The sequence below is a fragment of the Xenopus laevis genome, chromosome 5S (genome assembly GCF_017654675.1).
Source record: "Xenopus laevis strain J_2021 chromosome 5S, Xenopus_laevis_v10.1, whole genome shotgun sequence".
NCBI lineage: Eukaryota > Metazoa > Chordata > Amphibia > Anura > Pipidae > Xenopus > Xenopus laevis.
Window position 1 is genome coordinate 108,685,113 of NC_054380.1, and position 144,179 is coordinate 108,829,291.

Here is a 144,179-nt window from a genome sequence, read left to right on the forward strand (position 1 = left end):
GCCTTCTTTGTATGACTACTATATATATATATCAATCATCATGTATACATGTATTATAATCAGAGATTAGACCACATCATTCTGGAAACTATAAGATTGTAAAGGTAAGGTGCCCTACCCTAAGACAATGTGCAAATATACTGTATTATGTGATGTAGGGAGTGAGTAGCATCCATAGCAAACGACTGCCCCCCTACCCCACATGTTCATGTTGATTTATTCACACTGTTAACGTGAGCTGTAATGTAAGATTTGGGTTGAGCTTATTCCTTACATATTTGCTAGTCCTTAAAGGAGAAGGAAAGGTTAAAACTAAGTAAGCCTTATCAGAAAGGTCCATCTAAATATACCAGTAAACCCCCAAAGTAATGCTGCTCTGAGTCCCCTGTCAAAAGAAACACTGCATTTCTTTCCTTCTATTGTGTACTCATGGGCTTCTGTATCAGACTTCCTGCCTACAGCTTAAACCTCATTGCCCTGGGCAAGAGCATGCTCAGTTTGTTCCTCTTCCCCCGCCCCCTCCCTTCTCTGCTGTAATCTGAGCCCAGAGCAGGGAGAGACTCAGGCAGGAAGTGATGTCACACCACGTTAATACTGCAGCTCCTATCCTAAACAAACTGAGAGTTTCTAGAGCTTTTTACTCAGGTATGGTAAAACATTCTACAGAATAAATATTGCATTCTAGCTTGCACTATTGCAGCTAATCTATTGGCAATAAAATGCCTCCGTAGCTTTCCTTCTCCTTTAAAGCTTAACCTTTCTGAGGTTTAAGGTAAATCAACACAACATTCTTAGTGTTTAGCACCAGCTTAAAGCATTCTCACAGAAATAACAGATTTAGCATTACACAAAGAAGAGTTATTACCCAAGTAATGCTTTTGTAGTGAGTCTTTCCAGTGTCGGATTGGCCCACGGGATACCAGGAAAACTCCCAGTGGGCCCAGGTGTCAGTGGGCTTTCTTGCTTCTAACCATTTGGCCTATTTCATGGTCATTACCTTTTTCTTTATCGGAAAAAATGCTTAATAATGGAAGAATAGAGTAAGTAAATATAAAAGACTAGGAGAATAAAGAGGTTGAGTGAGGAGAGGAGAGGAAGAATAATAGTTTGGAAAGTGGGCCCACGGTCTAAGGTTTTCTGGTGGGCCCCTGGCATCTCAGTCCGACACTGAGTCTTTCGGTGACTTTCTAAAGGCAGCCATACACGGGCAGATTAAAGCTGCCGATAACAGTCCTTTAGACCGATTTGGCAGCTTATCTGCCCATGTGTGGAGGCTCCCGACGGGTCCTCCCGATCGATATCAGGCCAAAAATTGGCCAGATGTCGATCGGTCAAGTTAGATTTTTCGTACGATCCAGGACCGCATCGGCTATTTGATGCGGTCCTGCGACTTGTCGGAGCCCATTCGTAGTATTGTAGTCTGATCAGATTCATACGTTAGTGGGCATATCGGGTTAAGATCCGCTCGTTTGGTGACCTTGCCAAGCGGCTGCGCGGCTGCTTCTCCTATAAAAAAAACACATCTTTTGACATGCAAGAAATGTGTACTCATACTTGAAGTTTTCCTCTTCCCCTGAGATACTTTTTATGAGTGAACATACAGCATTTATAGTCAAACTACAGTGACATAGAATCAGGTGTAAGTATTACCTACTTCAAGTGTGCATGAAGCTTTTCTGCTTCATTTTAAAGGAAAGTTTGCCACCTGCTGTATTAAAATGGAAAGTGCAACTGAAAAAAATGAATATGTGCATTCCATTCCTTCTATTTCTTTCCTTTTCACCATATAATCAACCTACTATGATATCGATTTCTACCAAAAATTGCAAAATATTCTGCCAGAATCTCAGCATAATTGCAAGTGCCACACTCTACTAAAAATGTGATTAATACTAATGTTATTAATAGAGAGGAAAGATAACAGAGATACTGTAGACACACTTTCCATGTTTGTGTGTCTATGCAAAAATGATATCTGGTACTTGTGTGCACTGTGCACAATACAATTTTGTGAAAATGTATTAATAAATGGCGGGGGGAGTCTGTGCGGATTTGATCGGAGTAGTTTTCGGAAAATAATGAGAATTTTTTGGATTTTGATTAATAACCCCCTAAACTCAAAGATTATTTATCCAAATTAGGGTTAAGCACAGATGCAGAAATTGACAGTGGGTAAAGGAGACTTTAAAGGAGAACTAAACCCTCCATGAGAAAAGTCCCATCCACTACCCCATTATAGTCCCCCTCACTGTTTCCTGCTCATATAGCGCATTAGTGTAAAAAGTGTGCGCAAATGTCAATCTTACTTCTTCATGCAGCGTAGCTCAGTGGAGCTCCAGGGTGCCATCTTCCGCATCTTCGGTTTTCTTCGGAAAGTAGCCTGTGTCTTTTTTCCTTTTTTCAGCTTTGAATGGCTGTCCCCATGGCAACACAACAGCTCGTTTATGTAAACAATAGTAGAATTTCTGAAGCAAACACACAAGTTTTACCAGTGCAGAGCAGCAGCATTTTATATTTTCACATCACTGTGGCTGCAACAGAGTTATATAGCTGAAACCAGCTGTTGAGCAGGTGTTATTGTAATGGGTTGCCTCTGAGTGCTGCACTAAGTCACTGGAAAAAGGGTCTGCACTTGAGTTCCTATATAGCATCTAAAGCAAAATAATGCTACGAAAATGGGAAAAACAAGTTGCAATATTTATTTGCACTTTGCTAGCTCTTTATAAATGAGGCCTAGAGAATTGCTTTTATTTTGTAGGCTGATCAAAACTAACAGAGGATGGTTGTTATAAGCATGCTCATGAAATTTAGTCCTTACATTAGCCAATAAAGCAGGGCAAGATTTGGTGAGGGTATTTAGTATCTGGCAGAAAGTCATGCTGGAGGCTGAAGGTGGTTCAGAGCTGAAGAGGGTAGAAAATAAAGAGGTTAATGTTCCCTTATGTTTAGTGAATTTATTCGCCAGGTGCGAATTCGCAACTAATTCACACGATTCACCACCGGCGAATAAATTCATAAAATGGCTGCGAAAAATGTCGCCGCTGTCAAAAAATCGGACACTGCCATCAAAAACGAGAGGCTGGCGCCATTTCACAAATTTTTTTGCCGTTTTGCAGATTTCGCGGTAAATTCGCAAATTTTTCAATGAAACAGAGCAAATTCAGCCATCACTACTTATGTTGAAACAGACACCTGCAACTCACATTGCTATATGGCCTGCAATCCTGCCAGAGGTGCAACCCAAACAGTTTCTATTTACCCTTTAAAATCACTTACTTTTCCAGGTTACGCCACCTGTGATGCAAATTGGGGCGGGCATGGGTGGAGTTGGGGTGGGGCATGGGCCGGATTGGGCAGGAGAATGTGGATAGGAGTGCACAAGGCCCCTCTGAAGTTTTTTTTTGCAGGGGGGCCCGGTGCACTCTAGTTACGCCACTAATAGGCTGTGTCCTTGTGTTCCCTACAAACACAACTGCTTCTCACTTCCATCTCTGCCAAGTGTTAAAGTATTTCCATCTATGAACTGCCAGTGTCTTCAGGGTCCTCACTGGCCCACTCTGTGTGTCTTCTCTTCATCACCCTCCCCCAGGTAAGGTGACATGGCCTTGGCATATGGCCTTTTCTTGTACAATTAAAATATTTTATGTACATATTTGTTTTTGCATTTCATTCCTTGCATTGCATTTTGGTTATTAGTCATTATGAATCTGATAAAAGAGAAAGTGACACAATCGGTAAGGTACGGTCCTGTAACTCTTTATTAAGTCTCTTTTATGAGACAGTCTCTATAAACTCCCAACAGTATTTGCAACTGTCCCCATGGTATTTTCTAAAGTGCAAGCCGGTTTGGCCTGTAGTCATTGCTAATCACTTTCTCTTACTCTTCATTTCTTCTTCTCTTACTTCACTTCTGGCAATTTTCCGGTCATTAGTGACTCTGGAGAAAAAAACCTTGCAGGAAAAAAATCTGTAAATCTCTGTAGTGGTTGAATATGAAAGGCAATGAGGGAAGGATATATAAATATGAAAAAGTTGTGATAAATATCAGAAAGGCCACTAATATGCTTAGGTGTAATGTGTGTGTGTATTTGTAGGGGATATAGGCAATAAGCAATCAATCTGCAATTTTTTTTCATTCCCAAATGCAGACTGGTTTTAATGTGGTATTTTAAGTAAAGGAGACTACAGGGTCGGACTGGGTACATGACCATATAATTATAAGAAAAAAAAACAAAGAAACACAGTTGTACAACATCTTGAACAAACATTTTCTCAAAGGCACCTCAATGAGTAGGTAGGAAGACTACTCAGTGTGTAAATGAGCTGGTTGGGCATGTTGGCATGAAACAGAAATTAATGACACTTTAATGAGGTATGGAAGTTTAGTTTAAACAATTAGAGTTTTAGTAGAAGTGGAAATCCTTTTTATGGCCTGGTCAAACACAGAGATCTCAGGTAGCATACATTATAGTAGCAGCAAATGTAAATTATGATTTTGGGTATAAAAGCAAATTAGAGTATACAGCTGTTGCATTTAATTTTTTTTTTAAATCTTTTTTTTTTTTTAACAAGTATATTATTTGCACTGATTTCTGTGGTTTATTGAAATAAATTCTGCTCTGAGCAAAGGACAACGCTATATTTCTGTATGCACTATTCAAAATCTCATGAGCTACCTAGGGATACCCATGTACCATTTATTAAAGAAGAACTAAAACATAACTAAAGAAGTAGCTAGAAATGTTGTACATTATGTTTTGGGTTTCTGTACCAGCCCAAGGCAACCACAACCCTTTAGCAGACAAGATATGTGTCTCCAAAGATGCCCCAGTAGCTCCCCATCTTCTTTTCTGCTGATTCACTGCACAGGTTCTTTGCTGCTGTCACTTACTGAGCTTAGGGACCCACTCACAATATACAGTACACATAGAATAGAAATGTCACAATATAAGGCTGATAAGTAATTATTACAGATAATTACTACATGGCAGCACAGAAACCAGTGCAGCTAGCATCAGAATTTAATATTCAGCCCTGTAGCATCAGCTTATATTACAGACCAACCTCATTTGTTGTTTGATAATTTGCAAAGACCCCTAAGCTTAGCTTCTCAACAGCTGTTTAGAGCCCACTGAGCATGTGAGTGTCACAGACACTTTCCAAGATGGTGACCCCCTGCGACAAGTTTGAAGTCCCGGATCATTGCTGCTATTGACAAGCTAAAACTTTAGGCTGGTGCAATAAGTTCAGTTTATATTATATGGCATTTTCAGCCATATTTATTTTTAGGCTTTAGTTGTCCTTTAGGGATGGCCCAAGGGCCAAGCAATGAAACCATGGTTAATCTAGTCACAAGTATGGACGGCCATAGTACATTGATCTGATCAGTCAACAAATGGCTTGAAAGACCCAACTGATTGGCACTAAAATAATAAGAAATGGTAAACATCTTCACTGCCAACCCCCATCATCCCAACAGGTCAAATTCCACTAGATCAGTCTTACTCCAATAACAATATATTTAGAAGTACTTAGCAGGGTAGAACTTTAGGATTGTTACTTCACATCCACATGTAGGATGAATTATGTGACAGTGCCTGGGACTATGTTTCAGTGGTTAGCATTTCTCTCTCTCCAGCACTGGAGTCCTACGATTGGTTCTGACCTGGGAACTGTACATTCTCCCTACATCTGTGGGTCCATGGGTTTCTCCCAGAACTTCCAGTTCCACACACACCAAAAAAGAGGCAGTTTAATTTGTTCCTGATCAAATGTACTCCACTATATATTTATCTACAGTATAGGACAATAATACATGAAAGTCAAGTTATGCAATGGAGAGGGTGTTAATATACTGCTTGTATTCTCTTACACTCCAACACATCAATATCATAGATTAAAAGAGATCTCAAAATATGTTACAACAAACATCACAAGTTCCTTTAATACTTAAACATTTATTTAATGATCTAATGTTTAGGTAAGTCTTTAAGTTTTTCAGGTGAATATTAGCACAGAAATAATGCAAAATACATGACAAAAAATTATTATATTGCTCTAGAAGTCTCTACCAAGGCCACAAAGTGTCTGAAAATTCCTGTCTAGCCACACCCATTGGAATCACTGCATTTTAATCACTTTGCATGTGACAACCTCGGAAGAAGGCTTTTTCATGCGATTACCTGGGATCACTGCATATACAGCGTTTTACATTCCGACGGGTGCAGTCGGCAAGTATTTCTGGGCCCTTTTTGCAGGAGGGCAGAGATAAAGTGCCCTGTCAGGGCCCTAAGAAAACAATGGGGTATATTTATCAAAGAGAGAAGTTAATAGTGAAGTTCCGCCACTAGAGTGAAATTCCGCCACTCCTCATTCATTTCTATGGGATTTTTAAGGGCGTATTCATCAAAGGGTGAAATTCCACTTTCACCCATTGATAAATACGCCTTTCAAAATCCCATAGAAATGAATTGAGAGCTGCAGAACTTCACTCTTTGATAAATTTACCCCACTGGCTCTTTACAAAATCAGTTATAAGGTGCTTTACTAGCAAGAAACTTTTTAAATGAAAAGGAAAAGGCAATTTAATCTAAAAAGTTGAAATTGAAAAAGAAAATTCTATTTACAACTTAATTTATGTACAGAATCACAGTATAGAACAAAGTACAGAGTACATTGTACACAGTACAGAATAAAGCTCTTCAATATATCTATTAGAGGTAGATCGTTATTTCAAGTAAATTACTTCCAGGAAACATTTCCTTATTATAATAAATAGACAAAGAGGAAAACTAAGATAATCATCATGACTTCTCCAAAACTGTAAATGGCTGGCCTTGGCCTCATGCCGCTCAGAGATATACAGTACAACTGGTCATAAACAGTGAAGCTAATGTTCACATGTGCTAGGAAGTTTATATGGCAAGTAGAATTATTGGAGAGAGTCGCACAGACATCATGTTTGTTGCAGGTGGGGTGCTTACCCCTTTTATTGTAACCACCTGTGCATCAACATTTTTTGGGGGGGTACACCTTTCCTTCATCAGGAAGAAAGGACAAAGGGAGGTTCGCCCATGACTCTCTCCAAAAATTCTATTTGAAATTGATTGAAGTATGCCATCTAGGGGGATTTTCACCACCAGGCAGGAGAGTCATTGGAAAGGTGAAGAGGTGCAGTATATATGGGCCATGGCTCCTTTCTCTTCCTCATTGTCTGGTGTCCCATTCAACATCATAAGCATATTTGGTTTTCAGCTAAAGGTGGCCATACACAGAGAGATCCACTCATTTGGCGATGTCACCAAACGAGCGGATCTCTCCGATAAATACAAATTGAGGTGGGCGATATCGGGCTGATCTGATCATGGGCCCTAGGGCCCACTGGTAGGATGGCAATGCAGGCAATACAGGCGGTCAGATTGCGGGACTGCATCAAGAAACAGAGTCGCCGCGATCCCGCAGGATTTTTTACCCTGCCCGATCAACATCTGGTGACTTTCGGGCAGATATTGATCGGGGAAGCATGTCGGAGAGCCCCAAACAGGCCAATAAACTGCCGACTCTGTCTGTCGGCAGCTTTTATCGGCACGTGTATGGCCTTTAGACAGATCAACTGCAATGTGACATCATTACAGGAAGATCTGAGCCATGAAATGACAAATATGCCAAGACAGTTGGGCAGAATGGTAGAAATGGGCTACACCACTTGAGCATGTATGGCCAGCTTTAGCATTTTCCTTGGCACAATCAACTGTAGAAGGGGAGGAGTAACCAAATACATTAAATTAAAATGCATGGCTACCGTATATTATGTGTACTTAATAGCACTATTAAGTACACATATTATTGCTGCATTCTTAGTAGCTATATATAAAATCACCTTTTCCTCTATGAGAATAATCTGAAAAATCTACACTAAATTACTTTTAATACTACTCTCAGATGAAAATGTCAATGGTTTTTAATCAGCTGGTATAATGTCCAAATTCCCCACTGTGCCATTACCCTAAAAATCATTGCAAATTACAAGATCAAACTTGGGTCACTGCCATTTAAAGTAAGCCACAAGCATCACATGTTTATGTACGAATCTGAATCGTACAATAAATTGTTAATGGACCGCAGTGAAACATTTGCAGTCACTATTATAATAGGTTGTATACACGTTGTTGTTTAAACTCAGTCTTCCATTTCAATTATCCTTCGTTTCAAAAAACATGAAATCCTAGGAGGAAAAGAAGGAAGGTTATAAGCTTGATGTAGACATACTGCAGGACCAAGTTATTCTCTACTTGTTATAGCCTCTATAGATGGGTTTCACATATGTTTTAATTCTGTGCACAGTAAAATATATTGCCACAATTCATTCCAGGCAGCATCTCAACGGCAGCAGAACCAAAATTATTCAAGTTTCTTATATATGAGTGACAGTAGCTACAATTGTATAAACAGGGTAGCATTCATCTAAAACCAAGCTTGTTGGCCAATTTTTCATGAATATTGGCTTAATGGCTGTGCTGTACCAATGAGGGTACTGGTATTTGGGAAGGTTAATTCAGCTTCTGAAGATATTAGTGTTCTAGAACACAACACATTCTACATTATGGAAGTTGCAATATGTTATTTATTGTTGCTCACCAACCCCTTGGATATTGCTCCCAGTGGCCTCAAAGCAGGTGCTTATTTTTGAATTTCAGGCAAGTTTTGGTTGCATAAAAACCAGGTGCACTGCCAAACAGAGCCTCAATGTAGGTTGACAATCCACATAGGGGCTACCAAATGACCAATCACAGCACTTATTTGGAACCCCAAGAACAATTTTCATGCTAGTGTTACTTCTGAATGTTGCTCATGGGTTCAAAAGTTTGGGGATCCCTGCTCTACTGGGATCAATGTGCCTGTAAATTCTGTGACTATTTTGTTTATCAGTCATATAAATGTGTGCTGCACACAACAATGATATTGACATGTCTGAAACTTGTTAGTATGCCTTTAAGCAAAACATGGGCATCGAGCATAGATCTATAAGAAAAGAAATTAAAATTAACTTACGATGAGGAAACAGGCACCAAGCATGGTAGCTTTGGTTTTTATATCAAGGTCCATTGGAAACTGGATTCCAAAGTTATCAGAATCTGTGAATATTTCGTTTACACTACCAGTCCACTGTTTGGAGATCCTTCCAACCACTGAGCTCTCATCCATTGACTTTACCTAGGAGGAAAACAAAATACACGAATTAACAGTAATTCTTGCCATTAGAAACTGTAGTGTGCAAAACATGAAATATGTTGCAAATAATGGTATATGAATGTATATCAGTTTTTGTAACTGAAGTCAGGCCAGGATTTATGGCAAGGCTACAAAGGTCTGGAACTAGGGCATCAGAGGGGAGGCATGCCGCATACAAATTAGATATGTGCACTGAAGACTGGCATGCAAAGGATTTGAAAATCTCCTGCATGTCTCCAGTGCCGGGCACATGCATATGGGCACACAAAGGAAGGGGGTAGGGGAGGGAACAGGGGTAGGGTAGGGGAAGGGGAGGAGAGAGGGAAGAGGGCGGCCATGAGCTGAGCCATCCTAGGGGTTCCCAGTTAGTAAATCCAGGCATTACTGAAGTTCAGTAAGCTTGGATTAAAAGGAAATATACTTGCTTTCTTATTCAATTCTAAATGAGGTTTTGGTTTAGGCCAAAACTAACCATGTGGCATTAGGCCACATGATTTATGACTAAGCTGCTCCCCTAGCTCATTTGTAATACAATAGCTTGTTATTTATGCATTGATTGTATTTTCTATATTATACCATGCACTTCTATGGTATCCAACTTCAGGTCTCAGCATTTATATCACCCTACCTGCGCACAGGGCAGATGAAGTTGTTTTAAGTCAGGCCCACGTACCTTCAACTTGGTGCCTGGAATTTCACAAAACTGATATACATACTGTATTTTTATCATAAATATTTGAATGGTTGGTAAAATACAATGCTCATCTGTATTCTGAAATACTAGTTTCTCGTCCTGTGCTATATTGTGTGGTAATTTTATGTTCCCATTCCCTACTTCAAAAGATGCAAATGAATTTTTGTTACCTCAAAGTTAATATCAGTGCAACAACTACAAGGAATGCAAGGGCCTCTGATTTTCAGAACGCCTTGTTCTCTCTCATTCTGAATAGTAAATTTAGGCAGATAAGGATGCCAGTTCTGGACAACATAACCAACAACTGTCCCAGGAGGAGCTTGCACTTCAAGCTGTAGAGAAAAATGAAAGTTTAGAGGTTATTTAGCTCCTGATGAACCTAGTCCCAGTGTGTGCTTGTGTTAATGCAACAGGGAATTAAGACTGTCAGCTACAGAGGATCAAGGATAGATGCACATATGTACAGTATCTGTAAAGATCTGCATAAATTGGAGAAATTATATCTAGAAAAATAAAAATTATCTGTTTATTATAGCATGTCAGGGAAGATCATATTAGAATGGCAAAAAAAATAATAAGCAAAATTAGCAAAACAAAGAAGAAGTTGATTAGGAATCATTAGGGATGTAGCGAACGTCGGAAAAAAAGTTCGCGAACATATTCGCGAACTTGCGCAAAAACGCGAGCGGTTCGCGAACGGTTCGCGAACCCCATAGACTTCAATGGGAAGGCGAACTTTAACATCTAAAAAAAAAATTTCTGGCCAGAAAAATGATTTTAAAGTTGTTTAAAGGGTGCAACGACCTGGACAGTGGCATGCCAGAGGGGGATCAAGGGCAAAAATGTATCTGAAAAATCTGCCTGTGTGTGCTTGGAAGAGATAGTGTAGGGGGAGAGCTGTTAGTGATTTCAGGGACAGATGATAGTAAGTTTGCTGGCTAGTAATCTGCTTGATACTGCTCTGTATTGGAGGGACAGAAGTCTGCAGGGATTTGAGGGACATTTTAGCTTAGGTAGCTTTGCTGGCTAGTAATCTACTGTTCTCTTTAAACAACTGCCATACGTTGACCTTGTAGGCATTGTTTGCCCAGTTTTTTTGGACGCAGCCACTGAAGCACAGTTGCCAGAAAAAATATGCCATATAAATGCTGAAAATAGTCATTTTTCGCCATACGTTGACCTTGTAGACATTGTTTGCCCAGTTTTTTTGGTTGCAGCCACTGAAGCACAGTTGCCAGAAAAAATATGCCATATAAATGCTGAAAATAGTCATTTTTCGCCATACGTTGACCTTGTAGACATTGTTTGCCCAGTTTTTTTGGTTGCAGCCACTGAAGCACAGTTGCCAGAAAAAATATGCCATATAAATGCTGAAAATAGTCATTTTTTGCCATATACGTTGAGTCAACGTATGGCAAAAAATGACTATTTTCAGCATTTATATGGCATATTTTTTCTGGCCTCTGTGCTTCAGTGGCTGCGGCCAAAAAAACTGGGCAAACAATGCCTACAAGGTCAACGTCGTTGACCTTGTAGGCATTGTTTGCCCAGTTTTTTTGGCCGCAGCCACTGAAGCACAGAGGCCAGAAAAAATATGCCATATAAATGCTGAAAATAGTCATTTTTTTGGTCGCAGCCACTGAAGCACAGTTGCCAGAAAAATTATGCCATATAAATGCTGAAAATATGCATTTTTTTGGTTGCAGCCACTGAAGCACAGAGGCCAGAAAAATTATGCCATATAAATGCTGAAAATATGCATTTTTTTGGTTGCAGCCACTGAAGCACAGAGGCCAGAAAAATTATGCCATATAAATGCTGAAAATATAAATTTTTTTGGTTGCAGCCACTGAAGCACAGAGGCCAGAAAAATTATGCCATATAAATGCTGAAAATATGCATTTTTTTGGTTGCAGCCACTGAAGCACAGAGGCCAGAAAAATTATGCCATATAAATGCAGAAAATATGCATTTTTTTGGACGCAGCCACTGAAGCACAGTTGCCAGAAAAAATATGCCATATAAATGCTGAAAATAGTCATTTTTTGCCATACGTTGACCTTGTAGACATTGTTTGCCCAGTTTTTTTGGTTGCAGCCACTGAAGCACAGAGGCCAGAAAAAATTAAACCAGTAGGGTTTGCACCCTAGTTTGTAACGGTGGCGGAGGGAGGAGGAGGACGCTAAAGGACAGCTGTGTGTGGAGTCATGAGGCTTGAAGAGAAGGACAGCTGCATAGAAGTCAGAACAAGTCTTCCGGCGTGCAGTAACCCTCCGAGATCCACCCCTCATTCATTTTAATAAAGGTCAGGTAATCGACACTTTTGTGACCTAGGCGAGTTCTCTTCTCAGTTACAATCCCTCCTGCTGCACTGAAGGTCCTTTCTGAGAGCACACTTGAGGCTGGGCAAGACAAGAGGTTCATGGCAAATTGTGACAGCTCTGGCCACAGATCAAGCCTGCGCACCCAGTAGTCCAGGGGTTCATCGCTCCTCAGAGTGTCGATATCTGCAGTTAATGCCAGGTAGTCCGCTACCTGCCGGTCGAGGCGTTCTTTGAGGGTGGATCCAGAAGGGTTGTGGCGCTGCCTTGGACAGAAAAACATTTGCATGTCTGACGTTACAGACTGGCCAAAGGGCTTTGTCCTTGCAGGTGTGCTCGTGGCAGGATTACTGGCACCTCTGCCCCTGGAATGTTGATGAGTTCCTGAAGTGACATCACCCTTAAAAGCATTGTACAACATGTTTTGCAGGCTGGTTTGTAAATGCCGCATCTTTTCGGACTTGTGGTATGTTGGTAACATTTCTGACACTTTATGCTTGTACCGAGGGTCTAGTAGCGTTGCGACCCAGTACAGGTCCTTCTCCTTAAGCCTCTTGATACGGGGGTCCTTCAACAGGCATGACAGCATGAAAGACCCCATTCTCACAAGGTTGGATGCAGAGCTATCCATCTCCTCTTCCTCATTATCAAGGACTGCATCATCCACGGTCTCCTCCCCCCAGCCACGTACAAGACCAGGGGTCCCCAAAAGGTCACCACTAGCCCCCTGGGAAGCCTGCTCCTGTTGGTCCTCCTCCTCCTCCTCCACAAAGCCACCTTCCTCCTCTGACTCCACTTCTGGCACCTCTCCCTGCGTTGCAGCAGGTGCCTGGGTTCGTTCTGGTGATTCCGACCAGAAATCGTGCGCTTCCAGCTCCTCGTCACGCTGGTCTACAGCCTCATCTGTCACTCGTCGCACGGCACGCTCCAGGAATAAAGCGAAGGGTATTAGGTCGCTGATGGTGCCTTCGGTGCGACTGACCATATTTGTCACCTCTTCAAAAGGTCGCATGAGCCTGCAGGCATCGCGCATAAGCACCCAGTAACGGGGGAAAAAAATCCCCAGCTGTGCAGATCCAGTCCTACCACCCAGTTCAAAAAGGTACTCATTGACGGCCCTTTGTTGTTGCAGCAGACGTTCCAACATAAGGAGCGTTGAATTCCAGCGAGTCTGGCTGTCAGAAATCAAACGCCTGACTGGCATGTTGTAGCGCTGCTGAATGTCAGCAAGGCGTGCCATGGCTGTGTAGGAACGTCTGAAATGGGCCGACACCTTTCTGGACTGGGTGAGAACGTCCTGGAATCCTGGGTACTTGGAGACAAAACGTTGGACTATTAAATTTAACACATGTGCCATGCAGGGCACATGTGTTAAATTGCCTAGTCTCAATGCTGCCAACAGATTGCTTCCATTGTCACACACCACTTTTCCGATCTGCAGTTGGTGTGGGGTCAGCCACCGATCGGCCTGTGACTGCAGAGATGACAGGAGTACAGATCCGGTATGGTTTTTGCTTTCCAGGCACGTCATCCCCAAGACAGCGTGACAACGGCGTACCTGGCACGTCGAATAGCCTAGGGGGAGCTGGGGGTGCACAGGTGTGGAGGAGGAGAAGGAGGACCCAGCAGCAGAGTAAGAAGAAGAAGAAGACAAGGTAGAGAGCGATGGAGGAGTAGAGGTGGTGGCAGAACCGCGTGCAATCCGTGGCGGTGACACCAACTCCACTGTTGTTGTTGAGCTACCCATTCCCTGCTTCCCAGCCATTACCAAGTTCACCCAGTGGGCAGTGTAGGTGACATACCTGCCCTGACCATGCTTGGAGGACCATGCGTCAGTAGTCATATGGACCTTTGGCCCAACACTAAGTGACAGAGATGCGGTAACTTGGCTCTGCACATGTTGGTACAGGTGTGGTATTCCCTTTTTAGAAAAAAAATTGCGGCTGGGTACCTTCCACTGCGGTGTCCCAATTGCTACAAATTTGCGGAAGGCCTCAGAGTCCACCAGCTGGTATGGTAAAAGCTGGCGGGCTAAGAGTGCAGACAAGCCAGCTGTCAGACGCCGGGCAAGGGGGTGACAGTCAGACATTGGCTTCTTACGCTCAAACATGGCCTTCACAGAAACTTGGCTGGTGGCAGATGACTGGGAATGGGAACAGGTGGTCAAGGTGGAAGGCGGAGTGGAGGGTGGTTCAGACGGGTCAAGGAGAGCAGAGGTAGAGCAGTAAGATGCTGGACCAGAAGGAGTGTGGCTTTTAGTTTGCCTGTTGCCTTTGAGGTGTTGCTCCCAAAGTGCTTTGTGCTTGCCGCTCATGTGCCTTCGCATAGAAGTTGTACCTATGTGGCTGTTGGGCTTACCAAGGCTCAGTTTCTGACTGCACTCATTGCAAATTACAATGCTTTTGTCAGAGGCACACACATTAAAAAAATCCCACACTGCTGACTTTTTGGAAGTGTGCGATCTGGCGGTAACAGTAGAAGTTGGCGGCATTGGCGGCAATGGCGGGTGCGTTGGCCGGCTGAACACAGGTGCCGATACATGTTGTTGCCCTACTGATCCCTGCGGGCTGTCCTCCCTGCTTCTTCTAAGTCTTATTCTCCTACTGCCTCTCTGACTCTCCGTCTCTCCATCTGAACTACCCTCCTCTTGCTCTCTTCTACTAGGCACCCACAAAACATCAATCTCCTCATCATCATTCTCCTCAGATGCATCAATTTCTTCTGACACATCACAGAAGGAAGCAGCAGCGGGGACCTCCTCCTCATCACTCATTATGTCCATCTCTGTCGTGTTCTCTGCCAGAATTAAATCTGGTGTAAGGTCCTCATCTCCTTCATCTTCTTCTGGCAATAATGGTTGCGCATTACTCAGTTCAAGAAACTCATGGGAAAATAACTCCTCTGACCCCAGTGAAGAAGGGGCACCGGTGGTGGAGGAAGTGTTACGTGGGGTGGCCATAGCAGTGGAGGATGAGGAGGATGTTGTGGTAAAGTTAGAAACGGTAGAGGATGGGGTGTGCTGTGTAAGCCAGTCAACTACCTCTTCAGCATTTTGGGAGTTCAGGGTCATTGGCTTTTTAAAACTGGGCAATTTGCTAGGGCCACAGGATTGCATAGCAGCACAGCCCCTAGCACGGCCTCTGCGTGGCGGCCTGCCTTTGCCTGGCATTATTTTTTAAAAAACAACAACAACAACAAAAACTCAGTTGGTTTTTCTGGAAACGATAATACACACAGCTAGATGGCGGGTTGAAGAAAACAGTGTGCAAATAATGCCTACAAGGTCAACGTATACACTACTACAGCGGTGGATACGGATTACGTAAAATATATTATGGCTGCTTGAAAAAAGTCACTCCGGTGTTTTTTCTGGAGACGGTAATATTATGGATATTTAGACAGAATGTGAACAAGGTCACACAGCTAGATGGCAGGTTGAAGAAAACAGTGTGCAAATAATGCCTACAAGGTCAACGTATACACTACTACAGCGGTGGATACGGATTACGTAAAATATATTATGGCTGCTTGAAAAAAGTCACTCCGGTGTTTTTTCTGGAGACGGTAATATTATGGATATTTAGACAGAATGTGAACAAGGTCACACAGCTAGATGGCGGGTTGAAGAAAACACTGTGCAAATAATGCCTACAAGGTCAACGTATACACTACTACAGCGGTGGATACGGATTACGTAAAATATATTATGGCTGCTTGAAAAAAGTCACTCCGGTGTTTTTTCTGGAGACGGTAATATTATGGATATTTAGACAGAATGTGAACAAGGTCACACAGCTAGATGGCGGGTTGAAGACACACTGTGCAAATAATGCCTACAAGGTCAACGTATACACTACTACAGCGGTGGATACGGATTACGTAAAATATATTATGGCTGCTTGAAAAAAGTCACTCCGGTGTTTTTTCTGGAGACGGTAATATTATGGATATTTAGACAGAATGTGAACAAGGTCACACAGCTAGATGGCGGGTTGAAGAAAACAGTGTGCAAATAATGCCTACAAGGTCAACGTATACACTACTACAGCGGTGGATACGGATTACGTAAAATATATTATGGCTGCTTGAAAAAAGTCACTCCGGTGTTTTTTCTGGAGACGGTAATATTATGGATATTTAGACAGAATGTGAACAAGGTCACACAGCTAGATGGCGGGTTGAAGAAAACACTGTGCAAATAATGCCTACAAGGTCAACGTATACACTACTACAGCGGTGGATACGGATTACGTAAAATATATTATGGCTGCTTGAAAAAAGTCACTCCGGTGTTTTTTCTGGAGACGGTAATATTATGGATATTTAGACAGAATGTGAACAAGGTCACACAGCTAGATGGCGGGTTGAAGAAAACAGTGTGCAAATAATGCCTACAGGGCAAATAATGCCTAAAAGGTCAACTTATACACTACTACAGCGGTAGTAAAATAAAAAAAAGTAAAATAAAAAAAAAATGAATATTAAACTAGGAGCAGCAGATTAGCACACCAGTCCCACTCCCCAACACTGCTAGACTAATAGCACTGGGCTCTTATAGTAGTAGTAGTAGTAGTAGTAAAACAACAAAAAAATAAATAAAAGCAGTCCTTACAAGGACTACTGTTATTGCAGCAGTCAGCAGATGAGATCAGAAGCAGGACAGCTGCCCACTGCAGCTACATACAGAGCACTGCAGTAGAAGGTAGATTACTAGCCAGCAAAGCTACCTAAGCTAAAATGTCCCTCAAACCCCTGCAGACTTCTGTCCCTCCAATAACAGAGCAGTATCAAAACGATTACTAGCCAGCAAACTTTCAACTGTCCCTGAAATCACTAACAGGCAGCAGCTCTCTCCCTACACTATCTCTTCAGCACACACAGGCAGAGTGAAAAAACGCTGCAGGGCTTCGGTTTTTATAGGGAAGGGGAGTGGTCCAGGGGAGAGCTTCCTGATTGGCTGCCATGTACCTGCTGGTCTGGGGTGAGAGGGCAAAAAAAAGCGCCAACAATGGCGAACCCAAAATGGCGAACGTCGCGCGACGTTCGCGAACTTCCGGCGAGCGCGAACACCCGATGTTCGCGCGAACAAGTTCGCCGGCGAACAGTTCGCGACATCTCTAGGAATCATCCCTCTACCAGATACTGGCAGCAAAGCAGTAGCCCATTAATACCTTGCTCTAGCTATAGTCTGATTTTATAGTGGGAAAAATGAGTCTATATTATTTTAAAGACATTTTAGAAGACAATGATGTACAGGTATGAGACCTCTTATGCAGAATGCTCAGGACCTGGGGTTTTCCAGATAAGCGATTACCTGAGATCACTGCATGTAAAGTGTTTTACATTCCGATGATGCAGTTGGCAAGTATTTTTGGGCTCATTTTGCAGGATTTTCTGCAGAGATAAAGCGCCCTGTCAGGGCCCTAAGGAGACACTGGCTCTTTACAAAAATAATTAAAAGGTGCTTTACTAGCAAGAAACGTTTTAAATAAAAAGGAAAATTTGAAGATAAATTATATTTACAACTTAGTACTTTGTACACAGTACAGAATAAAGTTCTTCAATATAACTATTGGGGTGGTGGCACACAGGGAGATTAGCCACCATTTTAAAAAATATTAATTTTTGTTAATGAAAATATATCGTAAATATTATTTTCAATTCTGTTCTGTTTGGCTTAATGAAGTCGTTTGCACATGGATAGGGAACTGTCTACAGGATTGGATACAGAGGGTGGTTGTTAATGGGACATTCTATACTTGGAATAAGGTTCTTAGTGGGGTCCCTCAGGGCTCGGTATTGGGTCCACTTTTATTGAACTTGTTTATTAATGACTTAGAGGAGGATATTTTAAATAATGTATCAGTGTTTGCAGATGGGATGTAAAAATATCCAAGCTACTTATACCCTTAATGGGACTCCACTAGGCAAATCCATTATGGAAAAGGACCTTGGAGTCCTTGTAGATAATAAACTTGGCTGTAGCAAGCAATGCCAGTCAGCAGCTGCAAGGACATATAAGGACTTGAGCTGTATTAAAAGGGGCATAGAGTCACGGCAGGAGGGAGTTATTCTTCCACTGTATAGAGCACTGGTAAGGCCCCATCTAGATTATATACACCATACAGTTTTGGTCTCCAGTGCTCAAACAGGACATTATTGAATTAGAGAGGGTACAGAGAAGGGCAACTAAGCTGGTAAAAGGTATGGAAAATCATAGCTATGAGAAAAGACTGGCCAAATTGGGTTGTTCATGCTGGAGAAGAGGCGCTTAAGGGGTGATATGATAACTATGTATAAATATATAAGGGGATCATATAATAATCTCTCTAATGCTTTATTTACCAGTAGGTCTTTCCAGCTGACACAAGGTCAACCAGTTTGATTAGAAGAGAGGAGGTTCTGGCTAAATATTCGGAAAGGGGTTTTTTACAGTGAGAGATGTGAAGATGTGGAATTCTCTCCCTGAATCAGTTGTACAGGCTGATACATTAGATAGCTTTAAGAAGGCGTTGGATGGCTTTTTAGCTAGTAAGGGAATACAGGGTTATGGAAGATAGCTCATAGTACAAGTTGATCCAGGGACTAGTCTGATTGCCATCTTGGAGTCAGGAAGGAATTTTCCCCACTCTGAGGCAAATTGGAGAGGTTTCAAATTGAGTTTTTTTGCCTTCCTCTGGATCCGCTAGCAGTAGGCAGGTTATTTATAGGTTTTAAACTTGAACTTGATGGAACATGTGTCTTTTTTCAACCTAACTTATTCTGTTACTGTTTATTTAAATGGGAAAATTATTTATGGGAATTTTTCTTTAGTGTTTCCAAGGTGAACATCCCCTTTAAATAAAGCCAATAAACTGTTTTGTCTCCAATAAGAATTCATTATATCTTCAATAAGATCAAGTCGAAGGTACTTTTTTATTATTACAGAGAAAAAGGAAATCATTGATGATCTCATTAAAATGGAGTCTATGGGAGACGGCCTTTCTGTAATTCAGAGCTTTCTGGAAAACAGGTTTCCGGATAATATATGCTATTGTGAAAAATCCTAAAAGTTTGTACTGCAGGGAGGGACTAAGCACAGAAATATGAATGCCCTAGATATACAAATTCGTGAAACTATAAAGACACAAATGTTACATAAGTTGCTTTACGTACTTTTTGTAGGCAACAGGGGAAACAACAGGCTGAACATCTGCACGGCCTGTCTATTTTCATAATCTCCCGACCCGTGTTATCGACAATTGTCATGGTAAAGGGTCGACTTGGGCCACAGTAATTCCGCGTGCAGCAATCATTTTCTTCTGCAGCAAAGTAGACTCTTTGGCCCATGTTGTTTTTTATCTCATATTTGTTGTTTGTTTCAAATCCAGTCAGTGCTAGAAAGCAAATAAAAAGAGAAGAGTGAGTGATTTACATTCAACAGCACAGTCTACACTACAAGGCAAGATCCTTAGCTTAGGTAGGGGATTCATAGGCAATTAAAATGCAACAAATCAGCCTCCTCTAGTGATCAACTCTATGCAATTTTGGTATTAGACTTCTGGCTTCCACACAACTGTTCCTGATGTTGCCAACACTCCTTTCTGCCACCACTTCCCATGGAATGCCTGAAGCACACATCAGATGGGACTCTTCTTAAAAATGCCTGCTAGAGTCAACCTCTTTCACTTGCTAAACTAAACTTTTTGCCTCTCCAGCCTCTCTTCAATTACCACTGCTAGTCAGAGTTGCAGCTTCTCCCAGTGCGAAACCCTAAAAATGAATATGGGTAAAAATACCATATTTTATATACTGGATTTATTGCACCAGCCTAAAGTTTCAGCTTCTCAATAGCAGCAATGATCCAGGACTTCAAACTTGTCATGGGTGGCGCCATCTTGGAAAGTGTCTGTGACACTCACATGCTCAGTGGGCTTTGAGCAACTTAGGGGTCGTCACAAATTATCAATCAGAAAATGATGTTTGTCTGTAATATAAGCTGATGCTAAAGGGCTGATTATTAAATTCTGATGCTAATTGCGCTGGTTTCTGTGCTGCCATGTACTAATTATCTGTATTAATTACTAATCAGCCTTATATTGTGACATTTATATTCTATGTGTACTGTATATTGTGAGTTGGTCACAGCACAAAGCATGTGAATCAGTAGAAAAGAAGATGGGGAGCTATTGGGGCATCTTTGGAGACACAGATCTTTACTGCTAAAGGGTTGTGGTGGCCTTGGGCTGGTACAGAAGCCCAAAACATTATGTACAACATTTCTAGCTACTTCTTTAGTTAGGCTTTAGTTCTCTTTGAAGGAGTGACATTGGTCATGGGGCAAAGACTAAACAGCATGGAAGACATATAAACAGTGCCCCCAGCCTACTGGGTGTGTGCCCTAAACCTCAAGCCTAAAGACAGTGCTGAAAAAGAAGCTATATGACAGATTGATACTAGGGGTGATTCGGGCCCCAAAACTGCACTAAGGTTGGCCCTGTGATGCCCCCCCATCTTCCGTTGATGCGGTCAGGAGGAGGGGGGGTGCATCATTAGTGCAGGGCAGCTTTTTGCTACTCCTGGTAACTAGTGGAAAACTGATGCCTGAGGCATGGTTTTCACCTTGCCTCATGGCCGATGCACCCCTGATTGATGCAGGAGTGTAATGTGGGTTTGGGTGTTAATTTTAGAATGTGCAAATAGCACTAGGTAAGTTTAAAACGATACCAGGTCTGGATTAGGATTCAAAATAGGCCCTGGCATTTCAGAGGCCCAAACAGCCCAACACAGGCCCAATAAATAGTGAGTGTCTATGGCATTTTACAGCAGCCCCTCTGGCTTTGCCAGGATTCACAGATTGCCAGTCCAGGCCTGAGCTATACTGACACTTGTTAAAACATGCAACTTTAAATATCCCTTGTGCCTTAATAATCAGTTACAGGATGCAAAGCTCTCTTGTACAAAATAGGATAGATGCAGCAAAGACAGTAATAATGGTCTTTTTAGTTTTTTTCAGTTCAGTAAAGGAATTGTTCAGTATAAAAATAAAAACTGTGCAAAATAAAAAATGTTTTCAATAAAGTTAGTTAGCCAAAAATGTAACGTATAAAGTGACTGTGTGTCTAACAGAACAAGACAGAACACTACTTGGTTTCCACTTGGTACCAAGCAGTAACCAATCAGAGACTTGGGGGGGGGGGCACATGGGTCATAACTGTTGCTTTTGAATCTAAGCTGCATGCTGAGGATCAATTACAAATTTACTGAACAGTTATGTCCCATGTGGCCCCCCTTAAAGTCGCTGACTAACTCAGAGTTATAGAGCTGAAAAGCAGGAAGTTGTGTTCTCTTCTGTTAGGTCAGACATCCAGTCAATCCAGCCTTTCTATATTAAATTTTTGGCTAACTAACTATATTAGAAACATTTTTTATTTTGTACAGTCTAACTATTTATCCAGATTTAATATTTACACTGAACTGTTCCTTCAAGCTAAACCACGGATATCAGCTTGGTTCACCCTCTATTTAGATTTTTTTTCTATGGCAGCTTTTGATACAATCTTGGTGGCAAGGGTTTGAAACACCAGGCCAACATGGGCTTTAGGGAACTTCAGATACTGAAATGAATGACTGATTTTACAAGATCTCTGCTTTTATTAATAGACTGTTTCTGTCCATTAGCTATATTTCTCACTGTACTTTATCCATTGCTATCACATTTTTTGCCTCTTACATCCTTTCTATACCCAGTAATGAAAAACGTGGCAGTAGAATAAGAAGAACTCTGCTCACTAGTCTTGTATTTGTTCCATATAAAACTATGTTCCTCCAGTTGTGTGTGTATGAACATGCAAACAGTGGCTTGTAGAGTTGCTCATGCTTTGGCCTTGCATTGCTGTGTTTCTGAGTTTGAATCCAACCTGGGGACTATCTGCAAGAATGTGGTATATTATTCTCTTGGCTGTGTCAGTTTACTCTGGTTTCACCCCACATGCAAAAAAACATACAGTCAAGTTAAGTGGCTGATGATTAAATTGAACCTAGTGTGGTATGTGAATGTGTACAATCACTGTAAAGCACTGCAAACATGTGTCAGCACTATATAATTAAAGTTTAATAATATCTCTATTATGTATCAAGTTATTTAATGTTTTAACTATTGGAAGCCATGGTATTCACAATGCTTTGATCATTGTGTGTTTTGCAAGTGGGAACGAGGTTCAAAAGAATTAATATGTCAGTATATCCTTTATACTGTCCAACCAAGTCATAAGTACAAAATATTTTGGCACACAACGTAGTACAAAATACACTGTGTAAAGAGAACTGACAAACCTTCTAGCAGCTCAACTTGTTGGTGAACCAGTATCTGGTCAATCTGTCAAGTTAAAAGATAAGATTAAGCATTAGGTTTAATAAAAGTACACAATAATGTTCAGCCATAACCCAGTTGAACACGAGAAACACATTTCTATATACTATTATTTACTTATTCATTTACAGTATTTATTTAAACCAGTGAAGTAACTAGTAGTGACCGATAAGCAATTAGTTTTGATGGGGCTTTAAAGGAACAGTAACACACAAAATATGAAAGTTTTTGTTTAAGTAATAAAAATATAATGTACTGTTGTCCTGCACTGGTACAACTGGTGTGTTTGCTGCAGAAAATCCACTATAGTTTATATAAAAATACATCAGTCCATTATATTGTCATTCCTTTAAAACACTTTAATTTTTTGGTGTTCTGCTCCCTTGAGCTAGATAAACAAGGGACAAAAATATCAGACTTTTAATCTTGTGTATGATACCAAGTATAATTAAAGATAACTAAAGCTATAACACACATTGTTTCACATAAAAATATTTTTTATATAAATGTTTCAAATATAAAGCTATCTTGCTATATACTGTAGAGACCTTCAAATGGATTCTCCATTGGAGTGAAGGGGTAATCCTCTTCATCAGCATTTCTATGTGTCAAAATCTGTGGTAGATGCCGGTCACTTTATATTTATATCTATCTATTATCTATCATCTATTTATCTATCATCTATCTATCTATCTATCTATCTATCTATCTATCTATCTATCTATCTATCTATCTATCTATCTATCTAGTATACATGATCTTCTGTTGTTACCTGACTCAGATATTCCAGCCCTGGCGGGCAGTTAGGGATGGCAGGGGGAACCGGCATCCAGGCAGTTACAGGAACACCAGGCTGATTTGGCATCGCTTGGCCAGGCTGAACTTTAGAATGTAAAGCACAATGGCAAGAAGAATAGCCAGTTAGTAGCTGCTGGTATACACTACTGTAACAAGTAATTTTATTTTGCACCATTGGGTTTTCTCGTTTCTTGATAATTTGTATATACTGTATTGTACAGAAAAGGGTTTTTGGACTTTTTGTTTCAACCCCTCCCCCCTTCAAGTAGGGCTTCAAAGAAAATATAGTACAGGTATGGGATCTGTTACATATAAACTCTTTAGCCAGAATGATTCAAATTACAGGAAGGCCATCACCCTCAGACTCCATTTTAATCAAATAATTGCATTTTTTATAATTATTTCCTTTTTCTCTGTAATAATAAAACAGTACCTTGTACTTGATCCCAACTAAGATATAATACATCTATAAAGGAGGCGAAACAATCCTATTGAGTTTAATTAATGTTTAAACAATTTTTTTAGTAGACTTAAAATACGGAGATCCAAATTACAGAAGGATCCCTTATCCGGAAAACCCGCGTCCCAATCATTCTGGATGAAATACCCCATACCTGTAGAGAAAATACTGCCTTTCAGACTGGGTCACTCTACTACTGCTCCCCGTCCCCAACTGTGGCCAGCCTCACAGTTTGGCAATTATTTCTAAAGGGGAAGTACATTTACAATATTTTGTAGTGGGTGATTAATTCACTTATCATTAGTATCTGATAATTTTTCATATACATAGTTTATTATTCTGCTTCCTTAATCACAGTTATTTTTCCTGCTGTAGATACCTTGAGTATACTGTTTGGACTTCTGTACCCATATTTTTTTTTTGTAAATTCTTTATTTAAGATTTATATGGGGATGGGGATACAGAAAGCAAGAAGGAGTGGGAGGGATTATCTGCCTTTATATTACTATCCGTCACCTTGTTAATTACTGCTAGAATTTTACTCCAATAGTCGTGCATTACTGGGAAAGTCAACCATATGTGTGTATGAGTTCCATCTGAGATGTTACATCTCCAACACAATCCTGAATTAGCAGGGTACATGTTTTTCAGTTTTAGAGGTGTGTAGTGCCACCTCATACTTAATTTGTATATTGCCTCTCTAGTTCTAACTGCCCTGGATGACTTATGTACCGATTTAAGAATTCTAAGCCAAATGTTGTCAGACAATTCCATTTTTAATTCCTTTTCCCATTCCGAGCATGTAGGACTGGGGCTTTGAGATTAATTCTCAATGAACAATTTGTAGGTTTTTGAGAGGGGTTTGTTTATGTCCCATGTTCTGAACAGGAGTGTTTCCCAACTCGTGTCAGGCCTGTTCCATTCTTTATTTACACGTGATTGAATAAAACACTGTAATTGGTTATACTCCCAAGTGTCTCTTGGGTGAATACCCCACATCTTTTGGATGTCTGCTAAGGGAATCATTTTGTTATTTCTAATAAAGTCTTTTCATTTTGTTGTTATTCCACTTTCCCCATCTCTTAAAAGCTCCTTTTTCCATACTTGGTTGGAAATCAGGCTTTGTACCCATATTTTTTATGGTAGAAAAAACTAATGGAACTAATGGAATATTGTGTCAGCATCAGTATTCAATTTCACAATGTTCAGGTCAACAACCAGAACAACTGGGACTGCAGGAAGCAGATCCTCTTCAATTCATCATGTCGATGCTCCACACACCCACCAACACAATGAATCTGCAGATTGTATTTTAAGCTTGACAGGCGGCTTGAAGGAAGTTCATGTAGTATAGTCTATCTATCTGGACAGTTTTTAGAGTTTTAGTGAATTTAGTGAAGAATTTGACTCTGTTTGCAGAATAGTGAAGAAATTTCCCCCCAATCCTATACAACGACAGCAGGCTTAAGGAGGCATTATCCCGCAATGCCATAAAGTATGTGTCAATGAAAGCCCCCACTTTAGGAAGTATCTTGGCCCCTAGGGCCAGTTGGCTCTTGCTAAAGGGAACTTTAAATGTGGAGCAACTATGTGCAAAACCTGCAAAGTAATTGACGTTAGTCATGATTTTAAATCTAAAGTTACAGGTCGTGTAAATCAGAACAAAGGTTTCTATAACTGTAATTCAAAACGTATAGTTAATCTCTTAGAGTGCAGATTATGAATTATTGGTTGATCTATTCGTTGCTTAAGAGAGAGAGAGTACATAAAGGCCATTGAAAAGAAGGATGAAAAATCCCCTGTAGGAAAACATTTTTGCATCTTGTTCTCCCAAAGGTATCCAATAGAACTTTTTTTTTTTTTTTTGAAGTAATTAAAAAAATGTAATATTAGATATACCATGACCTGGATGAATGAAAATCTTCATAGTCATGTTATAGAACAAGTTAGAACATTTTGCACCCCTTAAATCTAAGAGAGGCTATCTGGATCCTTAAAAGGCACCAATCATAACTAAAATCATTTACTAAGTAAAGACACTATGTGAAAGTTCATGGAATGCTATTTTAGAATTTTAGAATTGTTTGTATATTGTAAATTATCAGCTCACTGTACCTTCTGCAAGATCTCCCATATCTCCTCTGCAGTTCTAGCTAAGGCAGGCATCTTGGATTTCACTGGCTCCTCCGACCTATACCTTCACAGCCAGCTGCAGCTCTGAAATCTCGCACATGCTCAGTTGAAATTCCTTGGTTGTTTAGTAACCCTTCTAAGCTATTTTCAAATCAGCCAAACCTCTGTGTTAGCTGCTGTTCAGTAGTGCTGCCACCTGCTGGAAGTTAGTGTTTGCCCTTCATTTGCATAATAACATCACCAGCAGGGGACAAGATAGGGAAACCTCCTGATACTTTACTAAAACAAGGCATTCTGGGTAGAATACTCAAGGCAATACTACAATCTGAGCATGCTCCTGAAATTTGCATGTTATGGCCACTGTTATAGTCACTGTATGGACTCCCTCCCATTTGACAAAGTAAGGGATTTTTTAAAACCTTAAGTTTTTTTTAAAAAAAATACAATTGTAGTTTGATTGAATGTGTTTAGGTTGTACTGGTCAGATTGTTAATATGTGTTTGATTTTGGCTGCGATAGGTGCCCTTTAAGTTGGATACCAGAGTTCCTAGGGGTTTAAACACAAGGCACGATCTTGCATATTTATATTAATAGGAATTTTAATGTTATACTACATTTAAAGTGATTTTATGACCCGTTGCGATGCTTTATAAATTGACTATTGGTATTACGCTTTGCTCACAGTATGCTCAGTTGAATTCTAGTATTGGCACGTTTTAAAAAAGGAGGGCCCTTTTTAAAGATAAGTTCCTTCCTTTTTATTGTTTTGTTTGCTTCATTGCTTTTTAATGCTGTATAATAAAGGGTGATTTTAACTTTGGGTGGCATAACTTAAATGTGATATGCAATTGTTATACTAAGGGCTGATAATTAATGTGGAGCCCGGCAGAGGTCCCTGTTATGCTACCTATTTAAGGAAACAATGACCACTAATTTGTGAGCCTATGGTTAAGGGTGTTTCTCCTGAAACCTGTTAGTTATGCAGATTCTCCACCTGTTTCAATAAACAGCCTCTTATCTTATTCAGAGTGCCGCCTGATCTATGTGCCGAGTGGATACATATAAAGCTGGGACGCTGGTGGCAGAGCACACGGAGAAGTAAGGTATATATATATATATATATATATATATATATATATATATATATATATATATATATATATATATATATATTATATATATATATATATATATATATATATATATATATAGGAATGGAGCGGTACACAAGCTTTGCAAAAAGTGTATAAGTGTATATTCAAATTCAATACATCAGTACAGAAACGTTTCAGGCAGGCTATATGGCCTTTATCAAGCCATATATAAAGGGCATATAGCCTGCCTGAAACGTTGCTGTACTGATGTGTTGAATTTAAATATACACTTTTAGCAAAGTGGGGACGAGACGAAGAAGTGTGCAACGAGATCCTCGCTTAGTGCACTGGTAAGAGTGCTGGGGCATTTTCAACTTTGGCAACTTTGTATATATATATATATATATATATATATATATATATATATATATATATATATATATATATATATATATATATATATATATATATATATATATATATATATATATATATATATATATATATATATATACAGGGCCGCCATCAGGGGGGGACAGGGGGGACAAGCGTACCGGGCCCGGGCATGAAGGGGGGCCCGGCAGCGCTGCATTTTTTTGAAGATCCGGGCCCCCCTTACGAGCGCCCGAGCCGTACGTCTTGCCTCTTCAGTGCCGAATGCGGAAGTGCCGAAAAGCCGAAGCCGATGCGACGAAAAGACCCGAAGTCACGGAAAAAGCCGAAGTCCCGAAGTCACGAAGCGCCGAAAAGACCCGAAGTCACGAAAACAGCCGAAGCCGAAGTCCTGAAGCAGCGCAAAGACCCGAAGTCACGAAAACAGCCGAAGCCGAAGTCCTGAAGCGGTGAAAAGACCCGAAGTCACGAAAGGAGGCGAAGTTGAAGTACTGAAGCCATGAGTTCAATTCTACTGAACACCAGTTTGTGTTTTTTTTTTTTTAATCCCCTGGCCACCAATGTATTATTTTAATATTCTATAGGCCCCTGCCACCAATCTTTTTTTTAAAACTTTTGTTTTTGGGGCCCCAATTTTTTTTTAACTCGTAAGGGGCCCCTTGCCACCATTGTTTTTTTTTGGGTTTTTTTTTTTTTAAAAAAATTAATTTTCTTTTTGGTGGCCCCAAATTTTTTTAACTTGTAAGGGGGCCCCTGCCACCAGTTTTTTTTTTTTTTTCAAAAAAAAATTATTTTTTTTTTAAATTTTTTTTGGGGCCCCAATTTGTTTTTAACTTATAAGGGGGCCCCTGCCGCCAATGTTTTGTTTTTTTTTCAAAAAAAAATTAATTTTTTTTCAAATTTTTTTTTGGGCCCCAATTTGTTTTTAACTTAGAAGGGGGCCCCTGCCACCAATGTTTGTTTATTTTTTAGTTTTTTTTACATTTTTTTTTGTTGGGGCCCCAAGTTTTTTTTAACAGGGGGCCCCTGCCACCAATGTTTTTAAAAAAAAAAAAATTTTAATTTTTTTTTTTTTGGGGCCCCAATTTTTTTTATAAGGGGGCCCTGACCATCAATAGCTTTTTACAACTTGTGTGGGGGGGGTTACTTTTTTAGCGCTGATGTCTGTGTGGTCTTTTAACTGCGATGTGGGCGGGATATGGGGTGGAGCTTGGTAGTCAGTGTGGGCGGGGCCCAGGGGGCCCCAAAAATTTTGTTGTACGGGGCCCCGTGATTTCTAATGGCGGCCCTGTATATATATATATATATATATATATATATATATATATATATATATATATATATATATATATATATATATATATATATATATATATATACAGAAACACAAATCTAAAGCCAGCCTGTGCAGTTCTCAATGGTTACTTACAAAGGTTATTTTAGCATTGGTAAAAAATCTCTTACCTTGGTATGGTCCAGGAGGATATCCAGCAGGTTGGTACTCAGCCGGTGAAAATCCATAAGGATTTTGTTGTGGGGCATATCCTGAATAATCTGCATTTGGAAATCCTGGGTTCCCATAACCAAGATTTGGATTAGGTTCATTACCACCTGATAAAAGATATAAATGACTGTAATGACACAATTCATCACGGGGAAAGAGAAATTTCTCATAATTGCAATTGAGTAAAGGAAAAATAAAGAAAAAGGCTGCCCGGAATCAGCTTGAATCTGCTTGCGTTTATGCACTAGCTCAAGCATAATCACACTGTCTTTAAAAAAAACACAGTGTGAACATGACATGTGTAGCATTTGTCTGAAGGTATGAAAATCACGTGTATTGTAAGCATATTAAACAGCATTTAAAGTGATTACTATGTATAAATCATCTGTACTTCTATTTTAACTAAAACACCATTGATTTTATTAGCGATGTACATTGTTTAATGCATTACCTTTCATCTCCATGTCGCCCCACAGACTCTAAAATAGGAAGGGAAAAAAACAGTGTTTAAATGACACACCTAACAATTAGTCTTCTAGTATCAGTTACTGATTCAAACTACGCATGGACCTCTCAGATACTGTTACTGTATGCATCCTGGAGTCTCCAAAGCAAACCCATCAACCCTAACACCGAATAGTATCCGACAACAAATTAATTATGGTCTGTTGAAAGAATACTAAAGTATAGCTTGATTTAATGAATAGGTGTATAGAAACATTGAAAACCATTTAAATCTTATTATATTTAAAAGGAAAAAATATAGGCTATTTATTAGTGGTGTTAACTCTTAAATTGCATTTCACTTGAGCCTACTTAAAGCTAGCTACATATGTATAACCTATACGCCATAATATGGCTATACTTCTAAAGCCAAATACACAAAATGTAACTTTTTTAAATTTTTAGGAAGACGCAAAGGATATAATTTGCACTGTTTAACAACTGAGGTTTAACAAATTTATAATTTACAGAGTAACACATTTCACATGTTCACAAACCCAGCTCTCCCTAACTGTCAGTTTACTCTGTTTCCACTTGGGAACTGAGTGCATGCCCTAAGGCAGCCATCTAATGTTTCTTGGAATGTTGCATACAATTACCCCTGGGAAGGAGTAAGAGCAGCTTTCGTTTGTGGACTTATTTAGGGACCTGCATCTATACATGGATCACTGAAGGATGCGATGGAATGTAATATGGTTGCAGCCTGGATTCTGGAAACAAACAAGGGTGTGGCTATTATGGGAATTGCCTCTGTATGGATTATTGATTATTCAGAGCATTAGGATACTGACAAATTATAGCCACAAATTAGAGCTTTTTCTGTTTGTGCAGACTACACTGGGTTTTCAAAGGACTTTTTTTAAAGCACATTTTTAATGAATGATATTGCATTTTTGAGGAACACTCAACATCACAGTATAAAGACAAGTCTAAAGATTGTTTCACTTTTATTTGACTTTAAAGGGGAACTCCGGCTTCCAAACTAAAATTTGATAAAGAGGCCCACATAACACAGAAACCCCTAATATACCTACCACCATTATCGGTTGCTTTAAAAAGTATGAATAAATGAAAAATTTCTATGCTGAAATCCAGCTAACAGTTCTTTTCTTTCGACATCATTTGAAATCCTGGCAGGGAAGGAGGGACTAAAACACTGATGTTACAAATTGTTACAACTTCCACAGCTTACAGACAGCATGCAGGAACTACATAACCCACAATGCATTGTACTGTGATGTTCTGTTCCTTACTGAAATCACGTGTGCAGGGAATTGTGGCGTTTGGAAGATGCAGGTTCAGGACAGCTGGCTGTTGATTCAATGTAACGGTAGTCAGCCAGCTCAGCAAAGTAGTCAGAGAGATCAGCAGGAGAGCAGGGGGCTAGGCTTAGGGAACTGATTCAAACCATTACAAGTCATGAAAAGTCTGCATATTTTTTTACTTATGTTGTGGAGTTCCCCCTTTAAATGCAGAAAAGACATTGGCATCCACAGGATCACTTTATTGGTGAGTTTACTTGGATAATTTGGCAAGCTTCCAGGACTCAGGGGCGCTTCGCCAATGAGACGCGTTGAGGCTGTAGCCTCAGGCAACAGCGCCCCACTAGGCACCAGGGGCGCAAAAATGCCGTTCCTGGTACTTTAAGAGCCGAATTTCCGGTTTTCAAACTGGCTCTGCGCTAGCATACTGGCCCTCTCTGCTGCCCTCGTGGACCCCCTCAGGTGCAGAAAAGAAAGTGCACGGGGGAGAGGGGGCATGAGCAACTGCTGCTGCCTCAGGCGGCAGAGGGACCAGGATCGCCCCTGCCAGGACTGTAGCCCTCTTCATCAAGCACATTATAAACATCATCATTCTGCTACATACCTGATAAAGTTTATGTACTTTTTAGGTTATTTTTTGAGGGTGCCAAGAGAAGAGACCACTTTATGGCATAAGCACATTGGCAATAGACTTACTGACTAAACTCTCATCCGTTTCAGCTAGTGCAGTCTTTAATATATCATTACATAAAGGAATGGTGTTTCAATAAACCAACAACACCGCACATATGACATCAGCTAAAGTTGGATTGGGTTTCCTCTACCATTATTGTACTGTAAAGCTGCACCCACAACCCACAGTGCAGTGCAAGAAAGGTGATATAGTGACAGAGAAAAGGAAGTCGGTGTTAATAACAGTGCAGGTTCTGTTTATATGTCATTGTACAGCAGCTATGTTCAACCTGCACTCACCAAACTACAACTTCATCATATATATATCAACTAACCTCATTCAGTGATTCATTCCGGGAGTTGTACTGCAGCAAAGGATAGCTACAGAATGAATATATCACAGTTCTCTTTAAAGGAGAAGGAAAGTCGTTTACTGCTTGTGACTTGTGATTGTATTTACTTACCTGAAACCCTGGGACGGTGCTGCTATCAGCAGAAAACTGCACCGGTCTGGGGGTTATTCAAACTGCTGGGGTTATTCCAGCGAGCACCAAGGAACCATTCTCTTCCGGCTTCTTCTTTCTTGAAATTTCCCGGGGCAGATGCATCCTCAGTAGAATGAAAACAACAACTTTTTAGATAAAGTACGGCTTTTCACTCTAATGCACAACCACAATAAGAAAGAAAAAGCCGGAAGAGGATCGCTCTGTGGTGCACGTTGGAATAACCCCGGCAGTTTTCTGCTGTTAGGAGCACCAGCCCAGGGTTTTAGGTAAGTAAATACATTCACTTAACATTTGGCACCCCCAAGTTGTAAACGACTTTCCTTCTCCTTTAAAGGGGTTATTCACCCTTGATTAAACTTTTAATATATATTGGTAATTGATATTCTGAGACAATTTGCAATTGGTTTTCATTTTTTATTATTTCAGTTTTTTAGGTATTTAGCAGCTCCCCAGTTTGCAAGTTCAGCAATCTGGTTGCTAGGGTCCAAATTACCCTCGCAACCATGCATGGACTATGACTAGGAGAGGGCCCGAATAGAAAGATGATTACCAAAAAAGTAGTAGTAGCAATAAATGTGCGTAGCCTTACAGAGCATTTGATTTTTAGATGGGCTCACTGACCCCCATTCTGAAAGCTGGAAAAAGTCAGTAGAAGAATTCAGAAACTATAGAAAATAAAATAACGAACGACCAAAAAGTTGTATTGGTCTTTGTACAACATATTAAAAGTTAACTTAAAAGTGAACCTCGACTTTAAGTGCTAAGCCTCAAAGATGCAGATCAAGCAAATCCTTCAACTAATCATGAAACTTATGTTTGTCACCTAATTAGCAAAATATGGCCGGGCCAGTAAAAATAGTTCTGGATGCCAATCATTATTATCAATAAAGATAAGTAGCAAAAATTGGACGGCTGCTACTGTTTACCATAAAAGTCAGCAACCCTACTATTGTATTTCGCAGTGCAAATTAAGAGCTCCACACAGTCAATGAGATGCAGCAGTTGAGACACTGGGATAGAAAATATACATTTATTCTATATAGTGTATTTCACATGTTTCATTTCAGTGAAATTGCATTCACATATGTGAGAATGTGATCTGTGAAATATTTACTAATGATTATCTGGGAACAGAAGATTTCAGCACATAAGGGGAGAGAGGGTGTCACTTTAGGGTCACTTGCTGACACACAGCAATAGGAGACAATTGTTGATCCGATTTTCCTTCGTGCACAACTGGCATCCGATAGGAAACAGCAGCGGACAAAACAGCCCTCTCTTCGTATCATTGCTCGTACACTAGTGAGCATTCTCTTGAGGCATATTGGTGCTGAGGTCTGGGGAGGTTTGTCCCTTGTTTAAATCTGCACTACTGCTTTCCTACGGCAATAAAATCAATCTATATGTTTTCCAAAGTCGCCCAATGTTTCCTTGTGAGGCAATTGACTTTATTGCAGGTGGGAAAGCACTTCGGCGAAATTTGTCTCCTGTGGCAGAGCATATTCAAATGTGGACATATAGTGACAAATGTCTCTGTGTGCCAGTACCTTACAAGCAGTGTCAGGAGGAGAGGGGTGTTGCTGCTGTTTCTGTTGGATTGCAGAGGAGGACATAGCCCACAGGCCTCTCTTTGAGGGACACACAATTTAAGAAGTGGAATGAGCTTTGTGAACCCATGATGTGCCTCAATCTAGTTACTACTTTTTTTTTTGCAGCAAGTCGGTGTATTAAAAGAAGGTTGTCTAAACCAGTAGCCCCAAGTTTTTTTGCACCATGGACCAGTGTTAAGTAAGATAATTTTTGGTGGGGAGATGCGTGGGCGCATTTCAGGCTTACCAAAAAAATCATCCAAAGAGCATTTTGGTCCTTGTCACGATCAATAAAAAGCTTCCTGGGCTTCATCATTACTGTTGTCATAGCAATGGAGCATCAGGGATCTGGTATTGCAGGTAATTGGAGACCTTTTAATTGTTTTTCAGCTATATAGATTGCAGCCAACCAGGACCAGAGTTGACCTGGTTCTACACAACCCACCGCCCGCTACCGGTCACGGTGGTTGGGAACTCCTGGTCTACACAGAACAGAGTTCCTGGGAGTTTGCCACAAAGTGCACGTTTGTTGTCAGTGCCCTGGACTTGAGGTAAAGTCACCACATGCTGCAGAAGAAATTTCTACAGGCAAGAGGCATCAAAGAGAAGGTGCTGAGTTGCATATGCAGCTGTGAGGGGATACTGGAAGGACAGGGCACTAGTATCAAGCACACTTCCCTCCACACACTCATATACACTGACTTTTCCCAGGAACATGTACTCACCTCCTGTGGAGAGATTAGACTCAATATCGCTTCTCCTTAGTGTAATGAGCTTACTGTGTGTTTCTGCAATGGCTTAAGGAGTAAAGGGAGGGGTCAATCTCCACTATGTCAGCACTGTAGGGATCCAATAATAGGGGAGGGGGGGTTTAAGGTGTCATCCAGTTATCAGACAAAAGGATGCAGAGGGATGAATGTTGCTCAAGGCTAAATGGAAATAGTTTGCAGGCTCTAGTTCCACGTGGGAAAATTGCTGTTCAGTGCTCTGTCACCCCTGGAAGTGCTGTAGCCATATGTTGGCACAATATATAAATACAGACGCTCCAACAGTGAGACGGTCACCTGACTGGGGACAGAGGCTATTGGATTTCATAAGCAAGCAGATATATGCGGAAAGGTTATACTCGTATGCCGTCTGGATTATAAAGCCCCACGCATGTCTGTACTGTTATGTATTCAGAGGCAATAGAAATTCAAAGGGAATATCAAAAAATAATTATTTGCCCAATAAAAGACTCTATGACCAGCTTAAATTCTTCACTTTTCAACACTTTTCCAGTTCAGTTGGTTTCAGATAGTTCATCAGAAATAAAGACTTTTTCCAACGTATTTTCTATTTGTGACAGTTTTTCTAATATTAAAGTGTAAAGTTTAATTTTTCATCTTCTAAAACAGCTCTGAGGGGGGGGGGGTCACCGACTCTTCAACTGTTCTAAATTGATACATTTCCCTGCTGAGCAGAATCCCTGAGTTTCATTAAAGGCAACTGTTAGAATTGATACAATAGTCCCTAATATTCCACAGATACTGCTGAGAAATGTATCAACTAAATGTAGCAAATTGTCACAGTTCAGAATCTGCTCCTGGATCACTGAGTGCCTGACTGAGACACTAGAGACACAAACATTAAACTTTAAACTTAAAGGGAATGTACTGTCAAAAATTAAAACCCCCCTTTGCCCTTGGGGAACCGATATAAGCCTTTTTCTAATAGCAATTGCGCTTCATTTTACAGTTGAGCGCAATCCGTTCCCCCACATACCCACTCTTTTCAACTGCAAGTAAAACTTTCACAGCCGTGGCCATCTCTGCTGTTTTTTGACAATACATCTCCTTTAAATTTTGTGAAAATGGTAAAAAATAAAAGATATAATCAAATATATATATATATATATATATATATATATATATATATATATATATATATATATATATATATATATATATATATATATATATATACCAGCAACCACAGGATATTATCTCAAGGCAACCACACCCTCCCCATAGAATGCTATATATAGCCAATCAATTAATTACATACAAGTATCAACACATTTAGAGTAAAACATCAGAGTGATTAGTGCACCATATATGTCAACAGATAACCAAAGGTTAAAAGATTAAAATGTAATGCCAAAAGACACATTTAAAGTGACGTGTGCATGGGTTATCTCTGCTGTCGAAGGGGACTGCCCCTTACAAATATATCTACACTGTTATCCAAAAGATACGTTTTTTTTACTCGATCCCAATGGATATACGGGATGGATCATACGGAATGGATCGGATATTTAACATAATAGGATTATTGAGGAGAGGATATATATATATATATATATATATATATATATATATCTATATATATATATATATATATATATAGATATATAGATATACATATATATATACACATATATATACATATATATACACATATATACATATATATATATATACACATATATACATATATACATATATATATATACACATATATACACCAATAGTTTCCAGACCAGCACTCCCTTTTATGTAAAACAAATAATCTTTTATTGTTGCATCATTATCCAATGTTTCGGTCCCTGTTGGGACCTTTTTCAAGGATGATATATATATATATAGATATAGATATATATCTTCCAAATGAGTATCCGCACTCCAAAATCAATCTTGATAAGGGCAGGGGTGCACAGTAAATTTTGTATACACCAATGCTTCACAGACCAGCACTCCCTTTGATATGATATATAAACAATCTTTTTATTGCATCTTTATCCAACGTTTCGGTCCTTTTTGGGACCTTTTTCAAGGATGATACAAAATGTGATAAAACCAAACATTAAATAACCATGTGTTTCATACCCAACCAATCCGTGTCTTTGTGCTCGCTCTACCCTTAATTGGTTAATTGATCCCATACCAAATCCACAGACAATTCAAGTGTAAAACATTTTTCTAAAACATTTCTAAAAAAAACATTTTTTCAATTGCATCATTGCACATGAAAAAATGTTTTTTTAGAAATGTTTTAGAAAAATGTTTTACACTTGAATGGTCTGTGGATTTGGTGGATCAATTAACCAATTAAGGGTGGAGCGAGCACGAAGACACGGATTGGTTGGGTATGAAACACATGGTTATTTAATGTTTCATATCAAAGGGAGTGCTGGTCTGTGAAGCATTGGTATATATATATATATATATATATATATATATATATATATATATATATAGTCCATCCCAAAGCCGGCACTCTCGACAGCAGGTTATAGTTGCCTGGGTGCAGTATCAAAAAACGTAGCAGGCGGGTAACTACTGTAAGATTTTTAACTATAAAAATGTTTAGAAAAATTTTCTAATTTTAGTTTATTGGGATGTTATACTAGGTAACGATACGCGTATGTTTAAGACTGAGTGAGCCCCAGCGCAGACCTTCCACCTCTTTTCAATAGGACGATACATTGTGTAACTTAGATAGCAACATGAATGTCATAGTAATTGAAAAAGGAAGTTAAGAACTTTGTTGCACAGTATCTTGTTTTTAACAAGTATCTATTAGTTTGTGTTTTTTATGTTATTTGTTGCATGTGGCAGATTAGTATGTTAAAATTGTATAACATTTGACAACTTAGTAGTAGTCGATTTCTGATGATGAGGTGTATACGTCATTTTCAAGTTGGTTTGTTTTCCCGCCAACCTGGGTATTTAATGCGTGTGTAATATGTATTATGTACTTTGAAAAAGGCCTCGGAGGAGGCCGAAACGTTAGCCCTTTACAATAAAAACTTTTATTCATTTTTAAGACCTGTGAGTGCGGATCTTGCTTGTATGTTGGAAATTACGTTTTTTTGATACTGCACCCAGGCAACTATAACCTGCTGTCGAGAGTGCCAGCTTTGGGATGGACTGGATTGAACAATTTAGCCTGGCACCCGTGAGTTTCTTGATACTAAAAATAGTGAATTGAACATAATGCTTTTACTTGGATTGGCCTGATAACTACCACTTGGACCGATGTTCCGACATACCTCCTTGAGGTCTCAATGGTCTGGAGTGAGGGCAACATACTCGAAAGATTGAATTGTGTCCCGTGAATATACTGCCTGCTGGATACAGATGATCCGCATCAGTGATGGTGAACCGGTAGCACCGACGGGGGATTGTGTCCGTGCAGTTGGTTGGTGCAGCGCTAATGAGGGGAGATGTGTAGCGCTTTGAAGTCGATGCCGGCACCTATTAAAGCCCAGAGCTTTTCAACCTTTCATCCGCTTGAGCTCTACATTCTGCCGGGACCCGCACTTGAGGGTGAGCGGCGCTTTGTACTTTCGAGCCGCGGAAGCGCGTGATACTGAGAGATCGGGTCCATATGCATACGGTGAGGTGAGCTTTATGTGAAGTGGAGTCTGTTAACGCCTATGATAATGGCACCTGAGAGCGATACTCCCCAGTTTCGCTATGAGCCGTATGTGGACTAATATCCAACCTCACCTCTCTGGTGATTGATTGATATGATCTTTAACACTACACTGAAGTGACTTTCAACCAGATACCCCCAGGATTCTCACAGTTGTCATTCTATGGACGATTCTATATTGACTTTTGTTGGGCTTTTATTGGGATTTATACATATTTTGTTTAGTGACACGGTGATTTAAAATATAATATTTGCTCTTTGATTTTTTATTTTTATTTTTTATGCACATGTTCTTCACAGCCTTATAGTAATTTATTGTATTTTTTCTATAGCATTTTTCTATAGCACTTTTTATTTGGATGTTAATTTTTGAAGATTTTTTAAGGGTTGGGGTGTGGGCTGTTAGCTAGTGGCACTGAAAGGGTTATTTTATTGATCGGGTTAATATTTAACATAGCCACTATAATGTGCTTAGGGGATGGTTAGTATAATTTTTCCTTCATCAATGGCCGGGGGATGTCACGTAATATATGAAGGGTTTGACAATATTCAAAGGTTGATAGTTTCATTCGGTGGGTTAAATACATATCCGTAGCAGGCGGGTAACTACTGTAAGATTTTTAACTAAAAAAATGTTTAGAAAAATTTTCTAATTTTAGTTTATTGGGATGTTATACTAGGTAACGATACGCGTATGTTTAAGACTGAGTGAGCCCCAGCGCAGACCTTCCACCTCTTTTCAATAGGACGATACATTGTGTAACTTAGATAGCAACATGAATGTCATAGTAATTGAAAAAGGAAGTTAAGAACTTTGTTGCACAGTATCTTGTTTTTAACAAGTATCAGTTTGTGTTTTTTATGTTATTTGTTGCATGTGGCAGATTAGTATGTTAAAATTGTATAACATTTGACAACTTAGTATTAGTCGATTTCTGATGATGAGGTGTATACGTCATTTTCAAGTTGGTTTGTTTTCCCGCCAACCTGGGTATTTAATGCGTGTGTATTATGTACTTTGAAAAAGGCCTCGGAGGAGGCCGAAACGTTAGCCCTTTACAATAAAAACTTTTATTCATTTTTAAGACCTGTGAGTGCGGATCTTGCTTGTATGTTTTATATATATATATATATATATATATATATATATATATATATATATATATATATATATATATATATATTTTGATGTATGTCATGAATTATAATCTGTAGGGAGGTAGATGTATCTAAAATGAGGGCCCCCTAAATCATAACTAACATTAGAGAATATTGACGTAGCTAAATTGGATATTTAGTAACTATTTTTTAGTGAATTTTAAGGGTAATCTCTGTTTTTATATGCTCACATGCACTTTTACAATTTTTTGGATTAATTATGGAAATGTAATCTATAACTGTAAAAACATGCACACGTCACTTTAAATTTATTTTTTTTAGCACCATTACATTTTAATTAATGTTATATATACTGCAAAGTATTTGGGGGGCATTAAATGTGTAGCTAGCATGCATTTATAGAGCTACGTATATGTTCAAGGAGACATTGAACATGAAGTTGTTAATGTGTATTTTAAGTGTGCTACAAGTACAACAATTTTCAGCAATTCCTAAACTGTTCTTAAAGGGGTATTACATTAAACCTGACTGCCAGGCAAACAGCAAAGCGCAGTTTCTATACAATAGAATAGGACCTGAAAATATTCTAGGGCACCTGGCACTTTGAAATTCAGCATTGTTGTCAGTTAAGGAGTTAAACACATCAGTGGAAGGTGCAGGCAGAGATTACATTGATATATGACAAGGTTGAGAAGAATGTTTCCATAGGCTTCCAGCAATCAGAGAGACACCTTGGAAAAATTTAGATAAAAGTACAAAGGCCATATTACTTGAGGAATGCACCCTCCAACCGTTGTAGAACAGAAAGTGGCAGTTTGCTTAAACAGCCAAATCTGGGAGTTGTAGTAAAACAACAGCAGGAACATCCCTAATAGATGGAATTTTTACAGGGCTCCTCTCGTCTCTAACACTGACCTATTGCAGAGTTTCAGGAAAGAATCTGAATGGATACTCTGTAAAAAATGCAACTTTGTGGATGTCCCTAATTACAAACAATTGCCTCAAGGCTGACGTAGGCCGACTGCCAAACATCTTCCAAGTGCTGAATTGAGTCAAAATGTCTGATGTTGGGCTTCATATCTTGTTGAGCCCTTTGCTCATATATTAAAATAGCCATGAAGATGTCCTTATTCATTACTGTAGGCAGGCACAACATTGCAGGTGCTTTGCATACTCTGGGGTGATTTAGAGTATGTTGAATGCTTTGCAATTAAATGTTAAGCAAGGTAAAAACACTGAGGAGGGGGCATTTGTTAGGCAACCCCAGTGACTCCTGTGTGAGCTCAGGTTGGGCATAATATGGGCAGAGAAAATTTCTGTACTGTGCTTTTGCCAAGTCTGAATAGTTGTGCAAGGGGATCCAGGAGCCTGTAATATATGGCAATGCCCTACTCTAGGTGATATTATCCTACGCACGTGTGATTTGCGAAGGAGAGGAGCACCAGCATGAGAAATTACAGTAAATTGCCAACTCTCAAAAAAATGTTTTTTTCATGTTTTCCTGGCCTAAACAAACATTTTTCCCCAGTTTTAAACCAATTTTAGATTAATGCCACTTCTGAATTCCCCCTATAGTGTCTTTTAATAAACATACCTCGGGTTCTTCGTGAGAGTTGTCAGGTAGTAGAGATATATAGTAGATGTGATCTGGCTTTCCTTCCAGCCTGCTTATATACAGCACAATGTAACACTATTTATATAAGTGCTGCTATTTTAAGTACCGTATGTTGATAATTTAAAAAGGACAACAATGGTTTCTAAGTAGGAAAATGTAAGAGAACAAAGGTTATAGTCCACTATAATGATTACTCTGCATCCCATTAGATAGATATACACACACAGGCACACTGCATTGAACAGTACAAGTTCTATATTAGCACTTTATCTTGTTTTGTCAGGATATGCTGTGCTAAACACTCACAGAGCCATGGCTACCTGCATTTGTGTGTGGGCCCTTTAGTAAGGTTACTAAAATGCTTCCATAACATTCAGCTAGAAGAGCTGCACCGGGTGAAATTTACCAGATTGCATGAGAAATCAGAGACTTTAAGGGTTAGGGCACACGCTAAGATTCGGGGGGGATTTAGTCGCCCGTCGACAAATCGCCTCTTCTTCGGGTGACTAATCTCCGAGGGCAGGATGGCACTCTGAGCGCTTGAAGTTGCCACAGGAGGAAACTTCGGGCGACTTCGGAAAACGAAGTACCATCCCGCCAGGGATTTGGATTCCAGGGAGATTAGTGGCCCGAAGAAGAAGCTATTTGTCGCAAGGGGACTAAATCTACCCAAATATTAGCGTGTACCCTTACAACTGCAAGTTGCCAGCCATTGATGCTTACAATCAAATACATTTAAAATAAATGCAGTAAAGGCCTGCTAGCTGGATCATAGATGCCCCTTTCCATTCTCTGCACTGCTGTCTCAGACTGTTAGGCAGAAGCCAGATGAGTAACACATCTGTGAAGGAGTATGTAAGGCATTTTGGAAATAGGGGTCTTGGCGAGAGGATTGCTGGCTTCAGAAACATTGTTTCAAGAGTCAGAACCAGCAGTTTAGAAAGGGACGAATACAACTGCCTGGGATTGCAATTATATTTGACTATAACTTTAAAGCCTTTTTTTTTTTACATTTGTTATCGTATTCTCATAATCAAGCCATGGGATATCCCCCTAAAATGGCTTTCTTGTTTTCTAAACCTGCCCCTGCCAGTTCCCACTAATGTGAATGGGATCTGTTTAACATTGTACAGGTGGTACAACGCCTCAAAAGGCAGGTAATATTGGAAAATGATCCAACACCCCTTTTCAGCCTCGGCACTACTACTTGTATTGGAGGTGTTAGGTGATCCCTATTTAAGCCAGGGGGAGCTTTCACAGGCAATTGACCAGAAATACTGCCATAAGCTGTCAGGATCAATTGTAATTTTTACATGCAAAGTAATTCTACTAATGGTTAAAGTGTTATAATTAAAATGAAACTTCCCGGTATTAAAACACAGATTTTTGTGTTTGTATTATTTTTCTATTCTTTTCTTTAACTCCAGCTGGGGTTTTACACTTTGCGTCCCTTCCAATTTACTGTATAAGCTCTCTATTTTGTAGATTTTTCTATTATCTTTTATGGATGTAACAGGACAATTAGCACATCTGTAAGGTCTGTTATTGACATATACATACATTAAATAAAGTACCCCATATATAAAAAACACATAAGGATAAGTCATTAAGGAGTTCCATGACTTTTATACAGGTCATGGAACTCCAAGGTGACTTCTAATATCCTCATATTTATTTATATAATACACAAGTTTTGGTGAGTCATGTGACAAAAATGACATCACTATGCCCCATTTATAACTGATGACATCACTAAGAGCAGAATACCATCTTGCGTGCCTCTAATGCTTTAGGTCAGGGCTGGGACCTTGCAAGAAAGGTCCGACCCTTCAACTAGGGTCCAGTTTTTAACTGCCATTTGGATTCTAGATCATAATTCTCAGCAGAGAGACTGTGGTTACTTTTTGATTGAAAGAGAAAAGTAACAAGAACATACAGTATATTGTGTTCAAAATAATAGCAGTGTGTTTAAAAAAAAGTATATTAGAATAAAGCTCAAAATCCTTATAGCAGCTTTTATTTCCATACATGCAAATGCATTGGGAACACTGCACATTCTATTCCAAATCAAAACAGGAATCTAATTTGTGTTATTCCTTTACAGAAAGTGAAGAAACAGGAATATGAGGCTGTTCCAAAAAATAGCAGTGTCTGCATTCCACTTTACAATGTCATTCACTGTATAAACTGAAAAATGTTTCAAGATTTTGCTTTCCTTTGAATCGAAGAACTAATATTTAGTTGTATAATCAGTGTTTCTGAGAACTGCTGCACATCTGTGTTACATGGAGTCCACCAACTTCTGCGTCGGTTACGTCCCACAATTCTTCTGCATTTCTTGGTTTTGCTCAGAAACATTTTTGATGTCACCCCACAAGTTTTCTATTGGATTAAGGTCCATGGACTGGGCTGGCCACTCCATAACGTCACGTCTTGTTGGTCTGGAACCAAGATGTTACTGGTTTACTGGTGTCTTTGGGGTCGTTGCCTTGTTGAAACTCCCATTTCAAGGGCATTTCCTCTTCAGCATAAGGCAACATGACCTCTTCAAGTATTTTGATGTATTGAAACTGATCCATGATCCCTAGTATATGATAAATAGGCCCAAAACCTATTTGAGAATGAGAATCATCCTCATTTGTAAAAGTACTCTGGTAACTTTTGACCTTTTTGAATGGTAGTTTTCTATTTTCTTCCACATCTTTCAGGTTTTGGTTGCCATTTTAAAGCATCTCAGATCATTCTGAGGAGCCCATCACTTCCTGCACTTTATATACTTTCCCCTCTCCAATCAACTTTTTAATCAAAGTACACTGTTCTGAACAATGTCTGTAACACCCCATTTTCCGAGAGAAATACACTTTAACCTCATGCACAACATTTTCTGCTTTCCTTCCTTAAATAAGGGCCATAATGGACACCTGTTTTTTCACTGAATGAATGACCTCACTAATTGAACTCCACACTGCTATTATTTGGAACACTTATTATTTGTAACAACTATTATTTTAACAAGCCTCAAGTAATAATTCAATTACACATCAGCAGCATCCACAACATGACTGTTGGGTCTGTTGGTTTTCTATTACTCAACTACACCTACTAGTGAATTAGGTGCAATGTAGAAATATAATTTCTAGCAAAAACAGTGATTGATCAGGTAAGTGAGGTCGGACTGCTATTATTCTGAACTATATTTGTAGAAGTTCCAGGGATGAGCTAATGTACACATGACTAAACTGTTTCAGTGCAATCTATTTAAATGGCAAAATTCCATTGAAGATTATACAAGCAAGGATGACTAATTACAGCCTTCATTAACATTTTTTACCCAGCCTTAAAGCATTATTACACACATTGTAATGACTTTCCACTCTGTATTATCAGTTCACTTAACCCAACCTTAACCCAGCAGCTTGTGTCTGTCAGTATGACGTTAATCAGTAACATCAATTTTTTTGAAAAAATTCGTTAGTGTAGAATGAAAAAAAAAACCCACAAACTTTTAAATCGCTAAGTCTTTATTAATACATAACTTACCGAAACTCCAGTAGTGCTCCTCTTCAAAAAAAAGAAGGCGACAGACGATCCATCATGCGGCTCTCAATTTCTACTCCCTGGCCATCTTCTGTAAGGAAGAGAGGGGGAGAAATCGAGCACCACACGATGGATCACCTTTTCTAAAAGAGGAGCTCAAGTGGAGTTTCGGTAAGTTATTTCTTAATAAAGACAAACGTTTAATTTGTTTGTTTTTTTTTTATGTTTTATACTATCATTTTTTTTTAAAAAGAAAATTGATGTTACTGGAAATAGCTAAAGCTTATACAGTACTTGCCCATACAGAATAGAACACTCCATTACAAGTCTCATCTTTGGGTACTTCTGTCTGTCCTGAATGAATCACTCCACACAGACAGGCATCTTATAACTGGTCCTGAGAAAACTGACTTTTTCTTTGGGAAAAATAGCACAAAAAGCTGCCTTGCTTGATGGCTGTGTTTGGGACAAACCGCTAGCTCTCTGCTTGAAAAGGTACTTTTTGTCCTTGACCTGGTTGATTCACAATTGGGCTGTCAGTTCTTGGCATGGGTGACCGCACTTTTTTGTGGGTCGAGGTGTGGCGAGTAGGATTGGGGTGAGCATAGAGATCTGCGGGTCTGGGTCAGGCACCGATCTATCCAACTGGACCAGAGCTGGACTCTAACTTGGCTCTCCCCTTTTATACTTAGGGGCACGTTTATCAAAGGTCGAATTGAAAATTCATATTTATGTTCAAATTCGACTAGGGAGTTATCAAAATTAAAATTTTTTTTTTTTAGATAAATCTCAAATTAGATTTGAGATTTATCATAATCTGGCCCTTTAAGAATTTGCATTCGACTATTCGCCACCTAAAACATGCCGAATTACTGTTTAGTCAATGGAAGACGTCCTGGGATCAATTTGGAGTGGTTTGCAGCATTCCTGACATTCTAATTTTTTTTTTTTCAGAGAAAAAACTCGAATTAAGTTTGATCTAATTCAAATCCAATTCAATATGAATTTTCGGGTCGTTTAAATTTAAAAATTAGATTTTATTTTTAAATTTTGACCAGTCTAATTTAAGGTAGTAAAAACTCGCTAATTCGAAATTCAACTCACTAATTCAAAATTCAACCCTTGATAAATGTGCCTCAATATATACTTAACAGCCATCATTCAATATTTCATTTGTGTTTTAACATATTTGTTACTATTTATATGGGAGGCAACAGGGTGCATGAGACAAGTGTGGGGAGAATGCATTACACCTATGAGTTATGCTGGTTTAAGTCTGAGGAGTTAGTCAGTCATTATGCATTTACATGCAGTGGTGCCTTAACAACTTTGTACAAAGCCCAATTTCACCTACTTCATGATCAGAGATTCAAGCTACATTGTGACTAGAGGTCAATTCGTTTTAATGACTTGGGTTTTATTTTACTTTATAATGGAAGTTACCTTTTAATTGTGACTTTACAAGTGTTTGTGCAGACAATCTTTGGATCCTGCAGGTAGGGAGATTTTGTTTTCGTGTTTTGCCATTTACTTACCTGCAGGCCAAACGTTAATCTCTATCAAAGAAAATGACCCCCTTATAACTCCAAAATATTACAGCAGATAACATACTGCAAATTAAAATCTTGTGGACCAGTTCCTTGTGGGTGTGTACATTCATCATCTATTAAATGGAGTCATAGTTATGTTTTATGTATACTAGGCCATAGTGACTGATTGTGGAACATTATATATATATATATATATATATATATATATATATATATATATATATATAGAGTAAGGGACGCACACCCTAGGCAAAATAAAAACTTGGGTGCCAGTCTAGAAAAAATTCGATAAGCAATGCAGGATGACGGCACACCAAGAAGTTACAGCAACACAAACGTTTTTGAAGATAAAAAAGGAGGTTTATTGGACTGAACCAACGTTTCAGTTCCTCACAGGAACTTTCATCAGGGAGTGAAAAACTTTGTGCACAGTGAGACGCTTAAATTCAGATTACGGCGCCAAAAATGGTTGCTAGGCAACCCATGTGTATGTGTAAACAAACCCCATTACTGTGGCACCTGGTAGTGAAGTGAGCAGAATAAAAGCAAAACCGCATGACATTTCTTTACCAGTTCCTACCTCATTAGCCATGGCCAGGAGCCTCTGTACTGCACTGATCGTGTTCCCAGCGTGTGGATGTGGCAGGACTCGGTCCTCGTCCAGGGTCCTGTAGGCTGTGTGTGTCTCGCGGCTGCAGGCACGGAGGGGGCGGAGCTAAATACGTCATGCGCATACTTGCGCGTACTTACACATTGGAGGCCATTCAGTTCCGATTGACAGCAGGGAGCTGTAACCAACATTGCTACATTGTAGCAACGGTGGCGCTCCCCTGCTGTTTTCCCAAAGCACAGACACTGCAGCATTAGGGTGTGTGATTTGCGAGTTAACGCTTATCAATACATCCAGCTGCATTTAGTCTTGCTGGAAATTCGTTGGCCAATGTTTGCCCCTACTTGCCCCTCTCACACACAGCAGGACAGGATAGGGAGCCAGAGTCAGCCAAATGCTCCATAGCACGACCAAAGGATGTTGCAGTGTGTCGGGGGTACTGCCCGTGGGATCATAATGCCAGGCTAAATCATGGGTAGGGTGGCAAGGTAAAACTAACGGCAAAGAACTGTGAACAGTACTCCGACATTTAAGGAAAAGAGTACCTTTGAGCCCCCTAATACCCCCGCTCCGATCAAAACTTTTGGCAACATCCTAAGCAGAGACATTATGAGTACAGAAAAGAAATTTAACTCTAAATGCAATCTGACTCCCCCTGAGAGACAAGCGATCAAATCCCTTAAAGCAGATCCAGACTTGGTAATACGAGCAGCCGACAAAGGTGGTGCCATTGTCTTATTGGACTACACATATTACAGAAATGAAATCCTGGAACAACTTTCAGATTCTACAACATACAGGCCCCTCCCTGGGGACCCGACCTTCAAATTCAAACGGGAACTGGATGAGTTTCTTCTACTAGCCAAGAACGCTGGATGGATAGACCAGGACACTTATAGATACCTATTGACCGACCATCCAAGAACTCCCATAATATATACATTACCAAAAATCCATAAATCCCTTTCGGCTCCTCCAGGAAGACCAATCATCTCTGCCATTGGCTCTCTCTATCAATCTATCTCTACTTACGTAGACTTTCACTTACAACCAATTGTACAGACCATGGCATCGTATACACAGGATTCCAGTCATGTAATCAGACGATTGCATGAGTTACATTGCATTCCCCCTAACAGCATATTAGTAACAATGGATGTGAAGAGTTTATATACTGTCATTCCGCATGACCAAGGGATCCAAGCATGCAGAGAAGCATTCATCACTACACCACCAAAATCTGTACCCACAGAATTCCTTATAAAACTCCTTGAATTGACTTTGTCTAGGAATTTCTTTAGATTCGAGAGATCCTTCTACCTGCAAGTGTCCGGAACAGCTATGGGAAGTGCACTAGCTCCCTCATATGCAAACATTTACATGCTAAATTTTGAACGTCTGCACATCCTTCCAATGATTGGCCTGTCTATACTCACCTACTTTCGATATATCGATGACCTGTTCATGATATGGGTGGATACACAGGAGGCCCTCCAGTCATTCTACCAGCACCTAAATGACCTAAATAGCCCTATCAAACTCACTATTAATTATGACATGGATAATATTGACTTTTTGGATCTAAATATCTTCATCAGAGATTCCAAATTGGGCACCAGGCTATACAGGAAGCCTACGGATCGCAACTCTATACTGCACGCCTCCAGCAACCATCCACCTGCTACAATCCGAGGCATCCCATATTCCCAGTTTCTAAGAGTAATACGGAACAACAACGTAAGAGAAACAGCTGAAATACAACTTCGTGACATGTTCAACCGGTTTCTTGAAAGAGGCTACTCAGAGGACCTTTTGTGCAGACAGTTGGACAAAGCTTTACAACACACACAAAGCGACCTACTATCAAAAAAACAACAGAAGACAGAGATAAATACTCCATTGATCTTTACTACCACTTTTTCAGCTGCATCTAAACACCTTACCTCTAGCATCAACAAACATTGGCCCATGTTGAACATGGACGAGTCTCTTTCACTGCATGCAACCAAAAAACCAATGATGGGGTTTCGCAGAGGCAAATCCCTCAAAGATTTACTAGTGCGCACTGATTTCAAAGGCGTTAAGACTACGGAAACGGATTGGCTGTCACAAAAGAAAAAACTGGGGTGTTACAAATGTCCAAATTGCGTGACATGCAGTAGTTTACTGACAGGCCCGGACTTCCCTCATCCACACACTGGCAAGAGAATCAAGATAAGAGAGAGACTAAGTTGCACCTCCACATACATCGTCTACATCATTTCCTGCCCATGTGGCAAATATTATGTTGGGAAAACATGTACCACTCTCCGTGAGAGAATTAGCAACCACCGATCTGCCATCAGCAAAGCGTGGAAGGAAGGAAAAGCCATGCAACCTGTGGCAAAACACTTCTTAGCGGAAGGCCATACCCTCCCGACATTCAGGTGTATGGCTATAGACTACCAACCTCCTTTGGAAAGAGGGGGCGACCGGGAACAAGCCCTGTTGAGAAGAGAATCCAGGTGGATTCATATATTGGACACCGTATCCCCCCGTGGTCTGGGATGTTTCTTATGAACCTACCTACTAATAACCACGTTTGATTATTCTATGGACTTTGTAACATTGCTTCATTGATATATTAATCGTTTTTTCCACACTATATCCCACTGTCTCTAGATATTGTACCAGTATCCTCTATTGTCAAAATTTCTTTTGTTCACAGTTCTTTGCCGTTAGTTTTACCTTGCCACCCTACCCATGATTTAGCCTGGCATTATGATCCCACGGGCAGTACCCCCGACACACTGCAACATCCTTTGGTCGTGCTATGGAGCATTTGGCTGACTCTGGCTCCCTATACTGTCCTGCTGTGTGTGAGAGGGGCAAGTAGGGGCAAACATTGGCCAACGAATTTCCAGCAAGACTAAATGCAGCTGGATGTATTGATAAGCGTTAACTCGCAAATCACACACCCTAATGCTGCAGTGTCTGTGCTTTGGGAAAACAGCAGGGGAGCGCCACCGTTGCTACAATGTAGCAATGTTGGTTACAGCTCCCTGCTGTCAATCGGAACTGAATGGCCTCCAATGTGTAAGTACGTGCAAGTATGCGCATGACGTATTTAGCTCCGCCCCCTCCGTGCCTGCAGCCGCGAGACACACACAGCCTACAGGACCCTGGACGAGGACCGAGTCCTGCCACATCCACACGCTGGGAACACGATCAGTGCAGTACAGAGGCTCCTGGCCATGGCTAATGAGGTAGGAACTGGTAAAGAAATGTCATGCGGTTTTGCTTTTATTCTGCTCACTTCACTACCAGGTGCCACAGTAATGGGGTTTGTTTACACATACACATGGGTTGCTTAAAGGGTAAGGCATTTTTCAGTAGCAGTATGCACAAAATGTCGCTGTCTTAAATATATTGATAATGGGTTGAGTGCAGAGGAATCTTGTATTTGTCTATATATATATATATATATATATATATATATATATATATACATATACATATACATATACATACACACACATATACACACACACACATATATACATACATATATACACATACACACATATATATATAAATAAAAGTAACATTTATCACTTAATACAAAATCCAATACCAAGCGTGTAAATGTTGAACATGGATAATTCAGCCTTTAAATAGATCTGTAGAAATGTCAAATCAACTGGACTTGCTGTGTTTTTTCTTGAAGATGTTTCATCAGTCATCCAACTGGCTCTCAATTCAGAATTCTGAATTGAGAAAGCCAGTTGGATGACTGGTGAAACATCTTGAAGAAAAAAAAAAAAGAAAGAAAGAAAAAAAAAAAACACAGCGGGGGTCATTTATCAACACTGGGCAAATTTGCCCATGGGCAGTAACTCATGGCAACCAATCAGATTGCTGCATTCATTGTTCTACTTGCAGCTCGTTTCAAAAAGCTAATTACTGATTGGTTGCTATAGGTAACTGCCCATGGGCAAATTTGCCAAGTGTTGATAAATGAGCCCCAGCAAGTCCAGTTGATTTGACATATTTCTACTATGGATGCAACAAATCCATGATTTGGGATTCGGCCAGGATTCAGCCTTTTTAAGCAGGATTTGGCAAATTAGGATTCGGTTCGGTATTCGGCCGAATCTTTCACAAAGGATTCGGGAGGATTCGGTGCATCCCTAACTTCTACAGATATACCATGACCTGGATGAATGAGAATCTTCACATATTTCAACCCTTAGTTGTTTGCAATAGGACATTGCCTCAAAGGCATCATAGAAACCCTCTTGTAAGGTCATAATACCATACTAAAAGAGAGGATTACGAATAAAGGCAAGTGACCAAAAGCAGTCCACCAGGTCAGGTGTAAAATCAGCCCAGTAAGTAGTAGTCATTTTCCTAACTGCACCATGGAAGCAAGTGGTTGGGAAACAGATTAGCGAGTAAGAAGTGAATAACTCAACATTTTGCTCACTTTAGCATTTAAGGATATCATTTATTGTATTTCTGGTATTTTAAAAAAAAAAAAAAAAAAAAAAAAAGCATATAGTAAATAGTACATCTACAGTAAGAATCTAGGAGAAAAACAGTTCTCACTGTACAAACGTGTTCTCAAACAGGCACTTAAGAGTACATATGAAGATTCTGTATGTACATGATGCCGTCTCAGCTGGTCAGGAATGCTGGCATGAAACAGAAATGACAGTGTATGGATTCCAGTAATGGGACAATCCTTAATCATGGCCTAATACAAGATGTTAATCTTTTACAACAGCAACCTACTAGTAATTTGGTTGACTTTCTACTGTTGGTTGAAAAGACATTTCCTGAGAGGAGAGTCCAGCAGGTACTGCTCGTATATAGAAATTTAAAAAATATATATTTTCTGTTGGCAGTGGAACTTGTAGGTAGATAGTCAACAAAATGTTTCCGTAACCAACATCAAGCCATTGGAACAGCACAATATTTAGTGCCATGCTCAATTGAGGGCCCTAAACACATAAAAATGCTGACAAAAAAAAAAAATCACAGTATTACTTCCAGAGGTAGTCACAGAAACGTGCACAAGGCTGTTCACCGTTCAAATACTTTTCAGTTCATTTGTTTTCAGACAGTACACCAGATAGAGACTTTTAAAATTGGTTTCCATTTTTGACAAATTTCTTTTTTCACCTTATCATCTCTCCCTGGTGAAACTGTGGAATGGGGGGGGGGGGATGTGTAACCAACTCTTATTGAATACAATTGGGGATACATTTACTATGGTTGGCCCTGCTGTGCAGAATCCTTGTATTTCATAAAAGGAATATAAAATATAAAGAAACCAACTACAAAAGTCTTATTCCCGGTGTATCATCTGAACTCAACATAACTCAAAAACTTTGGAAAGTGGACAACCCCTTTAAGCAGAGCTTAGAGCCAATTCATATAATATTGAACACAGACAATTTTACAATTCTTGTGGTCGTATACGGGCAGATAAAATCTGCCGATTCGGTCCTTCCTAAACCAATGCCCAACATTCCCATTACAGTGATCCGAAAACTGGATTAGCCAGATATTGCTCACCTCAGGGTGCGCATATCGGGGGGAAAATATCGGCTTGTAAGAGGATCTTCAACTGTATGGCCAGCTTTAGTAGGTGAAGCATCCGAAGAAGGCATTACAGTGTGAGGCTACTTTCAGTACTTAAAGGATAAGTAAACCTTTAAAAGTAAATGTAAAATTGATGAGATTGCTACTCTAAGCACTTTTGCAATTTACATAACTTATTTTTTGAATTCCAAGATGTTAAGGGATACACGTAATGTTAATATGAACGCATTTTGTTAAAAACGTTGGTTTTTAAAATATAAAAAAAAAACATTGTTAAAATCCTCATAACTTCTCACATATTTCCTAACCAGAACAGCCCTCCATTTCTTCGGACAACTTTCTTGACTACTGTAAAGTAAGAAACTAACCAGCAGGTGGTGCTGTCGTAACTAAATTCATCTACGTGTATTCCTTAATATTTTGGAATTATCCTTTAATCACTGCATTTTTTTTTTTTTACTGCCCTGAAAACATGGTGTCCAATGGTGTCCAATGGTCCCCAACAGTCTTCACTAATATAGTGGCTAGTTTACAAGCTGATTCTGCCGGACAAGCCTGGAAGCTTGTCACCATAGCGGAACGGCAGTTTCCTGAATAAAAAAATGTGGCACTAAATACCCCCATGTGCTATTACCACAATTAACATTTCAGCAAGGATGTCAAGCACCTACAACTCCGAGGTTCCTGTGATGTTTTGTGTTTGCTGGTACATGTTTAACAGAGTACGTTTCAGTATTAAAAGATACTAGTTTAACATTTTAAGTTTCTTGTCAAAAGTCAATGTTCACCCAGAAAAAAAATGTAAACTTTAAGACACATGCGGGGGAATGTATTAAAAGTCGCAAAGAGCAAAACAATTTGCACCAATAACAATAAAATCCACATCTCGCTATGTAATATTGTTCCTTAAACTGTTATTACATTGCCAATTTTAATTGCGCACTCTTAAGAAGTGCTTGAAGGTGTCAATCTTTTTGGAGCAAAAATACGCTTTATTACATTCATTGCACAGTGGCGCAAACTATAAAATTCTCAAACAGTCTTCCACTGGTCGCTAAACAGTTTTTAAATTCACGCAAAGCAAAATTTGTTCACGCAAAAGGCATGACTTTTCGTATTGCGAATAGTTTTTCCGTTACCGACTATTACATTCCCCCGAAAGTATGATCTCCATCTAAGATAACAAGAAGTCTTGAGCCCAGAAAGCACCTGTACTTCCTAAATTTGCCTATTATAAAATGTTATAACCGAGTAGAAACTTCGAACAGTAAACAAGAAATGCAATTAAAAAAATATAAAAAGGAATAGCATCTGTAACTTGTACCACAGTGCTTACAGAATAAAGCTCTAGCATATATATTACAGGTAAGCTCACTACTTCAGTGCAAGCACGTTGATGCCAGAAAACATTTATGGTAAAAAGATAGAATAAGAGAATAAGAGAATATAGGGACCATCTTGTGGAGAAACTTGGTCAAGGGTAACTTCTAATATCCTTATTTTTTAGTCGGGGGGGTCATTATTTCTTAAAATACCGGTTTCAATGGGTCATGGGACATATGTGATATCACTAAGCACAGTTTATTAGGTGAAGATCACACTAAGTTCTATACAAGGATGTATTTTACAGGATAATTATCGTTATTAAAAGCTCCCAAACACTCATATCCGGACCTATTTCAAACTAAGACAGAAAATGATATGAGGCCGTCGCTTCCTCTGCTGCTATATTTGTTCATGCGGCCAGCTCTAAGCACTTTCCTAAGTACAATCCATAGCGACACAATATAGGAATAGGTATGGGAAACTTTAACTAATATGACTTGTGATTTCATTCTATAGAAACTGCAATACAAATCATATTTAATTATACAGATATATCAATATATAGAAAGGACAATAGCACAAGGGGTGGCTTTGGTTTGCCTTTACAGTATCTTAAAAGTCTAAAAATGTAGAGAATTTACGCAGCAAAGCAGCTGGCTAAAATAATGGTCAGGCAAGTGCTAGCTAGGCATACCTTTCTGACACTAGAAAAAACACTAGTCAGGCAATACTAGGTTAGGTTACTAAAAACATGGAGGGTCAAAATAACCACAATGTCTGTGTGCCACTATGTAGATTACTAGTATCAAACTCGGGTACAGGATAAATGTTGAATGCCATTAAATGAGGACACAAACATCACACATACAGGTCTGAACCTGAATGGTACACTAAATCTATAATAAAATGTTTTGGAACATTTCGTAGTAAAATATTTTGTATGCAATTACTTCTTTGCACTCCCATCTTCCTTTTCAGTTTTTTTTCTCACTCTCTTCAAAAAACATGAAATCCTAGAAGAAAAAAAAAATAAATCAGTAGGTCCAACAGTTGATTTTTCTCCAAATGTTTCATAAAATATACGGAAATAAGTAAACCCCAATCTGGACAAAGTGTTGCCCTCTCAATGCTGTTTAACTACATTTTCCTGTATCACAAGTGGATTTTAAAGGATACGTAAACCTTTAAAATAAAGTGAATGTGAAATTGACGAGGGTGCTATTTTAAGCAATTTGTAATTTAAATTCATTAGAGGTTTAGGGAAAAAAGTAGAACCCTTTCTAAGCAGAACATCTGAGCAGTAGTATAAAAACAAAAACACAGTAGAACCCCCATTTTACGTTTTTCAGGGGACCAGAAAAAAAGTGATGTAAAATCCAGGAAAATGTCAAATCAGAGAAATGTATTATGAATAATATATAATTGGTGGGACCACAAAACAACCACGTAAAATGAGGGAAAACTTAAAATCAGGGGATGTAAAATGGGGGGGGGGGTTCTACTGTAAACAAAAACTAAATAAGTAAAAATGCGGAAATAATCCAGATCAAATACAGGTATGGGATCTATTATCCAGAAAGCTCCGAATTACGGAAAGGCCGTAAAACAACAAGGAATGCGTTGCACCATCCTACAAATTGAATAAAACTGTATTTGAACACCTATGCAACTTGTGAAACTGCAGAGATGGTATACTTATTAAAATGCCCATGCGGGTTAGTATACATTGGACAAACATCACATCCTCAAAAACATAACCAGTCGCAGCTAAAATGGCAAGTATTGGAAGTTATACTGTATGTAGACTGCAAAGAGGCAACTTGTCAAAGCTACGGTTACAAAGGGAAGCAAAATGTATTAAAAAAACTTAAACTGTTTGCATCCTGATGGTTTGAATGACTACTTTAAGTATTAGTAGCTTTTTTTTTTGTTTATTTATTTATTTTTTTGAGTATTTACCTGCATTGTTTGCCTTATACTGTGTTAACCTTCTTATTCCTTCCTCCTTAGATAAAATAATTGTATTTCTAAAGGGTAAGATAGTTCCCTCTATATCTACACTGTATCAATCTTTTATGAAGCAAATTGAGCTCTAGGCAGTGCCAGAGTTAGTGTTTTTTAATTAAGGTATTTCTTTCAGATTTGCTTGAGGATAAAGACTTTTTCTCCTTATTTACTTGGATGGATTATATGATACACTGAAAGACTTCTGTGCACATATCTGGGACTTTCTACTATAGTGGATTCAATTGTCTTTTTGTATTTACATGTGTATGGCTAGGCTGAAAAATTACCCTTGGCAGTGGCCACAACCCCTATACTCACAAATTCAGGGTAGGGTAGAGGGATTAGATTTCGGTGTGGTGTTTTCCAAGTGTTCACAGAATCAAAGAGTCATCTGCTCGAAACATGTAGTGGATCAATAAAAGCACAATTTTTGCAGCAATGTACTGCGTTTGACAAAGTTCTTATACACATTAACTGTTATGGAATGGAGGTTTCATTCGATGGAAGCGGTTGCGTTATTTATTAACACACTTTCCCAATAAATTTTGTTTGTGGGAAAAAAAAAAAAATCTTGAAAAATCTGATTGTCAAAGTTTTTTCGGATTTTTCAGCCGAAAACTCAGAATTTTGCCCGAAAACTTTGTGGTATTGCCAAAAAAGCAGCACACATCAAAAAAAATCATTGGGACTTCTCCCATTGACTTATATGCAACCTCGACAGGTCTGAGATGCCCGATTTTAAGATTCAGACTTTTCCATCCTCAGGGATAAATTTTAAAAAAAAAACAAACAGAAAAAACGAAATTTTTCTGAATTTAAGTCCAATTTTATATATAAAAAAAGTGAATTGGCAGGCTCAATGTACATTTTACCCTGTACTAGACTGTGTTACACTCAAGGAGGAAGGACTCTGCCCCAAAACTTGTTGCCTTTCCACCTTCCTTTGGAGTGTTGCCTTTACTATATAGACACAGAGGGGCAGATTTATTAAGGGTTTAAAATTTACTTAGAATTTTGAGATTTATCATACTCCGTTAAGAACTCAAATTAGACTATTCGCCACCTAAAACCTGCCGAATTACTGTATAAATCAATGGAATCAACTCCCATAAATTCGACCCTTGATAAATGTGCTTCCGAATGTGTAACGCTGGTAGTAGGTACTGTACTATTGTGTCTGGCTGTGTTAACCCACATACATACTGGGCTACATTCCAATTTGTTAAAGGAACAGTAACACCAAAAAATGAAAGTGTTTTAAAGTAATGAAATTATTATGTAATGTTGCCCTGCACTGGTAAAAAGGATCAGCTTGCTTCAGAAACACTACTATAGTTCATATAAACAAGCTGCTGTTTAGCAATGGCAGAAATTGAAAAAAGTCTTTATGGCACAGGTTAAAAAATGTATAATAGATAACACCATTATGTTCTACAGAATTTATCTGCTGTGTAACTTGAGCCTTTTCTCCTTTGAATGGCTGCCCCCATGGCTACACAACAGCTTATTTATATTAACTATAGTAGTTTCTGAAACAAACAGCAGTTTTACCACTGCATTATATTTTTATTACACTTTCATTTTTTAATGTTACTGTTCCTTTAGGAGTCTGTAATGCTTGTATGTTCCGGACAGTCATTCTTCAGCAGTTCTCATCCTGCCATCGCGGATCCTATCATTCACAGAAATGCACGAGTATCACTAAGCCAAATATGGGTATTGATGTAATATTTATATTAAAATAAATGTAACTTACAATGAGAAAACAGGCACCAAGCAGGACAGCTTTGACCTTTACATCAAGGTCCATTGGGAACTGGATTCCAAAGTTGTCAGCGTCAGTGAAAGCTTCTTTTACATAACCAGTCCACTGTTTGGTGATTCTGCCAACCACTGAGCTTTCGTCCATGGTCTTTACCTAGCAAGAAAACAAAAACACACTATTTAAATGAATTGGAAAAAAATACTGGTGCACTCAAAACAATCGTTAATGCCTAGGTGCTGGTTATAACAGAACATGTATACAGCAAAAAAAACGCACACACAGGCCTTTTCAAAGGTGCAAAATCCAAAAATGATGTTTATTCCAACGTTTCGGCTATTCACTTAAACCGTCATCCTGATGACGGCTTAAGTGAATAGCCGAAACGTTGGAATAAACATCATTTTTGGATTTTGCACCTTTGAAAAGGCCTGTGTGTGCGGTTTTTTTGATATATATATATATATATATATATATATATATCTCTCTTATCTTTGCATTCGAAAATCCTGCAAAATAAAAGAATGGCATGGAATGGTAGATGACAAAATAAAATGTACAGGTATGGGATCCGTTATCTGGAAACCCATTCTCTAGAAAGCTCCAAATTATGGAAGGCTGTCTCCCATAGACTCCATTATAATCAAATAATCCATATTTCTAAAAATGATTTCCGATTTTCTCAGATGTAATGGATCAATAAAAGCACAATTTTTGCAGCAATGTACTGCATTTGACAAAATTCTTATCCACATTTACTTTTATGGAATTGAGGTTTCATTGGATGGAAGCGGTGGAGATTGGACTAGTCATTGAATCATATTCTATATTGTTTATGGATAACAGTTCCCATACCTGTACATACCCCCCCACACAAAAAAAAAAAAAGATGGAAGTGGAAAAAGGACAAATCTACATGAACTTTTAAATGTCAACATTTTTTTTTTTTTGAATAAATTACAATTTGTTGTGGCATCCTTGCAACACGATCTTGACAAACTGGCAACCTGGGCAGCTAAGTGGCAAATGAGATTCAATGTTGATAAATGTAAAGTCATGCACCTGGGATGCAAGAATATCCAAGCCACTTATACCCTTAATGGGACTGCACTAGGCAAATCCATTATGGAAAAGGACCTTGGAGTCCTTGTAGATCAGGGATCCCCAACCTTTTGAAGCCGTGAGCAACATTCAGAAGTAAAAGGAGTTGGGGAGCAACACAAGTATGAAAAATGTTCTTGGGGTGCCAAATAAGTGCTGTGATTGGCCATTTGGTAGCCCCTATGTGGACTGTCACCCGATATTGAGTCTCTGTTTGGCAGTACACCTGGTTTTTAAACAACCAAAACTTGCCCCCAAGCCTGGAATTCAAAAATAAGCTCCTGCTTTGAGGCCACTGGGAGCAACATCCAAGGGGTTGGAGAGAAACATGTTGCTCACGAGCTACTGGTTGGGGATCACTGTTGTAGATGATAAACTTGGCTGTAGCAAGCAAAGCCAGTCAGCAGCATCAAGGGCAAATAAGGTCTTGAGCTGTATTAAAAGGGGCATAGAGTCACGGGAGGAGGGGGACATTCTTCCACTGTATAGAGCATTGGTAAGGCCCCATCTAGAATATGCCGTACAGTTTTGGTCTAACAGGACATTATTGTATTAGAGAGGGTACAGAGAAGGGCAACTAAGCGGGTAAAAGGTATGGAAAATCTTGGCTATGAGAAAAGACTGGGCAAATTCGGGATGTTCACGCTGGAAAAGAGGCGCTTAAGGAGAGATATGATAACTATGTATAAATATATAAGGGGATCATATAATAATATATCTAATGCTTTATTTACCAGTAGGTCTTTCAGCTGACACGAGGTCACCCATTCCGATTAGATGAAGAGGTTCCGCCTAAATATTCGGAAGGGGTTTTTTTTTTTACAGTGAGAGCTGTGAAGATGTGGAATTCTCTCCCTGAATCAGTAGTACAGGCTGATACATTAGATAGCTTTAAAGTGGACCTGTCACGTACACATAAAAAACTGCATAATGAAAGTCCTTTCCAAATTAAATATGGAACCCCAACAATTTTTTTCATTAAAACATCCATACCTGTTATAAAGGTGTTTAAATATCTAAACTGTCAATCAAATATTACCTGCCCCGCCTCTATGCCCGTGGCATAGAGGAGGGGCAGTCAATTACTTTCACTTTCCATTCAGCACTTCCTACATGTCACTGCTCTCCTCACATTCCCCCTTCCCTCATCAGGCTCTATAATTGTGTACGGCACTGCACATGGACATTAGGTCCCTCATTCTGGTTCATACACAAGATTTTGGGGTGATACACAATTTCCCTTAATAACCGTGTCAACAAAATGGCAGCTGCCTGCTTGCTGTGATTGTATAATTCCAAAACAGAAGGAAACAAAATTTAAATAATAAATACAGTGTAAGTAAAGTTTATTTTGCTCAACTAACATGATAGAAAAGAATTTGAAATTATTTCTTAGGGTGACAGGTCCCCTTTAAGGGGTTGGATGGCTTTTTAGCAAGTGAGGGAATACAGGTTTATGGAAGATAGCTCATAGTACAAGTTGATCCAGGGACTAGACAGATTGCCATTTTGGAGTCAGGAAAGAATTTTTCCCCCTCTGAGGCAAATTGGAGAGGCTTCAGATGTTTTTTTTTTGACTTCCTCTGGAACAACTAGCAGTTAGGCAGATTAAAAAAAAAAACGAAAAAGGTTGAACTTGATGGACGCGTGTCTTTTTTCAACCTTACTTATGTTAATATAAAATTTAATTCCTGAACCAAGAAGCATATTTATTTTTGTGTAGGCAGCTATCTCAGGTCAACTGCTTTCTGGCAGGCTGTTTCTCCTACTCAATGTAACTGTGTCGCAGTGGGACCTGGATTTTACCATTGAGTACTGTTTCAGGGAGCAGTTAACCAGATAGCAACTTCATGTGCTTTACTGTGATAACATGCACTTTATTGGTGATCAGCTCCAGGCCTCAAAATTAACATCACCCTGGCTGAATATAGGGGAGGTCAATAATTGGATCCAAATACACAATCACTTCCCTTCCCCCGCAGATAAGAAGTACATTAAGCAAGGCAATTTTCTGACATGGAGTAGCTTCTTTTTCTGTGTTTATCTCAAGTAGATGTGACCTGAAGTAAAAAGGTATGTTCAGCACAAGCCCAATTCATTGCATTGAACAAGGGGTATACTTAGGGTTGCCACCTTTTCAAAAAAATATTTACTGGCCGGTGGTGGGCGGGAACAAAAGGGGACGGCCCGTGATGCATAGGGGGCAGAGCCACGCACAAATCGTAATACCGGCCCCGGCAGGTGTTTTACCGGCTAGGTCGGTAAAATACCGGCTGGGTGGCAACCCTAGGTATACTGCCCCTTTAAAAACACTATACAACAAATATATATTCATTCTACATGTTTGGTAATGTGCTCTCCACTGTATATGCTGAACCTTATTATTACTATTAACAACCCTGGGTTCATTTATGCAACATTCCCACAATGCATGTCCTATCTACAAAAGGTGCAAATGTATTTTTCTTACCTCAAAATTAACATCGGTACAACAGCTACACGGAATGCAGGGGCCCTTGATTTTGAGGACACCTTGTTCATTCTCATCCTGAATGGTGAATTTAGGCAGACAAGGATGCCAGTTCTGTTTAACATAACCAACAACTGTCCCAGGAGGTGCCTGCACTTCAAGCTGCACAGAAAAATAAAACATTTTATTTTTTGTGCATTTAATTTTTACATTATGAGTAAAAAAAAAAAAAAAAAAAAAAAAAATCAAAGCTAAGATTTAAGGTATTCTAAAATGAAACCACAGATTATAATTTATAAACAATGAATATTTCAGTATTTGCTGGGATATTTAAAAAAAAAAAAAAATTATAGTATAGTATAAATCCATGATCTACTCAGAAGAGCAGAGACACCAAAAATCTAAGGCTGACCCCGATACTTATAAAATTACAGGTAGGTTATTCTGTTTCTGATCAAACCGACTTAAAACATTTGTTGCGTGAATGTGATTAAGCATTATACCTCTAGAATATACTAAAGCAACCATGTTTAAAGCAGAACTAACCCCCACTACCAATAGGCCACCTTAATGTGAGCATATCGGGCAGAGATCCTCTTGTTCGGCAACATTGCCAAACGATCAGGCCACCTTTAGCCATCAAGGAAGAGAATAGAAAGGGACAGACAAACACGGCTCTCAATAGCAATACATATGCAAATAAATTAAAAGATATAGAAAATGAGTAATGAATGTTTATTGCAAAGTTGCTTAGAATTAGGTTTTCTTTGATTAGGCAACTTTTTATTTTTGGTTGACTTGCCCTTTAAGGGTCAGGGTTTTTCTTTTTAAACTAATGCACATCCGGGGAGGTGGGCAATGCCAGAAATTTAGGGGGGGGGGGTAGTTCTCCTTTAAGCAAACTTATTTAAATCCTATTTCTGACTTAATAGTCAAGTTGCAGCAAGGCATTGGTTTCCCTCATTCTAATGGCAAGTAATAAGTCTATTACTATAGTTGTAATCCGAGTTCATAGAATGGGGAAAAAATATATTCAAACAATTTTTAAAGGTGTACAAAAATGATAGAAGGTGGCATATAAATTGGCAGAAACTTTTTATTGTAATACAAGGGCAGGATGATCACTACTGCAGTGACACTGGGGCCCAGAAGCTTTAGAAGGACCTGTGACCAGGAGCAATGGTTTAGAACTGGCATAGCTACATTGTGCACTGGGTCCTCATTGCTCTTGTTCCTTCCTTAAAGGGGGAACTTCGTGAAAAATTAATTTAATATAAGCTTCAAAATACTGAAATAAACTTTCTAAATACAATCAATTAAAAATTCTGTACAGTTTCTGACAATCAAGTTATTCTTCACAATCCCTCTCTCAGCATCTGTTTCTCTTCATTCGCTCTTCTTGCAGCAGTTGGGTGTCAGATAATCATTTACAGTTAGATCCAATATATCTTATAGGGGGCTCCTTTTGCCTAGAAGCTGCATTAGAGCTCACTCTATTAAAATCAACAGACATCTTGTCTCTCTACATGCAGGATTTGTGCTATAAGCTCTAATACATCTTATAGTAAACAAAGCCCCACTATAAGATATATTAAATCTAATGCAATGAATATCTGACACCCAACTGCTGCATGAAGAGAGAATGAAGAGAAACATAAGCCGAGAGAGGGGTAGTGAAAATAACTGATTATTTCAGAAATGGACATTTTAATGGATTGCATTTAGAAAGTTTTTTATTTCAGTAGCTTGTATTAAATTTTCATTGTCGCGATAATTACCCTTTAAATGTCCAAGGGGGGGAGGCGAGAGATCTGAGAATGCACTACACCAAAGAACATCACATGTTCATTAAACTATAAAGACAAAAGTATTACTTATTGTAGTCAAAAAAATCTTTCAATTATGTACTTTTTGTAGGCAACAGGGGAAACAACAAGATGAACATCTGCACGGCCTGTTTAATTTCATAATCTCCCGACCCGTGTTATCAACAATTGTCATGGTAAAGGGTCGGCCTGGCCCACAGCAGTTTCGTGTGCAGCAATCATTTTCTTCTGCAGCAAAGTAGACTCTTTGGCCCAGGCTGTTTTTAATCTCATATTTGTTGTTTGTTTCGTATCCTGTCAATGCTAGAAAGAAAACAGAAAGCAGTGAGTGACCCGCATTCACTAGCACTGACTACACAGCAAATCCTTGAATGCAACATTCTTAGCTTGACTGGCAGGGAATAGAACGGATATTGAGCCGACTTCTGTTACTTGGCTTCAAAAGGAAGAACCAGACAAAAGTTGCATTTACAAATAACTTCATAACCCCATGTGTGCATTCATCAGTTACATATCAATAGAGTAATTGTACTGAACAGGAGATACCTATTTAAAAGCTATGGCATACCGAACTGTTATAATCATTTATGTTCTGCATAACAGAACCAGGCGTTAAAGGCAAACTAAACCCTTAAAATTAATATGGCTAAAAATGCCATATTGTATATACTGAACTTATTACACCAGACTTAATTTTCAGCTTCTCAGTAGCAGCAATGACCCAGGACTTAAAACTTGTCACGGGGTGGTTTCGTCTGTAATATAAGCTGATGTTACAAGGCTGATTATTAAATTCTGAAGCTCGTTGTGCTGGTTTCTGTGCTGCCATGTAGTAATTATCTGTATTATTTACAAATCAGCCTTACGGTATATTATGAAAATTATATTCTCTGTGTACTGTATATTTTGAGTGGGCCGCTAAGCTCAGTAAGTGACAGCAGTACAGAGCATGTGCAGTGAATCGGCAGAAAAGAAGATGGGGAGCTACGGAGGCATCTTTGGAGACACAGATCTTTACTGCTAAAGGGCTGTGGTTGCCTTGGGCTGGTACAGAAGCCCAAAACATAATGTACAACATTTCTAACCGGCTTCTTTAGTTAAGCTTTAGTTCTCCTTTAAGTTGAGAAAGTTCATGTCTTAGTATGACATTTATTCTGTATACCCAAGTCATAACCACACAATCTGTAAAGTAAACTGACAAACCTTCTAGCAGCTCAACTTGTTGGTGAACCAGTATCTGGTCAATCTGTCAAGAGAGGAATCAAAAAAGGGACATCAAGTAAGAGAAATAGAATTCAACATTAGAATTACTTTTTAGCATTAGCTTGTTAGATATTTTTGCCATAATGCAGCTGCACTGCTTTTCAAAATGTTGCGTTTTATAATAATCACAGTAGGTCTTATCTTGCAGTTCATAAAAAAAAAAAAAAACCCAAAACATTAACCCATAGCAACCAGTCAGCTTTTAGCTTTGATGGGTCTGGTTTTAACTAGGAAGACAAGGTCAGAGAAATTCTAAAGGACTCATTTAAGAAAATCAATCGCAGTTGTGGCCGCAGTTGTACCAAAACCAAAATCTAAGGGTAACTGCAAAGGACAGTTTATATGAATTTCTCTATTATTCACTCTATACAATGTAAATATCCTTTTTTAATAATAGTAGAGCTGTAGGATAGGAAAACGGTAAATAATTCAGAAAGCATCCTGAAAGACTACAACAGAGGTGCAGGATCTCATACCTCTGTAGTTCCCGAGCGGATACATAGCCAACTGCCCAAAAATTCCTGAGTCTATTTATCTATTTAATTCTTCAGCTAGTTTCATTTCCTTAGATCAAGAAGAAATTTGCTTTTTCAGAATTACAGGAAACAGGTGCTCACAACACAGTTTAATCATAATAGAAATATAAAATACCTGTAATTAGAATGATGGTGGGGCAAGTCATGTATAGTTTGGCACAATATTGCTGCTTTTGAAGCATTTGCATGTGTTACACTGGCTTTACACAATGCTTACTCAACTCAAAAAACAAAACCCAAATCTCAAGCTCATAAGGTGTAATGTGGTCTAGAAATGAACCCGTAAGCATTACAGTATATGAACTGGAAAGCCTCCTAAAACCTTGTGTCTTTTATGGGATACCAGTTGTCTACATATCAAAAACAGATGCAAATGCTTTCAGAAGCATGGATAATTCCCATTTATAGTATTGCCCCAAAATTTCATGGATTATCAAAACTAGGTAGTGTGTTGCAATTTCAGGAGCACAGTTAAAATAGTCCGTTTAAGGCTAATGACAGACCAAATGCTTTGTTGTCCATGCTTAATCTCATCTTGCTATCACATACAAAGCGCTAGTGTGCTTCTGGTCCCACATCAAATCTTCTATGCAGAATAATGCTTTGCCTTTCTTTCCTCATTACGCCTTTGCCTGTTACTATTAACATTATACAAAACAGATAATGCCCACGTTTTATCTAGGGATGCACAGAATCCAGGATTCTGCCTTTTTCTGCATATGCAAATTAGGGACGGGCAATCATGCGACTTTTGGTCACAAAAAAAAAAAAAAGGATTTAAAAATGTTTTTGGTATTTAGCAGAATCTTTCACGAAGGATTCTGGGATTCGGCTGAACCCTAAGTAGTGGATGTGGTGCATCCCAAGTTTTATCTAGTGAATTGTGACTGCATACCTCCCAACATTTTGGAAATAAAGAGGGACAAAAAAGTTGGCACGAGTAGTGCGATAACATTTTTTGACCACGCCCATTTTTGTGGCCACACTCCCTAATTACCATGTTAATTTTACAAAATTTGGCAGGTTATGAAAGTTTGAACATTTGTGTTTTTTTTCCCCAGGTATTAGTTTTTCTAATGAAGGTGAATTGCCCTTTAAGCTGTGAGTAACTTTTCCCAAGGGACCAGTTATCTTATATCGTTACAATTGCTTATCTCAAAATTGTTACAAAAGTATCTTATCTGAACCTTCTGGAAGTTCTGGGCTGTCTGCCAAAATCCAAATTATGTTTGAAACTTTTGTTTCTTTTTTTGGCTGTTCAGTGCAGAGAAAAACGGGACTTTCCAGTACAAACGAGGGACTGCGGGTTGCGCTGTCAAAATAGGGACTGACCCTCTAAAAAACGGGACAGTAGGGACTGTATGAAATGCTATACTCCAGAAAACTTTTGCTCTGCTTAAGTCCAATTATAACATTTTTTACACCACTTGTTCTGGCACTTGGCATGGTTAGCCTGTTCACCAATAGAAAAAAACCCCAACAAGAACATTGATTTTAATATCTTGGATACTTTTGACAATTTATCTCTCCAGATACATTAGCCTCAATGGAACAAACCTTTTACCACTCACATTAAGAGATTATTTTTACAAGTCACTTCTTAGTGCCCTATACCTTTTCCTGAACGATCTGTTCTCCCCCATTTACACTTTCTTCTCTACCCATACAAATGTCATCTCCTGTTATATTTAGGGATGCACCGAATCCAGGATTCGGCCTTTTTAAGCAGGATTCTGCCGAATCCTTCTGCCCGGCCGAACCAAATCCTAATTTGCATATGCAAATTAGGGATGGGGAGGGAAATGTGTGACTTTTTGTCACAAAACAAGTAAAAAAGTTTTCCCCTTCCCACCCCTAATTTGCATATGCACATTAGGGTTTGGATTCTGTTCGGTATTCAGGTGAATCTTTTGTGAACTATTCAGCCGAATCCAAAATAGTGGATTCGGTGCATCCCTAGTTATATTGTTTTTCTTCTAACTACTAATTTTAGATTTATATTTCTTCATATTTCACTCTTCCCTTCACTGACATGTACTATTCACTCCCGTCTTTCCTGCTTAGAGACATGCTTAGTTAGGGCTGAGCCTGAAAGAACAAGGGAACAGTGAAGGAAAGCCAAGCACAGCGAAAATAGACATGTCAATTGTCAGTGCTGTAACACTGCAGGTGTATATCCCAAAGTTACAGGACACGTAAATGTAAACAAAGTCCTCAAGCCACCACTTAGGTAAATGCTGTACACTTTCACTGCAAGGTTATGCACATTGGGTGTTAAGAGGAGAATGTATTAGTCTATTTATAGATTTCAAGCAATTGACATTCATACACACTACTATATTATGTGTGTATGTACAGGTATATGTGGGTCTATATATAGATAGCTATTATATAGACCCTTAGAGCACATTGTGTGGTTTTAAATTCCACAAAATGTTTATTTTACATTTCAGAGTAATAGTGAGATGACTTTCTGTAGTTACCTGGCTCAGATATTCCAGTCCTGGTGGGCAGTTAGGGATGGGAGCAGGTGTTGGCATCCAGGCAGCTGCAGGAGCACCATGCTGATTTGGCATAGCAGTTGGTCCTCCATAAGCACCAAAATTAGCTTGGCCAGGCTGTCCTATTATATAAAAAATAATCAATTGAGAAATGGTAATCACTGGAGAAGAATAAACTGCTGCAATGAATAATATATATATATATATATATATATATATATATATATATATATATATATATATATATATATATATATATATATATATATATATATATATATATATATATATATATATATATATATATATATATATATATATATATATATTTTTTTTTTTTTTTCCGAGTTTGTGCATATTATAGAAGTGTCCAATTGTAACATATCGAAACATGACATTTGGTACATATATTAGGGATGCACCCCCAATATACATGGTTTATTAACATGCTTCCTCAACCCAATATTTGTTCCTGCAAAACAACTTAATAAAAAAAATAAAAAAAAGTGTTAGTAGGTGGTTTCAGATAGAAATACGTTTCTGGACCTAAAATGAAGAAGTTTTTCTATTAAAAAAATGAAAGTGTAAACTTTATTTTCCCCCTCCCCCTGCTTAGGTCTTTCTGAAGAAGCTCAGGGTTTAGCGATGTGCAGGTTGGCCAATACCAGTTGGTCAGGCAGGTTCCGACCGACCTTGGTGCACCTTTTGCAACCTTACACTGCCAGCCTCCAGTTTAATAGGCACGTGCCTACCCACCCCTTTTGTGATGTCGTTGACGGGGGTTCTATAAACAGAGGAAATGGGCGGGCACATCAATATCGGAGAGAGGGGTAGCCAACTCGAATGGTTCTAAATTGATACATTTAGTGGATACATTTCCTATCTTTGGCTCTACTGAGCAGAATCCCTGAGTTTCATGAGAGGCGGCTGTTAGAATTGATACAATAGTTTCCACAGATACTGATGAGAAATCAACTAAATGTAGCAAATTGTAACAGTTCAGAATCTGCACCTGGATGCCAGAATGAAACATCAGAGACACAAACACTGAACTTTAAACTTGAAAAAACAGCACAATTGAAAAAAAAAAAGTCTATTTCAAACAACTAAAAAAAAAAGCTTGCTAAAGCAGAGAAATAATCATCAAACACCATGTTCAAACTTCAGTTGAAAAAAAATGTGCCATTTTCTCAGCTGGTATAGGAAACACTATGAGACATATTTCTTATGCTATATTAAAAAAAACAGCGGAATAATATACCACAGCTGGGCAAGCTTCGCCATGTAAAAAAATGGTATTTAACTTTTACACATTTTTTCAGCCAAAAGCAATGTAAAATAATGGCGCCATGTCAGACTTTTGAATGGAGTAATATTGCACACACCATCCAATATTTTACGCCCATTTATTTTCCAGCGAACTTCGTTTTCCAAAGCATAATAAATATGCCCGTATGTGCAACATAACCAGATTTTAACACATGGATGCACCTGAGGAAGGCTGATCAAGCCAAAACATGAAGGGCTGCAATATACAGTGGTGTGAAAAACTATTTGCCTCTTCCTGATTTCTTATTCTTTTGCATGTTTGTCACACAAAAGGTTTCTGATAATCAAACACATTTAACTATTGGTCAAAGATAACACAAGTAAACACAAAATGCAGTTTTTAAATGAGGGTTTTTATTATTTAGGGAGAAAAGAAATCCAAACCTGTGTGAAAAAGTAATTGCCCCCTGAACCTAATAACTGGTTGGGCCACCCTTAGCAGCAATAACTGCAATCAAGCGTTTGCGATAACTTGCAACGAGTCTTTTCCAGCGCTCTGGAGGAATTTTGGCCCACTCATTTTTGCAGAATTGTTGTAATTCAGCTTTATTTGAGGGTTTTCTAGCATGAACCGCCTTTTTAAGGTCATGCCACAACATCTCAATAGGATTCAGGTCAGGACTTTGACTAGGCCACTCCAAAGTCTTCATTTTGTTTTTCTTCAGCCATTCAGAGGTGGATTTGCTGGTGTGTTTTGGGTCATTGTCCTGCTGCAGCACCCAAGATAGCTTCAGCTTGAGTTGACGAACAGATGGATTTTGGTAGACAGTAGAATTCATGGTTCCATCTATCACAGCAAGTCTTCCAGGTCCTGAAGCAGCAAAACAACCCCAGACCATCACACTACCACCACCATATTTTACTGTTGGTATGATGTTCTTTTTCTGAAATGCTGTGTTACTTTTACGCCAGATGTAACGGGACGCGCACCTTCCAAAAAGTTCAACTTTTGTCTCGTCGGTCCACAAGGTATTTTCCCAAAAGTCTTGGCAATCATTGAGATGTTTTTTAGCAAAATTGAGACGAGCCTTAATGTTCTTTTTGCTTAAAAGTGGTTTGCGCCTTGGAAATCTGCCATGGAGGCCGTTTTTGCCCAGTCTCTTTCTTATGGTGGAGTCGTGAACACTGACCTTAATTGAGGCAAGTGAGGCCTGCAGTTCTTTAGATGTTGTCCTGGGGTCTTTTGTGGCCTCTCGTATGAGTTGTCTCTGTGCTCTTGGGGTAATTTTGGTCGGCCGGCCACTCCTGGGAAGGTTCACCACTGTTCCATGTTTTTGCCATTTGTGGATAATGGCTCTCACTGTGGTTCGCTGGAGTCCCAAAGCTTTAGAAATGGCTTTATAACCTTTGAAATTGAACTCAGGTGTGATAAACCACAGTTAAGTTATTTTTTAACAAGGGGGGCAATCACTTTTTCACACAGGCCCATGTAGATTTGGAGTTTTTTTTCTCCCTTAATAACGTAAACCTTCATTTAAAAACTGCATTTTGTGTTCAATTATGTTATCTTTGACTAATAGTTAACGGTTTTTGATGAGCAGAAACATTTAAGTGTGACAAACATGCAAAAGAATAAGAAATCAGAAAGGGGGCAAATAGTTTTTCACACCACTGTAGTCACTTAAGTATATTCCTAAGATATTTAGGTCTATGGGCAAAACTTTCAACTTACCAACCGGCACATAGTTGTTACAAGTGACAAGCAAAATTATTCGCCATGTGTAGCCACGAAAAAAAATAAGACACCAATGGGCGAATAACATTTTTGCAAAAATAGTCGCCCAAAGAACAATGCATTTGGCAAATTTCTCACCGCTTTTGTGAATTTTCTGCAAAACAAAACTGGTCAGATTTGACCATCACTAGTTGTTGCCTGTTGAGAAGCACTTACACAAAGGAGAAAGGCCTAATTTGTTTGCATGTGTCATTATTTAGTAAGGCCTTTGGCAGCCTTAAAGGACACCTTTCATCCCAATATTGTTTCCCCCACTGGAGGCAATGCTTCTCCAGTCAGGCTCATGCATGCATGTAAAATCCACAAGGATAGCAAGGGAATACACTTATTCTCAGTTCCACAGTTTGGCTACCCACACTTGGGAGCACCCGCCTGGTACAGGTGGCCTTGCGCTCGGGGGTGTGGGGGGGAAACAATTTTAGGGTGACAGGCACACAAGTCTGTGTGGATAGGTTTCTAACAGTTTTTCTGATCTGGACTGTGACATTTATTGTAAAACTGCTCAAGCGTTGTCGGTTGCATAGGAGTTGTGAGGAAACAGCTTTTTTAAGTACAGCTACAAATCAGTTGGATTGAGATCTGACCAAACGCAATCACATTTTTAGCCAACTTCAGAGACTCCACGTGCTTTTTTGCAAACTTTAGGCAACATGTCGTGTGAGTTTTAGTCAACCGTGGCTTTTTGTCCCCCTCCCATAAACATGCGACTGGTAAAGCACTCTGGTAGCAGTTGTTGTATGTATAATCTTTCAATGTCAGCTACTGAGGTTTGCGGTTTCTTCAGAGTTGCCATAGGTCTCTTGGTGGTCTCCCACACTAAGCTCCTTCTTGCACAGTGATTCACTTTTGTCGGAAATTCCCAGCTGCGCCATACACTTTTCATTGCGGATTTGAATGACAATTTTTTTGTATCCATCCTGATTTGCAATTACCCTTTCACAATTTTTTGGAGTGTCCTTTTTGTATTCATGTTGTAGGTTATGCCATGTTGATCAGTGCAAAAGGACAAAAAAAATCCACGGTAACTTTTTTTTTGTGCTAAATGTAAAGTAGTACTATGCACATCCCATTGGCAATTAACAGTTATTAGATTTTTTTGTCAAAGCCAGAGCAGAAGAAATACATGGCTCTCTTACCTTGATAAGGCCCAGGAGGATAGCCTTGTGGAACCTGCCCACCAGGAGGTGGATATCCAGCAGGTTGGTACCCAGCAGGTGGATATCCAGCAGGTTGGTACCCAGCAGGTGGATATCCAGCAGGTTGGTACCCAGCAGGTGGATATCCAGCAGGTTGGTACCCAGCAGGTGGATATCCAGCAGGTTGATACCCATAAGGATTTTGTGGTGGGGGATAACCTGGATAATCTGCCCCTGGATAACCTTGGTTGCCATAACCAGGATCGGGTTTAGGTTCATTGGTATCTGTGTGAAAAAGATTAAATTGTAAAGAGACTGTATGCTCCCGTCTACAATAACGTAAATGTAAAGACTTTTCTTAACTGGTTTGATGTTTAAGAATCAAACACCTTTCTATTCCGCCTCTATCCATCCAGCAATTAAAATGCAATGTTAAAAAGTAAAAAAAAAAAAAAAAAAAACCTTGCTGAGAGTTTAAGGCTATGGACAAACTTGCGGATACTTGGCACGTTTTCGGCGCAGGTCAAGAAAAAAAAAAAAAAGGCCGACTGATCGCAAATATGGTTAAGGTTTTAATTTTCGGCAATAGCGTGGCATGCGCAAACCGCGCTGTAAACGTGGCAAGTATCCGCATGCGTATCCTTAGGGCCTCTCTTGGTACATTCCTGTGCAACTGCACAAAAATCTCCAAACAGGCATGTGACCGGTTATCCAGAATGCTAGGAACCTGGGGGTTTTCGGATAGCGGGTCTTTCTGTAATTTGGATCTCCATACCTTAAGTCTACTAGAAAATCATGTAAACATTAAATAAACCAAATAGGTTAGTTTTGCTTCCAATAAGGATTAATTATATCTTAGTTGGAATGAAGTACACTTTTTAAATGTGGATTATTTGGATAAAATGGAGTCTGTGGGAGACGGCCTTTCTGTAATTTGGAGCTTTCTGAATAACAGGTTTCCAGATAACAGATCCTACCTTTGTTACTTTAAGAGTTAAGGCTTAGGTTAATTTTCACCCTAATAACATGCTCTTTTCATTGAAAAAAAAATGTAGCTTTAATGGTTATTTCTTTAGAGCTGCTTTGTTACCATAGCTTTACATGCATCAGACAGAATGTAGGGAGGAGAAAGGCTGGTGGTGAATGGATGCTGGCCAGCAAAAAGCATAAGTGGTCACTGTATTCAGTGTTTTGGTTGGTGGAATTGGAATCTGTCTGAAAGCCATAAGCATCTTCAAAGAATTGTTGAGTATAAAAATAAAAACAAATAGAAAGGCTGTGAAAAATAAAAAAGGTTTCTAATATAGTTAGCCAGCAATGTATAAAGGCTGGCGTGACTGGATGCGTAACATAATAGCCAGAACACTACTTCCTGCTTTGTTTACTCTGACCAATCAGTGACTTGAGGGGGAGGCACATGGGCCATAACTGTTGCTTTTGAATCTGAGCTGAATGCGGAGGATCAATTGCAAACTCACTGAACAGTTATGTCCCATGTGGCCCCCCTTCAAGTTGCTGACTAACAGAGTTAGAGCTGAAAAGCAGGAAGTTGTGTTCTGGATATACAGTCTTTATACATTACATTTTTGGCTAACTAACTATATTAGAAAATTTTTTATTTTGCACAGGCTATTTACCCAGTTTTTGTTTTATACTGAACAATTCCTAAGCATTTTTAATAGCCCTTAAATTAGTTATAATGTTCAAAACCATGTTACTTCTCTTTGAAATAAGATACCATTGATTTTATTAGTGATGCACACTGTGGGTTCACCATAAAAATGTTTAAAATTACCTTTCATTTCCATGTTGCCGGCCCAACAGACTCTAAAATTAAAAGGGGAAAAAAGAAAAAGGTCAGTGTTTTCATACCATATCTAGCAACGCTCTTCGAGTCACAGCTACAGATTAAGACTACACATGGACCTCCCTACAGAGATTATGTTGCTATATGCATCATGGAGATGTCTCCAAAACAACCTCAGTCTTCACTGCCATTAGCCTCTGACAGCATTATGGTCTCCAAGATACCATTTGTTGAATGGATAATACATAACTTGATTTCATAAGTGCACAGAAAAATTACCATTCCAAACAGTTCATGAAATCACTCAGTCATACGTAAATGGCAAAATATAGCCACTTGTTAGAGGGGGTTATACTCAATTCATGCCCGGATCATCAAGAAAAGGCTTTTTAACAGGCAGTTAAACATCCCTGCAAGCAGCTGCCTTTTGCCAAATCCCAAATTTAAAGTGCATCAGTAACTAGCACCATTATCCTAAACAATAGTTGTGAGTCACCCAAATGTTGGTCATTAAAGGGTTTCGGTCATTACTTTTTGGTGTAGTTTTTATTTCTAAATTACACAGTTTAAACTGCAAATAAGTTCACTCTACAATATATAATTGTATAATAATAATATAGAGTGTATTTTTTTTTCTTGTTGTTGTTGTAATATTGGTGTGTAGGCAGCCATCTCAGGTCATTTTGCCTGGTCATGTGCTTTCAGAAAGAGCCAGCAGTTTAGGATGAAACTGTTTTCTGACAGGCTGTTTCACCTACTCAATGTAACTGAATGTGTCCCAGTGGGACCTGGATTTTTACTATTGAGTGCCGTTATTATTTCTACCAAGCAGCGGTTATCTTGTGTTAGGGAGCTGCTATCTGGTCACCTTTCCATTGTTCTGTTGTTAGGCTGCTGGCAGGTGGGGGGGGGGGGGGAGAAGGGGGTGATATCACTAACTTGCAGTACAGCAGTAAAGAGTGACTGAAGTTAATTAGAGCACACGTCACATGACTCGGGCAGCTGGGAAAAGTACAATATGTCTAGCCCAATGTCAGATTTCAAAATTAAACAAAGACTGCAACAAATAAAATACGATTCTTCCCAGTTAAAAAAAGGTATGGTAAAAAAAATTTTATTGAAAAAAAAAAAAAATGTTAACAAAAAAGGTATACTACCCTTTTAAAAATCTCTAGAGGACCGATTGCAATAATCTTTGTTTACAAAATATAAATTTGTTTTTTTCTTCATATTTTAATAAGTTAGAGTTCAGACATAAATCAATCATATCATCCTGAGGGCCAGTGTCGGACTGGCCCGGCGGGACACCGGGAAAATACCCGGTGGGCCCCGACCCTTAATGGGCCCCCGCCGGGCCAGACACCTCTCCAGATATCTTTTAAAAAGTTTCCCTCCCGCACTCCCGCAGCGCCGATCAGCGCAGCGCCTTCTGCGCATGCGCCAGGCGCCTTCACGCTGGTGCGCCAAGCGGCGCCTTTGTGTGCGCGCGCTCAGCGCGTCGCAGTAGGGGTTGGGGGGCGGGTCGGAAGGGGCCCTGGACAGTAGTCCCGGTGGGCCCCGGGCCCCCCAGTCCGACCCTGCTGAGGGCTTCTAATCAATAATATCATACTGAGGGCCTCTAATTTACTTATTAAAATACAAAGTACATATTCTGTGTCAGTGTCAATTGTGGATCACAACAATGCACCAGTGAGGTTCTCATGCCACCACATGCGTTGCTTCATTCAAAAAACAATTTTGAATTTCTTTTATTAAACTAGAAAAAAGTTCTCCCCAAGAAAAGTCCTAACGGAAACAGTTGTCACGCAGCAAGGATCTCTTACACACTGGGACACATTTGGAAGCATGTCAGTGCCATGGAATCTGTGAGAGGAACAGTTAGAGGGTCTATTTTTAAAACAGAATGGGCAAAAAAAAAAAAAATGACGAGTTAGCTTGCATCTGGAAGATTAAGCTTTAAAGATTATGCTGAAACTGTAAATCTAAACACATTTTGCCTTTATAGGACCAGGGAAAAATGGCATCAGTTCTGGGAAAACACAGAATTTGGGAAAATAAAATGGAGGTCCTACTATAAAAGACCTACAGAAATCTTCCACTCATATGTTGTTTGCAAGCTAAATGCTTTTATAATTATTTTAAGAAAAATTGCATAAAACATGTGCATGTACACTCAGTTTAAGTAAATATGAAATATGCATTACCAAGTTACTGTACCCAGGGCTGAAGGCCCATACCTAGGGCAGCTAAATAATCCTTATTGGAAGCAAAGACAGCATTTTGGGTTTATTTAATGTTTACATGATTTTCTAGTAGACTTAGGGTAGAGGCACACAATGCTATTTGGAGGAGATTAGTCGCCCAGAAACAAATCACCTCTTTTTAGGGCGACTAATCTCACCACAATGCCTTCCCGCCAACTAAAAAAAAATTGAAAAATCGAAATTGCCGGCGGGATGGCACTTGGGAGTGTTTCATCTTCTGAAATCAACTGGAGTTTCCTCATGAGGCAACTTCGGAAAACGAAGTGCTCCGAGTGCCATCCAGCCTGCGATTTAGATTCGAGTCAGCGGGAAGGCAGTTCAGGGAGATTAGTCGCCCGAAGAAGAGGCAATTTGTCCCTCTCGCTGAAACTGCACGTGTCTGTGTCCTAATGGTATGAAGACCAAAATCATGGAAAGATCAGTTATCCAGAAAGGCCTAGGTCCCAAGCATTCTGCATAATAGGCCCCATACCTGTACTGACTATTTACCTCCAGTCAAGTCAAATTTTTCTTAGGCTTACACCAACTTGCTTGGTTTCATTTCTTAGGAAAAGTGTCTCAGACTAAAGAACTTTATAAGTTACCAAACATGGAAATTTCAAGCAATTACCATAACAATTGTTCAGTTTATACACACATGGGCCAGATTTAGCATATTAATAACTTACTATGTAACAAGTTCACGTTTACTAAAGCAGGCCTCTCTCTATGAAATCCAGCCTAGGGTGTTTGCACTTGGGTAATAAGCGCATGCCCTAAGGCAGCCTTCTAATGTTGCATACAATTAGTCCTGGGAATGAGCAAAAGCAGCTTTTGTTTGTGGGCTTATTAGAGATCTGTGCATCTAATCATGGATCACTGGAGGATGCAATGGAATGTAATATGGTGGCAGACGGGATTCTGGAGACACACTAGGGTGTGGTCCCTGCAAGCTATCAGTTCTAAATGAATGGATCTGTTTATACACACTGCACCAGGTCAGAAACTACAGAATCATTAGGGGTTTTCATTAAAAAAAAAAAATTAATCAAAACCTCCAAGACTATAAATATTACCAAATCAAACATTTTTACGCATATCTGGGGGGCGACAAAACGATGGGAAGACAACTTACTGCGTTCGAAACCCTATGCAATAAGACAATCCCTCCAAGACATACGTTATCGCTTATTTACGATATACTCGGGCTGGTAATGAATAAGACGCAACTGCCCTTCATAAAGGCTTGGGAACGGGATTTTGGCTGTGACATCTCGGACGATTCCTGTAGGAAGGGAATAGCAAACCTTATGTTCAGCTCTAGATGTTGTAAAATCCAGGAATTGAACTATAAAATCTTGTGTAGGTGGTACTATACACCGGTTAAATTGAACCATATTTATCCTACTGTCAGTAATTTATGTTGGAGATGCAAAGCCAACGCTGGCTCTCTTCTGCACATCTTCTGGGAATGCCCCGGCCTAGCAGACTATTGGGCCGAGATTCTGCGGCTCTGCTCTATCATATTAGGGAGGATATTGCCCGACTCCCCCGCTCGAATACTCTTATTTTGGGAAATAGAGAATGAAGAGGGATCCCCGGATATGTCACTAGAACGACACTTACTTAACGCCGCTAAGGTACTTATCCCCAGACTTTGGAAATCTACCACCCCCCCCCCCTCTGTTAAAGAATGGGCTATGAAAGTTAACGAAATTGCAAAATTTGAGGAACTATCTACCTTCTCTAGCAAGCAACACACTAAATATAGAGATATGTGGCTGAGATGGATACTATTTAGAGATACGGACGACTATAAACAACTTCTGACGCCCTAAGACGGGCATTTCGGATACGCATCTGGGCCCGACAGTCCCCATAAGGTTTAGATCCTCCTGGGACCCCTGCCACCCCTAACGATATGGTACGTAGGAACACTTTTCTATGGTGATCTGTTATGCACTTTCAATGGCTTGTGGCTGGCAACTTTTTTTTTGTTGGAGTCATCTGTTGTATATAATCATATGATACAGTGTATTTTCAGATGCGTGTATAATGGGACCTGGATATTTTGTACTTTGGCTCAGACCTCCCCCCTCCCCCCCCCTTTTTTCCATTCTGTACCCCCCCTATTTTGCTTTACTTCAGAAACCAATAAAAATATATTTCAAAAAAAAAAAAAAGAAACTACAGAATCTCCATTCATCACACACGTCTATCAGAACGTTTACCTTTTATTTACTATCAAGGACAGCACAGAGAGTCCCAGTCACCACCATCATTTGTTCATACAGTAGCAGCACTTTTACAGTCATTTAAAACAACAAGGGGTCTTACAACAATTTAACAAACAACGGTTCCAGAATAAAATGGAATCAAAAAGCCTCCGCTTACAATCTAAAGCGATCACTTCTCGGGTAGCCCTCTTCCTTGTATACATTAATAAAAAAAAAAAAAAAAAAAAGAATGTGTCAAAAATGTATTACATTAATAATGATGTAAATTTTGGCTTAACTTTTCCGGAAGCAGAAGACCACCTAGATGGTTCAATAAGTGTCAATAAATGTAAGGTATAAACCTCATTCAAAACAAACTTTCCAAACCACATTGATGAAATGTCATCAAAGTCATTGTATATTTATTAATAATTTCAGTGGCTCCAGTAAAGGTGGCCATACACGGGCCGATAAAAGCTGCTGACAGACCGATTCGGCAGCTTGGCCCGTGTATGGGGGCCCCCCGACGGGCGTCCCTGATCGAGATCTGGCCGAAAGTTGGCCAGATCTCGATCGGATGGGATTAAAAATCCCGCCGTATCGCAGCCGCAGGGCGCACGATCGGATCAGCCCGATATTGCCCACCTCAAGGTGGGCATATCGGAGGGAGATCCGCTCGTTTGGCGGCATCGCCAAACGAGCGGATCTATCCATGTATGGCCAGCTTAATAAGGAGATGTAGTTGTAAGCAAGATGCACACAAATACAAATTTCTTTCCTTCTATTCCTTTTGCTGCATGTCCTGATTAGTATCATTACTGAATTGCTTCCAGTACAGGTATGGGATCCGATATCCAGAAAGCTCCGAATTAAAGAAAGGTCATCTCCCACAGACTCCATTTTATCAAAATAAGCCATATTTTAACAAACTATTTCCTTTTTTTCACTGTAATAGTAAAACAGTACCTTGTACTTGATCCAAACTAAAATTTAATAAAACCTTATTGGAGGCAAAAACCAGCCTATTGGGTTTATTTAATCTTTACACGATTTTCTAGTAGACTTAAAGGTATGAAGATCCAAATTACAGAAAGATCCATTATCGGGAAAACCCTAGGTCCCGAGCATTCTGGACAGGTCCCATACCTGTACAATGAAAATGTTTTCCCAAAACCATAGACATATTGCCTTTCTTCATGCAAAGTATTATACATTAAAGGGCAATTCCACCCAAATAATGAAAGAAAAAAAACCACAAGCAGCAAATATATGCTGTACCACTGTACAAACATGAGTCTTAAGGAACCAGTAAAAAAAAAAAAAAAAAAAATGAAAATAATATGGAGACAAATGAAAACCACAATATATTTTCACAATGTATAAATTGTAGCTTTTAAAACTGGAGGTTAACAATTTAGGGAGTCAATTTATTAAAAAAAACAAAAAAAAACCAAAACAAATATATTTTTACAAATTTTTTTAATGGAATCGTATTGCAGAGGCTGTAAAGCACCTCTGGCATCTAAAAACACTTGTAATATCTGAAGTAGGAAGGATGCCACGAGGAAGGAAATTGCTAATGTGAGTAAAGCTCGCCATACACGGGCAGATTAAAGCTGCCAATATTGGTCCTAAAAACCAATTCGCCAGCATATCTACCCGTGTATGGGGGCTTCCGACGCGTCTTTCTGATCGATATCTAGCAATGATATCGATCAGGAAGGTTTAATTTTCCAGGCGATTGACCTGTTTGAGCCCATTTCTCTTCGTTGTAATCCAATCGTTTGGCCCTAGGGCCAGGCCCGGATTTGTGGAGAGGCCAGCAAGGCCAGGGCCTAAGGAAGAAGGATTTTCGGGGGCGGCATGCTGTGGTTCCGAAACACTGGGGATGCCCAGGAGATACAATAGTTTTTTTTAAATTTCCCTTGTGCCAATCCCCATTGCTTCAACCCCAATGATGAAAATTTGAGCGAATAAAAGGGAGTGGATGGGGGCGACAAAGACAGCAGGCCTGGAGTGCCCACTGTGTAAATCCGACCTTGCCTAGGGCCGAATGTTCGGATATAGCCCTGCCATTGGTGGGCATATCGGGGAAAGATCCGCTCAATTGTCAATGTCGCCCAACGAGCAGATCTTATAGTGTATGGCCCCAGCTATACAGGACTGAATTAACTGTATGTTAAGCTGGCCACATGGTATTGCACATAACAGTGTATAGAGGTCTGATACATGTCCTATAGATATTGGTCAGCCCAGTAAGTGTGTAGGTTTGAAAAAGGTATCTGTAGACTCCCAGAGCTGAGCAGGTCTCTAATCTGAGATGCACAATGTTGGCCAGTGTATGGGGGCTGGGGCATCGGCCGATGAGGAAGTGAGGAGCTGCAGCGGATTGTCTTCACTTTCTATTGTTCTAACGATTCCTTTAAACAAATGATCAGAAGACGATAATGGCAGCCACTGTGCAGGACTCCTTTTAACGCCGATTGGTCACTGACTGCCCCCAGTACAATGGCTGGATGGTACCAATTTAATTAGGGAGGAAGCCACAAGTAACAGATGCTGGAAAACAACTGCACCCCGGAGTCTTGCCCTGAGCCAATCAGACGCAACAGTTGCTTACAAATCCAAATTCCCCAAACCGGAATAAACAGAATACTGCGATAGAGAGCATCTTAATGCGACTGTGCTCTCAGGTAGCAGCAGTCAATGTGAGGCAGGTAACAGACACACTTCCCATATACACATCTCCCTGCAATATTTACTCACCGCCTCCCGCAACCAGCCGCAATTCAGTACAGCTCACCGCACTCTCTCTGTGTGTACTTGTACAGGTTTAGTGATCAGAGGGGCGGGGCTGCTGCTCATACGTCACACAGGCGGCTGCCAACAATAACATGGGAGTGGGGGAGGTGAGAGCACGAACATATAATTTGGTTATCGGTTGAAAGGAATTTGGTTGGTAGGGAATGATGGAATATAGAGTTTACTGGAAATCTTTAATAAGGGCGTCATTCCCATTCGAGGGTGGGCGTGCTTATTATGATGCCTGAATCCATTTAATAACATACACATGTGGGGATGCGCGCAGCACGCCCTCCCCAGGCGAGACCATCAAGCCCAACGCGGGGGGGAAAGGCTATAGGGTTTCATGTTGTGGGGGAAGGGAAAGAATGTCACTAACTATTATCACTTCTGGGATAGGGAGGTCATTGCAAAGAAAGGAAAGAAATGAAGTTCCGCATCTATTTTAGGGAACTGTTTATTTCGAGGCTCATCTAATATTCCTCTCAAACGGGACATTACTTAGCGAGTCCGTATGGATGTAATTAGCTGGCGAGGCGCGCGCGGCTCTGTGAAATCACTACGCGCAAGAGGTTATAATGAAGAGCAGGTTTGAGGAAACATCCGCAGCAAAAGGGGAACTACATCTCCTAGCATTTGTGAAACTGTGAAAATTTGAAAAAGGCGTCATTTCACAGTTTGTGGGCTACTTTAGAAGTGTTTCTTGGCTGGTTTTGGGCGGGTTGACACCTGGCCTGTAAAAATGATGGCTGATCCGAATGTTATTAATAGGGAAAAATGATAAATATATAGGAAGGCCGGTAATTTTTTTCAACCCAATAATTGTAGCTGGTTTTGAAAATTAGACCAAGCAAGCCTGTCCAGGAGAGAGTGGAAGGAAAGAGGAGCCTGGAGCTTAGGCCCAGTAAGGGCGGAGACACACGCTCCAATTCGGGGAGAATTAGTCGACTGGCGATAAATCACCTCTTCTTCGGGGCGACCAATCTCCCAGATCGCCCGACGTTTCCTCGTGAAGAAACTTTGGGCGACTTCAGAAAACGAAGCACACCGATTGCCATCCCGCCAGCGATTTAGATTGCAGCCGACGGGAGGCAGTTCGGGGAGATTAGTTGCCCCAAAGAAGAGGAGATTTGTAGATGGGTGACTAATCTCACCGAATCTGAGTGTGTGTCTCTTCCCTTAAAGTAATTTAAAAATAAAAACTGGGTAAATAGATAGGCTGTGCAAAATAAATAATATTTCTCATATAGTTATTTGGCCAAAAATGTAATGTATAAAGGCTGGAGTGACTGGATATGTAACATAATAGCCAGAACACTACTTCCTGCTTTTCAGTTCTCTTGGTTTACGCTGACTGGTTCTAATTTTACTCTTAGCTAAAGTGAAGGATTAGAATAAAAAATACTTTGAATTTCGAAATATTTTTTTTGGCTACTTCGACTACGACTTAGACTTAGAATCAAAGTATTCGAACTAAAAATCGTTCGACTATTCGACCATTCGATAGTCGAAGTACTGTCTCTTTTAAAAAAACTTCGACCACCTACTCTATCGAGCACCAATGTTAGCCTATGGGGAAGGTCCCCATAGGCTTTCTAGGCAATTTGGGATTGAAGGAAAATCGATCGATCGATGGATTAAAATCCTTTGAATCCTTCAATCGAACAATTTTTCCTTTGATCGTTCGATCAAACGAATTGCACTAAATCCTTCTACTTCAATATTCGAAGTCGAAGGATTTAACTTTTCAAAAGTAAAAGTAGTAACCTCCACTGTATGCTGGCAAATGCACGGAGTTTGTCAGGTAAAATGGGAGACCTAGAATTAATTGCATGCTCTAAAAATTATGATATAATTGGTATCACTGAGACCTGGTGGGATGAAACATGTGACTGGATTGTGAATTTAAATGGTTACACCCTTTTTAGGAGGAACAGAGGGATTAAAAAGGGTGGAGGAGTGTGTTTGTATGTAAAGCCTGAATTAAAGCCATGCGCTAAAGAAATAACCATAGCTGGCACTGGTGAGGGTGTAGAATCACTCTGGGTAGAGATTTTGACTGGGCAAAAGGTAACAAAAAGAATTATCATTGGTGTATGCTATAAACCACCTCGTATAAGTGTCGAGTATGAAGCCCAGCTACTCTTGCAGATACAAGCGGCTTCACAGCTGGGTCAAGTGGTTGCTATGGGTGACTTCAATTATCCAGACATTGACTGGGGTAATGGGGTTGCTAAGACAGAAAAAGCTAGTAGGTTTGTAAATATGCTGAATGACAACTTTTTATTCCAGCTCGTTCAAGAACCTACTAGGAATAACTCTTTTGGACCTTGTAATAACTAACAATACTGAACTCATCTCTACCATTTGTGTGGGTGAGCATTTAGGGAATAGTGATCATAACATGGTCTCCTTTGAGATTCTGTTGCAGAAGCAATTCTATAAGGGAGTAACTAAAACACTAAATTTCAGACGTGCAAACTTTGACAGTATAAGGGCATTTCTGCAACATATTAAGTGGGAAATGCTTTTCACAGGGTTAAACACAGAACAAAAATGGGAAGTCTTTAAAATGCTGCTTAATAAATATACTTGTCAGTATATTCCACTTGTAAGCAAGGAACGTCGTTGCAAAGCAAAATCTTTTTTGTTCAATAGAAGCATTGGTGTTGAGGTGGGTAAGAAAAGACGTGCTTTTAAGGCTTTCAAGTTAGCTGGTACAGCCGAAACGTTTATAAGGTACAAGGAGGCCAATAAATCATGCAAAGAAGCTATAAGGCAAGCTAAAATTGCTATAGAAAAGGATATTGCAGCAAGCAGTAAAAAAAATCCAAAATTATTTTTTAAATATGTTAATAGTAAAAAAAATGAAGCAGGAAGGGGTGGGACCCTTGCTATCAGAGGGGGATCAGCTGGTTGATGAAAACAAAATAAAAGCGCAGATTCTGAACTCATATTTTTCATCTGTCTACACAAATGAGGAACCAGTAAGTGAAGGTTTCCTTCTTAACAGTCTCAATTCTAGTAATAAAACTAATGATGCATGGTTCACACATGAAGAAATTCAAAATAGACTTGAACATGTTAAGATTAACAAAGGTCCAGGGCCAGATGGTATTCATCCCAGCTTAGCTCTGTGATTGCCAAACCTCTTTACTTAATTTTTCAGGATTCATTGAGATCTGGCATAGTGCCGAGAGACTGGCGAATTGCTAATGTGGTGCCTCTATTCAAAAAAGGATCCCGTTCTCAGCCTCAAAACTATAGGCCAGTTAGTCTGACGTCAGTGGTAGGAAAGCTTTTCGAAGGGTTAATAAAGGATAAGATACTGGACTTCATAGCAAGTCATAATACTATGAGTTTGTGCCAGCATGGTTTTATGCGTAATAGATCTTGCCAGACTAACTTAATTTCTTTTTACGAGAATGTAAGTAGAGACCTCGATTCTGGGATGGCAGTGGATGTGATTTACTTAGACTTTGCTAAAGCATTTGATACAGTGCCACACAAAAGGTTACTGGTTAAATTAAGGAATGTTGGCCTGGAGCATAGTATTTGTACCTGGATAGAGAACTGGCTAAAAGATAGACTACAAAGAGTGGTGGTAAATGGAACATTTTCTAATTGGACCAGTGTTGTTAGTGGAGTACCGCAGGGCTCTGTACTAGGTCCCTTGCTTTTCAACTTGTTTATTAATGACCTGGAGGTGGGCATTGAAAGTACTGTTTCTATTTTTGCAGATGATACTAAATTGTGCAGAACTATAGGTTCCATGCAGAATGCTGCCACTTTGCAAAGTGATTTGTCTAAACTGGAAAACTGGGCAGCAAACTGGAAAATGAGGTTCAATGTTGATAAATGCAAGGTTATGCACTTTGGCAAAAATAATATAAATGCAAGTTATACACTAAATGGCAATGTGTTGGGAGTTTCCTTAAATGAAAAGAATCTAGGGGTCTTTGTAGATAACACGTTGTCTAATTCTGGGCAGTGTCATTCTGTGGCTACTAAAGCAAATAAAGTTCTGTCTTGCATAAAAAAGGGCATTAACTCAAGAGATGAAAACATAATTATGCCTCTTTATAGGTCCCTGGTAAGGCCTCATCTGGAGTATGCAGTTCAGTTTTGGACTCCCGTCCTTAAGAGGGATATAAATGAGCTGGAGAGAGTGCAGAGACGTGCAACTAAATTGGTTAGAGGGACGGAAGACTTAAATTATGAGGGTAGACTGTCAAGGTTGGGGTTGTTTTCTCTGGAAAAAAGGCGCTTGCGAGGGGACATGATTACACTTTACAAGTACATTAGAGGACATTATAGACAAATGGCAGGGGACCTTTTTACCCATAAAGTGGATCACCGTACCAGAGGCCACCCCTTTAGACTAGAAGAAAAGAACTTTCATTTGAAGCAACGTAGGGGGTTCTTCACAGACAGGACAGTGAGGTTGTGGAATGCACTGCCGGGTGATGTTGTGATGGCTGATTCAGTTAATGCCTTTAAGAATGGCTTGGATGATTTTTTGGACAGACATAATATCAAAGGCTATTGTGATACTAAACTCTATAGTTAGTATAGGTATGGGTATATAGAATTTTAATTAAAAGTAGGGAGGGGTGTGTGTATGGATGCTGGGTTTTCATTTGGAGGGGTTGAACTTGATGGACTTTGTCTTTTTTCAACCCAATTTAACTATGTAACTATGTAACTAACTATGTAACTTCGAGGGTCGAATATCGAGGGTAAATTAACCCTCGATATTCGACCAATAGTAAATGTGCCCATTTGTGTGTTCATTCTTGAAAAAAGTTGCTCACAAATGTAGCCCTAGCACAGCGGGTGATGATGCTGAAGAATGCTTAGCTGCCTTTGTAAGTAACCGAACGCTCACTTGTTAACTTCTTTTCCTGCTCTAGGAAGCAACATACCGCACACCCCATGTAAAGTTTAAACCACACATGCACACAATTAGCGAGCGTGTACATACGTTCTCTGTGTGTGACATTGCAACATGACGTTTCCTGGATTGGCGGAAGTTCAAGCTGGGCCACATTCATATTCATCTTGGGCCGCGGGTTGGACTCCCCTGCCTTAAGAGAAGGTCTTGGTGAAGTGGATCGTGGATGCGTACGATTTGTGGATTCATACGATTTTCGTACCGTTTGTGTAGAGTCCCGTCATTTTTCGTCCGGCGGAGATCGGTCATTTAGGGATACTGTCATTTTTTTTTTAAAAATGAATCAGTTAATAGTGCTGCTTCAGCAGAATTCTGCACTGAAATCCATTTCTCAAAAGAGCATACAGATTTTTTTATATTCAATTTTGAAATCTGTGTAGAAGTCAAAAATTACCAGATTTTGGGCTCTGTACCCCAGTCTCCCATCCCTGTTAAGCATTCCCGCATTTTTCAGTGACTTTAGACAATTTTGGAACAAAAATTGTTGGCCACCAAAATGTCTAGACGTTGACCTGTTTACCAATATTTAATGGATTTGAATACTGTATGTAGTAGGGCAGGGATGCCCAAAAGGTAGATCGGGATCTACCAGTAGACCTGGTGATCAGTAGATCTCAAGACACTGTCAACAAACAGCTTGTCTAAATCACCCTCCCATTTCATGCTTTTTATTCAGATATTTATTATGTTAAGGTTACATAAGAAATAGTTGTTTGTTAAATATAGCAATATACATTTTCTCATAAATCAGTATTTATGTAATAATTTCCATGGAACAGAATACTAACAATGCTTTTAATGCATTATAGATTAAAAGTAGACCTCACATGAGTAAAGTATGGGCACGCCTGTATTAGGGCCTTATGGGGACTTTATACCTCCTGGGCCCCCCTCTGTAGTTATGTCCCTGATAACGGGCAAATAATCACATTTTGCTCCAGGGCTAAATTTGTGAAACACTGAAAATTTGAACAAAGGCTTTTTTTTTCCCACATATATTCGTTTATTTTTTTAGACTTTTTTTCACTTCACATATTGTGCTATTTATGTTCTACTTTTGAAGTGCCTCTTGGCTAGTTTTGGGCTGGTTTTGAAAATTAGACCTGGTAGCTTGTACACCAGGGCCAATGAAATTTCTGCTACTGAATGAAGGAGCAGACTGAGCTGCTGTACTAGTCTGGCTGCCGGCACAATCAGATTCAGGGTCCTACCCAAGCACCCAGTCCATGATTATTGTACTGCAATCTGAGTAGTGTCTAGTCCCATGGATCCTGAATAATCCCACAGAGTCAAATGGATGATGTTGAATGGGGGCATGCAATTAATGAATTAAAGGAGCTGTTCACCTTTATATTAACTTTTAGAATGTATGTATGTATGTCCTAGAGGGCAAAATACTGTACAGCAAAATATGCAGAGAGCAATATGTTTGCATTCTGTGCCTTGAGTATGTGCTGGTTTACCCCTATTTACAATGTGTTGATATAGTAACACGCATGGATGGTATAGTTGCTAACCAGCTGGTATTTAGCTGAAACATTTGCCAAAACCAGGGCCGTTAACACAAACTTAACAGCAATATACAGGGAGTCCTTGAGTTACATACAGCTGACTTACATACAATACAACTCATACTTACATACAGAGGCTATTACAGTAATGTACTGTGGTTTGCTTGGCTTTTATTAGCATTTAGCTTTAATCAGGGGTGTCCAACCTGCCGCCCAGCTTGAACTTCTGCCAATCCAGGAAACGTCATGTTGCAATGTCACGCACAGAGAACGTATGTACACGCTCGCTAATTGTGTGCATGTGTGGTTTAAACTTAACATGGGGTGTGCTGTCTGTGGCTTCCTAGAGCAGGAAAAGCAGTTAACAAGTGAGCGTTCGGTTACTTACAAAGGCAGGTGAGCATTCTTCAGCAGCATCGCCCGCTATGCTAGGGATCTATGCAGCGCCTACATTTGTGAGCAACTTTTTTCAAGAATGAACACTCTAATGGCTCTTACAGACGAGCGTTTGAAGCTGTGCTCCCCTGCGTTCCGTTTTTATGCGTTCAGCCACAGGGGAGCGCAGGAGTAGACACATTCAGTTTTTTTCGATAGGGCTGTACTTACACAGGGGCATGTGGGCACCGATGCAGGAACTTCCGCCAATCCCGGAAACGTCATTTTGCAATTTCACGCACAGAGAACGTATGTACATGGTCGCTAATTGTGTGCATGTGTGGTTTAAATTTTACATGGGGTGTGCGGTGTGTGGCTTCCTAGAGAGGAAAAGCAGTTAACAAGTGAGCGTTCGTTTACTTACAAAGGCAGGTGAGCATTCTTCAGCAGCATCGCCCGCTATGCTAGGCTGAACGCATAAAAACCTAACGCAGGGGAGCGCAGCTTCAAACGCTTGTCTGTAAGAGCCCTAAGAGTAAAATTAGAACCAAATTATCGGGTGATCACCTTGAGAATTCACTGAGAATTGCAACTACTTCCATTGAACCAGATATTGATACATTCGTTTCTCAAACACAATGTCAAAAATCCCACTAGGTTTATGATACCCTCTTTTCTTTTACAATAATATAGATCAAAAGTTAGCGTTCGTGTTTGTGTGTATTTGGAGTGTGGCCCCAGAACATTTTTCTTCTTCCAATGTGGCCCAGGGAAGCCAAAATGTTGGACAACCCTGGCTTTAATAAACCACCAGCCCCAATCCCCTCTGGCATGTCTTGTCTCCTGCAGAGCATAGAATGGTAACAATAAATACTATCTTAAGACAAACATCTGTCTTGTTGCATTTAATAAGTAAATGTATATGTTTCAACTTACTTACAAATTAAACTTAAGAACAAACCAGGGGACTGCCTGTCGTAGCTGGTACATTTGTAATACCTTGAAGTTAAGTCCCTGGCCCACCCCACAATCCACCAGAACCCACTTTCTGTTCATTTTTCCTTCTACCCCGATCCTCCTGGAGATGTCTGTGATGCCATAGCTCCGCTATTTTTGTCACCACCCTGCCCCTCCTATGTCATGGACTGCCTCCCCCTCTTCACCCCCACTGCTGGCTTTGCCAAAAATAACCCATATTCTCTTGTAAGAAATACTGGTATTTCAGTCCGGAAAGTGTTGGTGAAGAGGAAGCATGCATCAATCAAGCATAGATAAATGCTGTTGTTTTTAGTGGAGAAGTTTTTCTGCTGGGGAGTTTCTAAATGATGACTGCTGATAACTGGACAGCTAAATCAATCAAATGAAGTGGTCACTGTTGGGCCTACAGAGGGCCCTTAAGCAGCTGGTAAATAAATGCTCAGTTATAATAGAGAAGTCACTTGCACCTGTTCGTCACACCTTGGCAATGATAGATAGATCGGCCCACACTTATTTGGAGGGGGACAAAGGGTGTTGTAATTAAACTTTAACTTCCAGAGGAAAACAATAGATTGGATACAAGTTGCTCTTAACCATGAAAGGTTAATTTATTTAACCTCAAAATTCCCTACTTATTTTAGCAATATGACTGGCAACAGGCAAAAAACTCATTCAAAGAACTCAAGTGAGATAATGAGCTCCACCCCTGATAATGATGCTATTTTGTTCCTCTTACCTGGTTGATCCACCTCTGGAGTGCTGTCACCTCCAACCCATGTCACATGACACCACTTCTGATCTCATGGGTCGTAAGGTAAGCTAGCTAATTGCAAATAGCAGGTCTGTGTAGGGGGTATAGCAGGGTGGCAGCTGCGGGTTGTAACGGGTCTGCCTAACTGGACCCAAGTAGGTGTTTACTCTGGGGTATACTATAATAAGGTCTAACCTATCAATGACAACCTTATTTATAGGGTATTTCAATACCTTTCTTCAAGTATTGAGGCAATTTTTCAGCCTTCCCCCTCAGGTGGAGTATCTAGAGCCGAGCAATAACCTGTTAGAAGGGATTTAACTGCTTGTGCCAGGCTTGCCCTCTATGAAAATGACACTAGCACACCAATGTTTGGCAAGGGGTGTCAAGGAGACTAGTTGCAGTGAACAGCTAAAAATGAATGTGCACTTCATTGATCTAGTGTGACCCACACATTACTGAAACCTTGACCTGCAGGTCCCACAAGTAGGAATACTATTGTTGGATGGTTCAGAGCCAATTACATAGGGACAGAGTAAAAGTTGCTTTAGGCCTTCAATATTGTAGATCCCTCTTATAAAAATATAGCTAAAAGAACAAAGGACATATAACATTGTGTAACAGTTATTGCATACTTTCCATCAGGAATGTCAAACCTGCGGCAACCTCCTGATGCACTACATCTTCTGCTGTCAAAGCTTGCTGTCAGATTTAAAGGGCCTCAGGTTTTTATCTATCTAGGATCACAAATGTATGTAGTTCTTTATAAGGCAGTTACTTGATACTGAGTGCTGTACATGGTGCATATACCCCAGACATAATGCATACACAGTTGTAGGATCTATTATCTGGAATGTTTGGGACTATCTGGAACTTGGAACACCCTACCTTAAGTCTGGTGAAATAATTTAAACATTAAACAAACTAAATAGGATTATTTTGGAGTCATGTAGCTTAGTTAACGTCAAGTACTTGCTACTGTTATATTATTACAGAGAAAAGGGAAATACATTTCAGAATTAGAATTATTTGCTTACAACGGATCTTCATGAGAGATGGCTTCCCATATTTTGGAGCTTTCTGCATAATGTTTACCCGGATAAGGAATCCTATACATGTATAGTTGCTGAAATTGTTGTTATAGATACTGTAAATAAAAAATATTGCAGTTTATTTGATTTATTTAATATTAAGCCGACTACAGCAACTATTCCCTTTTGTTATTTTAAAGTGGGTTTGTTTTCTTTTACTCGTGTTTTTTTGCCAGTATATCTCAGCAGGCTGCAAAGACTTAAGTGACCCAGTCAGACTTTCCTGGTATTGAGAACAATGCACAGCCTAGAAATGTTGACTGTGCTGTGTGTATTGAAGGAAGTGCTTTTTACATTTAGACGCAACTAGTAGGTTAATGTCCCTGGAGGTGATGCTTTGTTTCCTGTTAGTTGTTGCATTAAGTGACAGGCCTGTAAAACAAATAGGGAAGTATATGTTGCAGAGCACTGTTATCTACAATTGCTTCCAGCTAAGACAAATGCCTAGAGGGCAGCTTTTAAATGAAAAGGGAAATGCAATTGACTGGAGTGCATGGGGGTACCACAATCATAAACTATTGATGTGGGGGGGGGGCAACCATAAAATCATAGACTCTTGCCAGTGCAACATGTATTCTACTATGTTTGTGCCTACATAACTTGTTCCTTCTAAAGACAGCTTAAAGGGATTCTATCATGATTTTTATAGTGTAGTCTTTAATTCTAAATTACACTGTTTACACTGCAAATGATTCACTCTACCATGTAAAATTTTATTCCTATCCCAACAAGTGTATTTTCTTTTAGTTGTAATATTTGTAATATTTGTGTGTATAGCCATCTCAGGTCATTCTGCCTGGTCATGTGCTTTCAGAAAGAGCCAGCACTTGAGGATGGAACTGCTTTCTGACAGGCTATTGTTTCTCCTACTCAATGTAACTGAAGGAGTCGCAGTGGGACCTGGATTTTTACTATTGAGTACTGTTCTTATATCTACCAGGGAGCTGTTATCTGGTTACCTTCCCATTGTTGTGCTGATGGACTGCTGGGGGGGGGGAAGAAAGCAGAGGGGTGATATCACTCCGACTTGCAGAGCAGCAGTAAAGAGTGACTGCAGTTTATCAGAGCACAAGTCTGACTGGAGGCACCTGGGAAACTAACGATAAGTCTAGCCCTATGTTAGATTTCAAAATTAAATTAAAAAAAATTGTTTGCTCTTTTGAAAAAAACATGTTTTTCCATGACAGTATCCTTTTAATTATAACATCATAGGAGGCAATGTAGCTTAAGAAGGACATCATCCAAAGACTAATAAACCGAAAATTCAAGGTCAAGTAGCACCGATGTGTCTTCCACACTGGCTATTGTCAGAAAAAGCAATATGGATAGACAGAGTTTAGATGAATGCTTATTTGCTGCCATAGTTATTTCTGAAACTATTGCTGAATATCTGACTTTTCTAATATTTATCACCTTTTTATGAGCTAAGAAGGACCTAGGCAGTTTTCAACTGGAATTTGAAGTTATTGTGTCATATAATGCAGTGTTTGAAATCACTCTACTTGCTTTCAGTAAAGGTTATTGCCAAATTGCTTGCATTTCCTAGTACTTCACTTGTAATTTCCATTGTGACAAACAATATACGTACTTATCTTTCTTGGCCATGAGTGACGTTTTGTAACACACCCAGGCCTAGAGTTGAAATCAAGTGGTTATGATCTTTGTGCCTGCCAGGTATTACCAGGCTAAACACAGTGGGACATGGATAAGAGAGAAAACTGTAAATAGAAACATAAATTTTACAGTGGTGGCAGTCCGGTACTTGACAGATCAGGTCCATATGTTTTATAACCTGGAGTTAAACCAGACGATTATTACACCAAGATTTCAAAAAAGGTAAATGCATTTTTAAACAGCAATTTGCTGCACTTTGTACTGTCTCTAGACAAAGTTTGAAATTATATGACATTTTTTTTAATAGTGTAATAGTATTTCTGTCTTTCACACAGTTACACGTGGCAGTGAAGGTACTGTCAAGTGCAAGTTCCGAGTCAATCTTGTGAATTTTTTTTTAAAAACCACTAATTTCAATTTAGGTATTCAATTTCAATTAGAAAGACAAATGAGTAAAAAAAAATTCAAAATTCGAAGTCATTTTTTGAATACTTTGACCTTCGAATCAGATACTACGACTTTGAATTTACTTCGACTTCGATTCGAAGTAAAATTCTTTTGAATATTTGATAATCGAAGTACTGTCTCTTTAAAAAAACTTTGACTTCAATACTTCGCCAAATTAAACCTGCCGAAGTGCTATGTTAGCCTATGGGGACCTTCTACAAAATTTTTCTAAGTCTTTAAACATCGAATAAAAATCCTTCGATCGAGCGATTTTTATTCGACCGAATGATTGCCAAATTTGTTGAAAATGCTTTGAATTAGAAGATTTTTAATTTGATGGTCGAATTTTGAAGTTTTTTGTACTTCGAAATTCAACCCTTGATAAATCTGCCCCTAAGTGTTTGGATGCAGTTGTCATCATTTGGGGGCTTTTGTGACCATTTGCCTGGTTTCACCTCTCCAGGTGAAAACTGCCTGTCCAAATTTCCTAAAAAGGAAATTCGAACAAGACTTTGAAGTGAATGACATGAGGATCAGCCAATTGCTGATAGCCACATCATAATCCCACCCCTTAGGCTATAGGCCCCCCCACAAATCTTCACCACTCCATCCCTGGCATCAGGGGAACACAATATTTGCAAATGTCTCTCAGATAAGATGAGTGTTTGCATGATCTGTGTAAGATTGTGCATGTATATTATGTTGACGGTATTTTACATTTGTATTTTGCAAAAACTGTTTTGTGAAGATTTTTTCCACCACCAAAATCCTGGCATAACTTAAACTCAGAGTGTATGCATACATTTATCATGCCATATTTAAAGGAGAACTAAACCCTAAAATGAATATGGCCAAAAATGCCATATTTTATATACTGCATTTATTGCACCAGCCTAAAGTTTCAGCTTGTCAATAGGAGCAATGATCCAGGACTTCAAACTTGTCACAGGGAGTCACCATCTTGGAAAGTGTCTGAGACACTCACATGCTCAGTGGGCTCTGAGCAGCTGTTGAGAAGCTAAGCTTAGGGGTCGTCGTAAATTATCAAGCAGAGGTTGATATTGAGGTTGGCCTGTAATATAAGCTGATGCTACAATGCTGATTATTAAATGAACATGCTAGTTGCAGTGGTTTCTGTGCTGCCATGTAGTCATTATACAGTATGTATTAATTATCGGTCCCTAAGCCCAGTAAGTGACAGCAGCACAGAGCGTGTGCAGCAAATAAGCAGAAAAAAAATGGGGAGCTGCTGGGGCATCTTTGGAGACACAGATCTTTACTGCAAAAGGGCTGTGGTTGCCTTGGGCTGGTATAGAAGTTCATATAATTTACAACATTTCTAGCCTCCTTCTTTAGTTAAGCTTTACTTCTCCTTTTAAAAGCTCTCATGGACTTTTGCTTTCGCTATTACTTTAGCATAATAAACACACTGGGGCTCATTTATAAACACTGGGCAAATTTGCTCCTGGGCAGTAACCCATAGCAACCAATCAAATGATTGGCAATGCAGCTGGCTCTCGCACATCCTTCAATAAACTCAGTGAAGTCTGGTGCACTAAGGTAGACTCTCGGCCACCTCAATTCCAATATCATGTAAAAAAATCCAAAGGCACACAGGCTGCTGCAACAAGGAACACCTTTCACGTTTAATGCGGAAGTTCAATGCTCAACCTGCAGCTGGCTGAAAAAAGCTAATCTCTGATTGGTTGTTATGGGCTACTGCCCAGCTGTAAATTTGCCCACTGTTTATAAATGAGCCCCACTGATCTCATTCAGCTTTATAAATATGAACAGGCACATGGCAAATATGTTCACTGTGCAGATCATTCCGTGCTGTAAGTATAAGTTTAGAAATAAGTGCAACTGGGGGCATGGTCAGGGCATATCAGGGCATGGCCAAGATTCACTCAAAATACAAAACTGCCCAGCTGTCTCTGTGGCTCTAGACCTCTTGTTGAAATATGGGTCCCAGCCATTCTAAATACATGCATGCTGAGAATGCTAATTCAGGACAATTAATATACAGTAATAGTGTTGCATGGCATCTACTCATTTGTACAAATTAGCCCACTTCTTCTGAGAAGATATTGATTACTCAGCTGTCATGTAAATTATCATGATTCTTGCACTTGCTGGTGGTAGCGTAATCATTTTCTAAACACCACCAAATAGTCACTGTGAACTATCTGAACACTATCTAGCATTGCGCTATATTTTTGAATTGGAGCACTAAACAGAATATCTGCTCTGGTGAAGAACAACAATTTAATACTTTGAAGTTTCATATTTTTCACAGAGCCCCAAGTCACAAGTCCTTGAGTAAATGAGCACAAATTTTGCCGCTTGGCGCCCTAGTACTTTTATCTGCGGCTTTTGTATTGCTTTTTGTATTCATCAGTCAGTTTTCTTTTCTTTCTAGGTCTGATTTTAAACAACATAACAGCAATTATGTCTCTTTCAGTTCGTTTAATCAGATTATATCAGATTGCTTGCAGCATTCTTCATCAATGTTTAATCAGAGCTAGGCATGAAGAAAATGTAAATGGACAGAGAGATACTATTAAAAGAGTTGTTTAACCTTCCAACACTTTCAGCTGAGCTGGTTTCAGATAGTTTGCCAAAAAGAAAGACTTTTTTTCCAGTTACTTTGTATTTTATATTTGTGATGATGTTTCTAATACTGAAGTGTACAGTTTCACCTTCTTATGACTTCCTAAAGCAGTTCGGGTGGGGGGGGGGGGGGGTTCAACGACTTTGTAAAGTGTTTCTAATCTAATACATTAGTTGATACATTTCTTTATCTGAGCAGAATCCCTGAGTTTCATTAGGGTAAGGCCAAACGAGGAGATTCGGGGAGATTGAGGCAACTTTGGGCGACTATTGGAAACGCATCGCCGCGTGTGCTTTAGCGCAGGCGACTTTTCATTGTAGCCTATGGGAAAACACGCTGAGGCAGATCGAGGAGATTGTCGGTCAGAAGACGAGGCAATTGGTCGCCAGGTGACAAAATCTCCCCGAATCTCCTCGTGTGGACTAACCCTTAGAGGAGGCTGTTACAATTGATACAATAATTTCTAATATTCCACAAATGCTGCTGAGAAATGTAGCAAATAATGTAGCAACTTGTAACAGTTTCAGAATCTGCACCTGAATTACTGAGTGAGTTGTCAGACAACAGAGACAGAAACATTCACTTTAAAGTGAGATTTAGGAAAAGCCTTAATGGAAAGCAATTGAGAAAAGTCTTTATTTCTGGTGAACAGTCTGAAAACAACTGGCTTCATCTTTAATGATAACCCAATTTATTCTGTATGTCAGAATAATTTATTTTATAACTACTTGTTTATTTGTTATTATATTTGCCCCATTTGTCAGCTGGCACTTTGGGGCAGATTTATCAAGGGTCAAAGTAAAAAAATTCGAAGTAATTTTTGGATACTTCGACCATCGATTAGGATACTATGGGGCAAATTCACTAAGATTCGTAGTTGTGCCAGGCGCAACTTCGCCGCGCTTTGCCGCACTTCGCCAGGCGTAGTTTCGCCAGCGCTCCGCAAATTCACTAAAATCCAAAGTTGCGCACAGGGGTAGCGTAAGGTTGTGAAGTTGCGCTAGCGTTGATTCGCTAAGTGAAGCGAAGTTACACTAGCGAAGGTTAATTTGAATATGGCGCCAAATTCAAATTTCAATGGAGGAATACATAGAATCACTACAAATGCCTGGGAAACCTTCATAACATCAAATATTTTTTTTTTTTTGCCCTACACATGTGCCCACTGTATAGTTAAGTTGCCATGAGTTAGGAAATGAAGGGGGAAAGGAGGCGAGCCCCAAAAAAATTCTCGATCTTTTTCAGCCTATCACCCATAATATAGAAAACACGCCAGCGTTTTTTGGGACTTAGAAAAAATTTGAACTTTTTTGGAAGCAATTCCTATCTACTCTATTGCGCTTCGCCTGGTCTGAGGTGGCGAAGGAAGTCTAGCGTAAAAGGTAGCGTTCAGTACACTGCGCGCGTTAGTGAATTTGCGTAGTTACGTCCGTAGCGAAAATTCGCCAGGCGTAAGGGTGCGAAGTAACACTAGCGAATCTACGCCAGCGTTCATTAGTGAATTTGCGAAGTAACGAAAATGCCCAACGCTAGCGAATTGACGCTAGCGTTCGGCGCTTCGGTGCTTAGTGAATTTGCCCCTATGACTTCGAATTTACTTCGAATTCCTTTCGAAGTAAAAATAGTTTGAATATTCGACCATTCGATAATCAAAGTGCTGTCTCTTTATAAAAACTTCGACTTCAATACTTCGCCAAATTAAACCTGCCGAAGTGCTACACAGTTGGTAATTTTTCTGATAGAACTTTTACGATTTGTATTGAGTAAAAATTACTTTCGTTTCGATAAGACCTATTTTTTACAAAAACAAGGCACGAGTATGGGCAGTAATGTAGCCCCGAGCTATGCCAACATATTTGTCTCATTTATTGAGATAATGGTATTTTTTGAACAAGCCTATAGTGTGAATATAAAGAATTACTATAGATATGTGGATGACATATTTTTTAGGTGGCATGGAAGCAAAGAAGAGTTGATTGAAATGGGTCAGAAAATCAACTTATTACATCCAACAATTAAATTTACATTAACTTATGATGAAGAGAGTATAAGTTTTTTGGATGTATTGGTTATGAAACAGTCTAATGGTTTAAGCACAGATTTATTCCGTAAAGAAACGGATAGGAATAATTTGTTGATGAGTACAAGTTTTCACCCAAGGAATGTCAGTAAAGGGCTCCCATATAGTCAGTTTCTTAGGATAAGACGAATTGTCTCAGATAATCAGGTGTGTCAGAAAAGAATGTTGGAAATGGAAAAAAGGTTTATTGAGAGAGGTTATCCGCAAAAGGATTTGAGACAGAATATGGAGAGAGCTATGAGTATAGATAGATCTAACCTTCTTTTGGTTGCCCCAAAAGAGAATAAAACACGTAAATTTCAAAAAATACCGTTGGTCTCAAATTATAATTTACATTCCCAAAAAATTAAAACAATTGTCCATAGGCATTGGGAGATTTTGAGGAAAGACAAACTATATGGGAATTTATTCAAGGAGAAACCCTTATTTTCATATAAACGGGCTAGAAATTTGGGTGACCAATTGACTAAGACGGATATGATAGAAAATGACGACCGCCAACCAACATTTTTTGGCGCACCGCAGAAAGGTACATACCCATGTTTGTCTTGCCAGTGTTGCAATAGCATAATAAAGGTTAATAAAATAAACCATCCCTCTAAAGGATTTGAAATTAAGTTAAAAGATTTTGCTAAATGCAACACAACAGGGGTGATTTATATGCTTAAATGCCCCTGTGGTAAGGCATATGTGGGGAAAACAAAAAGACAAATCAAGTTAAGGATTGGGGAACATAGGAGGGCAATTGATAATTGTGATTTAGATAAGATGAAATATGTCACTCCAGTGAGCAGACACTTCAAAACTTTTGGCCATAACAGTAAACAACTAAGATGGCAGGTATTACAGGTTGTGAAGTTCCCGAGACGGGGTGGAAATAAGGATAGATTGCTTTTACAACAGGAGGTCCTGTGGATTGAAAGATTAAATACCCTTACACCCATGGGATTAAATGAGGAACTGAGCTACTCTTGTTTTTATTGATATATGTCCAGCCTTTGATTGTAACTAAGAATACGTGATTTTATGTTTTTATAATATGAAAGTTTTATTTTATATTATAAATTTTATCCCACAGTCTAGAGAAATATCGATATAATGTACACTACAAGAAGGATTGCGGTATGAAGTTTTTTACACTATTTATGGATTTATTTATTGCAGAGGCACTTTGTATCCTTTTGATGGTGGAAAATGTAACAAAGAATACACAAGCACAATGTTAATGGACATCAAAGGTGTAACCAATGTTATTTAATCACGAAGGGGTGTGGTCATACAAGACCTTACCCTATAAATGTTTTCAATCACACTGTTTGTAAGTAGCACTTGATGAAGGGGCTTGACCCCGAAACGTTTGCTTATTGATCTCACCGAAATAAAAAGAACACGATTTGAATTGAAGCAGAAGCATTGAAGTGAGTGTGCCATTTGTTACTATTTTTGTAGCCTATGGGGACCTTCTACTGCATTTTTCTAAGTTTTTGAAGTCGAAGTAAAAATCTTCGAACGTACGATAAAATCGTTGGAATTGTTCTATTCGAAGGATTTAATCGTTCCATTTTACTACGACCGCAGAATAGCCAAACTCGATGAAAAAAAGAGCGAATTCGATATTTGCATTCGAAGTATTTTAATTTGATGGTCGAATTTCGAAGTATTTTTAAATTCGAAATTCGACCCTTGATAAATCTGCCCCTTTATCACTTTTTGCCACTTTGGGTATGGGGTATGGCCTTCAGCAGTGTTTTGAATTTATAATGTAAGTTCTTTTAGACAGGTCCCCTTCTATCTGTTGTATCGGTTATCAGTTGTTTTTTGTATGTATATTCAATGTATATGCCTCATTATTGTACATTAAATATAAACTTGGCACTACTATGTCTTATGGTGGAAACAAGTAGGTTAGCTCTTCGAAATTCTAATATTCTTCGGCATTAATCATGAAATTGGCACCGTGTTAAGACAGTTAATTGTTTTGTGGGCCATAAGTAAAAGGCTCTGCATTTATATGTATTCTGGGGGTATGAAATATAAAAAAAAAAAGTGTTCTGCTGCCATTGAACATGAAGTTACCTCCAATAAAGGTGTCAGTTTGTATTTGGGTATGGGGTATTAGTGCACAATGTAGCTCAGACGAAGCCCTTTGCACCAAAACCTGTCTGAATTCTTGCTCCCTGATGCGTAGTTCTTGTGAGAAGAAAGAATTCTGTTAATTATTTTCTGCACTTAAACTGACCTTTGTAGCACAGAAAATAAATAGTTAAATATAAAATCAGAATAAAAGCAGTAAATAAAGTAATGATTGCTGAGACAATAAATCAGCCCCTTAATCTTCACTGTATCTATCAACTCATGTAACAAATCCTATAACAATACTAATTAAGACTATGGGTCCGTTTACTAAAGTGCGGTAAATCTGACTTTAAGTTTCCGCATGTTATCGCTGAGAATATTTTTATGCCAGAATATTCGCAGCGACTAAGTTTACTAAACAGCGATACGCTCAGAAGTCATTGCGATCACTTGCGGTAACTACGTTAAGGAACCAGCTTACGTTAGCGGTAATTTTAGCGAGTTGCGAATTTTCGGGCGAAAAATTCAGTTTTTGCGAATATTTATGCTATAAAATAGTCTTGTTTTATGGCGGTTATTATGGCAATTATTACTGCGACATTTATGGCCAGAAATGCATCTTCAAAACTCATAAACTTTATTGACTGATGATAATACCATCCAACAACATCACCAGAGTAACACCAATCAAACATGTCTGCATCATATAAACCCTTCTGCCAATAGAATCATAGGAACAAGAAATGATACCAGTCAATCTCTTTGCTTCATAGAAATGCACAGTTTAATGTAGCCAATCACAATGAAACCAAAAAAGCGAAGAGGCTGACGAATCCTTGGACTGTGATGCCGCTGCCAATAATACGACTCTGAGCTGAAACTGCTGCTGTTGCAGCAAATAGAAGCAGAAGCCAAAACATCCTGTCAGCAATAGCTACAGATCTGTCTCCTGTCAGCAAAGAATGATGGGTAAAAAAAAAAACAGTATTATGGGATATTTCCTGCCCCTTGAGAATTTTCTGGCAAAAAAAATACTTTTACGCCACTACATAGGTGGCGGTAAAAGTTTGCGAATATTCTGGCGTTAATTTTGTCTTTAGCACATTTCGCTGTAAACCAAGCGTTAATGTGTACGTAGCGTTATTTTCAGCAAATGCGATAACTGGCGAACAATTATTCTTGCGCAAGAAAATTCACAAATTTATATTTACCGCAGGTTAGTAAACTGGTGATAACATATTTGGCGAAAATTCTGTTTATATATTGTGCGAATATTTTTAACGCACTTTAGTAAACGGACCCCCAAACACAATAAGGCACAGGGCACATGCTCAGATTCGGGGAGATTAGTCTCCTGGTGACAAATCTCCTCCTCCTCTTCTTCGGGGCAATTAATCTCCCTGAACTGCCTCCTGTCGGCTAGAATGTAAACCACCGGTGGGATGGAACTCGGAGCGATTCGTTTTCCGAAGTCACTTGAAGTTTCCAACTTTACATTCTATCTAGCGGGAGGCAGTTTGGGGAGATTAGTCGCCCCGAGGAAGATGAAATTTGTCATTGGGCGACTAATCTTCCTGAATCTAATTGGTGCCCTGACACTAAGGGGCAGATTCACTAAGGGTCGAATTTCGAAGTTAAAAATACTTCGAAATTCGACCCTCGAATTGAAATCCTTCGACTTCGAATATCGAAGTCGAAGGATTTAGCGCTAATCCTTCGTTCGATCGATCGAAGGATTTTTCGTTCGATCGAACGATTAAATCCTTCGAATCGAACGATTCGAAGGATTTGAATCCAACGATCGAACGAAAATCCTTCGATCAAAAAAAGGTTAGCAAGCCTATGGGGACCTTCCCCATAGGCTAACATTGACTTCGGTAGGTTTTACCTGCCGAAGTAGGGGGTCGAAGTTTTTTTTAAAGGGCAAGTACTTCGACTATCGAATGGTCGAATAGTCGAACGATTTTTCGTTCGATTCGTTCGATTTCGTTCGAATTCGAACGAATTTAACCAATTCGATGGTCGAAGTACCAAAAAAATACTTCGAAATTCGAAGTATTTTTCATTCGAATCCTTCACTCGAGCTTAGTGAATCTGCCTTAAGTGCATAGTTAAAATAAAGATAAGGACTTTTCTATGCTATATTTTATATTAATACAATTAAGCTGATGAGCACACACTTGACATTTGTTGGAAATTTCAAATGGAAGCACAATTAACATGTTAAAATATTAAAAATACAGTTTTGCATGCTTCATTTGTGACGATTCAGACAGATTCATTTGCATGGTTTGCAGCTGCCTATAAAGCACACAGTCTCATGAACACTTGAATTTCTTTTACAAGAACTGCTTTGAAAACAAGCACCGCTCTATCAGCACTAAAAGGTATATTTAGAACATATTTTACTGTCCACATACTTCTTGTAAAGCAAACAAATAGCTTCACGTGAAGGCAGGCTCTAAATATACACACAACACTACAGTACATGCCTCTAATTGCAGTTTCTGTCTGTCCCTTTCTGTCCTCTGCCTTCATGGTTCTGACTTTTGAAACGATACAGAAGAAGCCATATGAAGAAGGATGCAAGGCCAACTTCTGCTTCAGTTGTTTCAAGAGGCAGAACTAGAAGTGCAGAAAGGGACAAATTCTGATTTCATTTGCAATTGCAAATCACTTACTTTACGTTACTCCACTTTTCTTTCCTTTTGTCATGAATATATATATTGTTTGCAATTTGTTTTATTCCTTTTGTCCTAATGAGATTTTCTTTATTTACTAAATAGGCGTTAAACCTTTTAACTATTCAAACATTTAAACGAATGGGAAAAAAAAAAACAGTGCTAAGCACCTTCGGAGCAAGTATATGTTCCAACTCATAGGGGCAGATCTATCAAGGGTTGAAGTGAATTCAAGGGAAAAAAATTTAAATTTTGGATACTTCGACCATTAAATAGGATACTACGACTTCGATACTTCGCCAAATTAAACCTGACGAAGTATGTAAGCCTATGGGGACCTTTTAGAGCATTTTTTTGGAAGTCGAAGTAAAATCGTTCGATCGATCGCTGAAATCCTTCGAATCGTTTGATTCAAAGGATTAAATCGTTCGGTCGAACGATTTTACTTCGACTGCAGGATGCCCAAATTCAATGAAAAAAACTTCGACTTCGATATTCAAATAAAAAAAAACACATTGGTGTTCAGTGGAACTTACTTTAAGTTCTTCTTCAATGTCTTCAGCAATGGCAGCTTCTTTGGTTTTCTTCATCTCCTTTCGTGACTTTGGGTCTTTTCGCAAAGTTGGGGCTTCAGCTTTGGCTCCTTTTGTGGCTTCAGGTCTTTATATGGCTTTGACACCGTTCGCGGCTTCGGCTCTTCAGCTGTTCACAGAACAAAAAAAATTATTTTCCCCTTTAAAACTCCGATCAGAAAATTTTGGACTTTAGTAAAAAATAAAAAAAAATAAAAACTTTTGCAGCAAATTATCTGACCAGTTCTTGTCACAACATTTTGGAGGACATTTAAAAGAGTTGTGTACATTCCTTTCTGCGCTCCCCTGGTTCTGAGTGGTGGACAGGGGAGAGCAGGTTTGAGCGCATCAGTACGAGCACTAAGGGGCTGATTCACTAAGGGTCGAATATCGAGCGTTAATTAACCTTCGATATTCGACTAGGAATTAAAATCCTTCAACTTCGAATATCGAAGTCGAAGGATTTAGCGCAGATAGTTCGATCGAACGATCGAAGGATAATTCCTTCGATCGAACGATAAAATCCTTTGAATCGAACGACCCAGAGGAATAACCATGCAGACTCAGGGAGAACATACAAACTCCTTGCAGATGGTACTTAGGTTGGAATCAAATGTACAGTAGGACAGCAACAGTGCTAACCATTATGCCACCATGCTGTATATTATATGTTAACTGCTGGAGCACAATCTTATTTCATTTTTGTTTACATACAAGATGCAACTATAGGATGAACAGATTTGAAAGTAATGGAGCACAATCTTATTTCATTTCCAGTTTCTGGTTAAATACAATACATGTAAAGTTCAGATGGGTTCTGCTGTGTTCACCATAAATACTATTTAATAGTACTAAAGACCAACCATTTGATTTGGCTGCAGATTTTGTGGGTTAGATTTTATTTCATCCCCCATGCAACAGCACGCACCAGCAGGAGATTTTGTAGGATGCTACAAATCGGAACCCCCTAGGCTAGAAAGAAGGACTAGATAAAGTAAGATGGAGTCTTTTCTCCATGCGTTTACATCTGACAGTCTATATATTTCAATGAGAAAAAAAAGTCACCATTCATTTTTATGCACCATTCACATCTGACAGTTGTGTCGTATGCAGTTTATGCATCAGATTTGTCTATCAATCTCATTATATTTTGACCCAGGCGACACAATCCGGATGTATTTTGTCGATCTGACACATCTTACAAAAGTGCTCAGGAAGTTTAGCCCTTACTTTACTATCATTGACTATTGTGTATTAGGGCAGAGACACGCTGTGGCGTGTGGCAACTTCGGAAAACGAATCTCTCCGAGTGCCATTCCGCCGGCATTTTACATTCTAGCCGACGGGAAGGCAGGGGAGCCAGTTCTGGGAGATTAGTTACCCCTAAGAGGAGGAGATTTGTTGTCAGGCGACTAATCTCCCCGAATCGCAGCGTGTGTCTCTGCCCTTAAGGGATAATACAAGAATGGCCAAAACTTCATGCAGTGAATTGGGAAGTGTTGATTTGCTGGTCTGCGCTAGCTACATCAGGAATTTTCTGGGATCAGGATATGCTGACACCACATGAATAAATAATAAGACTGTCACTGAGTCAGGACTATATGCAGCTATGTAGAAAATCAATCAATAATATAAACTTACTGCATACAGATAGATCTCGACAGGGTGCAAGACAATATTGCAATATATATTATACAAGAAAAAAATACTCTTTTAAAAGGATCATATTTTCGTCAACATTCACCTCCCACCATCTATAATATCAGATATTATAATGTTGTACTGCAGATTTACCAATTCATTGCTAGATTAGGCTGTACATGAAAATATGTCCACACTATTTATATGGAATGCTGTCTGTTGTACTCTTTACGGAAAACTGTACATACTTCTTGTTTTTTAGTAGTTTAAGTAGTTTTCTCTTGAAATGTACTTTTTTTAAACCATATCAGTTTTTAATTTTAATAACGTTTGGGAATAAAGAATATGGTCTTTGGTGCCCTTTGAAATATGAAGACAAATAGCTTAATACATGTAGTAGGCTAAGGGTGCGGTCTAATCACAAATATGCAAGGTCATTTCCCCTCTTCCTACTGTAACCTCAGCAAACCAATATTTGCTCTGTGTTGACATTTGCAATATATGCCAAGCAGGACAGGACGTTTCCTTGATTTTTTTTTTGCAGCTTAATGACAGATACTGTGTGTGGGACATACTTTGTAGTAAAAAAAAATTATTATAGGAAAAAAATTAACCATTTAAAGCTTTTATTCCCATACATTAATACAGTATGTGCTGTGACAAGCTGGCTGCCTGTACGCACCGTTTTTGGGGGAATTAGCTATGGTAGGCAGGTAAGCATAGGATCTGAAGCATATAGACAGGGACATCACATCTTTAGGCAAACAAAAAGACAGCAGGAACACAGTTCAACAACATTTCAGTGTTTCATCAACAAGCATTCAAGACTTTTCTCCTCTATAGGACACTATTTAGGGTGGCTTCCACTCACTAAGCCCTGCTGAATCTTCCCTCCAGGCCAGGATAACTGTCAGCAAGCATCTTGGCACACTTTTGCCACCAAAGGTGCATGCTTATTCTTTTTAATAAGATGCCAAGGCCTGCAGTTCTTTGCGAAGTTATCTGCACCTTTTTTGGTATAGACTCTGAGCCTTAAACTGGCCATAGAAGCAAAGATCTGATTGTACGAATCATCGTATGATCGGACTTTTCCCATCTGCTGACCTGCCACTAACCATTCAGATCAAATAAAGTACAAAAGAACTGATCAGCCAATGTTCTGAGCCTGACAGCAATCGTACAAAAGTTATGTCCGACAAAAGCTGGTGACAGTCTCCCTCTGAAAATCGTACGATCGGCAATACATGCAGAAATATTACCCGCAGTGGACAGAAATCTTTTAACCTGTCTGATCCACCTAATGACCGATCTCCGCCTGACGGAAAATGTCGGGACTCTCCAGACACGGTCTGAAAATCGTACAAAACCTCGATTCGTACAATCAGATCTTTGCGTCTATGGCCAGCTTTATTCTTCTGTCTGATACCCGCTGCTGACCTCTGGCTGTTCCCATTTACAACTGACTGCTGCCTCGACCGACCTCTGCCTGTTCCCGTTTACATTTGACTGCTTCCTGGACTGACCTCTGCCTCTCCTGTTTTCAGCACTCCTGCCATTCCTCCTCTGAGCCCCAGACCTTTTTCCAACCCCAGGTTGCGTCGCTAGCATATTTCTGCCGCTTAGTGAATTTGCCTCATAGGCTCTAATGCAATGTGCATTAGTATGTTCAGAGGGGGAGGGATGCAGTTCTTCAGGTTGCATGGTGACCGAGCCCTAGGAGAATTTTTTTTTCTTTTGCTAAGTACATTTTATATCCTGCACTGTCAACTAGATTTGTTACTGTTTATATCGCTCCCCCACACACATACCACCTTTTTCAGCCTCCTTACTCTTTATTAGGCTCTTCTTATCAAAGCATGTATGTGGGAAATAAAAGAATCTTTTTCCTTCTTAGGACTGATGTTCAGGGGAACCACCCGTCACCTGATCACTTACTGACTTCTATTTATAATGGGCAAAAAAACTTACCGCAAATGGCACATGCTTACAGTAAATTGGGTAAATTTATATCAAACACTTATAAACATCACTGTTATCACTAACAAAGGAATGATGTTAAGGGAAAACATAGTTACATCTCTACAGGTTGCTATAATGTAAGTAGTTGGATTGTATATAACAATTAGGTGATTATTCTGTAAAATAACTGTTTCCCTTATAGTGTTATTTAGGGCAGAGACACACAGTCAGATTCAGGGAGATTAGTCGCCTGGCGACAAATCTCCTCTTCTTCGGGGCGACTAATCTCCCCAAACTGCCTTCCCGCCGGCTAGAATCTATATCACTTGCGGCATGGCACTCGGAGTGCTTCGTTTTCGGAAGTCATCCGGAGGAAACGAAGCGCTCCGAGTGCCACCCCGCCATCGATTTACATTCTAGCCGGTGTAAAGGCAGTTCGGGGAGATTAGTCGATTTTCAGCAAATTACCCTAGTAAAGAATTTAGTTATAACTCATTCCTTCCATCGGAAGATTTTGTTTACAAAAGAATAATACGTGACTAAGCCAAAGAAAGCATACTATTTTCCTGCTTAGATGAAGTGCATTTGTTACGTATTCACACAGTCTGTGTGCTGGTTTATTGCTTGATATGGCTTACTGCACCTGAGCAAAGAGAAGAAAGAAGATGCATTTACCCATATCAATGTTTCCAGACGTTTTAGCAAAAAACTACTAAGCACATCCTTCCCTTTAAACAAAATAAGGATTATTTGTATCCATATATTGCAACTAGGGTTGCCACCTGGCCGGTATTTTACCGGCCTGGCCAATAAAAATGATTGTTGATCCCAATGTTATTAATAGGGAAAGAAGATAAATATATAGGAAGGCTGGTATTTTTTTCCAGAAAAGATGGAAACCCTAATTGCAATATATTCAAGCTGGCCATCTATGCCAAAAACATCCTTGGTCTGGCCAGTGTAATGGCCCCCATAGACGCGACGATTCTTCTTTGCGAAACGACCGATTTCAGCGCAGCCCGACCGATTCGTCAAATTATCGTGCGGTTAGTGGGATTCAAACGATCGTACATCTTACGATTTTTCGTCCGACATCTGCCAGGAAATTGATCGGCCAGGTTAAAAAATCTTTGTCGGTCCCAGTACAATCTATGGATGTTTGCAGGGCCAAGCAGGCAGCTCCCCTTTGTTTTCCTGGTAAATTGGTCGTTTTAGTTGATGGACAGTTCGAACGTTCGTACGATGGTTCTCAGAAGATCTTGGTCTCACGATGTGGATTGGATCTGTTGAAAATCTGTACATCTATGGCCAGCTTTAAACTCACTTTCATTTGATCCATTGAGAATTTTACTGGAATTAGACTACACTGGCTTCATTATAAATTTTTTCACAGGTACAAGTTTTATCTGCAACTTGCTGTAAGGTTAAAGGGCATGTAAAGACTAAAATAGAATAAAGCTAGAAATGCTGTATTTTGTATACTAAACATAAACATGAACTTACTGCACCACAAGCCCAATCAAACAAATAATTTATGCTTTCAAAGTTGGCTACAGGGGGGTCACCATCTTGTAACTTTGTTAAACATCTTTGCAAGACTAAGACTGTGCACATGCTCAGTGTGGTCTGGGCTGCTTAGGGATTGTCATAAACAAAGCTGCTTGAATTCTGCATGGCTGGGAAGTAAGGCGGGAGCTCCCCCTGCTGTTCATAAGTATGATTGTTTCCCTGCTCAGCAGTTAGGGACCATCTGACAATTTCTATCCACAGCAGTAAATGAAGGGAGAATTTCACTGCATACAGTCAGGGTTCTTATAAAAACGGTACACATTTTTTTATTAAAGTATATTGAAAATAGGTTTCTTTTTCATTAAAGAAAGTAAGAATTGGATTTTATCTTTTTGCCTTTACACGCCCTTTAAGGACACCACAGTGCACTATATGCTGTGTATACACTGCTAGGCCTTTATTCTGTAAAATAATCGATTCCCTTTTAATGATATTAAAGCAAGTGCATTTAGAGTTGATCTCCAGCAAAGAACCCAGTAAAGAATTTTCTTATGGCTCATTCCTTCCATTGCAAGATTTAGTTTACAAAAAGGAAAAATGTGACTAAGCTAAAGAAAACTTATTATTTTCCGACTTAGATACAGTAGATTTGTTTCGTATTTGCAGTCTGACTGGGATTGCTGTATAATGTACGTATAAACAGAAGTTCGGTGTCTAGGAAGAAACTAAAACACATTGAGACAATCATAAGGACAACGCTACATGACTATAGTGCAATAGGGAATAAGCAACTTTTATCAGTTTCGTTGATCTTGCCAGAATTACATGTTTGAGAGCATAGTGGAAATTCAATCACTGATTATGGAGCCAAAATATGCCAAATGCATAAAACTACAGTATATTTGTGTATGTATTGTATGGACACCTCCACCCCACCAGGTATTTGTGTAAGGGATTTCCATAAAGCACTGCACTGTCTGAATGCAGTGCATGCTCATAGGCACCCTAGCAATATTATTTTATAAATTCCCACCCCTGCTGCTGATTACAGAGTAGTTTACAAAAGGTCAGTATCCCCCTACTTATAAGTTAAAGGAACACAGATCCATTCCACCAGTTTGAGGGGTTCACATATGCATGCCTGCCAGGAGTGGTAATGTGCCTAGGGAAATGAATGAACTTCGGCATTGCTTGAATAGACTTTATAGTCTTTATTTTATGAAAATAAAAAGGGCAGAAAAGTAAAATATCCTGAATAGACTAGAACATCAAAAACAAATAAAAGGGAGCAACACTGAAAAATGGTGATAGATTTAAACAATAAACCTGCTGGCTTGTAAAGTGGTCTCACTGCATAACGAGCAAATATCAGTTTGACTTCTATAAAATATACTGTTAGAATAAAACGAACTAAAAACTAACTCGAAATTCGAAAAAGAAACGACAAATCGAAATTTTTGTAAAAAATTTGAATTTTTTATATTTAGGTGAACTTGCAAACTCAAGTTTTTTCACAAAAAAATGTTTTTTTCAAAAGTCCACCAAATGACTCCAAATTGATTGTATGAGGTCCCCAATAGGCTAAAACACCAATTCAGCAGGTTTTAGATGGCAAATTGTCAAATTCTTAGGGCTATTCCACACGGGGAGATAGCGACGCGTTTGCGGTCGCGGCGACAAAGCGCCGCGACAGTCGCCGCGACCGGCGCAGGCGACAGTTTTGTATGGGCGCCTATGTAAAAACGCCTGTGCTAACCACACGAGGCGATGCGCTTTTCAACAGTCGCCTGAAAAAGCCTGGCGAGGCATTTTCAGGCGACTGTTGAAAAGCGCATCGCCTCGTGTGGTTAGCACAGGCGTTTTTACATAGGCGCCCATACAAAACTGTCGCCTGCGCCAGTCGCGGCGACTGTCGCGGCGCTTTGTCGCCGCGACCGCAAACGCGTCGCTATCTCCCCGTGTGGACTAGCCCTTAAAGGGATGGTACATGATAAATTTCTAAATTCGAATTTCGATTTTTTTTTTTTAAAAATCAAATTAAATATAGATTATCCCCTAGTCTAATTAAAGTAAAATCAACTCAAAATTCTTTACCCATGAATGCAGTGCTGCTGGTGTTCAGTATGGGAAATAGGTGCAAACTTGGGGTAGTAGGATTAACTCAGATGATAAAGAGGAAAATATCAGATATTTTAGAATTTACATATGTAGTTCAACTGTACTGTGGAATAATTTTCAGAGGTATGGTTCTTAATACAGTGCCATTATATTTAGTCTACTAAATATACTAAATTTATAATCTTTTCTAATAGGGTGCAGATGGAATTACCTTTCCTGTATTGTGACCCTCAGCCCATTCTGATATTTGGTTTAGTCCATATTTTAAATTATTTTTCAACATGATCTCAATGCATAGGGTTGTGCCGCAGAATGTATCTTTGCCTATTGTTTTAATTAAGAAATTTCTATGGTTTACAGGGCAGCTGTTGGCTTGTATATACAGAGCTCATTATGTCTATATAATACACTAAAGCCAAGACTATCCTGTGAATTATATGCTTATAAACGGCTCTTAGTGATGTCATAGTTTATAAACGAAGCTCAGTGATGTCACAGGACTCACTAAAACGTGTGTATTATAATAAAGTACCCCTTGTTGAAAAATATGAGGATATTAGAAGTAACTCTTGCAACTTCCATGTATTTGGTCATGGAACTCCTCGGCAACTTATAATATCCTTATATTTTACAATAGGGGGTACTTTATTCACTATATTACTTTGTGTATAGGGGGTGGAAAGAAAGTGAGGTAGTTCAGGGTAAGATAGCAGAGAGAACACATTTTTCTTTAAACACAAATCGAATTGGGACTATTCCCTAGTCGAATTACACATTTGAATTCAAAAATTCTAATTTTCAATTCGATCCTTGTTAAATCTGCCCCTTAATGTACAGGGATAGTTGGTATTGGTAGTTCTGGATAGTTAGGCTGAAGATGTGTTAACTGTAAACTTCAACAAGTAATCCAAGGAGAATACAGAAAAGTACACAAAAATTAGGTATGTAGGAATTATTTACAAGGAAAAACCCAGAAATTACATGTATATTTTTATGGGATGGGTTACAATGTTGGTTCTTTTGTGTCAATTCATTTTGTTTCTAAGAAGCTTGTGTGTCTAGTTACAGCCACGGACATGGGAAGTGTTCAATCTAATGGTTTCACTTTTGCCTTCTTCACTCAACACTAGTAAATGCAAACTCATTTCCTGTATGTTAGTACCCACCCATACATTCTTCTGCAAGCAGAGCGTTCTTTTGTGCCTTGACAATATAAAATACTGTTGTGCTGCACTGGTAAAACTGGTGTGTTTGCTTCAGAAAAACTATTATAGTTTATATAAATAAGCTGCTGTGTAGCCATGGGGGCAGCCATTCAAGTGAATGCAATACTGCTGGCATGGAGCATAAGGATATACAGAGCAATCAGGTATATTATGGGAATTAGGAGCAAACTGGGGTAGTAGAATTAACTCATATGATAAGGAGGAACATATTAGATATTTTAGAATTTACATATGTAGTTTAACTGTACCGTGGAATCATTTTTAAAGGTATGCTTCTTAATGCCGAGCCATTATATTTAGTCTACTCATAATCTTTTCTAATATGGTGCAGATGGAATGACCTCTCTCTCTCCTGTATTGTGACCCTCAGCCCATTTCTGACATTTGGTTTCATCCAAATTTGAAACCATTTTTCAACATGATCTCAATGCATGTGGTTTTGAGGCAGAATGTATTTTTGCCTATTGTTTTAATCAAGACATTTTCTATGGTTCTTGTTATTTCTTGCACTAAATAGGGTAACTGTTGGCTTGTATATACAGAGCTTATTATCTCTATATAATACACAAAAGCCATGATTATCCTGTAAATTATATAGTGAATAAAGTACCCCCTCTTGTAAAATATAAGGATATTATAAGTTACCATGGAGTTTCATGACCATATAAAAGCACGAGGCTGAAGGCCGAGTGTTTTATACAGGTCATGGAACTCCGAGGTAACTTCTTATATCCTCATATTTTACAACTGGGGTACTTTATTTATTATAATACACAAGTTTTAGTGAATCATGCGACAGAAATGACATCAGAACTCACCGTTTATAACTGATGACATCAGAACTCGCCATTTATAAGGATATAATTTACAAGATATTCATGGCTTTTGTGCATTATAGCCTTATAAATGGTTCTTAGTGATGTCATCAGTTATAAACGGAGCTTAGTGATGTCACAGTGACATCACTTGTGCAGTGAACCACATTCAGATGTAAAAAGAGTTGGGGAGCAACGCAAGCATGAAAAATGTTCCTGGGTGGTGCAAAATAAGAGATGTAATTGGCCATTTGGTAGCCCCTATGTGGACTGTCAGCCTATAGGAGGCTCTTTTTGGCAGTTCACCTGGTTTTTATGCAACAAAAACTTGCCTCCAAAGTAAGAATTCAAAGAGGCCACTGGGAGCAACATCCAAGGGGTTGCTGAGAAATATTTTGCTCTCGAACCACTGGTTGGGGATCAGAGGTGTTAAATCTTCTCTCGGGTCCTAAATAATCTGCTAGGCATAATATTTTTTATTTTTTGGTGTGGGTTGGGGGGGCGGATGCCTTGGTCTGCTTTTAAGGAATATAGCAGTTTTTACATCAGCTGTGAGTTTAACTGTATTAAGAAAGCTTTGCACCAAACAGGAAAAAAAAATACCCCACAAAAGAAACTTTTACTTTTCTTGCACACGTTAAACACAGCAGTTATTTAGGTAGAAGGTAACGGCCTAGGCCTTGTGCCAGCTGAACCCCCTCCCCACCAAAAAAATTAAGACATAATACTCATCAGCAATGCACTGAATGCAGGTGAAACTCAACATGCTGCTTTCCTCCTGCATGCGTTGCTTACATGTGGCATTGTGAGTATGTGCCCATAATGAAAGTTGGCTGTGTATGGGCTTGAGCTCCCCTGCAGCTGAACTAATTTAAACTGAACTCAGAGGAGTTTAGGTAAAGACGCTGGTGAGTATGAACCCTAAGGGTACGGCCACACGAGGAGATTCGGGGAGATTTTGTCGCCTGTGCTAATGCACACATGGCGATGCGTTTTCAATAGTCGCCCAAAGTTGCCTCAGTGAGCAAAAGACGAGGCGATTAGTCGCCAGGCGACAAAATCTCCCCGAATCTCCTCGTGTGGCCTTACCCTTAGAATTAAACTGTTTAGAAATTGTTTACTCACAGGCTCTTGAATATGCAGCTCACCAACTTGCAGCCTGAGATCCATGGGAGAGTGCTAAACTCATTACCTGCCTTTAACAGGCAGAAGCCTGTGCAACTTACTAATTATTGTTCAGTAACCCTTAATGTGAACTTTACATATATATATGACAAGAACACTGGACATGTACCCCTCCTTTTCACAACATATCATGCTATTATAGGTCAGTGAAGTGAACCAAAAGCAGTTTCTTCCCGAAGCAATATTCTCTCATGTCCTTGGGTTAGGAAGCCAGCCATTTATTTTCCTAAGAAAATAATTGTATATAAAACTCAGCATGCAGGAGAAGTGGTATAAGTGCTTTCGCCTTTCATGTAATTGATGATTATAAACAGACTGTAGAAGAACTTAGTGTTCTCTTCCTGTTATGGCACTTTATAAAGGCCATGTACAGATTTTAAAAACTCTTACAATTCTTTTCTTCCTTTTGACTCCATGATTAGAGTTATTGGTTGATAAGACCAAACACCCTACCATTTTCATAGTCATTTGGTCACAAATTCATAATTATTATAATGCTGATTATGTGCATATATATTATATATATATATATATATATATATATATATATATATATATATATATATATATATATATATATATATATATATAGATATACTGTAGGTTAGACAAAACTGTCCTCATTTACATGTAATTAGTTATGGGAAAATTGTTCTATTACTGGCTCAATGTCTTGGTACAGAAGAAATGTGGAATACATAGTAAGCTGCACTTCTTTTGTGTTAGGTGTTCAAAGCAATATGCTCCCACGCTCTTAATGGCAATATCATATAGTAACAGACATTGTTGGTAAGAAACAGACATACACTACGTTAATTGAGTTTAACCTTTGTTGCAGAGAAAGAAACACTAAGAATGAGCCATTTATCAAGACTGTGCAAATTTGCACCTGAATAGCAACCAATGTCTGAATTAATTCAGTTCTGCCTATATTATGAATGTATATTTTAATAATAGTGAAAAATCACTTTCTGTTGTTATCAGTGGAGTAACTATGACTGGTGAGGGCCCCCTAACCAGTGGTGTAGGTTGGTCTCCCCAGGCACCAGTTACAATCTTAACCCAGTTAAAATTGATTGTTAAACATCCTTACAATGAGCACTAGAGTCCATGGTCCCCTGGTTTGTACAATTCACTGTGCAAACCCACAACCCAAGGGCATACAAACTTGCTAGGCTCCATGAACCAATGAATGGACAGAGCTGTGCCTTTTGCTTCCACAGATCTTCAGGTTGCAGTTAAAATTGCTTTGAAAAAGGAATTTGATGCTGTTCTGAAATGCCAGAAATAAAATATTTATGATTTGTAAAGCTTGTGTGCCCTGGTGACTGATGCAAATAATACTATTTTACTTCTATGTATCTGCTGATACCGCCATGGATAAACATTTGCTCATACGCACGTTACACAATTCAGAGGTTAACTCTGGGGTTTCTCAATATTAATGGAGGAGGGTGTAACAAGTTCTTTCTCAGCAGGGGAACTGTGCCAGATAAATGCTGGATATAATGCCTGTATATCAGGAATGATATACTGTATACAGTAGTCCTGTTAGCATTGTACAATAAATGCATTTTAATTGGTGAATTTAGTTTATTGGTAACATTGTTATTTTAGCGCTTTGAAATGTATCTTTCTGTGGCCACTAATGACTGCAACACATACACTTCTGAAAGATCATTTAAAAAATCCAGAGTAGTGTGTAAAGTGCAATTTTCTGGCAAAACACATTATGTTTTTTTAAACCCACAACACAGCATTTTTCTCCAGAATTTAATTATCATGAGAAGAGCACTGAATTGGGTACCACAATGCATGTGCAAAGTACCATTCTGTTCAATAGATATACTGTTCCTTGTTAAGAAGCACAGGCACCCAAGTTTATTAAGAGAACGTATTGAACGTTATCGTTCCTCTTGGAGACCCTTCCTCTACTACTTCCTTGTACTAGTAGACATTGTTCAGAAGAACAGAGTACTTTGACTAAAAAGTTAATTGGAGAGGGGGAAAACAAATAAAGAAACCAGAAAGTTACCCTTCGAATGGATAGAAGAATGACAATCGGCAAAGTCTTAGCCAAGTCTGGGGCAAGTCCAAGAAATGCAGAAGATCTGTGGAATCCATGCAACACACTGCTTATCCAACTTAATATTAGTTCAGTGATTCAAAGGGAAGCAAAATCTCGAAATATTTTTCAGTTTATAAAATGAATGTTTGAGTTTGTAAATAAGAATACAGACACGACTATTTTTTGGAACAGCCTAATATTCCCTTTTCTTCACTTTCTGTAAAGGAATAACACAAATTTCTTCATTTTCTTCATTTTCTTCATGTTTTGATTTGGAATAGAATGTGCAGTGTTCTCAATGCATTTGTGGGTATAGAAATAAAAACTATTATAAGGATTTGGAGCTTTATTTACTTTTTAAACACACTGCTATTAATCTGAAAACAACTGTATGTACTGTATGTCATTACAGACAGATACGCATTGTTCTTTAGAGACCTGAGTGTATAAATGCATCTCTGCAATTAGCTTCCTGGTGGACTCTGTCATCATAACAAAATCTTTTCATTTGTGTTTGTATTCCTGGTATAGTATGGCATAAACGGACAGTCTCATAAGAAACATTTGAAAATAATGAAATAGCGTTGGAGAAACACATAGTATATCCTATGTCTAGAAGAGAGCCTTGCCTTGACTGTTGGCTGCAACTAATGCTAATAGAGTGCTGCCTGAATCCTTTTAGAGTGTTGATGTATTCAGCCTAGAACTTTGGAGATCTTTGGGTGATGCCTTAAGAATTCATATCACTATTATAATTACAGCGAGTGTGCTGAAAGGTTTGTGGCTTTCTGTTTAAATAGGTGTCTGGGAAAAACCAGAAAGCATTAGGTCAGGAGGTAATAGCATACCTCCCAACATTTTGGAAGTAAAAAGAGGGACAAAAATTTTTTTTCCCGCACGTAGCGCAGCAATTTGTTGACCACACCCCTTTCTGTAGCCACACCCCCTAATTACCATGTTTGTTTTACAAAATTTGGCAGGCTATGAAAGTTTGAAAATATTTCTCCTTATCTAAACTGTGTTTTTGTGTCTCAAAATTGTTACAAAGTATCTTATTTGCACCTGTTAGCTGTTCTGGGCTCTCTGCTAAAAGCCAATTAAGTGAGAAACTTTGTTTCTTTTTCTGGCTGTTCAGTGCATAGAAAAGAGGAACTTTCCAGTACAAATGAGGGACTGCGGGTTGAGCTGTCAAAAGAGGGACTGTCCCTCCGAAAAAGGGACAGTTGGGAGGTATGTAATAGGCAAATGGTTACAATTCCCAGAGCTGAAGAAACACACAGCAAACAGTAAAGAGCTGGTAATGGAATATTCCTCTAGCATAGCAAGAATGCTTAGGCATAAGGCTAACGTATAGGAGTATAGTTTAGTAGAGAAGTCCGGCAGCTGTTAAAGTGTGAGACCAAAATAGAAATCCTGTTGTTATAGAGTGGGCACTAGTTTATTATAATTACCAACTGTTCAAATAAGTGAACTGGTGTCAGTGATACCAGTGGACAAACTGAAAAAAGTTTGATACTGCCGAAATGTACCATTGTTTCTGGGGGATCAAAATAGTTTAAGTAGGAAAAGGCTCACCGATAAAGCTAGGTCATTCAGAAAGAGCTTGTGTCTTCGGCATACCAGTGCTTTGCACCTTGTGTCCAAGTACATATAAGCCGTGAGGTGTACACATCTGCCTGAGCTCCTTAACTTAAGGTGGCTACACTTTATAAAAACTGCTAATTTGGCAAGATCGCCGAATGAGTGTATCTTTAACCCTAATAAGCCCACTGAAGGTGGGCAATATCGGGCTTATCTGGGGCTGGTGGTGTGTGAACTGCATCAATAAGACGTTGTGGTCCTTGATCTAAGGTGAAAATCAAACCTGCCGATTTTTGGATAGCCCCATCGGAGGGCCCCCATACATGAGCAGATAAGCTGGGGACTTGGTCTAAAGGATTTCACTTGGCAACTTAAATCTGTATGGCCACCTGTTTCATAAACAGAAAGAAAGTAGTTTGTTTAAAATCCTTCGTTAAAATCTTTTACTTTACTTTGTGTAAACCATGAATGTCGCAGAGGATCAGCGCCACTTAGTGGTGCTAGACAGGTAGTACATAAACTCAGCAGAAGCTGCATCCTTCATCCTTTTTTCATTTCTTTCCTTACCTCTGTATTTCCCTTCCTACTGTTTCTTCCCCTAATCAAAAGACTGATGGTGCCTCTTTTACCTAAGAGCTAGGGGATATTTAAGGAAATCACATTTTCAGGCGCACTCTTTTATGGCATTTACTCCTTAATGCATTTTAATACCCACTAACAGATATTCTGCTTTTTTTTCCACTCCAAAATGCTTTATAAATGTCCTAGTCTCAATTAAAACCATGTAATTTTGTTAATTGGGTTGTTTATATTGGGGTGGGGCCTTCCAATGTTGAGTTAAAAGTATATTTAATATTTCCTGTATTAAAACTTCCTTTCTGATACTGTATTGGGATGCACTGAATCCAGGATTCGGTCTTGGATTCGGCCAGGAATCGGCCTTTTTCAGCAGGATTCGGCCAAATCCTTCTGCCCGGCGGAACCGAATCTTAATTTGCATATACAAATTAGGGGCGGGAAGGGAAATTGTGTGACTTTTTGTCACAAAACAAGGAAGTAAAAAAGGTTTCCTCCTTCCCACCCCTAATTTGCATATGCAAATTAGGATTCTGATTTGGGTTCGGTATTCGGCCGAATCTTTCGTAAAGGATTCGGGGGTTTGGCCCAATCCAAAATAATGGGTTCGGTGCCATCCATATTGAAATGGCTCTTAGGGTCTGGCCAGACGGGCAGATTCGGGGAGATTAGTCGCCAGGAGACAAATCTCCTCTTCTTTGCGGTGACTAATCTCCCCGATCTGCCTTCCCTTGCTAAAATGTAAATTGCCTGGGAGCAGGCACACGAAGCACTTTGTTTTCCAAAGTCGCCCTAAGTTTCCGCGTGAGGCAATTACAGGCGACTTCCGTGTGCCTGCCCCCAGGCAATTTACACGTTAGCCGGCGGAAGGCACATTGAGGAGATTAGTCTCTGCAAAAAAGAGGAGACTTGTCGCCTGGTAACTAATCTCCCCGAATCTGCCCATGTGGCCAGACCCTTAGGATTCAACTTGTGGTTCTCCAGCCATTACTAGGAATGCAATATGTTCTGGAAAAAAAAACTCTCTTATCTTTCTTCCCCATTAATAACATTTGCACCAAGCAGCCCAGAAGTTGTTGCTGAAGTTCAACAGCCTGTTAACACATCCCTGCTTGTGAAAGGTTAATGTAAATTGTAGTTCAGTGTCAGCATATGGTGACTATTCTGGATTTGTTTGCACTACAGCCCCACCCACACCCCACCAGGTTTCCAAGGAAATAATGGCAATGACCCAGTGTATAAGCAAGGGTTGGAAGGGAGTGGGGTGAAATAAAATGAGACAGGGTGGTGCATCTAGGGCAAAATAAAATGAGCTTTTACAGACTGAAAGGAAATCATGGCAGACTAATTGTGCAGCAGGGATCAATTTTATACCCCTCCTTGAACTCACAGAGTAAACCAACACCTCCCTCACCTTATTTTCTTGTAAAGTAATATATTCTGTGACTTGAGGTCCCTCTTCTTTCCAGATAACATTAAAATAGAAATTAGTGATGGTCAGTGTTTATATACATTTTCTAGATAACCTCAGCTAAGTGAGCTTGTGTCAGAAAGGGAGGTATATTTACCCCATAAGTGGCAAGAGATGGAATAAAATTAGATAAGAGAAGGTAGGGGATAAAACGAGGAGAGGTTAGTGGGATGGCGCAAACCATGAACTAATGACAGTTCTCCTTATGGAGTTCAGTCCTTGCTTTGCACAGGTGGCAGTGCCGCACAAAATCTAGGTAGAAAGATTTCCGACTATTGCAGCAGCATTGGCCTTGTTTTGGCTGCTTGAACTGTTGGATTGTTTTCAGTTGAACTGTGCCACCTTGTGGACAAATGAGATAAATCACAGGAAAACAAAGCTGAGAAATTCCTTACTGGTGCTACAAGCAATGCTAGAACCAGTAGATTATCAAATATACAGGGCAATTTAACACAAGATGCAAAGTTTGTTAGTAAGATCAGTAACATGCAGCATGCTACCTGGTGATTACCCTTTTCCCTTACCCTAAGCAAAGATTTTTTTTTTTATCTTACAACAAATAAAATTTTTAAAACCAGGCATTTCCCTGGCTGCTGAGTAAGTTCAGGCAGGTGTAAGGCTAGTGCCAGACAGAAGCAGTGGATTTCAGAGCTGAAACTTTTAGCATTTACTGCTGAAATCCACCCTGTCTGCCTGCACCCGAGCCGAGGTAATGTATCTGGGTGCAGGCACATTAAGCAGCGGAGGAGCTGATTTAATTTGAGTTCATCTGCAAGCCGATATCCGCATTGTCTCGCACTAGCCTTAAATACAGAACTCCTCTATACCCCATGACTTCTGGCTAGGGTTTCCAACAATCAGGTTTTTACAGAAAATGTCTGCCCAGTTTTCAAAAGTCTGAAACCGGGCAAGCCTGTCTTCTGCTTCTGGAGCGATTTGGCCAACCACAAGCCTCCTCGTCCGACCTACCCCTCCGCATTGCCTGATGCTTTTAAATTACCTTTCTTACTAGCCTGTTCCTCTATCAGGGGGCTGCCATATTTGTGCAGCAGTAGTCTGTTAGCATTAGAAACTCTGACAGGTTAAGAAGGGACAGTCAGGTTGGCAAAACAGTCAGGTTTATGAACTTCAAGTAACAATTACTTACATAAGCAGAACTATCAGTGAAAAATGATCAACGTGACCTCGATTTGTCAGCCTCACACCAAGTCAGCTTATCTGTCTTTGTATGGCCCTGTCAGATGGTGTATCCCATTGATATGTGGCTAAGACTAAGGTGCCATATTGGGCAAAGATCTGCTTGGTGACCTCACCTCAACTCATATGGCTCATGACCTTCTTTACTACAGCACAGGCAAGAAAGAAAGAAAGAAAGAAAGAAAGAAAGAAAGAAAGAAAGAAAGAAAGAAAGAAAGAAAGAAAGAAAGAAAGAAAGAAAGAAAGAAAGAAAGAAAGAAAGAAAGATATATTTTCTGTAGTGTACACCTCCTCAGTGACAGAGGCACGGCTGATTTATTGATCTTCATACTAGGGAATCAGGTAAAACAAGGTAAAAATTGTTCTTCATCTCACATTTTATTGCTTTGCTAAAGTTTTCTTCAAACCCACCCTCCCCCCTAAATCTCACTACCTAAATGCCTGCCAAGCGTTTTAGTTTTTAAAAGAAAAAGCTAACCAGGGCCAGAACTAGGGGTAGGCAGAGTAGGTACGTGCCTAGGGCGCAAAGCTTGGGGGGCGCCTGGCACGTACCTTTAAGTGCTGCCTACCCCTGTCCAGCAGGGTGGTGTGTGCTGTGAGACTGCTTCCAGCGCACATGTGTGTGCTTAAGTATGTGCGCGGTCACGTATGGGCGCGCACAGTGAAGGGGGGCGACGCAGCTGACCACTTGCCTGGGGTGCCCGGCCCATCTGGCCGGCCCTGAAGCTAACCATGTAGTGTGTTCTTAACATGGATTAATAAAGATTTTTAATTAAAATCTAGTGTGTGGAACTTCACCTTCTCTTCCTCTTTCATTATGCAGCCCAATTAATTCCATCCAGGATGTGGCACCCTTGCAACAGGATCTTGACAAACTGCCAACAGCTAAGTGGCAAATGAGGTTCTATGTTGATAAATGTAAAGTCATGCACCTGGGGTAGCAAGTGAGGGAATACAGGGTTATGGGAGATAGCTCATAGTACAAGCTGTTCCAGGGACTAGTCCGATTTCCATTTTGGAGTCAGGAAGGAATTATTTCCCCCTCTGAGGAATTGGAGGCTCCAGATGGGGATTTTTGCCTTCCTCTGAATCAACTAGCAGTTAGGCAGGGTATAATAGAGTTCCAATGTTGAACTTGATGGACGTGTTTCAAACTAACTTACTATTTAACTTACTATTTTATGCTTATATATGTATTTAATCACATTTATACATTTTTCAAACACTCAACAGCTGCAATAACCATTTTTCATGCTCTTCATAATTTTCTGAATTGTCTTTCCCTTTAAAGATCGATTTACAGCAGGTTGTTTTGGTCTTGTTGCAGCCAGTGTTAGAGTAAAACAGAAAATACATTTCCAATGGGCCCTCCAAGTATCGGAAGGGTCACTTAGAGGAAGAATATAGATAAAGGCTCAAAGGAAATATTAAGACAGGTATAGGATCCATTATCCAGAAACTCGTTATCCATAAAATTCAGAATTACAGATAGGCCATCTCCCATAGACTCAAACAATGCAAAATTTTTAAACATTTATTTTTTTCTGTATCAATAAAACAGTACATTCTACTTGATCCAAACTCAGATGTAATTAATTCTTATCGGAGGCAAAACAATCCTATCTGGGTTATTTCAGGTTTTTTTTTTTAAGGATAAAAATTACAGAAAGATCCCTTATCTGGAAAACCTCTGGAATATTCTGGATAACAGGACCCATACCTGTATAATATTGCAATTAAAGCAAAGATTTTATAATAAAGATAGTAGAGTCCCCCTCATCCATCGGGGTGACTCTGAACCCTAATACTTAAAAAATAAAAAAAGCATATATTCCATAATAATTTAATATTGCCAAACCTCTCCCTGGTTTCAGTCAGGTTGTAACCCAGAGGAAGAATTCCCTAAGAATGTTTGCAGTGTCGGACTGGGCCAGCAGGACACCGGGAAAAAACCCGGTGGGCCCCCGGTTCTTGTGGGCCCGACCGGCCCAGGTCCATACCCATATCAGCCCCTTTATCGGAGGTCACGGCTAAAAAAAATTTCATGCGCACAACCAAGGAGCCGGTCGCATACGCATAAACGCGGCGCCACGTGTATGCGCAGAGACGCTCCGAACACGCCGGCACAGAGATGCAGCGAACGAGCCAGTGCAGCAGGGGTAGCGAAGGGGGGGTCCCCCCAGTCCGACCCTGAATGAACAGGTATTGGATCTATTAAAAATAAACAGTACTTGATCCCAACTAAGATATAATTAATTCTAATTGGAGGCAAATAATCCTGTTGGGTTTGTTACGATGATTTTTAGTAGACCTAAGGAATGGAGATCCAAATAACAGAATGACCCTTTATCTGGAAAACACCTGGTCCTGAGCATTCTGGATAACAGGTCCCATACCTGTATAGTATTTATATTAGTTTGATAATACAAGATAGGAAAACATTATAAGGGCTGCATATTTTACAACTTTCCCATGAAAATGCATTTTTCCGAAGGGCAATATTTACAAGTACTTACGGTATACCCAATTTTTCTAATGGCATTCCTCTGAAAAGGAATTTTAATACTGACTAATGAGAATCAGTGAAGACTGTAAATATTTTACTCTGTTGTCTGTAACATGCTGTTTGGTAGTTACTGGATAATTTTACACTTAGCTATTGTATAACATTTTCAAGCATTATTTTCATTCTGTATTGATAGCTAAACCAAACAGCAAAGTGAGTACCGAATGCTGCATTTAAAAAGCCTGAGGCATGACTCACAGTGTGTATTGTCTAGGATTTATCAGTGAATGTAATATAAAAAAGAAAATATGCACCCTACAGTGATCGATCAAGCTTGAACAGTTTTTTTTTCACCACACCTCTCCAATACGTAGGTCTAAATCTTCCTGTTGTTACAGAGAGCAAGCCATTAAATATCCCAGATCTTGCAAAAAAAAGGAATCAAAGTATATGTAGCTTTAGGCAAGACTAACTGCATGGAGCCAGTTATCAGCTGGGCACATCCCACACTGGGGTATTTCACTCACAGTGCTTAATAACTTGCCTTCCAGTCCAGTAAGCAGAAATCCTAATTGAATTAAAGACAAACTACCCTTTTGTCTAAACTCTCACTTTTGTATTGCCTCCGTTTTGGTATTCTGAAGAACACTAAGTTAGAAATTCGAATTCAAAAAAAAAATTAAGTTTTTTTGGTCGAATAGGTCCATATTCGGCCAAAATCGAATCGTACAAATCAAAGGAATATTTTATATAATGTTGTTTTAACCAAAAAAAATTAGATTTTTCAAAGTCCACCAATTGACTCCAAATAGGTTCTAGGAGGTCCCCCATAGGCTAAAACAGCAATTTTTCAGGTTTTAGATGGCGAATGGGCGAAGACGATTTTTACCTCTAATAAGGATTAATTATATCTTAGTTTGGGTCAAGCACAAGGTACTGTTTTATTTTTACAGAGAAAAAGGAATTTGTTTAAAAAAATTTAATAATTTGATTAAAATGTATTCTATGGGAGATAGCCTTCCTGTAATTCAGAACATTCTTGTTAACAGATTTCCAGTTAACAGATTCTATACCTGTTTTGAAATGCATATCTGAGTGCATAGAACCCCAGTTCTGCACTCAGATTGGGGTCGCGCGGGTCTGGGTCGGGTGCGGGACGAGTTTTCTCAACCCACACGTCACTATAAGAAAGGTATAAATGAAAATTTATATAAATATTTTGTACTCACATTAAAGATTACTCACATTTAATTACATTTTTCAATCATGTTATAGGAGTAAGAAAAGTATTCATGAATAATTATACAAATACAGGTATGGTACCTGTTATGCATAATGCTTGGGACTTGTTTTTTTTCCCTGGACACTGGATCTTTCCGTAATTTGGATCTTTCTACCTTGTCTACTAGAAAATCATGTACTCATTAAATTAACCCAATAGGCTGGTTTTGTGTCCAATAAAGACATTTTTAAAAATTTGGTTTGTATAAAATGGAGTCTATGTGAGATGGCCTTTCTGTAATTCAAAGTTTTCTGGATAATGGGTTTCTGGATAACAGATCCCATACCTGTAATCTGGTAGTGGTTCAGTCACAAGAACAGAAAAGCACATTATCATACTTCTATAAGTATCCACTCAAATGTCCCACAGACCAGTTAGTCTGATCAGCTCAGTTTGCTCATCCCAATCTGTTGCAAAAGGGATCCTGTCATCAGAAAACATGTTTTTTTCAAAACACATCAGTTAATAGTGCTACTCCAGCAGAATTCTGCACTGAAATCCATTTCTCAAAAGAGCAAACAGATTTTATTATATTCAATTTTGAAATCTGACATGGGGCTAGACATTTTGTCAATTTCCCAGCTGCCCCATGTCATGTGACTTGTGCCTGCACTTTAGGAGAGAAATGCTTTCTGGCAGGCTGCTGTTTTTCCTTCTCAATGTAACTGAATGTGTCTCAGTGGGACATGGGTTTTTACTGTTGAGTGTTGTTCTTAGATCTACCAGGCAGCTGTTATCTTGTGTTAGGGAGCTGTTATCTGGAAAAGGGAGGGGGTGATATCACTCCAACTTGCAGTACAGCAGTAAAGAGTGATTGAAGTTTATCAGAGCACAAGTCACATGACTTGGGGCAGCTTGGAAATTGACAAAATGTCTAGCTCCATGTCAGATTTCAAAATTGAATATAACAAAATCTGTTTGCTCTTTTGAGAAATGGATTTCAGTGCAGAATTCTGCTGGAGCAGCACTATTAACTGGTTCATTTTGAAAAAAAAATTTTTTCCCATGACAGTATCCCTTTAAGTACGCAATCATTGTATTGTATAGTCAGAAAGTCAAAGAATTGCCAGCTTGAGATCTATCTATTATCATCTCTCTCTCTCTCTCTCTCTCTCTCTCTCTCTCTCTCTCTCTCTCTCTCTCTCTCTCTCTCTCTCTCTCTCTGTATCTCTCTGTCTCTCTATCTCTCTATGATCTATCTATCTATGATCTATCTATCTATCTATCTATCTATCTATCTATCTATCTATCTATCATCATTCATTACACAAATCTAGCAATTTTGCCTGTATTTTATTGCTGATGATAAAGAAAACATGTGACCATTCCAGATAAACAAGGTAACCCTGTGTTTGATGATGAGATCTGAAAACCACAGTGCTTTCTCTTTATGTGCATGATTTCCTTGAAAAGCATTGGTTCCTGTGTAACAAATTATAAGGCTTGCCATGCTGCAGACTGTTTATGCAGATATCAAAAGCTTGAACTGAAACATTTCCTCTCTCCTGGTGTGAGAACTTCAAAGTAACTTTATTATGGACCCATTAAGCATCAACTATTACATTGCTTTAAATAATCCAAATGGTCTTGCAAGAAACCAAACAAGTCGTCATGTTGCCAGCATCCATTATAGTTCATGATTAAACAGGCACAAGGACTGCAATTATGGAAGCGGCAGTCTGCTGACTGTACTTGTGTAAGATCAGTGCGTGCAAGAGGAAAGGCTGCTAATGAAGTCACAATACACTGTATTATATTTATCTGTTTAAATGGATTCATATGCTTGTTAAGTGCTCACATCTACTCATCAGTTTACTGGATGGTGATACACATTGTGCCCCTAAATGTGTCTAAAATATGAACACTACATTAGTTACTGAATTACCTTGAAAAGCAATGAGACTGCCTGATCCACTTCTTCAAAGACAGTCAGGTTAAAAGCAAAGGCTTTTCCTTTTCTGCAGTATGTGAGGCAATGCTCAGCAGGCAAAGAAACTTCAGAGGCTTACTACCTGGTGTTAGGTTCCACGGGAACAGGTTGGAAATGACTCTTGTCTCATGTTGCACACTCGCCTATATTGTGACTACAGATAACAGAATAAGATAATCAATTAGAAAGAAAATTCATAGAAAATGATGTTCCCAGACAGATAAATCATGCTTCATGCACCTAAACAAGAACTAATTCCTTCAAGGAAACAGGAGAGGTGCCCACACAGTGCAATTCTACTACAGTATTTTGTTTATCCTCTTCTCTACCCTGTGATTCACTCATAAATTATGAAAGCTACCAAGGGCAGGAATTACATGGACACGTCTTTCTTTTTTTCTTCCTATTAGATGGTGCTGAGTGGGGAATTTGTTAACTGAAAAATAAAGCACAAAAAAAATGAAATGGAAGCTTTATTTATAGATTATATTAGAAATATAGTTATTCTGAATCAGAAAACAATAACATAATCATAATTATGTCCTTGCTACTGAATTCATATTTTTTTTTAGGTTTAGTAATGCTGTACAGGTATGGTATCCGTTATCTGGAAACCCGTTATCCAGAAAGTTCCGAATTACGGAAAGGCCGTCTCCCATAGCTCCATTATAATCCAAATTTTTAAAAATTATTTCCTTTTTCTCTGTAATAATAAAACAGTACCTTGTACTTGATCCCAACTAAGATATAATTAATTCTTGTTGGCAGCAAATGTTTATATGATTTTCTAGCAGTCTTAAAGTGTGAAGATCCAAATGACAGAAAGGCCCGTTATCCGGAAAACCTCAGGTCCTGAGCATTCTGCATAATAGGTCCCATACCTGTACCAAAGAATTTCACTTCTGTTTAACATGCTGATTAGTGATGGGCGACTTTGTCCCATTTCGATTCGGCACAAAATTCACGAATTTCATGTGAAATTTGCGAAACGGGCAGAAAATTCAGGAAACCAAAATTTTGACGCTGGCGTCGATTCAGCATTGGAACTTCGAATTTTCGCTGCATTTTCACCATCAGCAAAACTTGGAAATTCACCGCAAATTTGCACCAGGTGAATAGATCCGCCCATCACTAATGCTGATCCCTCCTTAACTAGTAATATGTCATCTAAATATCTTAGAGCATCAGTGGCGTAACTAGACTTTTAGAGGGGGATGGCGCACTCTGATGCTCATCCTCCCATCCACTCCCGACCACTGCCCCTCAGATTCCTTTCCCCTGACTTGCATCCCCCTTCTATGGCGCAGGTAAGAGGAGGAGGGGGTTTTCTATTAGCTATAGAGGAAGCAGACCCCACAGTCCAGGCCCTCCTGTTCAACGGACTCACTGCAACTGCGGGGCCTGCAATAGTTACGTCACTGTAGAGCATCCAGGATTTTGTCTTGCCTTTGCCATTGTTCAAAGACCACATTAGACCATCGCCCTTAGAGGCCATACATATATAATAATTTACTGTTGCAGAATGTCTCACTAGAGGCATTTATATGTGTAGAGCACTTTGGCGACTTCTGCACATATAAATATATACTATATATAAATAGCAATTCAACATCTGGCAGAAAAAGTCTGGGTTTGGCAGATGCCAGAAGAACACTGTCTGAATGTATGATGTCAACAGTAACTTTTTTTGGAGGTAGAATAAGGGTCTAGGGTTGTTTTTAGGTTCCGCTTCAATTGAAATAAAATCTACAGCCAGGCCCATACTGGAAAATTGTGGATTCTGGCAAATGCCAGAGGGGCTGCTGTAAGATGCCATAGACAAGAACTAGTGATTGGCCTGGTGGGGGGCTGTTTTGGCATCTATGTAGTTGAAATTACAGAGCCTATTTTGAATCTCAATCCAGACCTAGCTACAGCATACAATAATGTTCTTGCCAATTCAGTGATTCCTATTTTATGGCAACAGTTTGGGGAAGGCTCATTCCTGTTTGAGGACAATAATGCCCCCATGCAGGTCCGGACTGAGAATTATAATAGGCCCTGGCATTTCAGGAACATAGAGACCCAGTCAGCCCACACAGAGACCCAAACAGCCCAATAAATACTGACTTTCTATGGCACCTTATAGCAGCCCCTCTGGCATTTGCCAGAACTCACACATTGCCAGTCCGGGCCTGCCCCCATGCACAATGCAAGATCCATACAGAATGATTTTGCTCTCATGGGAGTGACGAACTTTACAGGCCTGCAAAGTGCCCAGACCTCAATCCAACTGAACTCCTGTGGAATGAACTGGAATGCCAAGTGTAAGCCACGTCTGATCCCAAACATCAGTTTCCAATCTCATACTGCTTGTGGCTGAATGGAAAATCCCAACAACAATGTTCAAAAATCTGAGAGAAAGCCTTTCCAGTTGGGTCCAGACTGTTATAGCAGCAAAGCGAGGACCAACTTCATATAAATACCCTTAGTGTGGGAATAAAATGTTGGGCAGGCAGGTCATATAGTACATTTAGCCTTCAATATACCACCCCTAAGGCTTCCATGTTTGCCTATTTCTATTGCAGGATGCAGGACCCTAATTTGCAAATTTTGTTGACGTGCTATGAATCTGCAGCACGTGACTAATCAGTGTTGTTTGTGGTCTATACAATGAAGAAATACATAATATGAAGGTCATTTTATGTTGTGGGTAGCTTCCTACAAAGCCTATGAAATTAATCGAAAGAAACAGATGAATAGTGTTGCTCGCATTTATTCAACCAGGCAAGGCCATATTTCCTCCATTTCTCATGGTGCAGGATAACCTCATAGTCTGGCAATGTAATTAGTTTCATCAGTAGTGATAAGCAAATCTTCACTTCACTGGAAAATTCGCTAAATGGCGAAAAATTCTCAAATGCATTGAAGTCAATGGCCGTCCAAATTTATTTATTTTTTTTACGTGCGACAATTTTTCCGTACTCGCATTTCTCTAATGCATTAAAATCAATGGGTGTTTTACTTGTGGCGACTTTTTTGTCTCAGCGACTTTTTTATCCAAATGCATTAAAGTCAATGGGTGTTTTTTCTTATGGCGACTTTTTTGACTCGGCGACAGTTTTGACTCAGCGACTTATATGTCGCGGCAAATTTTTTTGCGGCAGATTTGCGCTGCAGTTTCGGAAATTTTTTTTGCAGATGGCAAAAAGTTGCCGCGAATCCATGCCTGGCAAAAAAATTCGTTCATCACTATTCATCAGTTTCTTTAGATTCACTTCATAGGCTTTGTAGGAAGCAACTCACAACATAAAAGTTCCTTCATATTATGTATTTCTTCTTTTCACAACACTAATTAGTCATGTGCTGCAGATTTATAGCACGTCAACAAAATTTGCAAATTATAGCATAATTCACTGTTACTCGCACTGGGGCACTAGCATGGCCCATAACGGAAGTGCTATCTGATAGCTTTGCTGCTGTATGATTTGCTACTTTTAACAAACATCTCAGCTGTCAGAATGATTGTCTAACATTGTATTTTCTAGCAGCGCCGTTTAATGGTTTGGAACCTGCAGTTTTCTTTTTAATTCTCAAAGAAAATACAATATGAATTGTTGAGCTATTCTAGGACCCTAAAATCAACTAAATCTTTCAAGATCATCATAGACTTTCATATTGCCTGTCATGTTTTTATTAGCCAGGAAGCTTTATTCTCCATTTTCATTCTAACAGCTTTTGTTGTGCATCCCATCAAGCAAATCACAATCGTACAGCACGTTTGACTGAAATCATTCCTATAACTCAGATTCGTTATAAATATTTATCTCTTTCCATTATCTCAAAACTAAGAGCAATAAAAGTAAATGCTTGGGCCCTTGCTGGTTTATCTGAATCCCTTGTATTATCATGTTGTCATTCCCAGGGAAGCATTTTAAACTCAAGCGCCAAAGATGTAGTTTACCTTAGAACCCAAATTTTTGTATGGTGTAGACATTACTATTCAAGGATAATGACAAGCAAAATGTTTTGCTCCGTATGGATTGGTGGCAAAATTCCACATTTAGCCACCAGTAAATATTTTGTATTATAGCATGGAAAAAAGTTGCAGCGAACAAAGACCAACTGAGTTCAACGTATTTTGTGAAGAAAATGCCTCCATAAAAACACTATTATATTTTGTGCCAATTAAGTTGCTGTAGAAAAACATCTGCTGACAAATTTATTCTGGTTTTCAAATTTTCTTGTGGTTTTAAAATTTTGCAGCAAAGTGCAATGGGACAGATTTACATATGACTCTTTAAGGACAAGTTGCAATTTTTTTAATTCATGCTTTTCGTGGGCAAGAACAAAATGATAAGCAATGAAAATAAGAACAATAATGTTATTGCAGTCAGTTGGTTTTTTGGTTGACGGCATAAGTAAACTGAGCGGTTCCAAAGCTAGACTGGCTGTATAAGATTTATTATAACTTACCCTTTAGCAGACATTCTGGGAAGTTTAAATAAAGGGGACAAAGTCACTAGACCTGTAGCACCTTTTATTATATCAATTTCAAAAATGGCTTATCTCTGCAAGTGCCAGTAAACCGCAGGGGAAAAAAAGAGGATTCTGTCTGTCACTCAGCATTTACAGGTTATGCTAAAAGCAGATTACTGTCTATCAGAGCTGACTCATACAGCCTGAACTGTTCAAATAACTTCAGGGGTCATGGAGGCACCTATATATGATAAAGGCTTTGTAATACAGAAGGGCAAATCTGTCTCTGCCTTTTTGGTATGAATTACCTGTACCTTATTGCAATATGTTTTTGATTGTGTCTTCATTTTCTGCCAATGCTTTCTTGAGCAGAGATATATATATATATATATATATATATATATATATATATATATATATATATATATATATATATATATATATATATATATATATATATATATATATATATATATATAAAGATAGAAGGACTCGCACACCATTTTCCAGTGAATAAAAAAGTGTTATTTTATTCTTAGATGCATTTCCAATGTTTCGGCCCCCATTAGGGCCTTAAATAAAGGCCCTAATGGGGGCCGAAACGTTGGAAATGCATCTAAGAATAAAATAACACTTTTTTATTCACTGAAAAATGGTGTGCGAGTCCTTCTATCTTCTTGTATAACTAAAATTGACCAACGCACCCAGAGTAACTGAAAATCTGGTAAGAGTGCATACACTCAAAGACTTTATATATATATATATATATATATATATATATATATATATATATGTATGTATATATATATATATATATATATATATATATATACTTGTTCAGAAGCAACAAGTGGGTGCATGTTCAAAATATGTATTACTTAATTTGTCACATAGAACCACACTCAATTTGCAGTGAATCAAATCACTTTTATTAGCATGAATATATGTGTCCAACGTTTCGGCCTCCCTTGGGGCCTTTTTCAAGGATGTATGTGTATATATATATATATATATATATATATATATATATATATATATATAAATTGCGCTCACCACTAATTTTTAACAACATTAAGCAGGGGGGCAATGAGGCTGTGACCACAAAATTCACATACACAAATACAAGAGTCCTCTGCACTCAACCCATTATCAGTATATTAAGGACACTGAAACATTTTCTGCCTTAAGCTACTAGTAAATGCTTTACCCTTTAAACAAAACAGGGATTGTTTGTCCATATATTGCAATATATTTAAGCTGGCCAACTACGTCAAAGTCATCCCCAGTGGTGCCAGTTCCTACATATAATTTATACAGGAGCAGTGACCAGCTCCATGTTGTAGCTCCCACCCTTCCCAGCTATAGTCAGGTGATCCCAGTAGTGGCCAATAAAAGGGCAGCCAAATTTGGGAGTTTTACTTTGAAAGCAGCTAGTAAGTTTCAGGTTAAACTTAGTCCCTTTATAAAATGTATAATGAAGCAATAGAATTCTTAATGAATCAGATTAAAATTTCCGTGGGACTGGCCAGATATGGGATGACTTAGCCAGTTTAAATATATTGCATCCAAACATATCCGCTAAACATACATTGTGGTATAATAGTAGTGGGAGTGCCAAAAACAGTTTTTGGCACTCCCACTACTATTATACCACAATGTATGTTTAAATAAAGCCAGATATTGATATTAATCCTACCGTCTCCCGTGGATACGTCTTCCTGCGCTGCTAGCGGATATGTTTGGATGTATAGGAGTGCTCGGTTGAGTGTTGCCGGGATCCCGCGATAGCTGCGGAGGACGTGGGAGAGAGGAAGGAGTGGCGAGAGCTCCGCCATCGACTCCTCTTTTTGTTATCGGTGTTAAATATATTGCAATATATTGACAAAAAATCCCTGTTTTGTTTAAAAGGAAAGGCATTTCTAGTAGCTTACAAAATGTTTTAATGTCCTACATATATTGAGAACCTCTTGTATTTGGGGGGGGGCAGGGTGATTGGTGGAGGGGCCTAGCTTTGGGCGCCATCAACTGTAGACCCGGCACTGATATTTGTCCAGCTGCACAACTACAGGAACAGGAATATTGGGTAAAGCAGATGTCAGTGTAAGAAATTAAACAACTAAAAGAATTGACCTCGCAATCACAAACAAGTCAAGTGAACTGGAAAAAGAAAAAGGCAGGGGTGATCCTGGCCCCTCTACCACTTGTTGCTGCTGCCCCTTCCCCCCCCCCGTGCTCACCTTTTTGGAACCAGAGGGGGTCCAGGGGGGTTTCGACAATGCTAGTGTTTGAAAACCAGAAAATTGGCTCTTAAAGGTACCAACGGCTACATTATTGTCTCCCCTGGTAACCAGTAGGGTGTTGCTGATTTTTTGGTGCAGGGCCCCTAATTAATACATTATAATGGTCATAAAAAGAAATTCAGATTCACTAGACTTTTCTCCAGTTTAGTGAAAAAGGGGTTCTCCAACGCTTTGGTGTTAAACTGTCATTTGGGAGGCAGTTTTATGAATTTGATGTACCATTTAGGAATCATACTAATCCATGGTAAAAACTTACAGCAGTTTAAAGTTGGTGTAACTTTATGAACTCTATATTGCCTGCATTAATAAATGAAATATCAGGCTAAACTCCACTTTTGGGAATTTACCCCCCATCAATGTGTTGCAAAACTACTAATTTCCCAGCATGCCCACAGCTGGGACAGCGAAACCTGTGATTACAATTTGTTCCATTCTGTGTTACAGTAGCTACAGTGGATGAGAAGAGATGAAATGAAGGGGGCCTGAAGGGAAAAAAGGACATGCCTAAGTTAGAGCAAGCATGAAGGGGAGAGCCACCCTTAGGCTAGGGCCACACGGCGCGATTTTGCCGCGATTCTGCGCTGGGTGAGTTGCGAGTTGCGAGTCGCTGCGGTTTTTAAGCCGAAATAGCTTTGTTAACTTTGGCGCTGGCGTCAATGCAAATCGCGGCGAAATCGCTGCGCTAATTCACACGCGGCGATTCGTTTTCTATTGTCGCCCGAAGTTGCCTCGCTGGGCGTTTCCGGGCGACAGTAGAAAAAGAATCGCCGCAACTCGCAACTCGCCCAGCGCAGAATCGCGGCGAAATCGCTGTTATTCAGAGGTATGCATATGGCAGTTGTTTAATATTACACAAACCGCTTCGTTATTTTACTTACTGTTTTTTTGGAAAAGCAGCCCACTCGGCAGTTAACAATGAAGAGTAGCTCCACACACTGGGAAGAAATAAAATATAAAAGTAGAATATACAAAGACGGGATCTGAGCCACAGCTGGCATTTAAATCAAACATTTTCTCTGAGGTCAGTTCGCTGGATCCTTTCGTTGTTCGTAACTGGTGTAAAGATACTTTTAAAGCTGTAATTCTCTGAGTGTATATACAAAGAATTGGAGCTTTTCAAAAATGTTGGCTTTGAAGCTCTACAGTATCACATCAAAGTATTTTTCAAAGCAATGTTTCTCGCAAAATAATTTAATAACTTCCTTTTCCATAGGATATGAATTTCATTCCCCTTTGAATTATTTAAGACCAAAATGATTAATTTGCTTGATTACATGGACGAGTTCCAATGCGCAGTAATATTTGGTTTCGAAAAGACCACGTAAAAGCCTTGTATCAGAAGATTAATTAGCATGTGCGTTTTCTTAGATAACAATAACATAGCGAGAGTCTTTTTTAATAAAGGTTACAGAGATTTATACTAATTGCTTAAGCAGGGGGAGTTGTATATTGCTGCCATTATAAGATGGCAGACAAAACTGGAATCGGAAAACTATTCATATTCCTAGAAGCATCAGATAAACATATGGATTTGCAGTAATCAGGACAGGAGGCAGAAAGCAGAAAGCAACGTGCTATTCTATAACTGTATGTATGGATGCTTATCAGTAAAAGTGATATGGGATACATGACGTTAACTGATTTAGGGGGTTATTCATCAAAGATTGAATTTTAGAATTAGAATTTTTTAACTCTAATAAACTCAAATGTACTCACAACTCGAATGGGAGGTTATTTATGAAAAAAATTCAAACATCTGAAATTCGATGAAATAGGAATGACCCGAAAATTCGATTGAATTCTAATAGAACTCCTAATCGAGTTTTCGCTGAAAAAAATCGGATGTCAGGAAGGTTATTAACATCTTCAAATGGTTCAACAGACTTCAATGACTTCTACATGAACTCGGCAGGTTTTAGGTGACAAATTAGCAATTGGAGTTGTTTCCAGGGTTGAGGCGTTTTAAGCAGTGGTAAATATTGCTTGGGGGAATAGAGAGTATTAGTGGGGGGCGAATAAATTCGGCAGGCATGAATTTGCGGGGAATTTCCGAGTTTTGGCGTCGGCAAATAATGTCGCAAAATTGCATGTAAATTCAATGGCGAAAAATCCGCTGTGTCAAAAAAATGTGGGCGCGCGTCAGAATTGCCGCGCCCATAAACATTGTTGTGCGTCAAACTTATTTGGACGCCCATTGACTTTAATGCATTTTAGCAAAATATAGAAATTGTCGCGGGTGTTAAAATAGGTGCGCATCAAAATAATTTTGCCAGTTATTTTCTCAAAGCTTTCGGCGTTTCGTGAATTTCGTGGGAAATTAGCACATTTTCCGGCGAAAATAGGACAAATTCACCCATCACTAGAGAGTATTGTGGAGCAGCTATAATAGGCTTTGATTGCATTTTATGAACAAAACATTCTACCTTGACTGCAACAATAACTGTCAAAAAGAAATTGCCAGTGGCGCTGATGCTACTACTTCATCTGGGTCCTGGTAGCCAGTATAACCCTCAATCTATGAACTTCTGTATGGATCTCTTCTGGATTCATGGATGTTATGACAGGTTCCCACAGAGGAAGCAACAGGACAGCAAAAGTCTCTTAAAGAAAAATTGGCTTTTATTTCAGCAGCAGCAAACAGGTACCAAAAAAAGGTTGTTTTTCTTTCCAAATAACAAAAATAGCTTTCGGCAGGAATATCAATTTTATAACAACAAAAAAGGCAGTCAAATTACAGACCTTCCCGTGGATGCCCCTGTGTGTACAGGCACATAGAAGCCTTAAGGTCAGAATCCCAAACCCTCTGACCAGCTTGGGTTTCAAGGGTAGAGCTCCACGAGCGGTTTTTGCCGGATCGACGCCTGCCGACAAAACGCCCTCAAAAAGTCGGATGGAGTCGCACACGTGAAGATATAATTGGACTTCATGAAAAGTCGGAGTTCTACCCTTAGGGCTCCTAATTAACCACCTGAGGCTATAATCAGACCCAGTTGGTCAGCTTGTAACACCTCACTCTGCTACAGATACACTCTGGACTTTCACTTTATTTTCAGTCTTTGATCAATATACTGCATTGTTACGACACTTCACAAATTTGGTGCAGTTGTAGATCAATATTTATTGCTACGCAAGTGGCACAACTCCTAACAGGGTACTGAGGGAACCTTGGAGCTACTGCCTGGTGTGGAGGTGGTGGTAGCTCCAGGCAGGGCTGTGTTTAGGTCCGGTGTGACCCTAGGCATTGAACCTTACAGCGGTTCCAGGGTATGTCTGTGTCAAAAGTCAAAGCAGGGCTCAATTTGCAAAGGAAGGAAGGCCTAAGTGACACAGAGCAAAACTAAAGGGAAGTGCCAGGAGTGTATTTTGATGCAAGTCCGTTTAATGGAAGTGGTTTTAGGCTCAGCTTGCGCTTTTCCCTGTTGTGGATAAAACCACTTTCACCATGGTTCTGCTCTTGTGGATGCAGATGAGCCCTAGTGACATCTTCTATACTGAGCGTGTGATTGAGGCATTTGATAAATGATGTCATGAAGATGTTACCTAAACTGTGTACAGGCAGGAAAGTTCCCTAATGCAAATCCTTCTAGCAGACGGACCCAGACACCAGCATGTGATGAGCAGCTGCCGGAGACTCTAGCAAACATTAGAAATATAGAACTGGAGCCAGCAGAGAGGATTGCTGTGTATTCCAAGCATGTGTAGAATGTGTTTGAATACTCTGTCATCTATGGGGTCAGTCCCAGTTCATTATAGTTCATTACAGTGGGATAGTGAAATGTGTCCTTAAGTCTGTGTGGGTCAAATGTCCCTTTAGTTAAGTAGGCTTTTTATGTGCTCTAAATATGCTTAGGGGAAGCCTTCAACGGAGAGAAAGGTATTCCTAATACACACAGAGCTAAGGGATCTTGTTGCATGTTTCCTGCTGGCCCAAGCCAGATCTTGGCTGATTGGAAATGATGGAGTTAGAACTGAAATAGAGCATAACAAACTCTGTGTGACCCAGGCCTCTCCACATCCATATTAAAAATAACACATGGTGTATCTATAATTGGGAAGGTGGGAATCATTTGTATACTATGTAGGAAAATGCTAGATAAGTGATACAGGAGAGTTATAGGCATACCAGGTAGTTGTGACTGTGCCGGGCCCAGTGAAATCTTTGAAATGTGTGAAAAACACACAAAAAATGTGTAAAGTTACGCAATTTATTTAGCTGTGAACTTTCTAAGAATGTACAGTGAAGCTTGACAGGGGCACACAGGGCAAACTACACTGACCAGCAATGAATTAAATAATTCTAGGTAAATTACACTGCCCCCAATGAATTGACTGACATTATCATATTTATCAAACATTTTATCTATTGATATGAACTTTTAAGCAGTGTATTGGGCCCCACAGCAAGATAATTGGGCCCTTACAGTAACACAATTTCCATTACTTGAGCAAAAACGTATGAACTGTATCTTCCATATCAAGTAATGACAAGGCAGAACAATGTGACAACGACCGGAAGGAAGGAGTGTAGGGTTTAAACTTAAAGCGAGTTACGCTGACCTCCTATGAACTGACTAATTAGTACATGAATTAATTGAACTACAGTGGAACCTCAATTTTACATCCTCTGATTTTAAGTTTTCCCTCATTTTACATTGTTGTTTTGTGGTCCCGACTCCCACCTACAGTATATATTATGCATAATACATTTCCCTGATTTTACATTTTCCGGGATTTTACACCATTTTTTTCAGGTCCCCTGAAAAATGTAAAATGGGGGTTCTATTGTATTTATGTATTAGAGTAACAAATCTTTTTATTGGGAGCTATTTATTTAATTATACATATGAACATTTCCTACTTTTCAGCAGTGAAATGACTGTTTATTGGACCCCACGGCAAGATACTGGGCCCCTAAACTTTGGGAACAAGACATTTTCCATGAACATGTATTGCAGCGGCTTGTCAGTACTACACAGGCCAGGATTTATGGTAAGGCCACAAAGGCCCTGGGTCTAGAGTGGCAGAATTTCAGGGGCGGCATGAATGTCCAACTGTATCTGAATTAATTACGCATGTCAGTCTCCATTGGGCGCATGTGCAGAGCCAGCCTATGGGCGGCTGGTTTGTAAATCAAGGTCTGGTGCTACTGGGCCCCCACCAGTTGCAGGACCTGTTTCCTCCATAGTTAAAGCAATATATCCAGCGATAAGATATATGGGGGTCCCCTAGACATAACGTAAAGTTATATAAATTGCAATACGAAAACGGTATTATACCTTATAACACAAAAATAGCTCGAAATTCGATTTTTTTTTTTATCTTCAAATTTTCACTTCGACCCTTGATAAATCTGCCCCTTAGTGTGTTCATTCTTGAAAAAAGTTGCTCACAAATATAGGCCCTCGGGCCGTTGGTTGGACACCCCTGCCTTATAACATGTAAGAGGTGCCGTAAGAAGTATGTGGGATGTACCATAAGAAATCTAAAGAACAGGATAAGGGAGCACATTAGCACTATAAGATCAGGAAGTGAAAACACACCGGTATCAAGGCATTGGAGATGTGGAATTGGTATCAGTACAAGGCATAGAAAAGGTGGTTTTGGGCCCAAGAGGGGGAAATTTGCAAACAAAACTATTAGGAACGAAGGTTAAATGGATTTATAAGCTATATATATACAAGGCAGCCTTGGGGGTTAAATTCAGTGTTTGACATACAGTAAGTTGCTATTTCTAGTTTGTATCAGAGCGTTTTTATAGCATCCACCAGAATCGCAATATTGTATAGACTTGTTAAGTGATAAATAAATGAATGTATATAGCATCTATTTTGGGAAATCAAAACTAAATTATTACAAACGATTCAGAATAACGTTGATTTGTGTACTAATTGGATTACAAAACAACGTAGTGAAATGTCTTAAGTGAGTGTAGTATGAAAAATCTAATCTTATAATTGCAAAACTTTACAAATATGTACAATGAATTGATTGGGGCATCCTTGATAACTGGATTTTCTTTTAAATATAAACAAAAACACTCAAACGGGATATATATGCCAATAGATGGACCAAGAGGATTATGGTGTCCTCAAACTCCTTAGTTAAATTGTATACACAGAAAATTGGGTCTCAGCCCCCTCACCACCTGTCCAAAGATATACTGTGATATAGTGAATGATCACTCAAAAGGTCAAGTAAAAAGGCAATGTTTATTAAACACCATGCCATGAGTATTCAGATTAAAACAAACTTAAAAACAAGCAGCGCTGCATATAGAAAGAGGGATCCCTCTAATGGAAATGCTTAACCCCTACACTTAGGGGCCCATTCACTAAGCTCGAGTGAAGGATTCGAATGAAAAATACTTCGAATTTCGAAGTATTTTTTGGGTACTTCGACCTTCGACTACGACCTTCGACTTCGATTCGAACGTTTCGACGAAAAATCGTTCGACTATTCGACCATTCGATAGTCGAAGTACTTTAAAAAAAACTTCGACCCCCTACTTCGGCAGATAAAACCTACCGAAGTCAATGTTTGGGGAAGGTCCCCATAGGCTTGCTAAACTTTTTTTGATCGAAGGATTTTCCTTCGATCGTTGGATTAAAATCCTTCGAATCGTTCGATTCGAAGGATTTAATCGTTCGATCGAACGAAAAATCCTTTGATCGATCGAACGAACATTTAGCGCTAAATCCTTCGACTTCGATATTCGAAGTCGAAGGATTTCAATTCGTGGGTCGAATTTCTAAGTATTTTTTACTTCGAAATTCAACCCTTAGTGAATCTGCCCCTTATTATATCAATCAAGTGTGAGGAAAATACATCCAAGTGTAATAGATATGAGTATAAATCTGTCTAACTGTGAACAACAGAATAGTAGGTCCGCCTACACCAATTATATTATAAATTGTAATTGTAAACACATATATGTTGTGCGATAAGGGTGGGCAGCCTATATAGACATGAATAATTCTTGATCTTAATATGAGGAATAAATCCCAAAATGGAGGTGCATGGAAAGTTTCCAACCGACATGAAAAATTGTCCAAGGTGAAGTGTGAGCACACCTTGTGCCACAGTAAAAGTATTCAGCTTGTTAAAAGTGTGTCCCACAATAAGGGGCAGATTTACTAAGGGTCGAAGTGAATTTTCGAAGTTAAAAACTTTGATTTTCGATCTATTTTTTGGGTACTTCAACCATCGAATAGGCCTAAATTCGACTTTGACTCGAATTAAAAATACTTCGAATACTCTCTTTAAAAAACGTTGACTTCGACACTTTGCCATCTTCTGCCGAATTGCTATGTTAGCCTATGGGGACCTCCTAGAACCTATAGCCAACAAGTTTTTAGAAGTCGAAGTAAAAATTGTTTGAATCGTTTGCCTCGAAGGATTTCATCGTACGGTGGAACGATTTGACTTTGACCGAAAACGGACCAATTCGATTAAAAAAACTTATCCAATAGTAATCCAATTCGATGGTCGAATTTCGAAGTATTTTCCACTTTGAAATTCGACCCTTGATAATTCTGCCCCTAAGAATTGGTAATTGCTCTTGAAGACAAATTCTGTATATATTAATAAAGAGCGCCCAATGGATCTGCGTGCGCTATGGTCGGTAAGTAAATCCCAAAAGGCCAGGGTTAGCGATATAGCAGTCGCAGTATTGAGAAGCAGCAGTCTGCTGACATGTAAGTAATACCCAGGGTTTGGTAAAGTTCAACTAATGCAAGTTGTAAAAAGTTCTGTACCGACCGTAAATGCGGAGTATTACCCGCTAGGACATCGCCTTACTTCTTAAATCGTAGTAACCGCTGGGAAAACACCTTCCTTGTGTAGTGCTCAAATGTGCATATCGTAGCAATGTTCACCAAGGCTTCCCTCCGTGCAAAGCATTCAATAGGGGATCCCCACCTGCTAGATGAGCTTGTCAAGAGGCCGAACATTCGGAAGTGCTATAGTATTTAAAAACAAAGTCATGTGACCATGATGCTCCGCGCCGCAGATCCATATGTTTCAATTTTAAATAAGGTTAGTAGATATCCAGCAGCAGTTGCACACTAAGGGGCACATTTACTTAGCTCGAGTGAAGGAATAGAATAAAAAAAACTTCGAATTATTTTTTTAGCTACTTCGGCCATCGAATTGGCTACTACTACTTCGACTTCGAATCGAACGATTCAAAGTAAAAATCGTTCGACTATTCGACCATCCGATAGTCGTAGTACTGTCTCTTTAAAAAAAACTTCGACCCCCTACTTCGCCACCTAAAACCTACCGAGGTGCAAAGTTAGCCTATGGGCAAGGTCCCAAAAGGCTTCCTATCAATTTTCTGATCGAAGGAAAATCGTTCGATCGATGGATTAAAATCCTTTGAATCGTTAGATTCGAAGGATTTGATGGTTCGATCGAACGATTTTTCCTTCGATCATTCGATTGTAGGAAATGCGGTAAATCCTTTGACTTCGATATTCGAAGTCGAAGGATTTTACTTCGACGGTCGAATATCGAGGGTTAATTAACCCTCGATATTCGACCCTAAGTAAATGTGCCCCCAGATGTCTTTCCACCAACAGGATTCATGAATTTAAAATTGGCTCCATAATAGATAAGGTTTCAAAATAGAGAATGGATTTTCTTTTAATTACTACAGCCATAGATTACTGTTTTTACGTGAGTAGATTGGAAGGGGTTAATATGTTAACTATATGAGCGGGTAACCTTGGGTTCAAATAATGTGTATACCAATGATGGTTGAGGTCTCTGAGGAAGTGCAGTAAAACTAAATTCGTCAGACCTCAGACGCTGTGTATCAAGATGTTTTAATAAAGTACCGTTTTACTTACAACTAAATAAGCGATTCTTTCAAAAGGACTCCGGAGTGCTCCGCTGCAACGATTGGTCCTCTATAGTTAACCCCATCTTTTCAGTAAAACGATTAGGGAGTTTGTATCATAGAAACTATGGTAAAAAATATATTCAAACAAGTTTAACGTTTCGTCCTGTTGCACACAAGAGGCATGACCAAATATTTTGGTACTGCAGGCTTGTGTTCATGGGGGGCCCCACAAAATAACATAATAAGTAACTTGCACATGGACCCTGATTTTCTGATGGCAGCCCTACCCCCCAATGATTGTATTCACTTACCCATTCCCCCGGGTAAGAAAACTGCACTGACCTGGGGTTCTTCTAGGTGAGCATCTTGGAGTGATCCTCTTCTTCTACTTTGTCTTTCTCCTATAAGTACATTATACCGTGTCCATAAACTGGATCTAGTTTTTAGGACCTGAAGGCTGACTTTCTAGTTGCTAACAACCAATCAGTAATTATTTTTTTATCTAGTACTAAAAGTTACAAAGTGTAGGAAAAGATGTGATTGATTGCTATTCTATGTTCTGAACTAATTAGTAACTCTGTTAGTAAACCCCTAGTAAACAAAAAGATGTTTGCTTTTTAACAGGTGACCACATACTGATTGCTTGCCATATATTACTGTACCGGAAACTTAGGGGCATATTTATCAATATTGGAGACAAACATCACTGGTGATGTTGCCCATAGCAACCGATTGGATTTTTTTGTTTTTTGGGTGACCAAAGGCAAACAAATCTAACATAATAACACCAATAGCTGACTGGAGTGCTATAAACGTTAGCACTAGTAGTAATGCAATAAATGGCATTTCACTATCTGGCAGTCTGCTGAAAAAGGCTGTGTTTAGCCAGGAAATCACTACCTGCTTAATACATAAAGCCAGCTGTAAAGTGGGTGGGGGAGGAATGTTGAACTGCTGGACTAGGCCCCTGGTTTCATTAAAAGCAAACTATATGGCTATAGTGCACAATTACATTCTTAACAATCCAGTGCTTCCTATTTTGTAGTAGCAATTTATGGAAGGCTTCTACTTGTTTCAGCACCACAGACCTCCCAACATTTGAAAAAATGGAAAGAGGTACAAAATGATCTGCAGGGCGGCAACATTTTCTGACCAGCCCACTGTATGGCCACACTCTGTAAAAACCATTCCCATTTAACAAACTTCCGCAGGTTATGAAAGTTTGAACACATTTCTGGGAGTTTTAGGGCCATGTTTTGTGTTATAACAGTTTTGCTTATGATGTTGACATTGCCTTTTAAGCTGTGAGTCTCAGTTCCCCCAAAAGACTTGATTATCTTAAATAGTTACAATTGTATCTTTGCTTATCTTAAATTGTTACGAATGTATCCAAGTGCAGGCTCTAAATATTCTGGGCTCTCGGCCAAAAAGCCTCTTATTTAATCAAGTTTCAGAAACGTTGTATCTTTTTCTGGTGTTAGTGCAGGAGATCAAAGAAAAACTCTGGACATTTTAATAAGAAACTTGGGATTGCTGGCTGAGCTCTCAGAATCAGGACTTTCGTGCAGAAAACGGGACAGTTCGGAGGTATGACACCATATGTCCCATGCAGAAAGAGATGAATGGAAGAGCTTGATCCTTAATCACAGAGCCCTGATCTAAACCCAGTTATGTGGATTAAAATGGAATACTGGCTGCAAGCCATGCTTGATCACCAATTGCCCAATCTATCTAATCTTCTTGTTGCAGAAAGTAAATACCACCAACTACAGTGAACCCCTTATCTTACATACCCTGAAGTTTTTCCTCATTTTACACCATTTTTTGTGGCCCATCCATCTATAATTTATCTCCTTGATCTTACATTTTACCAGAATTTACAACATTTTTTTCTGGTTCCCTAAAAAACATATAATGGGGGTTCAACAGTATGTTCCAAAATGTGGTGGAAAGCTTCCCAGACAAGTAAAAGGCTATTATAGCAGCAGGGAAGGATCAAATCATTATTAATCCCCTTGGTGTGGGAGTAAGAAATTGGACAGGTAGGTGTACTTTTGGCCATATAGTGTATTTATGTCTATAAATTACAAACCCTGTTAGAGTGCAAGTGCTACAGGTCAGTCCTACCTCTGGTGTCTTTTAACACTTACCAATTAGTCTCAAATGATACTAGATATATATACTATATATTTATTCATCTTCTACTATTGTAATGTTTCCTATCTGCTGCAGGATGATTATTTTAAGTAACCTAAAATGTTACCCAATTATTTTTCACTGTACATCTCAATGGTAACAATTTAACATAATTTAATTTTCTATCTTAGTTTTTTTTATTAGTTTTTATGAGCCTGATTAAAGAGGTTAAAATGCACCATGTGCTTTCATTGTTCTAAATTATTTTATTTATTGACTACAATCCAGCCCAACCTGCTTTCTATGAATGCCTATAAATACTCACAAATGATGTGACAAATGAACCCAGCAGATAGTATTTGCCATACAGTATATAGCTTGGGCTTGTTCCATTTGAATAGGAGCCATCAACATGAGACTGAAATGCATTTTTGCCTGAAATTCTTCAGTTGCCTTGGCCATGATTATTCTTGTTTGTTCCAATTAATTATTAATTATAGCTATAATTATCATTATGAAATCATGTCACCAATGGTGATAGGGAATAAGCTTGTCATTCCATGTAGGAAAATTAGTATACAGCAATTGAAAGTGCAGGTGTGAGATTTCTGTTCATTTATATGAACTGGAGAGTAAAAAGGGGAGCAAGCACAATCAACTATTCAGAAACAAAGGTAATAAGGGATACAACCATAAGTACAAACTGCCAGGATAAATGCAAGTAGGGCTATTTCTTTACCTTTTTCCGGAAGTGAATTTGTTCCGATGCTTTGTTCTAGGAGGAATATTTAGACAATGGCTTCTGTCTGTACCTACATGGGGTGGGGGGAACAGAGAGAACGCACAATAGACAGAAGAGTTTTTCATGGTGTTGCAAAAAAAGGAGAGGAAATATGTCTCTGTATGGAGCACCAGCTGATACCTTTAATAATAAGGGGCTGAATAAACTGCACTATGGGGGACATACTAATGTTTGAACGGAAACCACATTAGCCATCACTGAGGGGTTTTAAAGGGTTTCCACAATTGTTATTAACGCTGAATTGGCAATGAGCAACAGGGCTACTGAAGCCTTTCTCACTTGCAAATTCTCCCATTAAAGCAGGTAAGGACAAGGCAATAGAACTATCTAAAACTTATTATGCACTGGCATAAGCAAAATTACACAAAAACTATTATAAATCATTTTCTAATCTTGGGTGCAATTTTAATGCAGCCACATATGCCCAGGTTTGGTGGGACTGGATCTCCATGCTGTCTGACTGTCTGGGTATGTATGGCAATTTGAGGCACCAGTTTTCACACATTATCCTGAGATCTTATCAGGTCAGCTAGGTCTGTGCAGAAAGAAAATCTTATTTACACATGCCTCTGGGGCAAACAGAACAAAGTCATTTCAGCATCCGTTTGCATGGGCAAATCACACAATATCCTGCTGTTTATAGGTGGGACAGTGTATGGCCGCCTTCAGCTTCTTATAGGACAACATTATCTAAAAAGTGCCATTTCAGCCGAAAGGTTAGAAAAGCTGAGATCACTGGCTCAGGTGGCAAGGAGGCAACTGTAAAAAAAAAACTGTGACCATGGAGAACTCACATTATTACACAGCATTTTCCAAGTGCCCGCTGTT

The 144,179-nt window shown here is 39.3% G+C and overlaps 2 protein-coding genes and 1 long non-coding RNA gene across 6 annotated transcripts; all 3 read right to left on the bottom strand.

Annotated features, from left to right (window-relative positions):
* Nucleotides 1-5,830: 5,830 nt before the first annotated feature.
* On the bottom strand, nucleotides 5,831-30,499 carry LOC108718144 (phospholipid scramblase 1). The gene is made up of 8 exons (XM_018265793.2): nucleotides 29,431-30,499; nucleotides 28,940-29,086; nucleotides 23,370-23,479; nucleotides 22,561-22,603; nucleotides 19,402-19,622; nucleotides 10,096-10,257; nucleotides 9,052-9,213; nucleotides 5,831-8,224 (listed from the first exon to the last, which is right to left on the bottom strand). The coding sequence occupies exons 1-8, from the start codon at nucleotides 29,441-29,443 to the stop codon at nucleotides 8,192-8,194; spliced, it is 891 nt and encodes a 296-aa protein (XP_018121282.2). The 5' UTR covers nucleotides 29,444-30,499; the 3' UTR covers nucleotides 5,831-8,191.
* A 21,104-nt stretch (nucleotides 30,500-51,603) lies between these two features.
* Nucleotides 51,604-80,172, bottom strand: plscr2.S (phospholipid scramblase 2 S homeolog). 4 transcript variants are annotated; one of them, XM_041564083.1, is made up of 10 exons: nucleotides 79,973-80,172; nucleotides 72,736-72,767; nucleotides 71,132-71,225; nucleotides 70,941-71,101; nucleotides 66,723-66,862; nucleotides 63,644-63,686; nucleotides 62,523-62,743; nucleotides 60,615-60,776; nucleotides 57,038-57,199; nucleotides 51,604-54,287 (listed from the first exon to the last, which is right to left on the bottom strand). In XM_041564083.1, exons 2-10 carry the CDS (start codon nucleotides 72,746-72,748, stop codon nucleotides 54,249-54,251), a joined length of 1,035 nt encoding a protein of 344 aa, XP_041420017.1. In that variant the 5' UTR covers nucleotides 72,749-72,767; nucleotides 79,973-80,172; the 3' UTR covers nucleotides 51,604-54,248.
* Nucleotides 80,173-140,420: 60,248 nt separating this feature from the next.
* Nucleotides 140,421-143,363, bottom strand: LOC121394083. Its single transcript, XR_005961498.1, has 3 exons — nucleotides 143,289-143,363; nucleotides 140,756-140,814; nucleotides 140,421-140,535 (listed from the first exon to the last, which is right to left on the bottom strand). It is a non-coding gene; the product is annotated as an uncharacterized LOC121394083 (long non-coding RNA).
* Between the last annotated feature and the right edge of the window lie 816 nt (nucleotides 143,364-144,179).

Excerpts from the sequence above, each read along its gene's own strand:
- LOC108718144 (XM_018265793.2), bottom strand. Across the intron at positions 9,214-10,095 it reads GCACTGATATTAACTTTGAG|GTAAAGTCAATGGATGAGAG; the intron begins GTAACAAAAATT and ends TTTTCCTCCTAG. Across the intron at positions 8,225-9,051 it reads TTGGTGCCTGTTTCCTCATC|GATTTCATGTTTTTTGAAAC; the intron begins GTAAGTTAATTT and ends TTTTCCTCCTAG.
- plscr2.S (XM_041564081.1), bottom strand. Across the intron at positions 63,687-66,722 it reads GACTGGAATATCTGAGCCAG|ATTGACCAGATACTGGTTCA; the intron begins GTAACTACAGAA and ends CTCTCTTGACAG. Across the intron at positions 60,777-62,522 it reads TCCCCTGTTGCCTACAAAAA|CTTGAAGTGCAGGCACCTCC; the intron begins GTACATAATTGA and ends TTTTCTGTGCAG.